The sequence below is a fragment of the Urocitellus parryii genome, chromosome 6, assembly GCF_045843805.1.
Source record: "Urocitellus parryii isolate mUroPar1 chromosome 6, mUroPar1.hap1, whole genome shotgun sequence".
NCBI lineage: Eukaryota > Metazoa > Chordata > Mammalia > Rodentia > Sciuridae > Urocitellus > Urocitellus parryii.
In genome coordinates, this window is record NC_135536.1 from 37,367,394 (window position 1) to 37,508,254 (window position 140,861).

Consider the following 140,861-nt stretch of genomic DNA (forward strand, 5'->3'; position numbering starts at 1 on the left):
TTTGAGTGACAGAACTGCTCCTCCCTCTGGAGCTTCAGAGGGATAGGATCATTCACCCCATCAAGCTCACAGTGCAGGCACCTCCTTTAATTGAGATGAGCTTTCTCCTTGGAGGCCTCTCATTTCTCATTTTAAACAGACTCCCAGCAGGGTGAGCTCCCTGTTGCCAGACATGCCTAGACATATCTAATTCTACTTATACTTGGGCTGGGATCCTTCTAGACAATGTTGGGAAAGTAGATTTGGCCCATGCTGCAGAAGGCCTCCAATCAAACAAGTTTTAACCTAATATTGTAGATCAAGAATCACTGAATGGAATATATTTGAGCTGGGGAGAGACTTGGATCAAAAATTGTTAAAGAGTTTAGCTTCTTGAATCTCAGTGCCTGTTCTTGCTTTCCCTCTAGCTGAAATGTCACCTTCCCAGAGAGGTGCCATCAAGGCACTCTCTACCTGTTTTATTTCCAGTAGAGTATTTATCATTCCCTGAAATCACACTGTTTCCTTTTTCTTCCTTTCCCTAATTCCATAAGGGCAAGGAGATACTCTGAGGGCCTGGCTCATAGTAGATAATCAATAAATAGGTGTTGAAATTGTTGAATCAGGGGCCTGAGTCTGTAGCTCAGTGGTAAAGTGCTTGCCTTGCATATGTGAGGCACTAGGTTCAATCCTCAGTACCACATAAAAATAAATAAAGATACTGTGTGTTTATCTACAACTAAGTAAATATTAAAAAAAAAAAAGAAATTGTTGAATCAAGTTGGTGTAATGAATGAATGCAGATGAGGAAGCCTGGAGCAGTCAAGGGATATAGTGACTTGCTTAAGGGTTCACAACTCATTACTGGCAAAACTGGGTGAAAACCAGGCTCTCTGGCCATATTCACTGCATATACATGAACAGGCAGGAGGTGGGGGTGAGTTTGTAGAAAGGGTGAGGAAAGGAGGAGGGGATTTCTAGGAAGTTATGATGATTATGGACCAGACTTGAGATAGGGGAGAAGAGACAACATCTGGGAAATGAAAATTAATACTTGTTGGGCACCTACTCTGTGCTAGGCACTATGCCAGATGCTTTACCTGTGTGGTGTGATTTATACCTCTGCTGTAGGAATCATTATCCCCATTTATTTAAATTTTCTTTTTTAGTTGTAGATGAACACAATATCTTTATTTATTCATTTTTATGTGGTGCTGAGGATCGAACCCAGTGCCTCACACATGCGAGGCAAGCGCTCTACCACTGAGCCCCAGGCCCAGCCCCATTATCCCCATTTTTATAAACTAAGGGAACAGAAGCACAAGAGTTTAATTTGCCTTCTTTTACCCATTTATGAAGTACCTAATGCCTAAGCTTGACCTCTTCCCTTCTTCCACTTGGCCTTATTGGACATAGGATTAAATCTGGGGGTTTTCCTTAATGATGGTCACTGTGCCTGGGGTCCACAGTCAGTGGGAAGGGGAAAACAAGAATGAAGCATTCATTCAGAGGAGCAGGGTGTGTGGCTCTTATCTTGGTTAGGAGAGAAACAGAAGCACAATAAGGCAGGGCCTCTTTGACACAGAGCAGTTAGGGATGGGAAGGGTAGAGAGCGTTAGAGATCAACCCTAAGGTTCTTTGCCACTTGAGAGGCAGGACCAGGAGTCAGTTAGCTAGAGCTAACACAGATCACCTTTTCCCTCTCTGAGTTCCAATCTGGGGACCAGAACTGGGGGTGGGGTGTGGTGGGCTGATTCAAGTCCCAACTAGGAGTAGCCTAAGCTCCTCCCCAGTCCCAGTTGGGCCCCTTGCCTGTACAGACACATAGATAGCCCTGCAGCCCAGATGTTCCAGGGCAGGCCAAATTTAAAATCCACGTTGCTTTGTCCCCATAGGCACACTTGTGCCTATCTGACCCTGGCTCTTGATTTTGGTTTGGAAAGTAAGTTCTCTGTATTCCAGATGCAGACCCTGCCTCCATATCAGTGGGTTCTTGTCAGGGCACAGGTCTGTATAAGGTATTCTTTGTGCCTGTGGGACCTGAGTTTTGAAGGTGGCCCCCAGCCCAGGTCTAGTCCCAGACCACTTATGTCAGCTGGCTGGCAGGCCGCTGTAGGTCAAGGGTGGAAGGAGACCTTGGGAGGTTATGCTACCAACCAGATCCTCACTGTCACTCCCCTCACAGCATAACTCACACTTGCTAAAAAGGGCTTTCATAAACAACTCAAGTCTGAAAACTCTGGCAGCTCCCCCTGCCCCTCTAGCCCTGGGGGGCTTCAGGAGGCTCTGGGCTGTCCGCCAGCCCCAGGCTGTCCCATTCTTGAGTGGGGGTGGGGAGTCAGTGCTATTCCCCTTTCCTTCCTGCTTGGTCTCCAGCCCAGAGTTTCCTCAGTCCCCAGCCTCCCGGGGCTCCCCACCCTGAACTCCCTTAACCCTTTCCACCACGGGAAGGGTGGCTGCAGTGCCTGTTCTCTATGGAAGCCTGGGTGGCCCTGGGGGTAGAGGGGAGGAGGTAGCCCAGTTCCAAATCTCAAGAAAGGGTCCTTTAGAACAACTCTTCCCTCCTCTTTCCTTCCACAAGGGAAAGGGGAATGTGGAAGGAAATTAACTTTGACCCCTGGATTCTGGCTCTGGGCCCCAAACTAGGATTGAAGGCAGAGGTTTTCAGGACCCTCCCCGCCCCCTTCTTCCCGTCCTCCCTCTCCCTCCCTCCCTCCCTCCCTCGGCTTCCCGCGCCCCTTTAAGCGACCCAGCAGACAGAGAGTTTATCCAGAAGGGACTGGCTGAGTGGTGGAGGGGGAAAGCAGAGGGGAGGGGGCGGGGGGAGGAGGGAAGGGCGGCGGGAGCCCGACCGGTCCCACCCCCAGCTACAACCCCTGGCAGGAAGAGCCTGTCGCTGGAGCAGCCGCAGAGAGGGACGGAGTTCGGGAGGGCGGGCGTCTGAGCGGTGGCGGGTGGGTCCCAGGGCTTGGAAGACCGAGGCGGTGGCGGGGGGCGCGCCGCAGGGAGGGGGCGTGGCTTAGGTTCCTCGGGCTGGGGGCTGGGGCGCCTCCCGAGCTGGGACCCCGGTGACACTGTCGTTTCCCTCTTTCTAGGGAAGGGTAGAGCAGCCATGCTCTTGTCTGGGGGTGACCCCCCGACTCAGGAATGGTTCATGGTGCAGACAAAATCGAAGCCTCGGGTGCAGAGGCAGCGGCTGCAAGTGCAGCGCATCTTCAGGGTCAAGCTGAACGCCTTCCAGAGCCGCCCCGACACCCCCTATTTCTGGCTGCAACTTGAGGGGCCCCGGGAGAACACCGGCAAAGCCAAGGTAAACAGCTTCTCTCCACGCCCCACCCGTCCCTCCCAGCCAGATCCCTTCCTCCCCCACCCAGAGGAGAGGTGGTCCTCCGAGGTCTTCAGACCTAGGTCGGGCGGTTTGGCTTGCAGGTAATGGGCCATCTTCCAGTCTCTCCAGATCTGCAGCCCTGGCTCTTTCCCCACCCGCCTCTTCCCTCTAGTTCCTTCTTTCTCTTCTACCCCACCCCTCTCTTGCGTGTCACTTCTGTTCCTCAAGTGTGCTGGGAGAGCCGGCACGGTGTGTCTCCCCACAGGCCTTCCCTGACCAGGTTCCAGCGTTCACTGTCTTGCTTTTCCATCTGGGGAGCAATTTAAGGCTCTGCATTTTTGTGGCCTCTGCAACACACCTCTTTGTTCTCCACCAAGACCCTGGAAGGCCTACATTCCTGTCTCCTTAAATACTTGGGGTGCCATGGGATTGCTGGGACTAAAGGGGGCCCTTCCAGATACTTTTGGAGCATTGTTGGCATTTTACAGATCAGACATTGGGAATCAGAGGTCAAGGGGCCTGCCGGAGTCCTCAGGGTCAAGTAGGTGTGGGTTGGTGGGGGTTAGACCAGAACACAGGACTCTGTTTTCCCTGGTTCATACTCTGGTGTCCCAGGCAGCCTCTTGTAGGGCTCAGGATGATATGTAACTGCTCTGGGACACTAAACCTTGGGGATGGGAGGGGATTGGGAGAACTGCGGGCATTTGAATGAAAGCGGCTGCTGTGTGGGGTTGGATGTTGGACAGGCCAGGTCACAGCTTGTCTCTCTTGCAGTCTCTCTGGCTTCTCTCACAAGTTTCTCCTCTCCTTTCCCATCCTCTAATTGTGGCCAATGTCTCCTTCTTTACTCAGATTCTCTTACCTTATCTCATCCTGGTAGGACTGTTACCTGCTCCCTTTGCTTTAGACCACCTCCCAGCAGACACCCACACCTGCATGCAAGTGGGTCTGTCCCAATAACCAATTAGTCAAGGCTTTGGGTAGGGAAGGCCCAAAGCAGTCAGCTGGAGGGCAGGCAGGCTGGGAAGTTCCTCCCTCTGCCCCTTGGTTGAGCTGCTGTGTCAGCAGTTCTTCCAGTTTAGACAGAGGTGCTGGGGGAGGAGAGGGTTTTCAATTCTGACAGTGGTACTGGGGGAGGGGAAGGTTTTTTCAAGACAGAGGTGCTGGAGCCCCTGAGAGTAAGAAGTTTGGAAGCTGGGATGGGTAGGTTAACAAGAGAAGTCTGGGTTCCTAATCTTTTTTGTTACTTTGAAATACACAGCTCACCCTTTTATGGGGTTGCATTTTCTGAGAAGCTGTGCTCCCTTCTGCTTGCTTAAATCCTGGGTTGGCTTCTCCAGGCCTGTCAGCTCTAGCTCTCACTGCTTCCTCAGGGTTCTTTGGGCCATAGGTTCTAACATCCCAGACTCCCACTCCAAAACCATGTTAAATGAATCCAGTGGCTCCCTTAACCACCCTCCCCTTGCAAGACACTGTTGAAGGTGAGAATGTAGTGTGGATAACTCTCTTCTTTACTGCACAGATGAGTGGAGAAGAAACTCTGGGGGAAGGAGAACAGAGAAGATGGGGAGGATAAAATTTTGTCCTAAGGGTTAGGAGATCTGGGTTTGATGTGTTGTCACCATATTATAGCCAGATAGAGGAGTGTGGTGCAGAGAGTTTGAGTTACGGTTTGCTACCTCCTCATTGAGCTACCTGGTCCAATAATATGCTCCCTTTGAGCCTTTTTCATTATCTATTTAACAGAATATAATACCCACTTCATGGAGTAGTTGTGAGAGTCACCTGAAATAATGCGTGCAAAATGAATTGTTCAAAATGCAAAATGCAGAGAGCTATGGAGATAGATGTCATGTATTACTGTGATTAACTAGCTGTAAAACTGAGCAAGTCCTTTTCCCTTCCTGGGTCTTTGTCTCCTTTGTAAAGTGAGAGGCTTGTATTAAATACTGTATGAATGGTTCCCAAGTGTAAGGATGTCTTGTGATTTCCACAGGGAGATGGTGTGGCTGATCCCAAATCCCAGCTGCAGAGATGTGAAATTTTGACTTTGATAATGACCTTCCTGTACATAAGCCAACTGGTGAAGAGGACTTGTGAGACTGGAGGTTGCAGGATAGGGGAGGGGTTGTGGGAGTGTGGATCTTGTCTGGGTCTGAGTGGAAGAGGGGTCAAGAAGTATATAGGATCATCTGGAGAAGGGCCTGGCCAGGGTGTGTTTTTAGATTTTGTGCACTTGGGTTTCCAGGAAAATCTCTAAACTTGAGTGCCTTTATTTTTTTCTTTTCTTTCTTTTTTTTTTTTAGTAGTGGAATTTAGAAAATATCAAGGATGTTGCTGTAATCACATTTCCAGGCAGCAAAACAAACGCTGAGGAGGCCTGATTTCTCTTGGGTAAAATCAGCAAGTGGAGAGGAGAGTTTTAATACTGTTTAGAAGAACCCAAGGACAAGCCCCTTTGCCCTCCTTGGCAATAATGTGAGGATGGGTTGGTGGCAGAGAAGAAAAGTGGCATGTTTGCTTCTTTCCTTTTTAGGAGAGAATGGAGGGAGGTGGTGGGGAGCCCAAAGACCCCGATAGTAGTAGAGGTGACTTTTGGAGATGGTTCTAGAACTGCAGGACAGCATGAGGCTTGCCAACTCTGACTTGGCCATCAGATGATAGTTGATCTATCCTGGTTCCCTCTGTGAGCAGAACCATGGAAGTTTTTGTGGTCAGGGGAGTGCTGATCATGGCTCCTACTGACCCATGGTCAAAATCTCAGGAACTTGGTAAGCCAATGGAGGAGCATTTACAGCCATGGAGGGAGTATCTAACCATGGACATTGGCAAATGTACAAATCAGGGCTGTACTCCCCTCACCCCCCAGCTGATTGGGCAACATTTACCAGCACACCTAACTGAGTTGTGAGCAACTAATTCCTCTTTTGCTTTAAAGTTTTTTTAATCAAATAATATGTATTTAAAAAGTCCAATAATTTGAAAAATATTTTACAAAGAACCTAGTGACTGCCCTGTCCCTCCCAACTCCCTCTTTGGTGCCCTTCCCCATAGACATATCTGCTCTGGCATTTATGCATCTCCACTTCCTTAAAAAAGGGGGGGGCATAAACAAATAAACAATGTCATATTTTTACCAATTTTAGATGTTTTTATTTTTACTTCCAATTATTGCATGTGAGGATTTAATTCCCTTACACTGCATTCCCTTTATCTTCCCAATACAGTTGTTTCATTTTTTTCTCAAATCGCTACTTACTATTTGCCTCCTTTTACCTATGCCCATATCATTCATATCTATGCATTGAAGTATATTATTTTTACTTTTGGGTTTCCCTGAGATTAAGAACTCCTTGTTTTTCAATTTGTTTGTTTTTCTTTGTGCCTATTACTAATTCTTATAAGGTGTTTTTTTTTTTTTTAAGGTAAGTGTGTTAGTAAGGTTTCCATCACTGTGACAAAATACCTGATATAATCAACTTACAAGGAGGAAATATTTATTTTGGTTCATAGTTTCAGAGGTTTCCATTCATAGTTGCTTTGCCCTATCGCTTTGGACCTTTGGCAGTGTGGTACATCATGTTGGGAGCACATGCTGGAGATAGCTTGTTTACCTCATGGTGACTGTGAAGCAAAGATAGAGAATGGTGGGGTCCTAATGTTGTCCTCAAGGGCATACTCCCAATGACTCCACTTCCTTCTCCTAGGCCTCACCACCCAGAAGTTCAACTACCTCCTAACAGCTTCCAAGATGAGGACCAAGCCTTTAAAACATGGCCCTTTGGGGGGCATTAGATATAGATCCAATCTATAGCAGTCAATCTATCCATTCAAGGTATTCATCTAGTTCCATTTTTTTTTTTAACATCCCTTCTTCAGTTGCTTTCAAGGTTGGCAACCTGTCATATTGAGACTTCAGTGTACTGTTCTCTTTGGTGTCCCTTTGCCTTTTTTCTTCGCTCAATTCTTTGTTTACTGCACCACATGGCTTTCTCTTTCTTGGGTTGATGGAGTGAGTCCATCAGTAGTATCATTAGGTTCAAAATATGGTGCTGTGGCAAAGGGGATTCTGGTGACTGCTTTCAACACGCTTGTCTGTTGAGTCATACTCAATCTGAACTCATTGCTCTCTGTGATGACAATCATCATCCTGAAACAGTGAGTAGCATATAGTGAGTTGTCAGTAATGATTTTTTAAATGGATGAATAAACTCAGATTTCTCTTCACCATCATTCTGGAGATTGTCTGTGCTTCTTCCCTACATTGGATCTCCCTTCTTGATTTTCCTTCTTGATTTGTTTGAATTGTTGTGCAGTGGTGCAATGGTTTGAATATTCCCTCCAAAACTCAAGTTAAAATTTAGTTGCCATTATAATAGTATTAAGAGGTGGGGCCTTTAGATCATGAGGGTTGTGCTGTCAAGAATGGATCAATGCCATATTGCGGGAGTGGGCTAGTTATCACAAGGTGGGCTTGCTGAAAGTTTGGCTCCCTCTTGCTTCTTTCTTCATCTTGCCCTCCTGGTATGTTACAACATAGCACAGAGGTCCTTTCCAGATGCCAATACCATGTTCCCATACTTCTCAGCCTCCAGAACCATGACCCAAATAAATTTCTTTTTCATTTTAAATTACCCAGTGTGTGGTATTCTGTTGTGGAAGTGGAAAACATCAAACTAAGAGAAGTGGCTTCCTAAGAGAGATTTTATGGAGGAAAAATGTTGGGTTACATAACAGATAGGTTTCATATCTGAAGGAAGGTCTCTTGTTTGATGATTATTTCTGAATTATAAGTGTGAAATTATTTTCCTTCAGAACTGTGAAGGCATTACTCCATGGACATCTTGCTTTTGAAAAGTCTGAAGCTATTCTGGAGCCGGTCGTAGTATGAGATGTTTTCCCTCTTCCCTCATGTTCTGAGGTCTCCCAGTGAGACTCCTTTACATGAGGGTCTGTTTTCCTTTTCTTGGGTCTTTCTTTGCTGCTATTGTGTTTTTAATGTCTAACAGTTGCTTGTGTTCTCTCTTTTTAAAAGCACTATCCTCTTCTTATTTAGTGTGTACTGCGTTTTTTTTTTTTTTTTTTGCACTGGAAATTGAACCCAGGGGTGCTTAACCACTAAGCCACATCCCCAGATCCCCGCCTTTTTTTGTATTTTGTTTAGAGGTAGGGTCTTGATGAGTTGCTTGGGGCCCCTCTAAGTTGCTGAGGCCAGCTTTGAACTTGCAATCCTCCTGCCTCAGCCTCCCGGGCTGCTGGGATTACAGGTGTTCACCACTGTGTACCATATTCTTTAGTGTCTCTCCAAGAAGAGTAATGAGAGTAAACTTTTTGAAGTTTTCCTCTCCCTGCCTATTTTCTCTTCTTTCAGTTTGTTCTTTCTTCTTTATGTGTTGCTCTGTGTGTTTTGCATTAGACATTTTCCTTATATGCCTGGGAATCTTTGTTTAACTAATAGTGAAGGACGGAAAGCTGACTGGGAGCTGTGGCTGTGGAGAAGGCTTGTTGATTTGGAGCTTGATGGTACAATTGTCTGTTGGAGAACCTCTGTCATGGTCCTTAAGTCTTTGCTTTAGGGCTGGCCAGATTTCCCAGAATGTATTCTTTTCTGCAACCCAGAGGGTCAGGGTCTGGCTGCTGAATCTCTTAAATGGGAAGAATGAGTTTCTCTGCATTCAGTTTTCATTACATATGTCATTATTTGGTCCTCCTCCTCCTTCCCTCCCTGTTTCTATATGGTGCCTGCACCCTCAAGTATGCTGATCAACCTCTAATCCTAAAACCTTATTTTAAATCTCTAGAAAACAACTCTTCAGGAGTGGGGAGGAACTTGCCTAGCCTGCGTGTGTGTGTGTGTGTGTGTGTGTGTGTGTGTGTGTGTATGTGTGTGTGTGTGTAGGGGGGGTTGAGCTTCTATATCTCTGCCCCTCTAAGAACTTGGCCTTTTTTCCTATTTCTCTTCACTGCCAGTTCCATAGTTTCTTGGTGCGGTCATTTTCTTAGCGTTTTGAGTATTCTGCAATGTCAGTTGGGGTGATAGAAAGCAGACAATGAATGAAAACTGACTTAGGAGAAAGGCAAATCCTAAGTCAGGTGTCAAGGGATAAAGCACCTTGGGACAAGTATAGAACAATATAACACTTGGTGTTAATTTTTTATTCAGCTTACAAATTGGCAAAGGACCTGTGGAACATTGGGCTATTTGCTAATACACCTCTCTTTTTCTTTTGATCTGCAGCATTTATCGAGCTGCTTCTATTTCTTCTCTATTTTTTCTTCTTTTGGAGGAAAAAGGTCTGGGCGAGGTCTAGGCAGTAAAGTTGTTCTAGGTATTTTCTGGACTATAAATGCTTGTTGTTTCCTTGTGGTCTCTTGCCTTTCAATATGGATAGCCTTTCAATATGGGGGCTGGGGATGTGGCTCAAGCGGTAGCGAGCTCCCTGGCATGCGTGTGGCCCGGGTTCAATCCTCAGCACTACATACAAACAAAGATGTTGTGTCTGCCGATAACTAAAAAAAAAAAAAAATAATAAAATTCTCTCCCCCCCCCCCACTCTCTTTAAAAAAAAATGGATAGCACCACTGTTGAAATCCTAGACTTTGGGGTCACAGTACTTAGTATCCTATCTTATCTGAGATCTTAAACATGTGGCCTTCTTTTCTCATTAAATGAGGATAAAGGATGCCAGGCACAGTGATGCACATCTGTAATCTCAGTGACTCTGAGGCAGGAGGATCACACCCTGCCTGTGCAACTTGGAGAGACCCTGTCTCAAAATAAAATAGAAAGGGCTGGGAACTGAGCTCAGAGTAGGGCCCTGCTGGGTTCAATCCCCAGCACAGCAAAAATAAATAAATAAATAAATAAAAAAGTTGTGTGTGTGTGTGGAAGGTGGATAATAATGTGATTTTCTTGTAGGTCTGAGAGAGGAATAAATGAGATAATGTATGTAAAGTACCTGGCACAAAGTAAGTTCTAAATAAATGTTAGTTCACATTTATTGTTTTGAAAATTATCCCAGTTCTTATATCTTTCAACTAAAAATATCGAATGGTTGCCGGGCACAGTGGCACATGCCTGTAATCCCAGCATCTTGGGAGGCTGAAGCAGGAGGACTGCAAGTTCAAAGCCAGCTTCAGCAATGTACCAAAACCATATGCACCTCAGCAAGTCTGTGTATCTAAATAAAATATAAAAAAGGGCTGGGGATGTGGCTCAGTGGTAAAGGTACTAGGTTCAATCCCTGGTACAAAAAATACACACACACACACACACACACACACAATGGTTGAGGAAACAATAAATATTCTAAGCTCTTTTTGAAAAAGAGAAAGAGGCCATCTATACTTTTCTTCCCCAATACTCCTCTTCATGTTTGCATACTGTTTTCATGTCACTGGAATGTGGGGTACACAGGACTGGGCATTTGTCAAGGTGAGAGTTATTCACACCTGGTCAGATTCTCCCTTGCAGGGCAGTGGGGCCAGCTGAGGCTCTGATGAGATTGGCTTGGGATGTCCCTCAGATTTTGTTCTGGTTTTTACTGGTTAAAAAGGGGCTACATCTGGGTGTATTTCAGGCCTTTTGGGGGAAGTAGTGGCAGATCCACGGCCTGAACTGTGTGGAAGAGGCAAGCATCAGCCTGAGCAGGGAGGGTTGGCATGAATATTGAGCAAAGGTGGTGGTTGTGGTGCTGGTGTGGCCTCAGGATGGCTCTTAGAGATCCAAAATGGAGCAACCTTTTCTTAATGGAACTATCAGGGGAAAATAGGAAGAGGGATGATTATCACAGACACAGGGATAGGGAGGAACATGAGACTGAATGCAGTCCACATGGGCTGGTGGATTCAGTGGGGCGCTCATGCATCCTTGGAGCTCCTGGGGCTGTGATGGTGGAACTCAGACAAAGAGTGAAGGAACACAAGCTCTCTCAGGCCCTTTCCCTCTGAACCTGAGGACTTGATCAGCCAGAGAGTGAGAGGCCTTCCTTCTGGTTAGATGTTGTGCATTATCTGTGGGCCCCTCCCCTGGACGCTGGCCCAGCAACTTATCTTCTCTCTTCTCTGGAACAGAGTTACCATGGTTACGGGTACAGGTTGTGCTAGAGACCTTCTGGAGGGGGATTAAGCCAGAATCCCACGGGATTACCTGGTAGTCACTGTGCAGTCAGTCAGAGGAGGTGGAAAGAGCTCTGATTTTAGAGTCAGACAGACATGACAGACAGACAGCCATGACTGCGATCCTGGTACAGTCACCTTTGAGCTGTGTGCCCTTGGGCAAACTGCATAGCGCCCTCTAAGCTTCAAAATGGAAATGGGTTGTGCCAAGTACTATCCTAAGTACTTGTTATGTATAAACTCACTGAAACTTCAAGTAGCCTAGTGAGGCAGGAACCATTATTATCCCCCTTTTTATGATAAGGAAACTCAGGTGGATGGGGGACATAAACAACTTGGCCCAAGTTCCTGACAGAGTGCCCAGTGGTGTGTGGCCCTTTCCCCCCGTGCTGTTAGACAGTACTGGAATGTCAGAGGAGGACTGAACCCACACATATCTAGTTCAGCCTGCCATTTTGTAGGTGAGGAGACTGAGTCCCTGAGGAGATGTTGGATTTCCCAGAACCCTAATCTACTGAGGCTACGTTGTAACTATAACCAGCTCCCTTGACTCCAATCCTGGGTCTTCCTCCTCCTCTCCTCTATCTAGGTCTCTCTGATTCTATTCGTATTCCCTGAAAAGAAATGGGTGTGTGAGGGGACAGGATGGGGAGAGAGGATGCCCTGGGGAAGAAAGCAACAGAGGGCACATGCTTACCAAGGAGCTGGCCTCCAGGTTGGGAGGGCAGAGCCAGTAGCAGCCCTGTAATAGGCTGGCTTCCTTTTGCTCTCCCCACTTTGCTCAGGAGTACCTGAAGGGCCTGTGCAGCCCAGAGCTGTGGAAGGAGGTCCGCTACCCGCCGCTGCTGCACTGCGCCTTCCTGGGGGCCCAGGGCCTCTTCCTGGACTGCCTCTGCTGGAGCACCCTGGCCTACCTGGTGCCCGGTCCCCCTGGCTCCCTGATGGTGGGCGGGCTGACCGAGTCTTTCACCATGACCCAGAATTGGCTGGAGGAGCTGGTGGCACGGCTGCGCTGGGGCCCTGCCCCTCTGCTGACTCCCCGTGGTATCTGGGAGGCTGAAGTGACCCGGGCCTTTGGGGCCCTGGTTTGGATCCGTGGTGACCAGTATGCGGGGGACCTCCTTCAGCTGCCTCCAGCAGTCCAGGAGCTGCTGCTGAGCCTGGTACGGGATGCCGCAGGGAAGGAGGACATCATTGAGTGGCTCAGCCACTTTGGCATCTCCAACACCCACTCCAACCAGGAGGTGCTGATTTGCCCTCCTCAGCAAAAGAAGGAAGGCCTGGCCATGGTGTCCATGGGAGAGAGTCCTGGGTCCTTTCTGGAGATGGGTACCCTGCAGAAAGGGGGCCTGGAAAGTCCAAAGAGATTAACCAGCCTAGGAGCCACTGGGTCCCTGATCCCAACCCAGAGCACACAACAGGAGACAGCAAACCAGCTGGTACGGTAAGTTCTGGAGAATGAGTCTGGCTTCTCTGACCCTAATCCTGTTCCCTTACCCCAGTGAAATATTAGTAGGTAGTTTGTGATTGAATTGGCCTTCCCACCTTTTCAACGAACTTGAATTTTCTCCAGGGTCGGTTCCAGCAACCAAGGTGGTAAGGACCGCGCTCAAGAGGAGGGGCCATTGCAAGCCAGCAGCAGCCAAGACTCTTCGAACCACTCACAAACCTTGTTACAGCAAAGACAGGTCCAGAGGGTGGAAGATAAACTCCCCTTCCAGGCTCCTGTGTCAGCCCTGGGAGTGTGTCCATCCTGGAAGGCCTGGGCCCCAGGGCCAGCCTTTGGTCCCTTGTGGCCTGGGGCTATTGCTGCAACCTTCTGGAGGATCAATGAACTGCATTCTCTCCACCTGGCTTGGCTCCTGTCCCAGGCGGGCTTCAATTTCCCTTTCTGGCAGAGGCCACTGGGCCCCATTCAGCTGAAATTGCCAGGGCAGAATCCTTTGCCCTTAAATCTGGAGTGGAAGCAGAAGGAGCTGACTCCTCTGCCCAGTGCAGAAAGCCCAGCTTGTAGACCGGATGGGGAGCTGGGAGGAGAGACAGCCCTACGGAATTTCCCAAGGCCAGAGACCTCCCCTAAAATCACAAGTTTATTGGTGGTCCCAGCAGGCTCTGCTGTAAAGGACAAACTTAGTCCAGGACTTCCACAGATAGGGCCACCTTTGACCTCTGCACCCCAACTACAAGCTAGAGGTGAGCCTGGGGATCAAGGAAGAATGCCGTTGGATTGTAAGGGCCTAGAAAAGGGGCCCTCTCCAGCACGACCCTCAGAGCAAAGGATGCTCACAGAGCAAGAGGTGCCCACAGCTCAAGGGGGGCCCATGGCTCAAGGTCATCTGACAGCCCAGCTAGTACCTGAAGTTCAGACAGTGCCTGAAACTCTCAAAGTGCCCCTGGGTGCAGCAGTGCGCAAAGCTGAAAACCCACCCATAATCCAAGGACTGCCTGCAGCTCCCAAAGTGCCTACAGCCCCAGTGATGCCGGCAGCACACACAGAGCCTGCAGCTCCCAAAGTGCCTTCCGGTCCAACAAAGCCAGCAGTTTCTGTGATGCCCACCACTGAAAAAGCAGCCATGGATCAACCGGTATCGGAATCAGCATTGACAGCTCAGGTGTTGTCTGCAACTCCAAAGACTCCCACAGCTCAGAAGATGCCTGCAATGAAAACATCACCTGTAGGTCCCCAAACACCCAAAGCTCAAGCCAGGCCTGTGCCTAAATCAGGGTCTACAGCTTCCAAAGCACCTGCAGCTCCCAAAACACCTGTGATCCCCAAAGCACCTGCAATTTCTAAAGCCTCCAGAGCTTCCAAGACGCCTGCACCCCAGAAAGTGCCCACAGATGCAGGGCCCACATTGGATGTAGCCAAACTTCTGAGTGAGGTCCACCCTTCATCAAGGGGTAGTACATCCTCACCAAAGGGCCAGGCGGCTGGAAGGCAGGGTCCCCAGCCCAACAGTACCCTATCCCTCAGCAGCAAGCATCCGTTCCTGATGGAGGGGATCCTGGGGGCTTGGGAAGACACCCCAAGGCAGCCATCTCGCCACCAGGCAAGCCACACAGTGACCAGTTTCCAGAGGTACCATGAGGCCCTGAACACACCCTTTGAGTTGAATTTGTCAGGGGAACCTGGAAACCAGGAGTTGCGACGAGTGGTTATTGACGGCAGCAGTGTGGCCATGGTGTGAGTAGCCATGGGGCAGGGTGGCATGGGAATTCTGGGGAGCTGGGGCAGGGTATCCCTGGACAATTGAGTGTGGGCATCCTTTCTTGGCCTCCATATGGAAGGCATAGGGTTTGAATTAGGAAAAGAAGGGAGCCTGCCTTCGTGGGAGATGGCATGTGTTAAGTGGCCACTGCACACTCAGCAGTGGGCATTGAATCCTCACAGCAGCGCTGCCAGGGCAGGTTACTCTTCTTCCTTTTAGGTAGATGAAGAAACAGGCTTAGAGGTGAGAATCTTGCCTCAGGTCCCTGAGTTAGCCAGGGGCTCCGCTGTCCTTTGGGTTTAGATCTGCCCACTGCCAAGGCCCATGCTCTGCCCAGGCCAGCTTTTAAACATTTAGCCCAAATGTCAAGACCCAGCCCAGATCCCTTCTGAAGGTTTTCCTGGCCACGCTGTTCCTTAGAGATGGCCCTCCCTGCACGGTGCCGACTGTTGTAGAGATATTAGGATAGATCCATGAAAGACCACTTAATTTGCCACATGGTAGAGTAGTGATCTGTGCTGAGCATACTCTCAGCACACAGTAGGTGGTTAGAGGATTTTTGTTTGCTTTAAGGTCTAAACTGAGCTCTTTGGATGGAAGGTCTGCATTTGACCTCTTCTTGTCTTCAATGATCCTAAATTCATACACACACACACACACACACTGTTTGGCAGTGCCCTGTGCCCAGTAGTTGCTCATAGAATGTTTGAGGATGGAGATAAGGGAGCAGGGCATTGTCGGTGTCTTTGGTGCTGAAGCTGGTCCCCTGGCATTGCCTGCTTGCTGTCCCAGGGCCTTGAGGGAGGAATTGTGAGGCAGAGCCATTTCTCCTGCATTTGGGAAGCTGCCCCCTCACCTCCTATCACCCCACAGGCATGGCCTCCAGCACTTTTTCTCCTGCCGAGGCATTGCCATGGCAGTGCAGTATTTCTGGAACCGGGGACACCGAGAAGTCACTGTATTTGTGCCCACCTGGCAGCTGAAGAAGAACCGGAGGGTGAGAGGTGAGATGCCCAGCCCCTCCAGCATCACCATGCTTTTCTCCTCCCTTTCTGGCCCTGCTCCCAACATAGCCTTTCCCACCTCTCCTCTCCTCTGATCATCTCTGCCTCTGCCTTTCATTGCCAGAGAGCCACTTCCTGACGAAGCTCCACTCACTCAAGATGCTTTCAATCACCCCTTCCCAGCTGGAGAATGGCAAGAAGATCACCACCTATGATTATAGGTACACTACACCCCAGGCCTCTGTGGGGACCAGGAGTTGGGCCTGGATGGGTATCAGGTGGAGTTAGCATGGGCCATATAGTATTCCATTATGTGAGTCCCCGTCTAGTGGATCTATTGATTCCCTGGTTGAAGGTCATTTGACTATTTATCTTTTATGCTGCTCCATCTTCTCTGGGGGAAATGGAGGCAAATGTGTCATGGAATCATGCCCTAGAGCGTGAGGTGGGGTATAAGAGGGGAGAGGTCTCTACCAAGGTTCGCTCTACCCAAGCCCAAGGGTTGCTCTTGGCTTTGAGACTCTGGTGCTCTTTCCATGAATTAGCTGGCTTTCTTCCACCATGGCCTGTGTGCCTACATACACTGCTTTGGATTGGATGTACTTTATGCTTCAAGTGAGAGTGAGAGGTACCCTGGACATTACCAGTTTGGGTTGAAGTTCATGTCTCAAGGAACTGCTTCAGTCTTTTTCCTTCTCTAAGCCCTGGCATTGGGAGGAGGCATATGGCTGTATATAGATGGTGTCCTGGGCAGGGCTCTGGAAATGGAGCTAGATTGGCCCTGGTCTACCTGAACCCTGATTGCTTCCCTGCCTATGGATCATAATTACCCACTTTCCAGAATGCCTATGGGAGTAGTGAGCCTAGGGGAGCCTGTGATCCTGCCTCTGTTGGGGTAAGGAAAGTCCTGCTCTTGGGCTGGAGTTGATGCCAGGCTGACAGAAGTCTTGGCTTCACTTAGGCTGGGCAGGGAGAAGTTCTGTTTCTCCCCTACTTTTCCCAACCTGACATCCACCCAGCCTTTCATCCCAGGAAGGGGTGGACAGGTCTACTTAGGCATCCATCCTTGGGGAGCTAGCCCTTGGGTAAGGTCTTTAACTGCCTCTAAATTCAGGCCTAAGTGTGAGGGAAGCTGCCTTCTCTGCAGAAGGCCCCCTCTGCTGGGCACTTATGGAATGGCATGCTTGGGGTAGTCCTCCAGCATTGCTGAAGCAGGTCATCTTTGTTTTCTTTCCTGGTTACAGCTCTCTTTAGGGGAGAGCCTTGAAAAATGGGTTTGCTTATTCAGGTATGCGTTGTTATATCCATTAGCATATTATATATGTCTTTGCATATATATAAATGTTATGCATTGGTGAAGAATATTGGAATATTCGTGTGTATGCTATGCAGCAGGCACTGAGCTAGACACTTAAATACATCACCTCATTAGGTTCAATACTCAAAGCAATCTGGGATAGCTTTATTTGCCTTCATTTAACGGGTGCAAAAACCCAAGTAGTAAATAGGCAGATGTGAATGTGAGTGGGTGGGCTTCTGTGCCTGCATGTGTAATAAGGGGGTGGGTTTGTATATATTGTTGGGGACATGTGCATACAAGTCTACTCTTTCAGTAGACTTCTGGTGATCCCACATGTGTTCCAGAGCTTTGGCTTCCTATGAGGGACAGTGTTTTTGTCTGACACCTCACTGTGGAGCTGCTAGTTCATTTTCCCAAGGGACCCAGAAAGTGAGGGGGCCTTTCTCCCTGCAGGTTCATGGTAAAGCTGGCAGAGGAGACAGATGGCATCATTGTCACCAATGAGCAGATTCACATCCTGATGAATAATTCCAAGAAACTGATGGTCAAAAATCGGTGAGGCGGCTCCCTAGGGATTTGAGCCACTTGGTTCCCTTGATGTCAGGCAGCTCCTGGCAGGGGAGATGTTGGGGCAAAGAGAGGGGTCTTGAAATAGGGTTCACAGCACCTGTGGGGGGATGGGGGCCTCAGCCACCATGACAGGCAGCAACAGGGTGTGGGTGAGTTAAGGGCTCATCTATGACGGTGCCCCTTTCTCTCCTGTGTTCCAGCCTTCTGCCCTTCACCTTTGCGGGGAATCTCTTCATGGTACCAGATGATCCACTGGGCCGAGATGGCCCTACTTTGGATGAGTTTCTGAAGAAGCCAAACAGGTAATAGGTCAGGCCTCCCCTGCCTCCTAGGTGCCCTTAGGACTGACCAGAACTTCCTTCTAGTGCTAGCCAATATTTGTCTACTGCTTAAAATGAACAGAGTGATTTGCTTTTCATGACCTTATAGTTCTACCATACATCAATGCCTCCATAAGCAATGTAAGGAAGATTTTAACATTTTACACAGATGCTGTAATACTGTGTGTATCCTTCTACAACTGGCATTTGCACTCAACATTTTATTATTTTTTTCAGATGTGTGCAAAATCATGTAGCCCTCATTAATGACCATATAGTATTCCATTATGTGAGTCCCCATCTAGCGGATCTATTGATGCTCTGGTTGAAGGTCATTTGACTATTTCCCTTTTATGCTGTTGGTGCTGATGTGGCAGTGACGTAGCAATGAAAGCTTCATTCTTGTCCAGGGGACGCTATGTCTAGAGCATATGCTATTTCCTTTAGTATCTCCTTTGGTCCTCACAATTTGAGTTAGATACCAATGACCACTCTCAATTTCTGGATGTGGAATTTGAGATTTAGGTGACTTTTAGGAGGTTACTTTTTTGGTGTGGGCAGAATTGATTTGCAATAACTTTGATCCTCTGGATTCACCTGAGCCATCGTGCTGCCCACCTTCCAATGCCTTGGGGCCACTTGGGGACCTTAACTTCCGAACAAGGCACTTCCTCTTGGGCCATTTTACCAGTTTGGAAGTGAGGCTGAGGTTTGTTTACTGAGTGTCGGGCTCTCCTTCCTATGTTGATCTTCCCTGGGAATGCTTATCCTGGGGTAGATTGTAAGCTGCCAGTCATCTTTGGTCAAATCATTGGTTGAAAACTAGGTTGAATACATCTCAGTCCATGATGTTTTGATTTGATGAGTCATCACAGCACAGATGAATCTTTACAGTTGAGGTTAGGGCGGATGCAGGGGTTATAGCAGGGATTTGCTGGCAGGGCCCTGCCTTAGACCATGCCATGTGGGAGGCTGGCGCTAAGCTTAGCCTCAGGGATACTTAACAATGAGGTAAGGCTTTGGGGGGCATCCAGAGGAGTATCTTTCCCTTGGATGATGTTTGGGTGGGGCTGCCCCCTCCCCCTATTTTCCTCCCTGTTTTGGTATAGGTTGGACACAGACATTGGCAACTTCCTGAAGGTGTGGAAGACCCTTCCTCCCAGCTCAGCCCGCAGCTCTGAGCTGAGTGATGATGCTGACGATGGGCCCCTGCAGGAGCCACAGAATGTGGAAGAAGTCAGAGAGGAGAAGGAAGAACAGCAGGAAGAGGAGCCGAGGGAGGAGCAGGGGTGGCCAAAGCTGGAAGAGGAGGGGGATGACCTTGACTCTTCCCTGGCATCAGTGTTCCGAGCCGAGTGCCCTTCCCTTTCGGAGGAAATCCTCCGGTGCCTCAGTCTCCACGACCCCTCTGATGGGGCCCTAGATATCGATCTCCTGCCAGGTGTGGCCTCTCCCTACCTGGGTATCCCCTGGGATGGGGGTGCTCCCTGCCAGCAGGTCCTCACCCAGCTGGCCCAGCTATCCATCCCCAGCAACTTCACCGCGCTTTCCTTCTTTGTGGGGTTCATGGATTCCCATCGGGATGCCATCCCTGACTATGAAGCCCTGATGGGCCCCCTGCACAGCCTCCTAAAGCAGAAGCCAGACTGGCAGTGGGACCGGGAGCATGAAAAGGCCTTCCTGGCCCTGAAGCGAGCCCTGGTGTCCGCTCTCTGCCTGACGGCCCCCAATTCCCAGCTGCCCTTCCGCCTGGAGGTGATGGTGAGCCAAGTGGCTCTGACAGCCATCCTCCACCAGGAACACTCAGGGAGGAAGCACCCCATCGCCTACACCTCGAAACCCCTCCTCCCCGACGAGGAGAGCGAGGGTCCCCAGTCAGGTGGAGACAGCCCCTATGCGGTGGCCTGGGCCCTCAAGCATTTCTCCCGCTGCATTGGAGACACTCCAGTGGTCCTAGACCTTTGCTATGCCTCCAGGACCACTGCAGACCCTGAGGCAAGGGAGGGCCGCAGGGTTTCCAAAGCATGGTTAATCCGATGGTCCCTCTTGGTACAGGACAAGGGCAAGAGGGCCCTGGAATTGACCCTTCTCCAGGGCCTGCTGAGGGAAAACCGGCTACTAATGCCAGCTTCCTCAATGCCCCGTTTCTTCCAGGTTCTGCCTCCGTTTTCTGACCTGTCCACTTTTGTCTGCATCCACATGTCCGGCTATTGCTTTTACCGTGAGGATGAGTGGTGTGCTGGCTTTGGTCTCTATGTTCTGTCTCCTACCAGCGCCCCGGTCTCCCTGTCCTTCTCTTGCTCTCCTTACACACCGACCTATGCCCACCTGGCAGCTGTGGCTTGTGGCCTGGAGCGCTTTGGCCAGTCCCAGCTCCCGGTGGTTTTCCTCACCCACTGCAACTGGATCTTCAGCCTCCTTTGGGAGCTCCTGCCCCTCTGGAGGGCGCGGGGCTTCCTATCCTCTGATGGGGCTCCACTACCTCACCCAAGCCTGCTTTCCTACATCATATCCCTCACTTCTGGTCTGTCATCCCTTCCATTTATCTACCGAACCTCCTACCGGGGCTCTCTGTTTGCTGTGACAGTGGATACCCTGGCCAAGCAGGGTGCTCAAGGGGCTGGGCAGTGGTGGAATTTACCAAAGGATGTGCCAGTCCCTGTAGTGACTCCCCATACTATGGGCAAGAAGCCCAACTTGCTGGCATTACAGTTGAGTGACAGCACCCTGGCTGATATCATCACCAAGCTGCAGGCTGGGCAGAAGTTATCTGGCTCCTCCCCCTTCAGTTCTGCCTTTAACTCCCTCAGCCTTGATAAGGAGAGTGGTCTGCTGATGTTCAAGGGAGATAAAAAGCCCAGGGTCTGGGTAGTCCCAACACAACTCCGGAGGGATCTGATTTTCTCGGTGCATGACATCCCCATGGGGGCCCACCAGAGGCCAGAGGAGACCTATAAGAAGCTGAGGTTGCTGGGGTGGTGGCCTGGCATGCAGGAGCATGTGAGAGATTATTGCAGGAGCTGCTTGTTCTGCATCCCCCGCAATCTAGTAGGCAGTGAGTTGAAGGTTATTGAGTCACCTTGGCCCCTCAGGTCTACTGCCCCTTGGTCCAACCTGCAGATAGAGGTGGTGGGTCCAGTAACTGTAAGCGAGGAGGGCCACAAGCATGTGCTCATTGTGGCTGACCCTAACACCAGGTGGGTGGAAGCGTTCCCACTGAGGCCCTACACACATGTGGCTGTGGCCCAGGTATTGCTTCAGCACGTATTTGCCAGGTGGGGTGTTCCTGTGAGGCTGGAGGCGGCCCAGGGCCCTCAGTTTGCCCGGCATGTCCTGGTGAGCTGTGGGCTGGCCCTGGGAGCGCAGGTGACCACCCTGAGTAGGGACCTCCAGTTCCCCTGCCTGGCGAGCTCAGAGGTCTACTGGGAATTCAAGAGGGCCCTGAAGGAGTTCATCTTCCTACATGGCAAGAAGTGGGCAGCCTCCCTGCCCTTGCTGCACCTGGCCTTCAGGACCTCCTCCTCGGAGGCCACGCCCTTCCAGGTCCTGACTGGGGGTGAGGTGAGGGTGAGTGAGCCCCTGTGGTGGGAGATGAGCAGTGCCAACATCGAAGGGCTTAAGATGGATATCTTCCTGCTACAGCTGATTAGGGAGCTGCTGGATCTCCACTGCAGGGTGGCTGAAAAGGCAAGTGAGAAGGCTGACAACCGGCGTTTCAAACGGGAGAGCCAGGAGAAGGAGTGGAATGTGGGGGACCAGGTACTCTTGCTGTCCCTCCCCAGGAATGGCAGCAGTGCCAAATGGGTGGGTCCTTTCTATATCGGGGACCGGCTGAGCCTGTCGCTCTATAGAGTGTGGGGCTTCCCAACCCCAGAGAAGCTGGGATGCATCTATCCCAGCAGTCTGATGAAGGCCTTTGCCAAGAATGGCACACCCCTGTCCTTCAAGGTCTTGGAGCAGTGAGCTGGAACAGTTGTGGAGGCCCCTGCCCAGGAGTCCTGGGTTTCTGCTGCTAGGCCACCCCCAACCCACCCCTACTTCAGCTGTGCTCGCGCCCTGAGGGGCTTCAGTTGTGCCTTTTGTAGAAATGTTGCTTCATAAAGCTTTGCTGAATTGCCTTGAACTAGGGCTAGTGTCCCTATGGAAGAACCCCCAATTGGGGGTATTCAGAAAATTTGCCAAAGGCTGTTAAATATGGGCCTCTGGCACTTTTACATTGGGGAGAAGAAAGTCCCCTTATAAAAAGTAGGTCAGGTTGTCTTGTTCCCCAAGTATCCTTTTCCCCCTATATACACATGCAGGTGTAAAGACACCTGGCTGACTTAAAGGTGAAACAGTGTGACTCTGGACCTCGCAGTTGGAACCACAGTCCTCTCCCAAACAGAAACCTCAAATTTGGGTGCCTTCCCTCAGTCTGTATTTGGGAAGCCCTTGCCCTTGGGGTTGTTGCTGACATAAACCCATATTGGCTGTGAGGAGGCAGCTGGCTCCTCAGCCTCATGGTGAGTTTTGTAAGGCCAGGCTCAGCTTTACCCGCTGTTAAGGAAGGGCTGGCAGTCCTCCTGGGCCTCGAGGGTATCGGCTCAGGGTAAGAAGATGGCCAGCCACGAGCCACCCATTTGTCAATGTGGGAAAGGCAGGAGAATGAGTGCCCTACCTCATTTGACTCCAGTTGATGGAGACGACTCCTGCCCCCACTTTGATGGAGTTGACCCCACAGGAATCAAGGATCTTGATGCCAAGTATGGCATCTCTACCTGAAGAGCTGCTTCTACTGGACCAAGGGGCCCCCGGCCTCTGTGTTGCAGGTGGGGTAGGGGAGGTGTCTGAAGTGAGCCGTCTGGCACACAGTCAGGTGCTGGCATGACTTTACCTCCCAACACCATTCCAAAGCCCACTACCCTCCACTCCTGCCTTCACCGTATCCTGAGACCCCACGTCGTGTGTGATTGCTTTGTCTGGACACCCCACCCCCACCCTGTCCTCTGGATCTGCCTTCTGTGTAGAGTCAAACCCAAGTTCCCATCCTCGGCAAGCGTCACTCTTGCAGTTAGAGTGAGTTTCTCCCAGGTGGGTGTGCTTATACTCACCGCTCTGAATTGCTGCTGCTATGAACAACCAGTCTTTGGTGAAGGCCAGCACAGTGTCTCTGGCTGGGCCACTGAGTGGTTTCATTTCTGAGGAAGTTAGGCCACACTTACTTCTGGCCTCTCTCAGGTTGCCCAAACACTTGGCAGAGTGCTAGAGTCAGAAGGGAACCTGCCATTGAGTCCAGCCCACTTGTTTTACAGTAAAGGGGCTCAGAGAAGGATAGTAATTTGCCCACAGCTTGTGGGGGGCTGAGCTTGGACCATGGTTAAGCTTCCTGACTCACAGTTCACTATGAAAAGTGTTCCGGCAATAGGTTCAAGCAAGAGAATCCTTTGAAACCCTAGCCCACGTTCCCTCTATCTCCCCATTTTCCAAACTTGTATACAAACTACCTGAGTATTATCCTTAAACCAAGTCCAGCTGTTAATCCTATCCAGGATTAGGTGATTGGGTGAGTGATTTGGTGACAGCTGAGAAACTGAAAGGTTAGCTGCAGAATTTTTAGTAGATACCTCGCCTCCCACCCTTGTGCCTTCTCTTTCCTCTAATACTGTGTCCAACCTCACCCTACCCTCCCAGCTGTATACGTTTCTGTTAACTGCATTTTTATCTTATATCCTTTTTCATGAATTTTTTTCCATTTTATTTGTCAATAAACATTAAACCGGAGCCCAATGTTTAGTTCTTTTTCTTAGCTTCAGACTCAGTTGGACAGTGAGGAGGGTGGGGACAGTTTGGGGGCATGGCTGTTGTTTTCCAGTTGGACTTACAGACTTCTAGAGGTGGATAGTGCCTTTTTAAGATCACCTGGCTCAAGCCCTTCGTGTGAGATGTGGAGACCAGGTACAGGGAGTGATGTGCTTAAGACCCCCTTGACTAGTTCACGGCAGAGCTGGGAGGGAAATCTAGGATTGGGGCCCCTAAGTTGGCATTCTCCCAGTTCATGTCTTGGAAGTGGGCAGGGTGTACGGAAGACACATGGCTCCTGGCTTAGGAGAATGGCATAAGTGCCAAACTAGCTTGACTTATATTGGAAAGCTGATGGACCTAGGTTTGGATATTGACTATTCTGGAACAGGATAAGTACATGGCCTGTTTGCTGAAGGCTCTGTTTCCCTATCTGAAAAATATACAGGGCAACAATTCCTAAATTATGGGATGGTGCAAGGAAGACATGAAATAATCTGTGTGAATAGGCTAGTGTGTTGCTGGGGTATGGAGTAAGTACTTACCATGTGCTAGTTATTACCACTCTGCTTCCTGCTCTTGCTGTTCTCCTCCCTGGAGCTCTGAGACCCTCTTGCCTTGGCCATGGTACCTGACCTTTGGCCTCTGCTTTTTGTTGCCTTTTCACTTAGTGCTGGCATTGGCATGGGCCAACACTAGGGAATTACCTTTCCTGAGAACTCCCCAGTTCATGTGTACACCATTATTCATTTGGTATTTATAGTGCACCTACTAAGTGCCAGGCTCTGTTTAGGTGTGGGTGGATAGCATGTAATATGATTGACAAAATCTCTGCCTTGTTGAAGCCCATAGTTGGGTAAAGGAGAAAGACAATTGAATTAACAAGTACGGTACAGAGTAGTAAGGGAAATACTGTGGCACAGGAGTCCATGAAGCTGGTGCCTGGGTTCTCAGCTCACATCCCATTCCAATATTCTTCCTGGAGCCCATTCACCAAAAGTAGTACATCCACTCTTGGCACAGGTCAGAGAGCAAAGGGTTTAGAACTCTTAAGCAGAAGGCTCAGCAATCCCTTTATTTTCTATTCTAGATGAAGCTAAGCAATAATTAGAATTTAGCCACACTGGTTTCTGAGATTTTTCTTTTTTGAAATTGAACATTACAAGGTGTGAGTAGAAATCTCTGATTCCTTCTATTTTTGGAGGGGCGAATAATGAGATTTATAAGGCACTGCTTATTATGTTTACACCTATCAATTTTTTCTTCTCACAGGCAGGGGCATGGGCAGATGAGCTTCTCCAGGTCTCCAACAGAGAAATTATAAAGTAGCCAGTGTGTGGACAGTCTCATAAGATAATGCAAATTATAAAGACATCCTGTTCCTATGTTAACCCATACATAAACATCTGAAAGGTTAAGACCTCTTAAGCCTGCTCTATCTTCTCTCCCACACACCATTTACCAAGTCCTTGTGTTCATAATCTGGAAGATGAAAACATTTTAACAGGTAAAGGGCCACTAGCAAAAACAAATATTCTACTTACATTTTTAGGATTATGGAAGATTCCCCAGGACATATGCAAGTTTCAACTCGTTTACTAATTCACATGGAAACAGACACTTACATATATTGAGTATTTTCTCTGTGATGGGCACTGTTCTAAGTGTTTCCTATTCCTGTGGGGCAGATATGATTAATGTATACATTTTACAGATGAAGAAAATGAGGCATGGAGAGGTGAAGTAACTCACTGAGGGTCATGTGCAGCTGCTAAGTGAGAGGCTGAATTTGAATGCTGCCTCCTATACCCACCACCTTAACCACTATGTTCATTGCTCTCACCCTGTTACATTCACATTGTTTTTAGAGTTACTCCCCCATCTTTAGTTTATGGCCTCTCCATCTTTTATTAAGGCATTATATAGTATCAGTTAGGATCTCTGTTTCAAGGGCTGGGGTTGTGGCTCAGTGGTAAAGCACTCACCTAGCATGTACAAGGCCCTGGGTTCCATGCTCAGCACCACATAAAAATAAATAAATAATAAAATGAAGGTATTGTTTGCAACTACAACTAAAAAATAAATGTTAAAAAAAGATCTCCATTAGCTTAGATTAAGATGATTCACAAACTAAAACAGGCCCTGGTTTACCTCTGTAGGATCTAAGAATAATTCTCTTGGTCCTGTTGTGTTTTTCAAATATCACACTTTCTTTTCCAAGGAGTGCCATTTTCCCTCAGCTAAGTGGTGCTGTTTCTTAGGTCTTCACATGCTTGTAGATGATGAAAAATGGAGCAGTACACATTGCAATAGTTGGATTGGGAAGGGTCTTCAAAGCATGTTAAGAAATATGGAGTTCATTCTGGGGCCCACAGGGAGCTTCTAAAGGGCTTTAGGTAGCAGCAAAGTTTATTTAGATAGATCATTATGGCAATTCCCAAATGGAGAATGGGCTGAGAAGGGAAAACTGGAGGCCAAGGGGCCAGTTAGGAGGCTTTTATAGAAATCCAGATGAGAGGTTGGTAGTTTGAGCCAGGGTGGATGGAAAGCAATGAATAGAACCAATGGATATGGATGAGGAGACGGAGGCCCATGGGGATAAAGACCAGTTTCTGGTTTGGACATATACAGACAAAGAGAACAAGAAAGGGAGAGCAGATTTAGAGTCAAGTCTCTAAGTTCAGGTTTCAGCATGTTGTCTTTATCAAGGAACAGTTGATGTGTGACTCCAAGGTTTAGAAGGGAGAGCCCAGATAGGGTTAACAGGGAAGTTGTCAGTGTAGGGATGGACATTGGTGCTACTGAGAGCGCATTCGAACTGAAGAAATTCTAGGGCAGAACTTTGAGAAACACCAACATTTCAGAAAAGGGCAGCAGTACAGAATTTTGAAAAAAAAGCTGGGACATGGGCATGTGGTGGAGGGAGAACCCAGGGAGGGAAGTCACAGAGTCAGTGCAAAGTGATTTCCTAAGAAGGTGTGGACAACAGGCTCAAATGTTTGGAGGACTAGGAGGTGTCTGTGGACTTTAGTGAGACAGAAGTTGTGAGTGACTGATTGAGGGCCAGCTTAGGTGGAGCAGTGGAGGCCAAAGTTTGACAATGATTAACAGACGAGTGATTGGACAGCTCAGTCATGTGTAGTAAGATATTTGGCTCAAAGGGGGAGATGAGATGATGCTGACCAGCCGTAGGTGCATACAGAGCTGAGGGTAACTGCATCTGTATGTAAAGCTACTTCCATACCTGTTTCCCTTTTAGATTTAAGAGACTTGATCTCTTAAATTGCTGAGGCGAAGGAGTGAGCAGAAAGGACAGGAAAGACAGGAGTATGTTTGGAGGGAATGGAATCCATGGCTGGTGGATGAAGATAGCCGCCTTGACAGCACGAGGGACTCGGTTTCCGCTGAACCAGACAGGAAGAAGCAGGGATGGGGAGGAAGGTGAGTTTGTGGGTGTGATGGGGGGAAGGCTCCTGCCTAAATGAGTCTGTTTTCTTAGGGGGTCTGCAGCTGGCAGCGGGACCAGCAACCAGGGCAAAAGGTCAAAGGAAAGAACAGAAGGCTGCAGGCGGATTCCAGAGAGGATGAGGAAAGAAGCTAACAAAGGCATCCAGAGGGTCACTGCCCGGGATATTCGGGGTCAGATGTGGTGGGAGGCTATGGATTTAGATCCACAGTGAATCCTTCATCAGTGCGACCTTCCTGTGTAGTGCTCAGTTGCCATGGTGCAGGCAGAGTGAAGGTGAAAAGTTGGACTCTAATTTTAGGATCCTTTAAGTCTGAGGAGCTTTTGGTACCTAGAGAGGAACACATACCATCACCTGGGTTTTATTTATTAACTCTATATTTCATTAACATTCTTGAGCAGAAATCATCAAAACACTTGAATACTTTATATAAACAACAAATCAAAATATATACCTGTTACAAGGGAAATTATTTAAACATTAATCATAAAAATTGAGTCCTTCTAAAATATTTCAATAGAACTGCCTCTAATGTGTCAATTCCTCTAAAAGCTTTAAACACTTTGGAAAAGCAAACACATCATTAAGAAGAAAATAAAATCTTTTCCTAAATATTTATTTTTTAGTTATAGATTGACACAATATCTTTTATTTTATTTTTTATGTGGTGCTGAGGATCAATCCCAGTGCCTTACTCACGCTAGGTGAGTACTCTACCTCTGAGCCATTACCTCAGCCCCAAGAAGAGTATAAAATTTTTAACCTACACCTGAAACTATTATAAAAATGGGTTGATAGACCCCAGAGATGAATACTACCTCACTTCAGACCAAATTTTTAATTTAGAAAATAGAAGAATATTATCTTAATGCTGAGGAAATTTTGGATTATTAATCACTGAACTCTTGATTGAGACCTGGGAACTGATTTACCTTCTGGGTAAAACCTGAACTTTTCAAGCCCACACATTTTCCATGAGTTTAGTGTATTGTGCTGGATGTCTTTTCTCCACAAGATGTCATCTTTACGTTTAAAGACTATGTATGACACAGATGTCTTGAAGATGTCCATGCCCTGATCCCTAGAACCTGTAAGTCTGTTATGTCATATGGCAGAAGGGACTTTGCATATGTAATTCAGATTATGGACCTTAAAGTAGGGAGATCATTCTGGATAAGGTGGGTGTGCCCAATCTAAGCATGTGAATCCTTAAACTCAGAGAACTTTTTCCACTGAAATCAGAGAGATTAAAGTGGCTCAGTTGTTGGCAGGAAAACAGAGGGCCCAGGGAATCATTCCTACAACCGTAAGGAACTGAATTCTAAATGAGTTTGGAAGTAGATTCTTCCCTTCCAGTAAGGAAGGTAGCAGCCGAGCCTACACCTTGCTTTTGACTTCGTGAAACACTGAGCAGAGAATGCAGCAATGCTTTGCAAGACTTCTGACCTACAGAAACTGAGGTAATACATAGGGGCTGTTCTAAGCCAAGGAGTTTGCCATAATTTGTTGCACAGCAATAGAAAACTAATACAGCAAATTTACCGTAATAATTAACAAAATCTATCTGGCCTATTTGCATTTTGAAACACTTCTAGTTATCTTCCCCAGTGTCTGTTCTCCCCTTCTTTCTTAATGTAAAACTCTTGACTATGAGCTGGATATGACTACCTAGAATAACAAAAGATTATTTCCTAGCCTATCTTCCTGGTTTGGTGTGGACAAATGTGATTAAAGTCTAGCCAATAAGATGTAATCAGAAATGTTGGGTGTGGTCAGATGTGGTGGTACACGCCTGTATTTCCAGCTATTTGGGAGCCTGAGGCAGGAGGATCACAAGTTTGAGGTCAGCTGCAGCAATTTAGCAAGACCCTGTCTCAAAATAAAAATAAAAAGAGCTGGTGGTATTGCTCAGTGGTAGCCTGCCCCTGGGTTCAATCCCTACCTCTGCAAAAACAAAACAAAACAAACATAAATGTTGGGTGCACCTTTCAGAATGCTGCTTTAAAAGAAAGAGGTGTGCCTTTTCTTCCTTCCTACTTCCTGGGGGCTGTTAGACTAATGTAAGGGCTGGCATTCATAGAGCCATCTTGGGTCATGAGGTGGCATGCTAAAGACAGTAGTACCGCAAGAAGAGAGGAGGGAGGCTGGGCTTTTATGATCATAAAGTAGCCATCCATCCCTGAACTCCTTAATTGCAGATTCTTCAATGTGAGACAGAAAGAATCTCCTATCTTGTTTAAGCTAGTCTTCCTGGCCATAAATTATTGCCAAATGGTGAAAGAAAAAGTTGTGTGTACATGTGTGTTTATAATTTTTTTCCCTAGCATTGGGGATTTACCCAAAGCCTTACACATGCTAGCCATCGCCCCACCACTAAGCTACACCCCAGCCGTATTTCTTTTTAAAACCATAAATTCACATCAGCATTTCTTATTTAACTTGAATATTACTATATCCTTTTTTATTTGACTGCAATACATAGTTTTATATTTATTTTCTTTACAACATACCACATCTGCTTTTATCTTGCAATCCCTGATCCCAAATACATCTTCTCTCTACAGGGAGAGTGATTACCATTCTGTAATTACTATATTGATAGATATGGACCAATGGGATAGTGGGAAGAGAGAGAGAGAGAGAGAGAGAGAGAGAGAGAGAGAGAGAGAGAGAGAGAGAGGGAGGGGCTGGGGGGAGGGGACGGGTGTATATGTGTGTGTGAGCGTGAACGTGAGCATGCAAGAGCTTATGATACTGTCAGAGAGTAGCTGAAGGTACAAATTATATAATACCAGGTAATAGGAAGCTTAAGAAGGAGCATAAGACAGTACAGATTATTAAAAAGAAGAGAGAGTGTGGAGACAGGTTGAAACAGGAACAGTGAAGGTAAATGAGTGAGAGTGCTGGAGTAAGGAGGTGGTGGTCAGAGTGTGGAGTGACTTAAGTTCAGACTTCAAAGGTGGAGTAATTCTAGGAGGTGGTCAAGCAAAGGACATATGGTCATAGATGTGTTCCATGGTCCATGTGTGACCTTCTACCCGCATCTCCAGCTCTGTACATCTGCTCTCAGCCAGAGCAAACATACACACCCAAGTCTTGGGTGGGAAGATGAGGGCCAGAGTCCATCTGGGTCATGGTATAAGTGTACAGCCAGGATCCCTGCCTGCCAGTTGTCCCAGTAAATGCAAAATATGTACTGTGTTTAGGCTAGGCATATGCCCCTTCCTGGCTCATGAACCCTGTGGAGTGCTCTGTGGCCCTCCCCATACTTAGCTTGTGGCTGAGCCTCCCACCCCAGCCCATACGGTGCTGGCTGAGACCCATGATGTTGGCACTCTTCACAGGAAGGAGCCTGCAGGGTACTCTAAGGCTGGTCCATCTGGGCCCCTGTAGGAGCCTGTCAGGCCTACCTGCACCACCTGTCTCCAAATAGCGCTGAGCAGGAAGCTGGGATAGGGGAATAGGAGGAGCAAAAACTGCAAAATAGTGCAAGTCTCTCTCCCTGCCAGACCTTGCCCTGATTCTAGGGCTGCAGGTACAAAGAAATGTAGCAGGAGACTAGAAGGGCAACAAGGGATGAGGGGTGGACTGTGAGAAGGGCCAGGTCTGAGCTGCCCAACTCTGCTCTTCTCTATTCTTAACCTTGGGTATTTGGCACATGCAAAGAGGTGGGATATAGACAACCTGAGGGAACCACTCTCCTAACCACTTTCCTGCCCCAAAGATGTTTTTACCGGGACAGGGGAGGGCAGAAGGCAGTGATGGGGGCTGAGTCTTCGAAGGATCTGAGTCTTCAGAGTGGGAATATGAGGAAGCCAGAGAAACTTGAGTATTTCCAGCCACCTAGCAGATTCCCCCGACGTAGGCGCAGGGACACCCGGTCCCCAGGGTCCAGGGGAAGCAGCACAGAGCTGGTGGCTGCCTCCCGGGTCACATCAGGATCATTGGCAAAGGCTGAGATGACAGGCCATGTATTCAACATCAGGCTTACCTGGGGAGGGGAGCCCAGTTAGCATCCCTCCCCCACACCCTAGCTCAGGACCCTCCCTTTGCCAAGGGCTTCCTCTCCAGAACCTAGGGCTTAATGGACTCTCCTGGTAGTGCTGAGGGGTGGCCAGTGTTTGACTCAAAACATTATCCACACTGTGGTAGGCAGGACCTTTCCTCGCTTGCTCCTGGCCACCAGGACACAAGTCAGTGGAGAGTTTGCCCAGGGCTCAGTGGTGCTCCACTTATGCCCCCTCCCCTCCCTCAAGAGCTGGGGATGGGCCCAGCATTCAGATCACCTGGACAGTTTGGCGATTGTACACCTTCACCACATGGAACCGGAAGCTGTAGACTCCCCGGACAGGGGCCACGAAGGAGCCTGAGGCCCGGTCAAAGCCACCGCCTTCATTCACCAGGACCTGGGGGAAGCAGATCCTGCTGAGTAGGGCTCAGGGATGCCAGAGTGGGGCTCTCTGGGATAACACTGGGGATGGGACAGGGGCAATGAGTATGGGAAAGAAGAGGTGGTAAGCAGGAGTGAACAGGAATGTACATATTTTAAAAAAATGGTAAAAAGGGCAAGGAGGAATGTGTGTATGTATGAAGGGAAGGGAAACAATCAGTGGCGACATTAGGGGAAGATGTAGGGAGTTGTTTTCTTGAAGGGTCAGCAAAGTGGGCTTGGACAGTTGATTGCAGGTCTTGGTGGTTCTTTGGACAGGGTTGCAGGGTTGGTGGAGGGGAGGTTACCTGGTCAAAGTAGATAGCCCCGCTGGTGCCGTTGCCGGTCTCCCCTGCTGGCTCATGGTGGTGGCTTCTAACTGCAGCAAATGCTACTCTTCCGGGGGGTGCCTCTCCCAGGGCTGCTCCCCCGGGGCCCCCTGCAGCAGCTCGGCCAGGCTCACAGACCACCAAGCATTCACCCTCCAGCAGGACAGGCTCTGACCCCTCCTGGGCCAACCCTGCTCCCAGGGCCAGAAGCAACAGGGCTAGGGGCAGCCCCAGGCTGTGCAAGGGATCTGGCAGCCAGTGTCTTCTTGCTCCCAACATGGCTGAGTGCCTCTTCGGCTCACAAGTGTCTTATCTTCTGCCCCCTTTCTGCTGCCCTGGGCACTCAACACCCCTCACCCTGCTCCTCTGCCCTCTCTCTGGGTCTCACTGTCATCTGGCCTCTGGACCTCCCTCTCCATACCTCTGTGTCCTGCAGCTCTGTCCTGCCTCCCACTCCGTTACTCCTGCTGTCACTGCAGTTCCCTCCTCCTTGGCAGAACATTAAGTGACAGCAGTTGGGTTCTGGGAGGGAGAAGAGGGATGAAGACAGGACAGGAAGGCTAAGCCAGAGTTCTAGGTTGGCCCCTATGGATGGGCTAGTACGGGAGGCTCCACCTGGGGTGATGGAGAACTGGGTATAGGTGAACATGTGAGTTACAGTTCTAAAGCTCCTTCCTTTCCTCCTCTATTCAAAACCCCTCACAAAACAGCAGCCCTTCCCTGTAGCACCTTTCCATTTAGTAGGAGAGAGGGGTGTCCTGTCTTCCCCACAATTGTTTTAATGGAAAGGGCTTGCACCAAGAGCCTCACAATCTTGTGACCCTGGCCCAGTCACTTTCTCTTTTTGGTCTTCCATATTTTCATGCCAAGGGATCAAACTTTCAACGAATGATTCCTCTTTCCCAAGAAACAAATGAGCAGAACACGCAAGAACCCCGAAGGCGGGGAGACAAACGAGAGCTGGAAGGGAAGCCAGAAGGCTGAGTGGCCTAGAGAACTGCCGGCGACAGGACTGGGCGGAGTCGGGGACGCGGGGCGGGGCGGTGGCTAGAGAAGGCCCTGCGCGCCGCGCACTGGGGAGGAGGAAGCGCGCCTCTGGGCTGCGTGCCAGGGCAGGGCAGGCGCGGTCGGGGGAGGAGCGGGGCTGACTCCGCCCTAACCCAGGAAGTGACTCAAAAAATAGTTTGAGAGGTGGAGAGACGAGGTGCTCGTTGGGTGAGAAACCCAGGAAGGCCCGCCCAGATTCGGGCCCCATGCCCTAGTCCCCTGGGCTGGGGGCACGGGCGAACCTGGGGCCCTGGGGTACCAAGAGGCGCCAGCGGGACGTGAGGCTGGAGCCCGCGGCTTAGGCGGGTAGGCGCCCTTCCCTGGCGCCCGGGAGCTGGGCACGCGCGGCGGCTACGGGGAGCACGGCCTGCCCCGGGGCAGAGGCCGCAGGGGACTGTGGCGGGGGCGGGCCCCGGGTGGGGCGCGTGGCGTGACGGAGTGGGGCGTGGACAGCTGGGGGAGAGGCAGGCGGAGAAGTGGGAGTGGCTAGAGCCTTGGAAATGGCAGATGAGGGGCCCCAGAGTACAGCTCAGTACAAGCCCCTGGTGAGGATTCATTAAGAGTCTTGAAACCTGAAGATTGCAGAGTACCCCGAGGAGAGATTCCTGCTTACCTCCAGACGGAGCTGGCCCCCCACCCTTCCTGCTCAGGCCTGTGGTCATTCTCCAGAGGGCAGCCGCCCATCCCAGATAGCCTTGTTTACCATGACTACTTCTTAGGAAGATAGAAGGCCCATGTTTGGATACTCTGACACTCTTCCTACTGCCAAGAAGGACTCAGATACTGGTTAGCAATTGTTTACCAGAATTGTAACTAGGTGCTACCTGTTGATCTTTGATATAGGTAGGGAGATCAAGTTTTGGGTTGAGGGGATAGTGAGGCTCTGAGCTTCCTTCTTCCCTCCAGGACAAGGGGAAGAAGCCATGCCTACTTTGGGGGCTGGTTCCTCAACCCCTGACCGCTTTGCGGTGTCTGCGGAGGCAGAAGACAAGGTTCGGGAGCAGCAGGCCCGTTTGGAGCGCATCTTCAGCGTGGGGCTGAGTGTCCTCCCTAAGGACTGCCCTGAGAATCCTCACATCTGGCTGCAACTTGAGGGCCCCAAGGAGAACGTCAGCAGAGCGAAGGTGAACCCTCCCCTGATCCTTCCCAGGGAGCCCTTCCGCACAGAGGCAGAGTTCTAGGAGGGGGCAGGGGACGATCTAAACTTCATCATTCCACTAGCAACCTCAGTGTCCCTGAGCTTTGAGGCACTTTCTAGCTCTGTTTTCAGTTTTGGTTTCATTTCTGCTGTGACAGCCCAGGTTCTGCAAGGACTTATTTGTGCTCTTTTGAAGAATAGAGATAATCCAGCTGAGCAAGTGGGCCCTGCCAAGGAATTCACTGTATGTGGGAGGTCACTGTATGTGGGTAGGGTGGGGGTGGGGAGGTCCAGCCACATTGCTTCCTTTGGAGTCAGGCAGGGGTTCTAATATGGCTCCACTACCTGCCTGCCTTGTGATCAGAGTCTTAGTTTCCTTATTTATGAAATGGGAAAAATAGCAGGCATCCTGGAGTTTGGGAATAATGAGGGGTAGATTCAAGCAGTTTCCTTTTCTGACATTCCCTTCCAGGAGTACCTGAAGGGTCTCTGCAGCCCTGAACTTCAAAATGAAATCCACTACCCCTCCAGACTGCACTGCATTTTCCTGGGAGCCCAGGGCTTCTTCCTTGACTGTCTGGCTTGGAGCACATCAGCCCATCTGGTACCTCAGGCACCTGGTTCACTGATGATCAGTGGCCTAACTGAGGCCTTTGTCATGGCTCAGAGCCGTGTGGAGGAGCTAGTGGGGCGGCTGAGCTGGGACTTTCAGCCAGGACCATACCCCAGAGCCTCTCAGAGTGCTGGAGTGCTGAGTGACTTCTCTGCCTTGCTGCAGCCCTGGGAGGATGTCCACACAGAGGCCCTGCTGCAGCTGCCCCTGGCTGTTCAGGAGGAGCTTCTGAGTCTAGTGCAGGAGGCGTCCAGTGGGCAGGGGCCACAAGTGTTAACCTCATGGCAGGGGAGAAGCCCAGACCTGCCGAGTACTCAGCATTGGGGAGTCAGGGCTCTCCAGAGTGGAGGTGGGGAGTCGTTGCGCCCTGGATCTGTGGGGTGCAGAGAATCAAAAGGAGCAGAGGGAGGGAGTCATACTATTGAGAAGGATCAAGGGAAACAAGGTGGTTCCAAGGAGATGGATTTGTGGTGGAAGGAGCTGCCTAAGGAAGAGGCCTGGGACAGAGAAGTGGCTTTCAGGTCATATTCAGCAGGTGGAAGGACAGGGGAAGATGGGCCCCTGAAAAGAAAGGCCCTGGGAAAAGAGGGGGTACCTCAGGAAAGAGGTGGGTTTAGTATCCAGGGTGAGTTTTCTGGTGCCCCTGGTCCCTGTCAGAGGACAGCTCAAACCCGGGGAGCTTCCCTTCTTCAGCGGTTGCACAATGGAAATGCCTCACCTCCAAGAGTACCTAGCCCTCCACCCGCACCCGAACCCCCATGGCCCTGTGGAGACCGGGGAGACCGGGGAGACCGGGGAGATAAGCAGCAGGCCGTGGCTCGAGGTCGAGGGTTTCCTGGGAGACGAGGTACCCGTGGGGGCAACTTAGTGACTGGCACACAGCGTTTCCAGGAGGCCCTGAAGGATCCTTTCACCTTGTGCCTTGCCAATGTGCCTGGCCAGCCAGACCTCCGCCATATTGTCATTGATGGCAGCAATGTGGCCATGGTGTGAGTACCTAGCGGGGCTGGTGTTGGGGAGGGAGGATGAGACAGTCATCTTTATGTGTCCTGGGGACATGGCTGAGGGGCTAGTACTGCAGTGAGGCTGTCAGGCCCCTCACCTGGATTTCCCCCTGTAGCCATGGGCTCCAGCACTACTTCTCCAGCCGGGGCATTGCCATTGCTGTACAGTACTTCTGGGACCGTGGCCATCGTGACATAACCGTCTTTGTGCCTCAGTGGCGCTTCAGTAAGGATGCCAAGGTTCGAGGTGAGTTGGGTTTGATCATCTGTGTCCTGGGATTGGCTCTGTTTCCACCTTGAGGAGAACCCTGTTTGTTCTTTTTCTATAGAGAGTCACTTCCTGCAAAAGCTGTACTCCCTCAGCTTGCTCTCCCTAACTCCCTCACGAGTCATGGATGGAAAAAGGATCTCCTCCTATGACGACAGGTACTGCTACCCTCCTTGCCCGAGCTTTGATTATTTAAGGAGTCCAGTAGGAGGTTGAGGGAGAGAATCTCCTGACAATTTGCTTTGTCTCCAAGCCTCAGGAGTGGGGGCAGAGAGTTATTCCTCCATGTGCTCTTATGACTGGTTAGGTAAACCTCCCCTGTAGCTGAGATGGGATAGACTTAGACAACCGTGTTTGCCCCTTCATCATTCCTTCTTCATTCATCAACCTGAATGACATCTTGTGCTTGTGTAGTGCCTTCCTGTCTAGGAAATACTGGTTTATTGGAAAGATGGGAAAACTACTGACACAAATAGCTGACAGATGTGTTTTTATAAGCTAAATTTCCAAATGTGTAGAGAAACTCCCCCAACATTCTGGAGAAACCAGAGTAAACAATTAAAAGTAAGTATGAGGAAGAAACACAGCCTGTGAACAATAGGACTGTACAAAACATGGTATGGTAGAAAGATCATAGGATGTAGAATTTAAAGATCTGAATTTGAGCTTCACGTTCACTTCTCATTGATTTCATCTATAGGCCCATACCTTAGTGAATTAACCTCTTTGGCTCAGGTTCCTCCATGCATTTGTCTTCCTTATGAATATCAAAAGAAGAAAAGTAGTGTTCTTGCCTCACTCAACGAGGTAGGCAAGAGTCCATCACATTTCCTTGTATGGACCAAATTATGTGTTGCATAAAATATTATCTCTGTTTTAAAGCTGTGGACACAAAGGGTAAGAATGGTGAACTACCCTAACAAAGGAAAAATAGACCTCAGAACTGCCAGATAGTTTAAATCCAGGGCATATTCCAGCTGCAGTATACATACATGGTGTGGGGAAAAGGGCAGATTTGAAAGCTAATTAACCAGTCTAAAAATTTTACAACTATAGGCTCTTTGTCCTTTAGGATATTATTTAGTTTTAAACAGTTAATTTCAAACTGCGGTGATTATACATTTTGTCTTTTCAAAACTTAACCAAGTGTGGTGACACGCGTGGCTCAGGAGGCTGAGGCAAGAGGATTGTGAGTTCAAAGCCAGCCTCAGCAAAAGCAAGGTGCTAAGCAACTCAGTGAGACCCTGTTTCTAAATAAAATACAAAATAGGGCTGGGGGGTGTGGCTCAGTGGTCAGGTGCCCCTAAATTCTATCACTGGTACCCCCCTAAAAACAAACAAAAAAAACTTCTTATGAATAAATACTGTTTTACAAAAGGCAGTCCACTTCCTTCCAGTGGAATTTTGTTTTATGCTGAGATTTCACAGTGAATCCAAGATGGGACCTTCTTTCCACACCAGCACTGAAAGAGAATTGAGACTGCATTGAGTCAGTTTTAATGACTTTTAAAGGCATGTGTTTGTGCAGTTGTGTAGGACCTGATGGACAGATAACAATGTAAATTGGGAGTTTTTCCTGGTAACAGTGAATAAGCCCTGTGCTACACAGCATAGGCTGACAAATGAACAACATGCCATGTAATGCAATAATAGTAAAATATGCTTAACTGGAAAATACCTTTTGTATACCATCTGTATACCTTATACATAAATTTGCTTCCCAGCCAGAAACTCGGAACCAGACTTTGCTCCTGCCTAACCCTGTCAAATACTAATTGCCTGCTTAGTGTTAGGTACATGGTCTGCAGAAGGAACATGGGGAACAAGATCTGACTCTTGACTTCAAAGAGCCAAAAGAAACTTATAAATCAGATACTACAGCAACTCAGAGGAAGGGAGCCCTCTCTGACTGGTGTTTTGCAGGAGTGGAGAGTTTGTGAATTGTTTGTTGAGAAGGATGTGGATGGGCTGGATCTCTTGGTTTCTAAAACTGTTAACAAGACTGCTTTCCACCACATGAATCTATGTGATGGGATCAGAATTGCTAAAGTGAGACACCGGCATCGATATTTTTTTGGTACTAGGGAATTTACCCAGGGGTGCTTTACCACTGAATAATATCCCCCGCCCTTTGTATTTTTTATTTAGTTAGACAGGGTCTTTGCTAAGTTGCTTAGGGCCTTGCTAAGTTGCTGAGGCTGGCCTCAAACTTGCAATCCTCCTGCCTCAGCATCCTGAGTCGCTGGAATTACAGGTGTGCGCCACCATGCCTGGCTTACCTTTTTAAAGTTCCCCTGGTGACTGTGTTTATCAGCAAGGTTTGGGGAACACTTTCCAGATGGAGGGAATGGTTTGAGAAACATGAAGTCAGAGACAGTGCAGGCCATGTTTAGAGAGCAGGGTGTAATCTGATAATTGATTTTGACTGGAGTTGAGGGCACATCAGGGAATAATGGGAGAGAGAAGTCTGTGAGGGTGCTATAGAACTGGATTCTAGAGGGCTTTAGCTGCCAGGCCTGAGCATGTGGACTTAGTAGATGAAGGCAGGTGTGGAAGAGCTCTGTACAGGGAAAGAGCATGTTTTCTTGCGGGAGGGCAGGCGAACCAGGAGGGTGGTGAAGGGTGAGAGGTAGGTGAATGGTGAAGAGGCTATGTGGTATCTCACCTGTAATATCTGAATCACGAAGGTGGTAAGGAAGGAAGGGGGCTTCAGAGTGGAGGGCTTTTCAGAGGATGAACATAGTGGATTTTTAAGTGATTGGTTGGTAGGATGGAAGACAGAGTCAGTACCAGATCTGTCTCTTACAAATGAGGCACAAAATGTTGGGTGAAGGGTTGTGGCTAGTGGATGGGATACTGTTGGGGGACCACCTAGTATTCATCTTTATTTCTGCTCTAACCCATGACACCTGTATCCAGTAAGTCACCTGTAGTGGTCAGTGTGAGGTAGGGATGTCATTTCTCCATCCCCAGAAGTAAGTCACAGGGATTGGTAATACTCTGGGCCTTGAAGACTCCTGGAATGTTGCCATGGTTTTTGAGACAGGTTCATGGTGAAGCTGGCAGAAGAGACCAACGGGATCATTGTCTCCAATGACCAGTTCCGGGACTTGGCAGAGGAGTCTGACAAGTGGATGGCAATCATCAGAGAGCGGTGAGGGAGCTCTCCCTTGAGACTAGGGCACGGACTCAGACCTTTCTCTAAAAGCAGCTCTCCTCTGGCCACTGGGTGAGAACTCTGGGAAGGGGCTTGAAATTGCTTGAAAGGATGATAGCCAGGAGATTCTGGTAGTGGTGGTCTCAGCTCTCTGAAGGTGGATAAGGGCCTCTCTGTGACCACTCTTTCTCTTCTTCATCTAGCTTGCTGCCTTTCACCTTTGTGGGAAACCACTTCATGGTTCCTGATGACCCACTGGGGCGAAATGGCCCCACCCTGGATGAGTTCCTGAAGAAGCCAGCCAGGTAATGCCCCAGACTCCCTGCCAGCAGCTCTGAGCTCTCTTCTCTCTGCAGACCTGGAGACTTGAGTGGGAGGGTGACTTCAGTTTGGGACAGCTTCATTCTACAGTAGTTTGAATTGCTTTGCACATGGCCTTTAAAACCTCTGTAAGGGGCTGGGGTTGTGGCTCAGTGACAGAGCGCTTGCCTCGCATGTGTGAGGCACTGGGTTTGATCCTCAGCACCACATAAAAATGAACAAATAAAATAAAGGTATTGTGACTATCTACAACTAAAAAAAAAAAAAAAAAAAATCATTAAAATAAATAAATAAATAAAACCTCTGTAGGGAATCCTGACACAGAAGTCCTGGTTGGGAGGGAAACTCCTGTTTCAGGAATGTCAATGTGTTTGATGAAGTTCTTTGGAAAATGGTTGTTTGCACTAATAGTCAGTTGTATTCAGCATGCTCTCTGCTGGACCCTTAAGTAAGTGGTTAATTTAGGGCTAGAACTACATTATTAATGGCCAGGATCACCTTGTAAAGGGTCTATCTCCCTTTCAGAAGTGGATTGATACTGCCACTCAGTGGTCAGTTTAGGGAACTTAAGAATTGTTCTCCCAGAGTCAGGAATAGGCAGGCTACTTAAGAGGAGGAGGTGCACTGAGGGCTACTTTTCCTCTAGATGCTCATCACCTCTTTTTGTTCTGTTTCTTCCCAGGAAACAGGGATCTTCTAAGGCTAAGAATCCTTCCAGGGCCTTTGCAGAACATGGTAATCAGCAGCAGGGGAGGGAAGAGGAAAAAGGTAGTGGTGGCATTCGGAAGACCCGGGAGACCGAGAGGCTCCGGCGCCAGCTGCTGGAGGTGTTCCGGGGTCAGGATCACAAGGTGGACTTCATCCTGCAGCGGGAACCATACTGTCGGGACATCAACCAACTGTCTGAGGCCCTGCTTGGTCTCAACTTTTGAGCGTTCCTTGCTTTTGTGGCTGTTGCCCTGTTTAGCCTCCCTCAGCGCAGAACCTTCTGGGAGAGTCCCTCTGCTGTTCATACTCTGACCCAGGCTTACTCTGAGTTGGTGATTTGGGTCAGGGAAGCACTGGGGAAGAATATGTAAGTGAGGGACATTTCTTGCCTGGGCCCTTTGGGGGCAGATCCTCAAACTGACCCAATGTCAAGAGAAGACCGCAGCCAGCTCTCAAGAGGTCTACTCAGCTTTAACTTTTCAACCTTGTTTTTAACACAGGGCTTCAAGAAAGGGTAAATCCTGGAGATTGGGACTGTGGCTGAGTTGGCAGAGGCTAGGGTGGGCCAGAGGTGGCAAAAAGCTTAAGCTGAGTCTTTCCTCTCCCTTGCTGCTACTTTGGTTGGCCAGAGGACAGGAGGCTCTGCTGGCTGGGCTGTCTCCTGGGAGTGTCAAAGGGAATCCTGGACCCTGGAGGGGCTATAGAGTATTGGGTTGCAGGGAAGTAGCAATGAGCTGGTGACAAAGGCAGAGGGGGACCTGGTTTCCAGTCCAGATATGCCTGCCTGTGACCTTGAGCTGCTTGGCCTTTACTTCTGCCTGTAAATCAGAAGTAAAACTACCTGTTGGGAGGAGATATGAGATCATAGAGGAAAGCTCCTTGGAGGAAAGTACTTAGACAAAGTCTCAGGTATGTCTGCCTGTGGCTGCACAGGCTCCCTAACCAAACCTCACTTTCAGAGATGTGGGTCCTCCATGTCCAGGGTCCATGCCCTAGATTTTAACACTGTGTCCTTGTATAACATGCCCTATAATGGCTGCATCCCTTTTGGGCAACCTTTAAAGTCCACATTTACAAGATAGTTCAATTAGGACTGACTGTTTGCATTACCGAAATACTCTCAGGGTTCCTATAAATGGCAGCTCTTCTGTTATATTCAAGGGTTTGTTTACAGTATATATGTCAAAAAGCCCAGTTAGATCCTCTAGCTGAAATGTTGACAGCATTCACCAAATTGATGAAGCCATGCTGTGCAATGACAATGTAGATGTGATCGGCCCCTAAAGTTTTCTTTATGGAAGATATAGGTTGCTTAAAGTAAGGCACAGTTCTGTTTGGTGTATGTGTGGAGGTGGGAGGGCTATGAAAGTTTTATTAGATGAACCAATTATCTAGAAAATGAAAACTGAAGAATCAGAGTTGGAAGGATCTGATTGGCCACAAGACCAAACCCACTGTCCATCATAACATGTTCTTTCCATCCTGATTCCCACAGGACAGTGCCTTGTGTCTGTTTGAATTCTTCTTCTGGGGCATTTTCTCCCAGCAAGGCAGTACATTCCTCCTGGGGACAGTATTAATCAGTAGTCTGACTTCTAGTGTAGCCTAAACTATGCTTTTATGTTACTGCTCCTTCCCCCAGGAATAATAGTCAACTTTCCTAGAGTCCAAGACCAAATAAAAAGATAAGACAGTTACCCTGAGTTCTGTTTGTTTGGGCCCCCAGTCTCCCTGAATAAGAACCTTTTCAGGCTCACTCCTCTGCTTTCCTGACTGGCACAGGAAGTTGTGTACTGCATGGGGAGCAGAATGAGGGAGAAGGGTCCCTAGGAGGCTGCAGTGTCTGCCTGTGTCCCCAGTGGTGATTTATATCCCTAGACTGTATTGACTCATGCTAGGAGCAGGTATGTTGGAGACCTTGGCCTGTAAATCAGAAGTAAACTACCTGTTGGGAGGAGAAATGAGATCATGGAGGAAAGCTCTTTGGAGAAAAAAGTATTTAGACAAAATCTAGGGTGTGTCTCCCTGTGGCTGCATGGCTCCCTAACCTGTGCAGGGAAGTTAGGGAAGTAACAATGACTCAGACAATCTACAGTGCCCTGGGAAGAAAGGAGATGATGGGTTAATATGGTCCAAACTGGGAGCTGGGAGGATTACTTCTGGTTAAGCTGTGGCAGATATCACAAATTCAGGTAGATTAGAAGGATACTAGATGAACACTTGGGATTTACTTCTTCCTAATAGGGTCAAGTTTGTTGTTTGTGATTGGTTCTCTGCCCTTTTTACTTTCTATGACTGTGAGAATACCCAGAGAACAGAAGTATTTTCTACCCTTTTGTGCTGAAGGCCTTGGTAGAATGAAGTGGCCCCCATTAGTTGAAAGGCAAATCCTAGGCTTCGTGTTCTACTGCAGTTTGATAAATTGGGACCAACATGTGATTGCTTTTATTAATGCAGCATTTGATGACACAGGTTGGAGGTTGCCCTACAATGGGGCTTCATTTCTTCCTCTGCTGGCATCCTAATGGCACTCTGAATGGGTGTGCAGGATGACCACAAAACTCACTGGAAATGGATTATTATTTCTCTTGTCTTCTAATCTCTACTTTCATCATAATTTCATGCCCCAGAACTGTGACCCGGTCTTTTGGTTACTGAGGGACCAAGAAGAGAAAAGGTGAGGAGAGATGTTGCCTATTATAACTTTCAAAACTCTATGTAGAGAAATGAATCATCTGGGGTGACAGTCCTTGAAATAAATTCCAGGAGAATCTAGGTCAAAGATATGAGCCAGAAGATAGAGAGATAATTTATCTTTATTGCCAAAACTATAGAACATTTTCTACACAGAACTGGGACAACAATGTAGCACATAAACCAAACTTGGAAATTCTTTTACAAGGAGTGGAAAAAGTTAAGGTCCTATCTTGATGAGATTATAATCTTGAAACTGTGGAGAGTTTCTCAATTAAACAAGGTGCAAGAACAATGGAGAAGAAAGAAGAATGGGAACAAAATCTCTTAAGATCCAGATCAGTTTTTAATCTCAAGTAGAGGACCATCTGAGCCAATTCACAGGAAGCCTCTGCTGAGAGATGGGCTTCTGCCCCTGCTATGCACCTCCCTACTTAGGCTACAATTTCCTTCAAGGCGGCCCCAAGCTCTGGGAAGGAATACTGGTAGCCAGTGGCCAGTGTTCGCCGCGGAACTACCTTCTGGCCCTCTAGCAGCATGATGGCACGCTCTTGCCCAAAGACAGCTCTCACCACAGTGGCAGGGAGAGGGATAAAGGCTGGGCGGCCCAGGGCAGTGCCCAAGGCCTGGGCAAACTCAGCATTGGTGGTTGTGGAGGCTGGAGCCACTCCATTCAGGATGCCCTGCACGTGATTTACTTCAAGGGCATGGGTTAGGATTCCTGCCAGGTCCTGGATGTGAATCCAGGGGAAGAACTGGTTGCCTGAGCCGATGGGGCCCCCCAAACCCAGGCGGAAGGGCAGTAGCATGTGGCCGATGGCACCACCTCCACGGCCTAGCACAACCCCTAGAACAGGCAAGAGAGATGGTATAGGGAGTCCTTTTAGCCTTGAAGCAGCCTGAATGCTGTTCCCATTTCTCAGTTTTCCCTTCTTTACTCCCCGTGTGGACCCAGTTCTATAATAAGAGTTGAGGGTTATGGCTCTCCTTAGACTTTCTACTCTCCCCTCCGCAGACTGATGAGATACTCTCTTTGTAAATTTAGCTCCTTGGATATCCTCCCTACCCACAGCCTAGAAAAGCCATTCCACCCTGTCTGGGACCCAGGCCCTTGGTTCTCACCAGAGCGTACCACCACCTGGCGTGTAGAATCTCCAGGAAGCCTGGCTGCAGCTTCCCATTTGGTTACGAGGTTGGAGAAAAAGTCAAAATCCCCTCCTGGGCTGTCCTCATCATACTCTGCAGTCAGGCTGGGACGGTAGTAAGCTGTTGGAAAGCACTTATTTGTTCTGGTTGTCTTTTTCCTGCCTAGTCCTAGACTAGGCAGCCAAGACTCCACTTGGCCTCTCCTATTAGACCCCATGAGAAGAAAGCCATGGATACCTTCCCCTTGAGCTTCTTTATGACCTGACTTGGTCCTGCTTGGAAGAACTCTCAACTTTGGTTGCAGGGCTACTCTCAGAGGCTGCTAGCATAATAGTGGTTAAGAATAGAATACATGGGACTGCCTGAGTTTTAATTCAGCTCTGACTTTTGACAAATTATTTAACCTCTCTGTATGGAATTTCTGCATCTTTAAAAGTGGAAATAATAGTACCTACCTCATAGGGTTGTTGTGAGGATTAACAATGTAATATGTATAAAACACTTAGAATCGTGGCTGGTATGTATGTATAATGAAATACAACAGTCAAGAGCTCTTCCTAAAGAACTGTGGTATGAAAAGCAAGGGACTTGGGAGGAGGTGGGCTTTTCCTTGGCCTTAGGAGTGGTATCACTCCCCCTCTTTCTCTGAGATTCTTCATTTCTCAGTGAAAGGACACAGGTCAGGAGAAACATGCATGGATCCAGGGCCTAGAATTTACCATATCTGGGAATGAGCAGCTCTCCAAGGTGTATACAGCTATAAGGGCTGAGCTACCCTCTTAATCTGCACCCCATTTCCCTTGGCTAATGTAAAAGGTTGGTAATTTAGGGGCATACCTACACCTGTGACTAAGATCCAGGCTTTGGGGGGTTGTGGGGCTTTGGTGATGGCTTTAGCTAGCATTTGGGTGGTCTCCAGGCGGCTGCTGAGAACATCTTTTTGGAAAGCTTCATTCCACCTGCAGGAAAAATAAGAGGAAATGAAAAGCCACTAAATACATACACACATCTTCCCCTCTCTGTCTCTGGGACTTATTCTATACCAATTTCTAGTAAAATCCTGCATGTGGCTAAAGAAAAATGGTTCATGTGTACTGAAAGTGGAAAAGACATATCTTCCTTGGGCATTTTATACGTGAGAACTTAAATCAACTGGCTGACTGGGTAGGGGAGCAGGTGGGCATAGACGGATGGGGTGGGATGGGATGAATAGTATATCTTCAGTTCTTATTCTGACAGCTCCATTAGTTCCAGCTTACAGGGTTCCTTTGTACCTTCTCTTCTTTCTACTCTGGGGATATTTTATTTGTTTTAGGGCCCCCAACTGACCTTCGGAGAGGGTTGAGGATGTTCTCTCCGGCCAGGTTGACAGCGACATCACAGCTGGGCAGCCCAGATCTAGCAAGCTCATCCTGTCAGAGAAAAGCTCACAGTGCCTGCGGGCCCCGCCCAGTGCTGACAAACTGCCTCCCTACCCAGTTTCTAGGGGTTGGGCATACCCACGTGATCCGACCCGGTCTGGGCTGTCGGGAGACCAATGTCACTTCGTGGCCTCTGGCTTTCAGCAGCTGGGTTAGGGCTGTTCCAACGAAGCCCGTTCCACCACCTGATCAGAGAACACAAACTGTTTATGCCTCGGGGATGAAGGCTGATGCTTTGCTTCCCCTCCTCTCCCCTCGAGACAGGAGACACAGGTCACAGGGGTCAGGGAGGTTTGGCTTTTCGGGTTAGGAGACTAAGGTCAGGTTGCTTGTGGAGGAAACTGTGCCCTTTCGGCAAGGCCTCCCAACCCTCCATCTCTGGTAAGCCGCCCCCCACTCTCCGTTTCTTCCCTCCCTCACCCACAAGCACCCGCATAGCGATCAGATCCTAACACGCCTGCGCAAGATTTAAAGCTCCCCCTCCTTCCCTCGACGCGACCATGACCCTCTGCGCATGCGTATTTTGGAAAACGCGCTCCAATTGGGAGCTGACAGGGTCGAGACTGGGCGTGGCCCTGCCCAGCAACCCGGAAGAATTTAGAAAGATAGACACTGAATTTTACCGGGAGGCGTAGGGCGGGGAAAGAGGCAGAGGAAGGAAGTTCAATATCACCCATCGCCCAAAGAAACCAATAAAAACTGAGACCTGAAGCTCAAAACTACTGAAACCGCAGAAGTTTGCAAATCTGGTTGGTTAGGTGGGTCAGAAATACACCCGCTGACAGGGATTTTTTTTCTACTCGTCCTATTTTATCTTCTCACTGTTCTGGTCTCGTCAGTATTTAAAGAGTTACAAAATTCCTCTCATTCTTGATCCATTCCAGCCTTTTGTTTTCTCCGGCCCATCTTCTGTTTCTTTACCTTCATAGCTCTTCTGCTCAAAAGTGTTTTCCGCCCAGTGCGATTGCACAAGCCTGTAATTCCAGCGATTGGGGAGGCTGAGGCAGGAGAATTACAAATTCGAGGCCAGCCTGGATAATTGAAAAAACAACAACAACAACAAAACAACAAAACAAACAAACAAACAAAAAACACTGGGGATATAGCTCAATGGTGGAGCATCCCTGGGTTCAATCCCCGGCCAAACGCAGACATACATACACACGTGTTTTCTATTTTGTGCTTGACAATACACGGTCTGTTTTCTGCCTTTGACATTCATTTCCCCTCTCTAAGAACACAGTTTTCCCATGTGTCACCAAATCTAACGCCTAGTTTTGATTATTTTTCTTGACCTCTCAGAATCACTGGGCACCTACCAACTTCTCTCTCTTTAGAAATGCTGTCCCTTGTCCTCTCTGAAAAACCACACTTTCTTCTGGGCCTTTCTGTTAACTCTTCAGTCTCCATTGCTTGCTTTATCTCCTTTAAATTCTTAAAATATTAGTATTCCTCAGAGCTGGGTCTTAGGACTTCTTTACCCATCCTGTGCTTTCTCACAAATATCTACATCTGAGTTCATTTACTAGTTTTGTACAGTAGCTCCCCCATCCCAAATCTCCTGTGCAATTCAGATTTGTCCTCTGACCTCTTGACTCCTATAGAAAACTTCCCACTAGAGATCTCTTCTTGGTTGCCTGAAAACCTTTGATTTTACTTAATAAATATCTCCCAGATAGCTTTCTCTCTGTGTCTGCCATTTCAACCTTCATTCCAGCTATTCTTCTTTTCTAAATTCTTGTAATAGGCTTCTAATAGGTATTCCTACTTAGTCTTTCCTCACCATACTATTGCAAGCTGAGTGATAATAGAATAACATGTGCAAGGAACACTACAGTGATCCTGAAACATTTCCAAATATAAAATTCCTGGATATGTTGGATAGAATTTAACATACCTCCATTTAAATGCATTGTGAGGTTATCCAGAAAAATAAAGGAAATCTCTAGAGACCAAAAAGCAGAGAGTGCTTTGGGACTGAGGCTATCATGAAGATGCTTTGCTTGGTCAAACTTCAGTCAGACTTTTTTTTAGTTGTAGTTGGACACAACACCTTTATTTTACTTATTTTTATGTGGTGCTGAGGATTGAACCCAGGGCCTCACACATGCTAGGTGAGTGCTCTACTGCTGAGCCACAACCCCAGCCCTAGTCAGACTTATGAATCTTCTTTTAGGCTTATTTTTGTACTTGTAAAATCCAGTTTTCACAAAAAGCCCTACTAAGTCAATTTAGCAAGAATCCCTTCCCCTCCATATCTAGTCTCTTGCAATATACTATTAGGTCCTTCATCCTCTATCACCACCCCCAGGTGATGTCTGGTAACCCTGGTTTATCTTTAGCAAGAATCACGTTAGACTGATTTTGTCAGAATCTCCCTTTCCTTGATATATCCTCACAACTATAATGTTAAGCAAAAACAAAACAAAACAAAACAAAACAAAAAAAACCACTGTAGAAATGTACTTATACTATAATTCCATTTATTTGATGATTAAAAATAAACAATACTATTTTTATTGGGATGAGTAAATTTATAAAGTAAAAAGTAATGCATGGGAATGATAGAAAATTCAGAGTAGTGCTTAGTTCTCTTCACAGGATCCTCTCCTCTTCACCATCAGTCTTCTCTCCGTAGCTGCAGCCATGAAGGGCAAGCTGGGCTGTGTAGTTTTAGTGGGTACAAGGTATAACACGGATAGGGGAGACTCTGCGCCAGGACTGACAGGAAGGTTTTCCACTTTTTTTTTTAATAAATATTTTTTAGTTGTAGTTGGACATAATACCTTTATTTTTTAATTTTTATGTGGTGCTGAGGATTGAACCCAGGGCCTCACACATGCTAGGTGAGTGCTCTACTGCTGAGCCACAACCCCAGCCCAGGTTTTCCACTTTTCTTAATACAAAATGTGAGTTGGTGTTCCTTTCCTCAGCAGATAAACTGGGCTGTCCTCTAGAGAAGAAAGTGAGCCTGATATGCATTCAAATTCCAGAGGGTCATCACTGGTGTCTCTCCTGCTGATGGAATGGCTGAGGAATCAGAAATCAGAAGTTGGAAAGGCTCAACAAGAGCAAGCTATCAGGCCTGCCATGGAAGCAAAAAAGGCTAAGCAGGCATTTGAAAAGGGAGCAATGACTGTTGCTAAGGCTTCCACAAGCAAAAGCAAACCTGTGAAGGTTTTGCTCCATGAGTTTGAAAACGCCAAACTGGCAGATCAGATTTTAAAATAAAGTGCCATCTAAAACTAAATAAAAAAAATTTCAGGGTTGCATTTACCTGTGGACGTAGAGTGGGAATATGATCAGGGAGCAGATAGGGGACTTGATGTTATTATTTCTTAGGCCAGGTGACAGGTATGTGGATATTCATTTTATTTTTCTTTGTATTTTGGTATGTCTGAAATATTTCATAATAATAAACATGTAGTGGATTTAAAATTTATAGTCACATTTTGATATAGAAAATAATTTTATTTTCTATAATTAAATACAACTTGCTTACAAACAATTCTCCTTCATAGTAAATTAAACTCACCCAACAAAGGTAACTGTCATTTTTAGTTTAAAACTTCTCACATTCTCAGTTTGTTAGCCTTTGGAATACTTTGTCTCTCTTCTTTCCTTTTCACAGCTAGACACCTGGGTATGGCAGGTCCTCTGGTCAGTCACTGTCATTTAGTCACCGTGCCTGCTCAGAGGATCTCATCTCATTTGGATCTTGGATATTGCTTGCTGAGACCAGCTAAGGCACAGCTGGTCAGGCCAGATCTCTTGGCATAGTGTTTTGTATTCTATTTCTGATACCCCCAGTTCTTGCCTTGGTATCAGTGTTTGAGAATGTCCCCTAGAGGAAGAAAAATGCTTGTTTTGCCCTTTGGCTGACAGCATAGAATGTGTGGATCTTGAAACAACCAGCAATGATTGAGGGGTCTGCTCTTCTCTTCAGGTTTATCTCTTACTTATTTTCCATAGCTATTACTGCCAGACAATTTGCTGTGGTCCATCAGTTTGTTATATGTTGCTGGTAAGAATTATTTCAAAACATAGTGGTTTGAAACAATTTTATTTTGTGCTCTCTATGGCTTAGGATTTGGGAATAGTTTAGCTAGGTGATTATAGTTTAGGGTCTCTCAAGAGGTCATGGTCAAGATTTTAGCTAGGGCTGCAATCATTTGAAGACTTGACTGGGGCGAAAATATCCTCTTTCAGAAGGCTTACTCACATGCTGTTAGGAGGAGGTCCTGTTTCTTGCTGGTTGTTTCTTGCTGTGTAGACCTCTACATATGGCTCCTTCGGGATCCTTATGATGTGGCTGCTAACTTCTCTGGAATGAGTGACTCAAGGGAGGGAGAATGAGGAGAAAGCCATAATGCATTTAATGATGTCCTAGTCTCAGAATTTGCATATAGTCATTTTTACCACAATCTGTTTATTGAAAGCGAGCCACTAAGTCCAAGGGCAGGGAAATTTGGCTGCAACTTTTGAAAGAAGGATAATTGTGGGCATATTTAAAAATCACCACAAGCTCTGTGCTGCAATTAAGGGCTTCTCTGAGGGGCTTGCAGTCTTTCAGCTATGCCTGGGAATTGTGGTGCAATTCCTTGTCTGTTTGTCTTTCTTTTTCTTTTTTTTTTTTTTTTTGGTACCAGGGATTGAATCCAGGGGCACTTAACCACTGAGTTGCATCCCCAGCCCTTTTTTTTTTTTTTTGTATTTTATTTAGAGACAGGGTCTCATTGAGTTGCTAAGGGCCTTGCTGAATTACTGGCTTTGAACTCACTATCCTCTTGCCTCAGTCTCTTGAGCCACTGGGATTACAGGTGTGTGCCACTGCACCTGGCCAATCCTTGTCTTTTTCATATACACCTCTGCCCCTCTGGGTTTTAAAACATCTGCCTACTTCCCTAGTTGAGCTCCTTCTCAGAGAACCCAGGCAGCATTTAGAATCTAGTTTTATCCTCTCTAATTCTCTTCTAGTTCCAACTCAGGAAAAGCTTATAATGGGCAACTGCTCTGATGTCATATGGTGTTTCTTTCCTATTCTCTGGATTTATTGGATCAATTTTTTTGCTCAATCTTTTCTGAATATTTTCTTCTCTGAACAAAACCTTGCTTTTGCATGTGAATTCCCTACTTTTCAGGATATTATTTATAAATGGAAAAAAAAAGAAGTTAATTATCAAGTCAAAGGTGATACTTGTATTAATTGTTCCCTTACAATGCAGAGAGAAGGAAGTCCTGGGAAGGGAAAATGCATTGGATAATAATGAGTGTTAGGGTCTGTAAACAAGTCAAGATGGCACCTGGCATTTTGCCAGAGGGAGTGGTTTGTGAAGTAATGCCAGCGAGCCATTAAGTGTGGAGATTCCTTATTGGTTGACTGCTGTATCTATTTTATGTTAATTAAGATAAGCTGTGTGTAATGTATATATACCCTTCCTGTCCTACAATAAATGGCTCCCACTCCTGCTGTATCAATGTACACAAATTGCTTGTCATCCCCTGATTATTTTGCTGCAGGAAAATTTCCCCCCTTTTAGAGCAAGAATGAATTCTTGGCTTCTGTTTTTAGCACAGTGACTATTTCCCTTAACCCCAGCAAAAATCTCAGATTGTCTATCATTGGATTGATTTGGGTTACAAGCCACCTCTGAACTAATCATGAGGCCAACTATGGAGAGTTCTTTTAATGACCAGGGTTGGGTCATGTGTCTACTTTTGGTTTAGAGAGTCTCCACTGACTGTACTTCATCGTGTAAACCCAACTGTAGTGCTGAGATATCGGGGACTCCTCCCCAACTCGACCACACACACTAGTTATTGAAAACCCTTTCCTGTCTCCCCCGGCTCTTTCTTTCCTTCACTAAACTGGAGATGGTGTGGGAAGGGTGAGGAGGGTTTCACTAAATCACATGCTTTTGGATCATAGATTCAACAAGGTGGAAGATCCATCAATATCCTCATGAAAGTGAGATAGGAATCCTTTCTAGAGCTTTGTTCCCAATATACATAGGGAGGAACCATTGTCCCAGAAATCACTGCCTCCTCTCCAGGGAAGCATGCTCTGCTGAGTGTGCTCAGATTTCTTTTCAAACTCCTTAAAGTCTTTCATCTTCTGGGATGGGTCAGTTAACTTTCTCTTCCTCCTCAACTTCTTTAACCACAGAACTGTTTCAGTTAAATTATTTGCAGCTCTCTTCGTCGATTTGACACTTTGTTTAAACATTCTAATTTAATCAGGCAGCAAGACATGAGATATTTTCATTTGCATGTCTTGGCATAGGGGCAAATGAAGCTTCTTTGTCTTGAGGGAAGGTGGGTGTCCCTCCCAAGTCTGTAGCAATCACAGGGACTTCGATAATTGAAATGGGACTGTTTCTGCACAGCTGCTTCCTGAAACAACAACAGAAACTGAGCACAGTCCCTCTGGTTGGTCAGGCCTTCTCTGTGGTTCAGAATAGGAAGTCAGGTCTTGGGGACGAGTCCTAGTTGCTCCTTTAAGCTTAGCCGAGGCCTCCTCTAACTGTGTGAATGCTCTCTGCTTTGTTTTCTTTGGATAGATTTTTTCAACTTCTCTCAGGTTCTGGAATGTTATTTGGTGAATGGTATTTACATCATAATCATCATTTCACATAGTTTCGGATGAAAATGTGACAGAATCAACTAACCATCTTAATCCTAATTCTGGAGACACATCAAATAAAGGATCCTAGATACCCCATTCACCTACTCCCCTTTTAAAAAAATAGTCTGCCTTTCCTATCCTCTACTATGGTAGCAGAATACAACAGTTACTAGTATGGCATTATGTAAAAAGGTGAATGTGTAACCGATGTGATTCTGCAATCTGTATTTGGGGTAAAAATGGGAGTTCATAACTCACTTGAAACTAATGTTTGAAATATGATATGTCAAGAGCTTTGTAAGGTTTTGAACAACCAATAAAAAAAATAAATAAAACTAATAAAAGGAAAGAAAAAAAAATAGTCTGCCTTGATCCCAGGGTCTGTGGCACTAAAGTTTATATTCCCTGAACTTCACCTTTTGTGGAGATGCCAGCTGTTCTCTGGGGCTGCACCCTCTCTTCTCTTGCCTCCCCTCCACAAAGATTTCTTGATGTTGCCCTTCCTTGTGAGTCCTATCCAGTATCTGTTCCCATGGGACTTGACTCAGAAGTTGCCACCTCAGCTTCCAGCATCAGACCCATCTCCTTCTGCAGTTTGCTGGGATCTGAGAGCTTTCTGCTTTTGGTGTCTAGGGAGGGGAACAAGAAATGGTGTACAGTTACCTTTCCATGTGCTCCGTCAGTAGTGCTGAAGTGTGTGTGTGTGTGTGTGTGTGTGTGTGTGTGTGGTGAGGGCATGGGATGAAGTGTTTTTGTGGCTCTGGGGGGTTGAGGCAATGCTTACCAAAGCTACCTTTTTCTTAGTCTTCTTCCACTTTTTATCGATTCAGCTCACATTTTCTTAGACCATTCAGCAGTCAGTAAGCTGCGGAGTTTCCTAGGGAGGAAGATGTAGATTGATCCATCTTCTCTTCCATGGATCAACCTAGGCCAGATCCATCTGGGAGGCTGAGGCATTCTTGCTGGTTTAGGGAGAAAGTCACTGTACCACAGAGATATCTCACTGAGAACTTGATTAGATAGAGAAGATGACAGGAAAGAAGAAAAACTGGGAGAGGAGAACTAGGTGACCAAGGCAAGAGAGGACTCATAGGTATCCTCAAGGCTTATATTCCCTGTAATTAGGAGATAACTATGAACTCAGTATCCAGTTTGGGTCTGGGTGGGCTCCTGGGGACACTAGATTGAGGGCAGAGTTGGAAGGTTCAGGATGCTTGGTATGGATTGTGGAGAAGAAAGTTTTAACCAGGACATTTAATGGAGCATTTATAAGACTCCACATCTAGGCAAACATAAGAGAACACAGAAACAAGACTCTGTTCTGTACATAGAACAGGAACTTCAGTGTTGATTCTGAAGAACTTTTTAAGGAGAAATACAATTTTTGAAGGAAAGCTAGGTCCCATTTAGTGCCTCCCTTCTGTTTTTTGAAACCACTCCAATCAGTGACATCTCATTGCTAAACTCATTGATCTCTTCTCAGACCTCGACGTGCTGTGTCTCTCAGCAACTTTTGTGGACACACTATCTTTGCTTGGTTTCCAGGACCTGCTCTATCCTCCCACCTCTTACCTTGCTAACCACTCCTCAGTCCCCTTTGGTAGATTTGAATGTCTCCTCATCTCCAAATATAGGAGTGTCTCAGTCTCTGGCCTTGGGCAACTTTTCCATATACACTTATTCCCTAGTATGAATCTCATGTTTTCAAGTAGTAAACAATTGTTTTAATCAGTGTTTTCGCCACAGTGATCAAGACATGACAAAAAACAATTATAGAGGAGGAAATTTTTATTTGGAACCCAGGGTTTCAGAAGTCTCAGGACATGGCTGACTCTATTCCTCAGGGCCTGAGGTGAGGCAGAACATCATGGTAGAAGAAAAGCAGGTTAGGACATGGAACCAGGAAGGGGAGGGAGAGAGGGGGAGAGGGATGAAGGAGAGATGGAGAGAGAGAGAGAGAGAGAGAGAGAGAGAGAGAGAGAGAGAGAGAGAGAGAGAGAGAGATACACAGACTCTTCTCCTCCAGCTATACCCTACCTGCCACCCAGTTAATCCCTATCAGAGGATTCAGGCACTGATGAGGTTAAGTCTCCCATAACCCAATCATTTCATCTCACACATGAATTATGAACCCCAGGTTTCTGACTGTAACCTAAACCTTTTCTGTGAACTTCAGACATAACTAGTAAATGACCTATTCAACTTCACATTGTAGATGATTAAAATGCATTTAAAAATAATATCCTGAGTGCCGCCGCCGCCATGTCTTCCGGGGCCAGCGTGAGCGCCCTGCAGCGCCTGGTGGAGCAGCTCAAGCTGGAGGCCAGCGTGGAGAGGATCAAGGTCTCTCAGGCTGCGGCAGAGCTTCAGCAGTACTGCATGCAGAATGCCTGTAAGGATGCTCTGCTGGTTGGAGTTCCAGCCGGAAGCAACCCCTTCCGAGAGCCCAGATCCTGCATTTTACTTTGAAGACTTGGAAGAAGTTTGTTGAGAAATGCCTTCGAGCACAAAGTAATGAATGACTGACTCCAAGTCTCAAGAAAACACTTTTCTTTAGCCAAATGACTGAGGTATTTCAGACCTTTCCAGTGTCCTGATCTTACAGCCAAAATTCTACAGAAATTAATGATTTTCTACTCAAATAAGGAAACTGAGTGAAGAAATAGAATTGTTTTAAGTAATAATGGCTTGGTTCTTCTGAAGAAGTGCTTTGTATTAAGATAAAAACTTTACCACCAAATATACCAAAATACACCTCTTTAATAAGTGAGTTACTGTTGTTGCTATACCTAGAATATCATGTATGTTTTATTAACTGGATGTTTACATTTTAGGAAGGAAAACACTTTTGTTTATTAAAAAAAAAATGGAGTATTTGTAATTTGTTGTTCCTAAGATTTTTATACTATAATAAAATTTGTTCTATCATAAATTTACAATTACTAAATGAAGACAAGAAAGTATAAAATTATGGGGGAAGAATAGCCTTTACTAATCGAATGATGCCTTGATTTTTTCTAAATAAGAAGATTGTTTTATTTAACACAAGAGGTGTTGTTTAGAAAGATTCATGTTATGATATATATTAGGTTGTCCCATTTTATGTATGAAGCAGATTTGATCTCTTTTTAAGTTCCTTTACTTTATAGTTGTGGTTGCACTTTTTAAAAGATACTACATTATTTCATGTCTTTAAAAAATGTTTAAAGTAGGACCTACATACAGAACATTGCAAATGATTGAAAACAAAATAATGTGAAAATATTATGACCTAAAAGAATTCTTCATGTCACAAGAGTTTGACTTTGATGATGTGCCTTTGATTTAATTTGGGATACTTTTAGAAGGATACTTAGTGTTTGTAATAATCTTTGAAGATCTTGGAAATAAATTCTGTTTAATTCACCATTTTCTATGACAAAAAAAAAATAAAATAAAATAAAATAAAATAAAAATAATATCCTGAAATTCACTCTTGATTTCCATGGCTCCAAACTTGCTTCTTTGCTGGTTCTCCCAGTCTAAGCCAATGTCAGTGAAAATTTTCTAGTTGCTTAGGTCAAAAATTTGAAGTCATCATTGACTCCTTTCTGTTCTTCTCCCACAGCCCATCTATGAGCAGGTACTGTTAGTTTCTCTCTAAAGTAAATCCATAAATACAATCAGTACTTAATTAGACTTCCACTTCCAACACAGTTACCACCTGGCTCAAGCTAATGCTGTCCTTTGCCTGGATTATGATCAGAACTTCTATTTTATTTACCTGCTCCAATTCTTGCTTCCTTACAGTTCCTAATCCACATGGTGCCTATCCACATGGATAGGCAGAGTGATACTTATAAAATTTTTAATCATATCATATCACTCCTCTGCTCTGAGTCCTCTCTGCTTTCAGAGTAAAAGCCAAAGATCTTATGACCTTTAAGACTTGCAGCCATCTGGTCCTCACCTGTCTCTGTGACCTCACCGCCTGTCACTCTCCCTAATGCCTATCTTGCTGAAGCCACCTGACACTTTAGTTGAACACACCAAACCTGTTTATGCCTCAGGGCCTGTTTGCTCCTCCTTGCTGGAGATGCCATACCTCCAAATATCCACCTGGCTCTCCCAGACCTCATTTCCTTCAGGTCTCTAATCTGATGTCTTATGAGATGTTGTTTGATCAGCATATTTTAAGTAAGTCTCACCTCTGAAACTTCCTACCACCTTTATCCCTCTTTACATTTCATCTCATTTTTCATGAATTTACTTGCCTGCCATCTGTCTCCTCTCACTAGAATACAAACTCTATAAGGGCTGGACTTTTATCTATTCATTGTTTGCTTTACCCTTGAATTTGAAAAAAATTTCTTCATTTTGTAGATGCTTTATTAGTATTAATTAGATAAACGAAAGAATGGTGGTTAGAAGTATAGGCCCTGGAAGAAGAGGTCCTGGGTTCAAATTCCCTCTCTTCTCGGTAACACTTTAGTGACTCTAGGCAGGTTTCTTTCTTTCTTTTTAAAAAATTTGTTCTTTTTAGAAATACATGACTGGATAGTGTATTTTGACATATTATACATACATAGAGCACAATTTATTCTAATTAGATCCCATTCTTGTGGTTGAACATGATATGGAGTTAACACTGGTTGTGTAAAGTTATGACTGATTTATTCTACTGTCTTTCCTATTCCAATCCCTTTCCCTTCCTTCATTCCCCTTTGTCTAATCCAATGAACTTCTGTTCTTCCCTCCTCCCCTTATGGTGTATTAGCATCCACATATCAGAACATTTGGCCTTTGGTTTTTGGGATTGACTTATTTCACTTAGCACGATAGTCTCCAGTTGCATTCATTTACTGGCAAATGCCATAATTTCATTCTTCTGAAATTATGGCTGAGTAATATTTTAAAAGAATTTTTATTTGTTCTTTTTAATTATACATGACAGTAGAATGTATTTTAACATTATACATACATAGAGTATAATTCCTATTCTTATGGTTGTATATAATGTAAAGTTACACTGGTCATATATTTATTTATGAACATAGGAAAATAATGTCCAGTTAATTCTACTGTCTTTTCTCTTCCCTCCATTCTCCTTTGTCTAATCCAAAGTATTTCTATTCTTCTAGACACTGCCCCCCCATTATGTGTTATCATCTGCATATCAGAGAGAATATTCAGCCTTTGGTTTTTGGGTATTGGCTTATTTCACTTAGCATAATAGTTTTCAGTTCCATCCATTTACTAGCAAATGCCATAATTTCACTTTTCTTTAAGGCTGAGTAATACTCCATTGTGTGTATAAACCACATTTTCTTTATCCATTCATCTGTTGAAGGGCACCTAGGTTGGTTCCATAGTTTAGCTATTGTGAATTGAGCTGCTGTAAACATTGATGTGGCTGTGTCACACTGTAGTATGCTGATTTTAAGTCCTTTGGGTATAAACCAAGGAGTGGGATAGCTGGGTCAAATGGTGATTCCATTTCAAGTTTTCTGAGGAATCTCCATACTGCTTTCCAGAGTGGTTGCACCAATTTGCAGTCCCACCAGCAATGTATGAATGTACCTTTCCCCCCACATCCTGGCCAAAATTAATTATTAGTTGTATTCTTGCTGATTGTCATTCTGACTGGAGTGAGATGAAATCTCACTGTAGTTTTTTTTTAAATGTTTTTTTTAGTTGTTGATAGACTTTTATTTTATTTATTTATATGTGGTGCTGAGAATCAAATACAGTGCCTCACACATGTCAGGCAAGTGCCCTATTGTTGAACCCCAGCCCCAGCCCTAGCCCCTCACTGTAGTTTTAATTTTCATTTCTCTATTGCTAGAGATGTTGAACATTTTTTCATGTATTTTTGACTATTCATATTTCTTCTTCTGTGATGGGCAAGTTTCTTAACCTCTCTTTCTCTTAGTTTCCTTATTTGCAAAATGAAAATAACAGTGGTAGCTCTCTCATAATTTACCAATTAATTAATTAATATATTTAACTCTTCTACAGCAGTTCACAGTGTGTAGATTTGATAAATGTCAACAATTATAATCATCGTCATCATCATCACCATCGTCATCTCCAAATTTAGGAGAAACTAGAGGATGCAGAACATGAGGCTGGGATTGGTGTAAGAGCTTTTTATGGCAGATTGTATTTTCCAAAGATGACTGTAACAATGTCTCGGTTTCACATGGTTTTCTGGAATCTTTTCATTCCCTATCAAGAAGTGGATGGCATGTCCCTTCCCTTGAGCCTGGATGGAAATTTATGACTGCCTTAGATAATATGAGTTCCAAGACTAGATCTTAAACATATCACACACTTCCACCTTATTATTTTGAGATGCTCATTCTTAGCATCCACCCACTAAGCTATGAGGAAGTAAAAAGTAACTCATGGAGATAGACTACAAGAAAAAGCCTAGCTGAGCAGCAGGCCCTAACCAAGAGGGGGGGGAAGGAGAGAGATGCCAGATGTGTGAATGAAGATACTGCTGGTGACACCTGCCCCTATTGAGTCATCAGCCTTTAAGTCTTTCAGGGTGAGGCACCAGTCTTCATGGAGCTGAGAACAGGTATCCCCATTGTTCCCTGTATAAATTCCTGAACCCTAGAATCCATGAAACAATACCAAGATTGTTTTATGCCATTAGATTTGGAACAGTTTGTAGCACAGCAACAGTAACTGGGCATTTTGACAAAAGACCAATCAACACTGTAACAAGTAAATCCAGGCAGGAGAAGCTAGGCCAGGAACCAGGTGACAAATGATCTTCCTATTTCATTGCTGGACTGCAGATTATTAAACAGGAGACTGAAATCCTTTACAACATATCTGATGATCAGGGATGTAATGGGAAGATGGATCATGGGACATAATTCCAGAGTGAAATAAGGAGGGGATGCTATGTGCTGGGAAGACATGAATAATCTTGAAGCAAAAATTTGTAAAATGTCTGTGGGAGGAAATCTCATTCTTACGTAAAAAATATGTTTGTGGATTTTTTTCACATTGTTAGGTAGTAGTTAGTAACGAACAGTGAAATATGAACTAATAACAAGGCAGCATCATGGGTTTCATTGAATTGCTTTTAATGAACAATCAAGTAGCTTGTAGAACAACAACAGGTGTATAAACACCTGTGGAATAAACATGTAGAAACAAAGGAAGTTGATTAAGAAATACATGAAAAGGAAAGATCAATGGGAATAACTCCTGACAGGGTCTACTGAGGTCATTGTAAAATTAGGATTTATGGACACAGATTTCTCAATGTATTTCAGAAGAGAAGTTTCATTGATAGCTCAGTTGCACTAATATGAAGTCTTCTCAGTTATTGATCCCAGCACCTGCACTAACATAGAATTGACTTGTAGCTGAAGTCTCCCTGAACAGGATGGTTTCCAGGACAGTTCCTGAGGGGAACTACTGGGGTCAAAAACTCCCCTACCTGATGTGAGAGGAGATAGACATCTTATTGGTAAAGATGGCAGAAGGTGGATCCCAGTACTTTTAGTAAACATCAAACAGTAATAAATTTGGAGACAGCATTGTTTCCTTTGTTGTTCTCTGCTGGACATTGACCCACTCACTCTGAGTGTTCTTTGCTCGAGTCTTACTTTACTTTTGTTGTGGGATTCTGGCACAGAGAGACAAGACTGTCAGCAGGAAGCAGTATTTATTAGAGCCAGCACTGGCCCAGAAGGTTAGCATCCAAAAGTTGAGCCTGGACTGCAGTGGGATGTTGCCTTATATATTTTCAGCTAGTTCCCCCTTTACATGTTAGATCCTTTATTTCCTCTATACGGTAGCATACATTGTAACAGTCGGGACAGAGTTGCTGGAGAGTTGCACACCTTGCGCATATAGACTCCAACTGAGAGCCTCATTTTCTCTTTGTTCCAGGAGAGCTCTTACTACACTGTCACTCATAATAAAATTCTCTTGCTTGTCTTTTCATGTCTGACTTTAAATTTTCTCACATTGGGACACAAAAATGGAGGTTTGGGGCTTCAAACACCCCACTCTCGTGACAACATAATGTACTCGTGGAATTTGCTTCAGAAAAGATCATTGTCAGATGCATAAGACATCCATTCACTGACCTACTAGAACAAATTTGGCATCCATTGAGTGGGTGAGGTGGTGAGAAGCGAAGTATACTTTTTTTTTTTTTTTTAAATTTTCAAATTGTCAATGTACTTTTATTTTATTTATTGTTACGGGGTGCTGAGACTTGAACCCAGTGCCTCACACATGCTAGGCAAGCACTCCACCACTGAGCCACAACCCAGCCTGTGAAGTATACTTCTATTATTTGCAATTTTGTAGGTGAAACATGCATATAAAAAAGTGGACGTACTCTCTTGTGGATCACCTGACCTGTCTGAGAAAACAGAGTAAAAAATGAGATCAGAGAAGCTGTTAATTTAATATAAACAGTATTAGATATGGAAAATGACAAACCCCCAAATATCATTACCTGGGCAGAGGGAGCAAAGAAAAAGCAGCACATTGATGGCATTGATTCTTTCCAGTGGCAGAATGATCTCTAGAAAGGAAGCCAAAGTATTTGATCTTTCCCCAAATAAATCCTTTCCCAGTAACAGTACCATGGGACCCTGAAGGGAAAGAGATACACACTGAATGCTGACCCCAGACTCTCCATTCTTCTCCAAGTAAAACATTGCCCAGTACAAACAAAATTTCAAATTCTCACAAGCCTGTTTACTGACTGCCCAAAATTGACTGCTGAACTTAGATGTCCCCCATCTCTTCCAGTAAGACAGACCCCAAATTCCTAAGTGCCCCAAACTGACAAGTACATTAATTAAGTCACCTCTCAGTATAACCTATATAAGTCTAGTCCTCTCCTTTGTTCAGGGGCTCATTTTCTACCAGGGGAGTGGGTCCATCTGAGGTAATTCTGTTTCTGAATAAAGGCTATGCTGATCCATGGAGTTTGCATGGCTTAGGTCCTTTTGTGCTAACAAACAGTACTACTCCTTAAATAGTTAAGGAGACAAACGGTGGAAAATGAAGATGATGTTTTTAAGATCTTGGGATGTGGAGATAGACTGGGATATAAACCAGGCCAGGTGTTAGCTGTAATTCCTTTAGTAGTAGTGTTTATGCCTAATTAAATTCAACATCCTTGCGGGATAATGGAGGTAACTGAGATAATAGGGAAATTAGTTAATGAAAAATTGAAAAACAGGCTATTAAAAGGCAACAGCCTATAAGAACCCTGTAAATTACAGATACAGTGAAAGCTCAAGAAATAAAAATTTCGGGATCAATATTCCCAAGCATGTAAAATATCTTCCTTCGTGATTAACCAGCATGTCAAAAAGACTGCCAACAGTAAAAATATACCTTTTAAAAATGTAGTATAATTGGCTGGAAGACAAAAAAGTGAAGCCACTAAAAAGCAAGAGTTAAATGTTGACTAGAAATTAGGTAGCCAAATTACTTAGAGGGATTGAAAACTGACTTTTAAAAAAACCCAGTGAAAAACAAACTTTTAACTGCAGTGTAATGCTAATATGTCCCAGTGAGATATCACGAGGTGAATGTGTGCCTGCACTTGTTACTCACCAAGCAAGGCAGGCACTTAGGGAGAATCTCCTGTACTTGGTGGGAGTGGTGTGTGTATGTGTGGGGAGGGCAGAAACTGCAGCCCCTTGAAGAGAGACTTCAGTGTTCCTTCAAAGTTTTTTTTCTTTTTGTTTGAGCTAAAACTCTTCTGGAGAAACCTATAAGGAACCAGCCAAAATCACCGAGTCACTCTGACTCATTTTTATTTGTGACTTAGAATAAACTTTGTTATAACACTAAATTCTTTGCCCAGAGGCAGTCACATCTGCCATTTTGAGTGTGTGATTATGACCTTGACCTGAGATGCTTGCCTCTGCATGTGATGGTGAGTCTTCTATGAATATGTGTAAGTTTCCCCTGGTAAAAAACCCTTGCTTTCCCTGGGGAGAAGATGACTTTACAAATGAACTCCAGGGCTCTCCCTGCAGCAAGCAGTAAACTTCTCTTCACTCCTCTGTCTCCTGGTTGTGCTTATTGGTTTTGCACTCATCAAGGGGTGAACTTTAGTCACATAACTACCACCCCAATCAGGAAACAGACATCTGCAATGCTCTGGAAGCACCCCACAACCATGTGCCTCCTCCCAATTCCCACCTCACAAAATGTGACTGCCATCTTGACTTTTAACACATAGATTAGTTGGTGGTTTATGAATTTAATGTAAGTGGAATGACTCAAAGGCTCATTTACTTCTGTTTTTTCTTCCCTCAACATTATGTTTGTGAAATTCATCTGTTATTGGAATAATGGTTAATTTTTACTGATGAATAGTATTCTGCTATATGACTACATCACAGTTTTATTTATTCATTGTACTGTTGATGGAATTTTGTGTTGTTTCCACAGATGTTAGGAACATTATTTGCTATGATACATGGCTAAATCATTCAGGGTCACCACAGGTGAATTTGGGTTGGCATTAAATAATTACACAGCCAGAAAATACCTTTTTCTTAGGGTCCAGTGATGGCTCTTGACTTTAGGGGTCCATTGGAAAGAGAGAGCCACCTGAATTCTTTATTTTATAGGGGGTATACATGGGGAGGTTCTATGGAAAATTCTGTCCAAAAAAAGTAAGGGGTAGTATTACAAAGGAACAGAACGCAGCCCATTCCATTGGGTAATGCCTACTTCCAAAGCTTTGCTCCTCTGCTGAGTGGAGATGGGGATCCACCTGCATAAGCATGCAGGGAAGCCAGTCTCCACATTTCCAATGGTCAAAACTAGGGGGCGCTCAGCTCCTATGTGGCAGCTCCCAACAATTCTTATTCATGCATTATGATGCAGAGATTTCTTTTGGGTGTATTCCTGCTGTGGAACTGATGTCATAGAATATGTGCATTTTTGGTTTCTCAGTTGATACTGTTAAAGTGAGAAATAGTCTAAGAGCTGATAGCAGCCTTCTGAGACACCCAATAAATGGTCTAGAGCAGTATTCTCGAGTATGTTGTATCTGTTTACAAATCCAAAGAGGCCCGGTAAGCACTGGTCCTCTTTGTGGGCCCCATCATCAATATAGTGGGCCAGTCTGATGTTTAAAGGCCCCTTTGGACTATATTTGGAGAGAACAGGAGGGTAACATAGTGCTGGGGTAAGACTCCTATCTATCCCAATTGAATGAAAATTGCTCAACTCCTTCTCCCTGATGGGGATTGAAAAAATACATCTTCATGACCAAAACCTTTACATATCAAATGCTAGAGGTTGTGTTGGTCTATTCCAGTAGAGATATGACATACATCTACCTGGCATGCTGATGTGTGCATTTAATCCAAACTACTCTGGAGGCTGAGGCAGGAGGATTGCAAATTCAAGGCCTCAGTCAGAAGTCAGTGCTTATCTTTTGACAGTGGTATGTCTTATACCACTGTCAATAACTTAGCAAGACTTTGTTTTTTTTTTTTTTTTTAAAAAAAGACATGCAATATAGTGGCAGTAATTGGGCAGTTGAGGCTACCACTTGGTGAAATTTGTTAGAGACTGCAAACAAGTCAGGATGGTGCCTGGCATTTTGCCAGAGGGAGTGGTTTATGAAGTAACGCCAGCGAGCCATTAAGTGTGGAGATTCCTTATTGGTTGACTGCTGTATCTATTTTATGTTAATTAAGATAAGCTGTGTGGAATGTATATATACCACTCCTGTCCTACAATAAATGGCTCCCACTTCTGCTGTATCAATCTACACAAGTTGCTGGTCACCCCCCAGGTTATTTTGCTGCAGCCGGACTGCGGCAGAAATTGATGGTGGTCTTTGTCATCTATGGTGTTATGGTTTGGATATGAGGTTTCCTCAAAAGCTCCTGTTAATGAAAGAATATTCAGAGGTAAAAGGATTAGCTCACGAGAGCTGTAACCTACTCAGTCCATCCTAGTTTGGATATACTGACTAGATAGTAACTGTAGGCAGGTGGGGTGTATGTGGCTGGAAATTGTGGGTCACTGAGGGCTTGCCCTGAAAGGGTTATTCTTCCCGTGACCCTTTCCTCTTCCTTCCTCCCCGACCCCTTTGCTTATTTGCTACCACAAAGGGAGAAGCTTTTCTCTGCTGGGCCCTTCAGCCATGATGTGCTTCCTTACCCTGGGCCCAGAGCAATGGTATTGGCCACCTGTGAACCAAGAGTCTCAAATAACTTTTCCTCCTCTAGTTGTTCTTGTCAGATATTTTGGTCACAGTGATAAAAAATGTAACTAAACACATGGTATATTTGGTTTTCCAGGGGACCATATCCTGCATTCAGTCACTGAGGGTGCCATCAAACTGTGCCATTTTACCTAGAATGTTGTGCTATTTCTGATTTACCATCATGAAATGGGCCAGGGGTGGTGGGCTTGAGGTCAATCTTTCTTGTCATAATGTCTCTTATTTTATAAACCAGGGAATTATGAGAGTTCTGATATCTTCTAGGTAATGTATATACATTCCACATATATACTCAGGGACCAAGGATCAATCATATGGGGGGTTCAAGTACCTAATTGGCCACTATGGGATGAATTTAGGCTAGGGTTCCATTTATCACTTTGCATCTTTTAAATTCAACTCTAGCAGATAGGTCATGATTGCATTTTGGGTTTCCTGGTACTACTCCATGCTCAGATCCTATACATAAGAGCCCTTAATTTTAGCAAAGCATTGGAAGAATACCTCCTACAGATCAATCAAGTGTAATGGGAGGACCCAATGTCATCTGCTCTCTTAGATGTAAGTGGAGCAGTGAGAGACTAGAGAAAGCACACAGTGTAGAAGAAAGAGGGCAAAACACAATGCAGAAGTGATGTTAAATTCCTTGTTCTCCTAAATCTGTTAGCTGAGCTTTGGTAAGTGTCGTTCCCTGTTTTCTGGTATGGGTGAACATTCCCTCTCTGTGATGGGAGGGTGGAATCCAAGTTACATCACTGTTAGTGGGAGCCAGGATTAGAACTTGTTACTCCTGGCCATGGTGGTGCCTGCCTGTAGTTCAAGCTACTCCACTGGCTGAGGCAGGAGGGGCACAGGTTTGAGGTTGGCCTGGACAACTTAGTGAGCCCCTGTCTCAAAACAAAAGAGGCTGGTGAAGTAGCTCAGTGGTTAAGCAGTAAAGCTTGCCTAGTATGTGTAAAGCTCTTAGTTAAATCCCCAATACTACACAGGGATGTAAAGAAAGAGAGAGAGAGAGAGAGAGAGAGAGAGAGAGAGAGAGAGAGAGAGAGAGAGAGAGAGAGAGAGAAGAAGAAGAAGAAGAAGAAGAAGGAGGAGGAGGAGGAGGAGGAGGAGGAGGAGGAGGAGGAGGAGGAGGAAGAAGAAGAAGAAGAAGAAGAAGAAGAAGAAGAAGAAGAAGAAGAAGAAGAAGAAGAAGAAGAAGAAGAAGAAGAAAAGGGAGAGAAAGAAAAGAAAGAAAGACTGAAGTTAATTGCTATGGAGTGATCAGATGTCTTCCTGGCTCCTGTGATATCTGTGACCCCTTGGTGCCCTCTTTACCTTGGGACCAGAAGTCTTTTTCTTGAGGCATTTGACCTAAAAAAAAGTAGCATCTCCTGTCCCCCCATGTGAAATTGAGTTACGCTCTTGGCTTGCTACCTTCCTTGTACAAAAACCTACTTAGCATAGGTTTGAAAATATGGAAATCTAAGTAATGTAATTTTTTTTCTTTTTCATCTGTCCTTGAAGAGGAAGAGTTGAGGAACATCCTGTTAAAAAGGGTGTGGCACGGGGCTGGGGATGTGGCTCAAGCGGTAGCGCGCTCGCCTGGCATGCGTGCGGCCCAGGTTCGATCCTCAGCACCACATACCAACAAAGATGTTGTGTCCCCCGAGAACTAAAAATAAATAAATAAATATTAAAAAAAAAAGAATTAAAAAAAAAAAGGGTGTGGCTTATTTTTTGGAGTTTCAACCAAAGACACAGTAAAGAGAACAGGCTAAAGGACTGTATGGAAGGCTCTCTTACTGACTGGGCTCAGACAGTAAAGGGACCACGTTTAGTTATTTTCCATTTATCATTTCTATGATTTGGATGTGGTTTGCTCTCCAGAGTTCTATGTGCTGGAATCTTGGTCCTAAGGTTTTGATATTGAGAGGCTGTGGATCTTCAAGAGGCGGGTCTTCATGGAAAATGATTAAGTCACGGGGGCACCAACCTCAGTCAGAAGTCAGTGCTTATCTTTTGACAGTGGTATGTGTCATGTGACTGCATTAAATATTTCTTAGAGTGAGTTGTTATAAAACAGGGGTGCTCCCTGTGCTTGACTTCTTCTGCATGAGGCTGGCTCCCTTCCCACTTCTCTGCTCTCTTATGATGTAATCAGATGGCTATACCATGCTGTTTGGACCCTCTTGATACCAGAATTATGGGCCCATTAAACCTCTTTTCTTTATCCATTACTAAGTGTCAGGTATTTGTTATAGTAGCACAAAACAGATCAATTTGCTCTCCACTGGGGCTGTTTTGGAAACTGTCCTTGTTCCTGTCCTCTGCTTGCAGGTGGAGTTGATATATCAGCTGTGGGTTCTTCCTCTATCACAGCCCACAGATGCTGTCCTGTAGCTACTACTAGAGCTAGTAGAAATAGCACTCCAACTCTCTCTCCAGTTCCAGCAGCCTCTCATTCCCGAGACCTCTTCATGCTGAAAAGGCAGTGCTAGCCAGCCTTTTAAGCTTTGGGGTCTGGCACTTCCCATTAGTTTCCTGAACTCTACCCAGATTGTCCCAAATGAATGTGCCATCTGCTGCCCCTGGGACCTGACAGAAAGGCCCATTGAGGATAAAGGCCCAAAGAACAAATCATTATCACTGCTTTACAGCCCAGAGATGGGGATGGTGTTGGAAAACATGCTGTTGGTCATGGCACACTTTTCAGAGCCTGGCAGACAGAGTAAAGATAAGGTCATGTGCTAGAGGAAAACCACAGCAGATTTTCATTAGAAAAAGCATTATGATAACTAGCAAAGATCTCAGCTTCTTGGCTATCCTGGCCTAATGATGCAATTATTGATGGGGAAATGAACCCCAAAGTAATGCTGCCATCTCCTCTTCTTGGGGTTGATTGCATTTGTAGCCCTAAAGCCATGTAACACAAACAAAACCAAATAATCCAAAACAAACTATTCAAGTAAGTACTGGAAGGTTGAGTGAGGACAGGAGCCTCTTGTCATTTAATTAAAACCATAAGTTCAGTAAATAACGGCCCCAGCCACAAATCACATAATCTGGGTGGAGATCTGTAAGCTTTTTCTCCACCTCTCTCTAGCCTGGCAGACTGAGAGGTCTGGGGCACAGAAGGGCAGCCACAGGCGGTTTGTGTGAAGAATGTTTAGTCACGGGATGTTTTACAGGGAGAAGAGAAGTAGCTCAGGGTTTTCCAGGAAAAGCCAAGTCTCCCCTAGACCCTTTGAGCTGACACCCACGCCCCCTTTTACCACATGCCCCCACTCTTTTGATGGAGCTTCATTAGTTGCACTCATCTTGGTCAGTGCCTGTGCTGGGGACGCCTGGATGTCTCCTGGATGTTGGTGAAACCTCCTGTGCGGAGGAACAAAACCCACGCAACTTCCCACTCTTGGCTTTTAGCTCCAGCCCGGCAGCAGCCAGCAATGGGAACAACCCTAGCTTCTCAGAATCAAGTCTCTACCTCTGGCTACTCCCATCTTTCCTGACTACGGGCCTGATGGAGCTTGTTTATAGAGTCACTGCCTTGGGCTGAACCATGGCATTAGGCCCAGATGGCAGGGCTCGGCTGTGTCCACCTTTCAGGCCTTCTTTCAGCTGCTCCTGAGTGGTTCTCCCAGCACTTGGCCTGGAGCCTTAAGAGTCTTTTCTTGCACATTTTCTGCCCTGGGCACCAAGTTTTTAATCTTTTGGGAAGGTCCTTCTGGTATTTGTACTATTTTAGTTTACATTTGCACCCCTATGATAATGTTTCTAAAAAGTCTCTTGCTTCTTTGTGGTTTTTTGTTTAATCATGCATGTTGGAGAAAATCAATGTAATAACTTTGAAATTAATTTAAAATTACATATAATCTCACAAACAAATACATGCATTATCACACTGTTGGAGATATGGTACATAAACATTTTTTCCTTTGCCTCTACATGGTGTTATACGTGGACCAGAGGCAGGACAATGGTTTCATGTGGGCAGGTTGTGAGGGGAGTCTGGCCTTCATTTTGTCTTGTACAGGGAAGAATATATTTCAAGGACAAAGGAGGGGGCCATATTCTTGTGTTAGATATTATATCAGAAACATTTTCAAAGTCTTATTATGCATGAATACATGACCATTGTAACTCCATTTCATGTACAACCATAAGAATGGGAAGTTACACTCCATGTATGTATGATATGTCAAAATACACTCTACTGCCATATATAACTAAAAAGAACAAATTAAAAAAGAATTAAATAAAAAAGTCTTATAAAAAATTTCAAACATACAAAAATGGGGAGGATTATATAGCCTGTTACTCAGCTTTAACCATGATCAGTACGTGGCCAATTTAGTTTCATTTGTACTTTCCATTCCTCTTCTTGTGCCCCCACTCCCCTCATTATTGAAGCAAATCTCAGATATCAACACTCATCAGCTACACCATGACTCTGACACTTGAATGATTGGATCTCAGTCAGGGGAGGGACCTGATTCCAATTTGTGACCTTGACTTGCCCCACTCCTCCAGTGACCTCAGCAACACCTCATCTTGTCCCCTTCTTTATTGTGGGGGGCCAGGGTAAGGCAGGGCTCTTGCCTCCTGCTCTTGTAGGTGGTATCTCACAATAGCTGGATATATGAGGGACCTGTCCCAGGAATGCACGGGCTCCATTCTGAGGGTATTTCCAGCAAAGTGAGTGAAGTAGTTGGAGAAATTAGAGTTATTAGCAAGGGAAAGAGAAGACCTTTAAGCACTTGGAGGGTGGTCTTGGTTTGAAGTATTAGACATGATTCTGTGTGAATACAGAATGAAGATGTAGGCTCCTGGATGTCTCCTGGGTGTTTCTCCTGGGCACAAACTATCAGGAAGCAGATTTTAGGTCACAAACTTTCTAATTATCTGAGTGATCAGAAAGTGGAGTAGCCACCTAGGTTGGGTGGTCCCCAGGGGATGAGGAATGTAAACATCTGTTTAGGGTGGGACATGGTAAAGTCAACCGCTAAGTTCCTTTGAATGAATATTCCAGTTCCTAAAGGCTCAATGACACAGGAAAAACAACCTTGGTTAAGAGTCAGAAACCTTGTGTGACCACAGAAGTTCTTTTACATTTCTGGGTCCTGTTCATACAATTAGGATTTTGGATTAGGTGACAGCAGTTGGAGCAATGGCAAGTAACTAAGTTGAGCCCTTATGTGTTTTAAGCAAGAATTTGTTCATTAAATACTGACAACTGAATGTGATAGGTACTATATCTATTTTTTTCAGATATGGGAAAACTGAGGCACAAAAAGATAAATATTTTGTCCAAAGTCACATAATTCTTACATGGTAGAGCTGGGATTTGAACTCAGGTGTCTAGTTCCAGAGTTGACCACTATACAGTACTACCTTTCTAAGATAAGTTTGAGTGTTTTATCTCTAATCTTATTCTGATTCTAGGGTTAAATGAGATAATACATGAACTCCATCGACCTGCTCTACTACTCAGTACCCCAACTCCCATCTCTAAACTTGTCTTTTTTTGCCCTTGTGCATGAAGTCTACTTTTAGAATTCCCAGGGCCACTTTGATTCTTGCCCCTAAAAATTGTCCCACGGCAGTAAGTGCAGAGGAAGACTCCTTTAGGGATACTTCATCTGCTGAGGAGAGTGTTAGCTCTGCTGTTATTCTGACTTTTTCGTGGCTGGTGCCCATGGCTGGTCCAGAGCACCTTTCCCCCATCCCCACTGTGCTCTACCTCTCGCTTTATGTGACCCAGCTCTTGGGCTGGGTGAGACTCAGCCTATGCTGCTTGATGTTGCTGGCTCAGGGAGAAAGATTCCTGCTTACACCCCCACTCCCCCTACCCCCATAGCACTGGTTAGTATGCAGAGCCAGAGGATGATGGCTTTTCTCCACTCCCTCCCTGTTAGAACACCACACAGCTAAAGAAAGTTGTGAAGACTAGGGAAGGCTCTTCTTCATATTGGGAGTCCCAGGATATCTGAGCAGCCCTTAAGGGTTCTGGGTGAGTAGGGGCTATTTATTCCTGAGGGATAAATGCTTGGGGGGATGGTCTTGGGCTGGCATTTTAGTCCCTGGACACTGGTACTGACACTCCTGAATAAGAGGGAAGGCACAGATCCACTTCAGAGTGTCCTCTGAGTGTGATTAGACTGAAGGCAGATTTGGGAGAGTATGGGAGTGTCTTGGTTCTGTCGAACCAATGATTCTGGGTCTGTGAATAGAAGCTGCAGCTTGAGTCTCTCATAGTCATGAGTCATCAAGACAGTGAGGAACTCAGCTCAGTCCTTCCTGTGTATCAGCTGCTATTCTACCCTAGGGTTTAGGGTTTAGAGTTAGCGTCCTGCTTCCTTGGAGGCCCTGACTCCCTCTCCCCTGTGCCTCCCCATGATTGCTGACTTTGGTTTAAGCACCTCTGCAGTGGTTAAATTTTGCAGAGAAGAGGGCTGATTACTTCTCTGGGACCTGGGGTGGATTGCTGTACCTGGAGACCAAGGGCCAACTGCTTGTCTCTTGACTGTGCTGAGTCCCCAGGACTGATTTTTTTCCCAAAACATATTGAGAAACTTTACTCAATGCAATAATAATGATACATACAGTAGTAATTGCAATAATGATGAGTTACAATAGTGAGAATAATGATCCTCAGTATGACGATGATAATGGTAATACTTATGAACCTAGGAGACAGGATAACAGAGTACAGTGGAGTCTGCGAGTGAATGGCCAAGTGTCCTAATTGGGACTCATGGGTGATTTACTGTCAGAGTCATAGTTTTTCACCTTGAAACTGGTACTGTGAACATGAAGCCCAAACAGGAGGAGAAGAAAATCACTGCTTAAGCTGGGCCTGACTTAGTGTGGGAACTCTTGAAAGGGTGTCAGAGGTGAGGCCTCTAGGGAACCAAGGCCAAAGCTTGCCTGCTCTCCTCCCTGCCCCATGACCCATCCTCTGCCCTCAGCTTGGACATCTGGCTGGAGGAGCTGGCCTTCTGGAAGAGAGGTCAAACTCCAAAACCAAGGTCACCTCCCCCCATCTCCCATAGGACTGACTTTTTCAGAGTCACAGCCTTTCAGTCACTGTCAGTTTGGAGCTCTGTACAAAGGCCATTGGAGTTCAAAGGAGGATCTCAAGGCCAGCTGACTTTGCTGAGCCTTGATCACCTGTCCGCCCTTGCCAGGCTCCTCACATGCAAACACTTGGGTTGCCTTTAGTCTCCACGCCTTCTTCTCTATGCTGTTCAGAGTATCCATCCAACTGACCTTAGTCTCTGGCCAACTCTTATGGCTGTCATTTGGAATGAGTGCCCCATTCCATTGTAACCAACTACCCAGCACCTCCAGTCTCCTGCCTCACCTTGTTATTGACAAAGGCATCATCGTTGATTTCCCTAAGGAATATGAGGAAAATGAGATTTTACTTTTCTTTCTTCTCATTTTTTCCTCTTTCCCATATAGGAGTGATGCAATTGGGTTAAGTCAATATTCAATATACTTTCTCAATTATGTAAATATCATTTACAGATGAGCCATCTAACAAACTAGATTTCCTTTAATACTCAACTTTTGTTTTTACCAAAATTAATACCTTTTTCTCCCTTGATTAGTTTTCTACCTCTACCTTACTAATTAAATCCCAAATTAAAATTTCCAGGTGTCTAAATATCCTCTTAACACATATAGAGCAGCAGGCATTCTATTCATTTCGTTCTTAGAAGTGGTCTCTCTCAGAGCTTTCTGACCTACTTTAATCTGGGCCGCATGCCTGAGATAATGCTGTCGTTTTTGGATCTTGCTTTGCCATTGTCTAGGATATCTCCTTCTTTTCTCCTCTGCTCTCTTGTTTCCTGGGTCTCCTATCTTCCTGTTTCTTGGCCTACTCTCTTGTTTTGGTGGAACATTCTTCAGTCCTGAGAAAGGGTATCTGGGGAATAAATTATTTGAAAATATTTTAATTTTATATTCCATCATTCAGACAATGGATTTATTGGACAATGGATTTTCTTTTTGTTTTTCTGTTATTTTTCATTATCACATCTGGGAGATTTCCTTAAGTGTGTCTTCCACTGAGTTCTTAATTTCTGTTATCATATTTCAATATCCAATATCTTTTATGTATTCTTTTTAAAAAATTTTATTTGTTATTTTTAATTATATGTGACAATAGAATGTACTTTGACATATTTTACATACATAGAGTATAACTTCCCATTTTTATGGCTGTATATGGTATGGAGTTACACTAGTCTTGTATTCATATATGAATATAGGAAAGTAATTTTTGATTCATTCTACTGTCTTTCCTATTTCCATCTCCCCTCCCTTCCCTTCATTCCCCTTTGTCTAATTCAATAAACTTCTACCTTTAACCACTCACTGCATATCAGAGAGAACATTCAACCTTTGGATTTTGGGGATTGGCTTATTTCACTTAATATGATAGTTTTCAGTTCCGTCCATTTACTGGAAAATGCCATAATTTCATTTTTATTTATGGCTGAGTAATATTCCATTGTGTGTACATACCACATTTTTTAATCCATTCATCTGTTGAAGGGCACCTAGGTTGGTTCCATAGTTTAGCTACTGTGAATTGAGCTGCTGTAAACATTGATGTGACTGTGTCACTGTAGTATGCTGATTTTAAGTCCTTTAAGTATAAACCAAGGAGTAGGATAGCTGCGTCAAATGGTGGTTCCATTCCAAGTTTTCTGAGGAATCTCCATACTGCTTTCCAGATGGTTGTACCAATTTGCAGTCCCACCAGAAATATATGAGTGTAACTTTTCCCCCACATCCTGGCCAACATTTATTGTTAGTTGTATTCTTGCTAATTGTCATTCTGACTGGAGTGAGATGAAATCTCACTGTAGTTTTAATTTACATTCTCTATTGCAAGAGATATTGAACAGTTTTCTTTTCTTTTTTTTTTTTTAAAGAGAGAGAGGAGAGAGAGAGAGAGAGAGAGAGAGAGAATTTTTAATATTTATTTATTTCTTAGTTCTCGGCGGACACAACATCTTTGTTGGTATGTGGTGCTGAGGATCGAACCTGGGCCGCACGCATTCCAGGCGAGCGCGCTACCGCTTGCGCCACATCCCCAGCCCACAGTTTTCAAATATTTGCTGACCAATTGTATTTCTTCTTCTTCTGTGAAGTGTCTGTTCTGTTCCTTTGCCCATTTATTGGTTGGGTTATTTGGGTTTTTTTTTTTTTTTTTTTGGTGTTAAGCTTTTTTTTTTTTTGTGTGTGTGTGTGTGCGTGTTAAGTTTTTTCAGTTCTTTGTATATCCTGGAGATTAATGCTCCATCTGAAGTGCAGGTGGCAAAGATTTTCTTCTATTCTGTAGGCTCTCTTGTCATGTTCTTGTGTATTCTTGAAGTAGTTATACTTTATAGTATTCTGTTCTTGTTTCATGGGTGTTGTATTGTCTTTTATCTGTCTGAAGATATATGGATTAAAAATTTTCTCCCTGAATTTTCTTCATTTCCTCACATTTTTTACTGTTGTTTGTTTCTATTTTTTATTTTTGAGGATACCCCCAGTTGGAATTCTTGATTGTCTGGTTGATAGTGGGGAAGTAAAAAGTTAAATAAAGCTCATTGATCATTAATTTCCTTACAGGGTGCTCTGGCTAGATAGTTGGGGAGCCTGTAATATCAGAAGGCTTCAGTTTTCTCCTCTTGGGTTAGTGGGACTCTCCAAAGAAGACACTTCTTTGGCTTTTCTAGATGGTGAAGACAGATGCTAGTGTTCTGGAAGCAGTGAGGGAGGAGTGATGGAGAAGAGGACAGATGGTAGGTCTCAGAATTCAGTGTTCAAAGTTGACTTATTTATCCTGTTTTCCATATAGTATACCAAACTTAAACTTTACCTTTTAACCTCAAATAAGATACTCTCTGTTTTATATTCTCTGGTAAATAAACCTCTAAACTTTTGGTGGAGCAACAAGGAGGCAATTCAGCTCTGGGGAGTAGGGAGAGAAAATTGGAAGTCATAATCACATCTGGCCACTGAAGTGGGACTTGGAAGGCACATCAGAGATACCCTCACAGCAGTATCTAGTTGAGTGTGTGACCAAACAGAGGCTCCATAGCTTGACCAAGTTGACACATAGAATTAGCTATCACAATTACCATCTCAGTAATTATTTTTAAAACATATTTTTATCTGAATAGCATTCCACTTACTGGATTTGCCATAATTAACTGGAAAGTCATTTTTAGATGGATAAATTATCTACTGCTTTAAAATTTTTTAAAATTTGGTTTAATTAGTTATACATGACAGTAGAATGCATTTATGCACTTTGATATATCATACAAAGATGGGATATAATTTCTCATTTTTCTGAGTGTACATGTTGCAGAATCATATTGAATATATATATTCAATATTATATATAATATATTATATATATATATATCTTTCCTATCCCCACATCCCCTCCCCTCCCTCCCATCACTTCCTTCTGCCTGATCTGAGGTAATGCTATTCTTCCCTAGTGCCTGCCACCTTATTGTGAATTAGCATCCACATATTAGAGAAAACATTTGGCCTTTGTGTTTTTGGGATTGGCTTATTTTGCTTAGCATAATATTCTCCAACTCCAACCATTTATGGCAAATGCCATAATTTCACTCTTCTTTAAGGCTGAGTAATATTCCATTGAGCAGATATACCACATTTTCTTTATCCATTCATCTATTGAGGGACACCTAGGTTGGTTCCATAGTATAGCTATTGTGAATTGAGTTGCTATAAACATTGGTGTGTCTGCATCACTATAGTATGCTGATTTTAAGTCCTTTGGGTGTAAACTAAAGTGTGGGATAGCTGGGTCAAATGGGGGTTCCATTCACAGTTTTCTGAGGAATCTCCACACTGCTTTTCATAATGGTTGCACCAATTTGCAGTCCCACCATCTACTGCTTTCTTTCAAAAAACTATGATTAACATTTTAGACATAAATCTTCTACATAGTTATAATGTGCTTCTTTATTCCTAGAGATAGAAAAACCATCTACAAGAATAAACAATGTAACATATTGTGTTATGTTATATTGGCTAAGGTTGGGAATACCTTTGCCTAAATGGTTCTGGGTTAGAGTTGACCAAAAAAAGAACGTGTGCAAGATTTAGGAGGAGAAGTAATGCAGAAGCCAATTACCTCTAAGACCGTTCAGCAAGAGTCAGAAAGATACAGCGGTGCCTGAGAGCTTATCATGACCTTTGGTTCCTCTCTGCTCTGTGTCCAACTTATCTTCCCAACTGCTGGAGAATGGTGGTGGTCCCAGGACCCCCCCCCCCTGCCCCCCCCGCCCCTGGTGTATGGCTATGCACCCACAGAAGCAGCAGCTACACAGAGGCAGCAGGTATTTTAGAGGTGGCAGTCTCCATGGTCCTCTTCAGGAGCTCACCCTTCGTTGTCCCACTGCAGTGGTCACATGTGCTTATCCCCCTCCTATTTCTCCTCAAAATGTTGACTTGCCCACCTGTACCAGTGTTTCAGGGAATGATTTCTGTGTTTCCTTCTGGGATCTCTTCCCTTCCAGAATCTGACTTCTCTAGCTCCTCCCTCATTTGCCTGAGGTCCAATTTCCATAATAATTCCTTGTTTCTTGGGTACTGTGATTCTAATTTCTTGACTGATTCTGGTCTGATACAAAGTCTCCCATGGCCATCAGTTCAAAACGGAGCCCAGAGTGAGGAAAAGCTCAGCAGCTGTAGTGCAAACATTATTGTCATTCTGGCTTCTTGACAGGGCAGACTTAATAGAGCTTGAATTCTCCATGGATTCTGGAAAATCTTGAAGGAGGATTGCAGTAAAGAATCCTAAGATTTTAAAGCAAAGCCATGTCCTGTTTCACAAATATCTATTCTCCTTTTGAGAAACATCCTCTTGTTTGCTGTTGAGTTCTTGTTGAGACTAAGTGGCCTTTCAACCTGAGTTAACCATCAGTTCTTGGCAACCTTTAACCCTGGTACCTACCTATACCCAGTTAACAAGAGAGGATAAAATTGGGCCCAGCTTACAGGTGGTTCCACTTGATTTGTTGGCATCAGCTGGTGAGGACTAATGGAGCAATAGAGCTCCAGTCACGGTGTCGCTGAAGGACACTTGCAGAACCTCAAATGATACACCTAGTTTACTACTTTGTCTGAAAGAGACAGATGGCCAGAGATCTGCACCCACCCTGATTCAAAGGCAGGACCCAGTCATTTGTCTGTTATCCCATAACTCTTGGATGTTTTTCTCGTGATTTTTTGCCAGCCTTTCTGAGTTGGCTAGAGTCTTTTCAAGATGATATATTTTGTCTTCAGTATCTGACGTTCTGGCTTCTACTTGCTCCACTCTGTTAGTGATACTCTCAATTGAGTTTTTAATTTGGTTTATCATTTCCTTCATTTCTAGAATTATTGTTTGATTATTTTTTATAATCTCTATCTCCTGATAAAGATGCTTAACTTCTTCTTTTATCTGTTTATGTAACTCATTCTCAATGTGTTCTTTCGCTGCTTGAATTTGCTGTCTCGTATCCTCTTTAAGGTTCCATTCCATCTGTCTAAGGTGTTCCTTGAGTTCTTTATATGAACATTTTTCCGATGACTCTAGGTCCTCCTGAATATTTAGGCTGTCCTGCATTGTTTGTACTCCTTTTCTTCCTTGCTTTTTGAAGCTGCTCATGTTACTTCTTGTTCTGTTTGACTGCTGAGTTACTGTTTACTCCTATAAATTTATTTGATGCTTGGGAGGAAAGATATTAGAAGAGAAGGGAAGAAGTCACTAAAGAGAATGAGAGTAAGCAGGTAGAATTCAAGGAAGGGGGAATAAGAAAATTGAAAAGAAATGAAAAGACAAAAGAAGAAAAAATAGGAAATAAAAAAAGAAAAAAATTAAAAAATAATAAAAAAACAAAAATTAAAATTAGAAGAAAAAAAATTGAAAAAAAATTGAAAAAAACTTTAAAAAACAACAAGAAAGAAAAATGAAAATGAAAGAAAAAACCCAAATCAAAAAAAAAGAGAAAAAAAAACCCTAATAAATGCAGTCTTAGAGTTTGATTATCTTCTCTTCCAGTAGGTGGCGCTGTACCCACCAGGCCAAGTTTCTCCTGCCAATACGCAGGAACCAATCACTGTGCAGCAGCTCCTCCTCCCAGACTGGGCGAGTCTCCAATCCTGAGTGCCTAGGGCCTCCTCTTGTGTCTAGTCACTTCCCCACTTTTCCTCTAGCCAGGCCCCTCTCACAGGTGCCGCTCACCACAATACTGGCTACATGCCAGGTCTGCTGCTCCCGGGAGCCCTGTTTTCATGAACGACTGGGCACACTCTCCCTGTTTGCCATTCCCTCAGACCCTAAGTTTGTAGAGCTTGGGGCTGAGAATCCTCAGCGAATTTTACTTGCCCTCCGGTAGCCACGACTCTGGTAGCTGGTGCAAGAGACCTCAGTTGTCAGCACTGGTGGGAGCGGTAGCCGGGAGTTCCGCCCCGCGGGTCCCACGCCACGTCTGATTCCCTCGGTCTGGCTATTGAGCTCACGGGAGAGCTGGGAAGGGCCCTTAAGGTTTCCCCATGTGTGGAGAGGGAAGGCTAGGGAATTACACACCTGTAGCCGCAGGTTTCAATGAAGTTATCTCCTCCGCCGCAGTCTGGTGACGTCAGTTCTCTGCCTTGGTGGTATCTCTTGCAAATGGCGACAGTTCGTTTCCCTTTGCCGGGTGACCAATGCAACGGGTGGGTCCTTACTGTCTCTCCCAAGCCCCGTTTCAAACCTGTGGCCACTACCTATGAAGGCTCGGTTGGCATTTACCTCCGTAGGATCAGAAGGGCCGACCAGTTGTTTCAGCCGGGTGGATTAGTGCTGAGTCACAGCTGTTTGTCTGCGGGAAGCAGGCGAACGGGAGCTTGAATTCAGCCGATCCGGGCTCAGTGTCCAGTCATTTGTCTGTATGGTCAGTGTTGGGTGAGAACCACTGTTAGAGATGGGATGTTTCTTGGATGGCCTTCAAGTGTGGGGATGTTGCATCACATGTAAATGTTCATGAAAGGTCACCACAGAAAAGATTCCCAGTATTCAGATTGAAAAGAGAATCCATTCTATATTTGCCAGCTAGCCTCAGCCAGCAGGGGCTCACTCAATGGGCTCGTGCACAAAGTAGCTTGGTGGCAGAGATGTTATGCAGAGATGAAATATGGACCTCTCACCAAAAGTGATCTAACAACTGTGCCTGAGGGCACCAAATCAATCAATAACAAGAGACCAAAGCAGAACCCCCAGGGGCACCATCTGTAGGGTGAAGGGTCCAGGTGGCAGTCATATTAGATGTCTTTCATCATATTTTTAAGTAGAAAAATACAAATTGATTAAATCTATGGTCTTCAATGTGATCTTTGATATATCTATACATGTGGAATGACTAAATCGAGCTATTCAACATATTCATTATCTTAGATACTATTTTGTGATAAAAACATTTAAAAATCTATTCTTTTGGTGATTTTCATTTATAAAATAGATTGTTATTAACTGTAGTCACCAATTGTATAATAAATCTCTAAAATAGATCTTCAGTTATGTTAGCTGGCTTTATTTAATTATATTTTACTTATAAAAGTTTTCACAGTTAATGATGGTCCCCCCGTAGTTGAAAACCTGTGAGGAAAGATCAGAGAGCGCATATCTCACATTTTTTTGGACCTCCCCTATGCCCCCAGGGAATTTCAGGTACACAGTACAGTTTCCAGGCTATTGCTATGTCCTGCTCTACACAGACACTTGTTTTAATTTTTTTCTTTAATTTGGCATATAATATTTGTACATATTTATGGTGTACAGTGTGACAATTTGAAATGCACAGGCCTGCTAAATGCTGTTGGCCTTGGTCATCAAGGCCTACGTAGATCCTTTTTGATTTTTGCCTGTGATAAAAATTAACCATTTAGTTATCAAATGGTCAGGCAGAGATAGATGTTCACTTCTGAGGACAATGGCTCTAATTTTTCTTGTAGAAGGGATAGCTGCTGGGATAAATCAAGTGTGGTGGGCAGTGCATCAAGAGAGGAGTACGGAGAACAATCATAGCACAATATTTTTTTTAACTTTGAGCATTATTCATGGTATTTGGGTTTGTTTTGACAAAGTCATACATGCAAGGAATTTGATTTCAATCTCTATTCCTCTCCTTTTCTTCCTCTTTCTTCTCCCCAATTCTCCCTCCTCTACTGTTCTTCCTTTCACCCCTTTATTTATTTATTTATTTTTGATGGGTTCTTTCTATATAATAGTGAATTTCTTTTTGGTATCTATCTATCTATCTATCTATCTATCTATCTATCTATCTATATATAAAATGATGTTGTTAAATTCATTCCATTTTTATTCCCCTTTCCCTTCCTCCCTCCCTTCTTCTACTCCACTGATCTTCCTTATAACTTGGACATCAGATCCCCTCTCCAACTGCCTTCTTTCCCTTATTTGGCTCTAGCTTCTACAGATGAGAGAAAACATTTGACTCTTGATTTTTCTGGGTCTGCCTTATTTCACTTAACATCACAGTATTTTGAATGAAAAATCCCTGGACATTCTGGAGCAACACTCTATATAAACTTTTACAATAGAAATGCAAAAGCCATTTTTTCTCTTTTTCATTTTTTGTTATAATTTATTATGTGATCATTTAAAAATAATTTGTAACATAGGGGACACTTAATTCTTCAATACCTTTTGTTGATATTAAAGGCGATTCTGGGGACACACAATAGTTAGGGGGATGATGGATTGGAGGGAGGTGAACATATTGCAGTGTTTTATATGAAAGCTTAGCTGTGTTTGTGTGTGTGTGTGTGTGTGTGTGTGTGTGTGTGTCCCAGTTTGCCCTAGGTAGTTCTGTCTCTGCCTTTTCTTCAGAATGCAGGGAAGGTGAACTGTTTTGGACTGCAGTTGCCTAGTGTTTGTGATTTAGCAGTTCCCTTCCCATGGCAGGGGGAACCCCACTTACATCTCTGATGATTCTCCTGAAGACATTTTTCTCTCCCCTTATCAAGCCCCAGCATGTATCAGCAGGAGCAATATCATTTTCCAAATCTCTGAATCAAATCTGCACTGTTGGTTGATCTTGTCTTTTCTGAATGGGCTGGTGAAGAGGCCAGAATGGCACCAACAACTCTTTCCACACCCTTCCGGAGAGGAACTAGTTTTCTTTGGGTTCATGCTAGGGGTGGATGTAGCCACAGGCCTCAGTGCACCCTTAAAGCAATCCCTGGAGGGTTCCTCCCAGCAAATGCTGGCTGTGAATGACCCTGAGAATGTCCTCCCTCCCCATGGTCTACCCTGGGAAGCAGAGTATTTACTATGTTCTGAAGTTGCCTTGTTCATGAGGAATGTGCTTTGTATAGGATATATGGGGAATAAGAATATCAGCTAAGCATTTAGCAGATCTTTAAGCAAGCAGTCCTGCTTCTTCATGTTTTTTTTCAACTTTTAGTAGTTTGTAAAAATAATTTAAATATTCAAAGGCCATTATTTTAATTATAATTCTTATGTAATTACTACTATTTTTGAAGGATTATTTCCAGTCCCCCAACATGTATAGTTTTCCATACTCTTTCAATCAAATTGAGCATGCATTTTTGCATATTTTTTGCTTTTTTCAGTTCACATTGTATTGAACATATAACTGAGTAGAGTTGGGATGACCAAACTCTAATGTGGGAGGAGAGAGGGTTGTTGAAGTTTCCTTGGTTTTTGGAGCCTTTGGGGCAGGGTGACCATGGAAGAACTGGAAGTGCTTCAGAACCAGGATATTTTCCCAGCCCCCAGTACCTCTTACTTGCCCTGCCTTAGCCTTCCCCAGCCATTGGTAACACTACCATTCTACTTTCTACTACTGAGAATTTGACTTTTTTTAGATGTCAAGTGAGAGCTTGCAGTATTTGTCTTTCTGTGCCTTGCTTATTTTCCTTAGTACAAACTCCTCTAGTTTTACCCAAGTTGTGAGAAGACTGGTCTTCCTGGCCTCCTTAAACCATGGTGAAATCTGTTTGATGATCTCAAAATTGTGGCTACAGCCACCTTTGGTTTTTGCTCAGGTCTCCTGGGGCTTGAGAGCATACACACTAAAGTCTGTTGATCCTGGGCCTAGGGACAGGTAGTAATGCATATGATATGTTTTATGTGAAATTTTAAAAAAAAGGATTTGCTGGGAGATTTAGCTTAATTTTCTAAGTTTCCAACTGGAATTCTCTAGAAATTTGGGGTCAGTCTGGATTTGAGGTGCACTCAGAGGTGGCTTTAGGGCTAGGTTTGGCTGAGGCCTGAGGTCCCTTCTCTGATCCTATGTTGGGGAGACTTTGCCCTCCCTGAATAGGACTCTCATGTATTGCTTGATATCTTTCTTTTACTGTGGATGACTTAATTAGACCTGAGAGTATCTGAGAGCCACATATATTCTCCTCATTTTGTCCTAAAGCCTTATACTCAGGATCTGTTCCTGAGTTTAGCTACATCATGGTTCTGGTATAGGTGATGGGGTGTGAGCAATGGAGATTGCCATAAGCCATGAGACTTTTATGATGAATTGATACTGGTTTATTTGTCACCTGGCCTTTTTTGGGCGGGCATGTGGAGAGCTGGAGGGGGGAGAAGGTACACAAAGAATATGAAAAGAGGTGAGAGAAGTGGGATGGCAATTTATATGAAGCACTGCTTTCAATTTCTGCCACTTCTTTAGGTGGAAGGAGTAAAGTTAAAAGCCATGATGCTGTGGTTGCTAAGAAGTTAGATGTCAAGGTCATTAATAGTGTAGGAGGTAGGGAGAAAAAGTTGTGAAAATAACTCTGATCTTAATTTTATTTACTGGGCAAGTCCTTTTGTATGTCATTCAGTGATTTTCTGATGGGATCTTTGTGTTCTATGATGTGTGTGTATGCATGCAAACATGTGGATGTGTGTATCACGTTATCCATTTAAAAATTACTGTTTTAGACAAGCATGGTGGCACATGCCTGTAATCCCAGGTACTCAGGAGGCTGAGGCAGGAGGATTGCAGGTTCAAGGCGATCCTGGTAACTTAGTGAGATCATGCCTGAAAAGAAAAAAAAAAAGGCTGCGGTTATAGCTTAGTGCTAAAGCACTTCCCCAGCATGTTTGAGGCCCTGAATTTAATCCCCAGTACTGAAAAAAATTTAAATTAACAAATACATTTGTGGTTTGAAACTTGATTTAAAAATTTTTAAATTGAATATTTTAGTTTCAATTGACATACAATAGTTGCATATATTTATGGGTATAATGTATTATTTCAATATATATGATTAAGTCAAGCAGATTAACATTCCCTCATGTACTTATTTTTTTGTACCGAGAACATTTAAACCTATTCTGTAAGTGAATTATACAATATATCTTAATTATCTATAGACATTGTACTATGCAATAGATTTCAAAATTTATTCTTTCTGTCTAATTGAAATTTTATGTTTTAACTGACATCTCCTCAATATTCCTCCTCACCCTTCCAAGCTCCTCGTAATTACCATTATACTTTCTACTTCTATGAGTCTGACTTTTTTAGATTCCACATGTAAGTGAGATCATGCAGTATTCATCTTTTGAGGTCTGGCTTATTCCACTTAACTATGTTCTCAAGGTTCATTCATGTGGTTGCAAGTGACAGAATTTCTTTTTTTTTTAATTAAACTGTAAACGTACCACATTTTCCTTATCCATTCATCCACTGATGGATACTTAGATTAATTCCATATTTTGATTATTGCAAATAATGTTTCAATAAAAATGAGAGTGTAGATACCTCTTTCACATATTGATTTTATTTCCTTTGGATATATATCCCTTAGTAGGATTGCTGGAACAGCTCTATGAAAACCAAACAAAAAGCCACAAAACAACAACAATGACAAAACAAAAGATGGACAACAGCATTAATCATCAGGGAAATGGAAATTAAAACCACAATAAGATATCACCTCATACGCGTTAGAATTGCTACTAAGAGAAAGAAGATACCAAGTTTTGGCTATTAGAATGTTTAGTGTTATAGTGGCTATGTTGCATACAGAATATCACAATAGCTAATATTATAATTGTTCAAAAGTTATCAAAAAGGCAAGAGATAGAACAAATTAAAAAATTAAACAAAATTAAAAAAAAGACAAGAGATAACAACTAAGTCTTCTATTTAGGTTATTTGTCCATTTTGTTATTGGACTATTTTGATTACTATTGAGTTGTTTGAATTCCTTTGTGTATTTTGGGTGTTATTAACACTTTCATAGATGTACAATTTGTAAATATTTTCTTCCATTTTTAGGTTGTTTTTCACTCTTGTCAATTCTTTCCTTGACTGTGCAGCAGCTCTTTAGTTTGATGTAGTCACATTTGTCTATTTATGCCTGAACATTTAGCATTGTATTAAAAAATATCATTGCCCAGACTAATGTCATTCCCACCTATATTTTCTTCTAGTAGTTTTATAGTTTTGGGTGTTATGTTTAAGTTTTTCAAATAGATTTTTACTTTTTTATTTTTTAAATTTATTTTTGCTTGTAGATAGACACATACCTTTATTTATTTATTTATTTATTTATTTTATTGATTTTTATGTGGTGCCAAGGATCGAACCCAGTGCCTCACACATGCTAGGCAAGTTCTCTACCACCGAGCTACAACCCCAGCTCCTTGGCTTTTTGTGTGTGATATGAGATAAAGGTCTAATTTCATTCTTATGTGTGTGGATATCCAGTTTTCCCAACACCATTTATTGAACAGACTGCTCTTTCTCCCTTGTGTGTTCTTGGTCAAAAATCAATTTGGTCACCCACTTTGTACAGAGAGAGAATTGGCTCAGTCCATATGTATGGACTCATGGAGGTTGATAAATGTCTTAGTAGTCACAACAGCTGGGACTGGGTGCACAAGCTTATAAGGTGGCCCTGGGAAGGGCATCAGTGATGTCTTCTAAAGTCCACCCTTACATTACCAAGGCTCATTTTTTAAAATCACATTCAACTGGGTAGTTTTCATTTTCTCACTCAACTGGAATCACTCCCCAACTCCTCACCCATACTAGCACATGGTATTTATATTCATAATTAGGTCCAAAACTTGATAATTTGCCCTTGCTAGGATGAGCTAATTGTTAGCAAGAACTAGGTGAATTTAGTTCATTAACATTCCCAACTAAGCTCTGGGGAAGCTATTAGTGTATGCACCACTCCAGATCCATTAGACCCAACTTTTGTGAACTACTTTTTGCTGCTTTGCTTTTAGCTTGGAGAAACTCCTAGTGACAACTCACACTGTTTTCATATTAATAAATCCCTGGTTCTTGCTGCCTCTGCCATCACAGAACAAAGATGCCTCATTCATAGTGCTGCTTATGGCTGAGCCTGAGTGCTGGCTTGCATGGGTGCACAGAATGTTACAACCAGATGAAGGGATAATGCATCCTGTAGATGTTGAAAAAAATTTTTTCTTTACTACTCCAGTGCTGGAACAATGGGCCATTAACAGGTTAGAGTGATAATAAAGGCAGAACAGAGGAATTCATGGGTCCAAGAATCTCTTTCACCAAGGTTGATGCAGGCCCTGTCTGAATCTAAGCTGCCAACAGGAGAGACTATTACTAAGCCCACTTTTACAGAGACCAGAGGCTATTTGTGAGAGAGTGTTCTATCAAACCCCTTCTAGTTTGGAGGGGATGGGCATTCATTCCTACCAGCATTGATACCTTTGAGTTTTTCATCTCTGCCTGAAGTTCTTCTGCCAGCACCATCATCCTAGGGCTTACAAATTACCCAGTCCATCAAACTCCTCTTACACAGTGTTTCCTCAGTCCAAGGGACCCATTTTATGGCAACGGAGGAACAACAATGGCTTCATTGGTCTTATCATATACCATGTCACCCAGAAGCAATCAATCTAATGGAATGATAAACTGGTCTGTTGAAAGATCAGGTAAGATCCAACTCAGAGGTAACACTCTTGAGATTGGAGCACTGTCTCCCAGGTTGTGGTAAATGTACTGAATCAATTAGCAATCTATAGTTCAGTGTCCCCACATAACCAGAATGTGAGTCCAGAAACCAAAGAAAGGGTCAAAGTATTGACCCTTTTAGTTGTCCCTCCTAGTGACTTGTGGAATTTATACCTTTCTGTCCCTGCAGTCTCAAATTCTGCCAGCTTAGAGGTCCAAGTTTCCAGGAAGAATATACTCTCACCAGGGAGGTTGGAAAGACTCCAGTGAACTGGAAGTTATTTTGGGCTCCTCATATCAGTAAGCTAGAAAGCAAAGGAAAGAGTTACTATACTTAGCTGGAGTAATTGGTCTTGATTTCTATGAGAAGCTAGGGTTGCTACAATGCAGCGGGAGACAGTGAGTATGACTGGAGCTCAGGAGATTCACTGGGGGATCTCTTGTACCTTTGTGCTCAGTGATGATTGTAAATGGACAATAGTAGCAATCAAAACCTGACAAATGCAAGAAAACTAAAGGCTCAGACCCTAGGGGTTCAGGTCTGGTCCCTGTATCAGACATATAGCTCAGACCAACTGAAGTGCTAGATGTGGGGGCATCTATAGTGGGTCACGGAGGTGAGAGAAAATATTAGTTTGGACTTGGCAGTGGAGACTGTAGGTTGGTTTGCTAATAAGGTTTGGACTTGTACCTTCCCTTTTAGGAAAGAAGGATAAGCATCTGTTCTTAGATAAAATAAGATCCAGATACTATAGGAAGTTGCAAATGGATTTGGGTGACACAGAGAAGGCTCTTTAACCACTCTCTTTGATCATCTCAATCAGCTTTCCTTCCCAGTTCACATAATTTCCATGATCATAAATCCTTGGCTACAACAATCTTTGCTAAAGAACAAAGAACATCCATACATGGTGCCTGTTGACAAGAAAAGACCACCATGCTTGAGTATGGGCCAAAGGGAACTCATAGAGCCTCAGCTTCCCTAGTAGCTTCCTGAGTGGGCTGAGTGACATGACTTACAAGGATGCTTACTCCCAATGGAGCAAACCTTGACCATTCGGGGACTGTGGATAGGTGTGTTTATCCCCTGGTGGATTAATATGTAGTGGTGAGTCTCAATAGTTGTAAAACATGGGTCTCAGAGCCAGTATATAAACAAAATAAAAATGGCTATTAATTCTATCCTTTAGAGATAACCACCATAATTATTTTTATATAATTACTTTCAGTTTTTTTTCTTATGCATACATGAAATATTTAATTAAAAATTGAGATTATAATATAGGGAGATTTGCATATTGCTTTTCAAAAGCATTAAATTATATTGAATTTTTTCATTAGAGTGTATTTGAACTTAATCTTTTAATGAGTTAAAAATATTCAGTCACATGAATTTATGACTAAAATTGTTTCATGGCCAGGATGCTAGTTTTTTTTAAAATAATTAAACATGCTGAGATGAAAATATACATGAATCTTCATGAATGTCTTTGTTATTTCTTAAAGATAAATTCCTGAAAATAATTCATGTGCTCAAAGGGAATCACCACACCTCACCTGCTGTGGGTATTCCCGGGTTCCTGTTGGCATGTCCCTGGCCTGCTGTTTCTCTCCTCCAGCTAGTCCTTCCCCTGACAAATATTTGTGCCAATCAGGCTCTAGGCTCTAGTCTTCCTGTTGGAGTGGCCAGAGCCCTTTGTGGAAAGCTCTGCTCAAGCAGACTCTGTGATGCTGTCCTCTCCTGCTCCTGGTATCTGTTTTGCAGCAACATGTGAGAGGCCATCTCCTCTGTATCTCAGATTGAAGCTGCAGTGATGGAAGATCTTCTCTTATCCCCTGGATTGTGAGGAGGACACTGTGTGGCACTAACTGCCTTCTTTATATTATGTACCTGAACCAATGGTCTTTTCCTGAGGGTGATCCCCACCCCCTCCTCAGGGACATTTATTAATGCCTGGTAATATTTTGGTTGTAATAACTTGGTGGACAGGAGAGGGGTTGCCACTGACTTGCAGTGGGGGAAAGACCAGAGATATCTAAAGATCCCAAATCTTGTTTGCAATGCAAAAGGTTCTCAGTGATGCTGCAATTACTAAAGATACATTAGATTGATACAGGGTTGATGATTAAGATAAGGAAAGATTCTGAATAACTTCTTGCTTACCCTGAAAATATGGATCCTGATTCTTCAGGGAAACTTTCTCTTCTTTATTTTTTTCATTATTTCCTTTCTGTGTCTGTCTCTAGGTCTCTGTGTTTGTCACACACACACACACACACACACACACACACCCCACACACACCACATACACACACACACCGGGAGGGAGTCAGGTTGCTATGTGCAGGGAGAAAAGAGCAGCAAAGAGAGGAAATGGATGCTTAAATCTGGATTCTGGGTCTTTATTGAGAGTTTTGTGACCTTAGGAAGTTTTTGAAAGTTCAGGGATGTGACAGGACTTCAGCTAGAACCTGGGGTGGGGCGGGCCAGAGCGAGTGACACAGAGAACCTGCTCATCTGTAGTTACAGATTTCCTCAGGCTGACCCAGGTTCCAGTGTTAATTCTCCTTCAAGATCTTGTTGATCCAGGGTCGGTAATGGGAGATTCGGGTGAAGACAGCAGGCGGCTTTGCATTCAGATTTACATAGGATGCAATGCCCTGGGCTATCCCAGCACACAGAAGGGGGCCCCCAGAGTCTCCCTGTGGAGGGGGAGGGAGGAGGAGAGAGGGAGGGCAGGAGGGAGAGAAAGAGAGAATAGGTGGTTAGTCAAGAAGTTCTTCACTCCTGTCCATGGGCCCCAGCTTGGAGTCACAGATCAAGATTCATACCAGGGCTACTCATGGGGTATCTGGGTCTTCCTTTCTTGGAGTGCCCCCCCCCATTATTATTCTGTGTGTGTAGACTGGGATGGATTGTCAGAGATTGTCCTGGGCCACAGGAGGAGGGACACTTTCAGTTTTCTCACTCCTGCTATTCCAAACTCGTTCATTGACTGACAATCTAGGGGGAACCTAGTTGGAGGATCACCTTGTATACAGAATTTGTCTTCCTGGGATTGCCCGCACACAGCTGGAGGTTGTGTTTAAAGCTTCTGAAGTGTTTGCAGGCCTGGGGATCCAAGAGTCTCAGTTTCACCTCCTGTAGACTGTCAGACGTAGATTCCTCCACATTTGTTCTTCCCCAGCCAGTTGCCCGGCACATTCTCCAAGGTGAAATGAAGTTGAATTGGGATGGGAGGGGTAGTGTCCCCACGGCTAGGGTCAGGTTGGCTTTCTCCTCCAACTGTGAAGGGAATGAGGGTTTGTCAGTGCAGGAAATGGATTGGGAGGCAGTTGGAAGCAACCAGGGATAAAGAGGTCAATTGCCTTATGTTAGAGTCAAGCCCAAACAGGGAGTGGAAAGGTGGTACCATCCAGAGGAAGGCCAGGGAAATTTCAGGGCAATGGAGATCTGAAGGAGAAGTCTAAGGAAGTAGAAAACGGGAAGAAAAATGTTGTCACCTTTAGTAACATGATGTCATGGAGAAGCAAAACGTCATCATATTTTGGATGAGGGAATTGCTTTACGACCTCAAGCCTCTGCCATGTGTCTTCTTTCTCTTTTTTGTTATGGACACCTAGCATAACTGTTATAGACCTGTTGTGAAGAAGAAGGAAGGACAAACAGAAAGAGTGACATCTTGGTGTTTCTCCTGGGTTGTGCCTATTCTGACAAAAGGGGCTGGACCCCCGTCCCCCAACTGGGGTCCTGGACTCTATCTATCCCCACTTTCTGGACCACTTGTGGCTTTTTGTAGGGTTGAGGTTTTAATCAGGGAAGAACTTTCTCTGGAACAGATGCATTGTCCAGGACAGGATCCTTGGGAATTTCTGGGGAATGAGCAGACAACTGAGATCCCAGAGGAGAGGGTTAGTACTTCCTAATTCAGAAAGCCCTATCTGGGGCCAGCACCTCTGAGCTAGAGACAGTGAGAAAAGTGGGAAGTGTGTACCCTGTTCTCTGCCTCCCATTAAAAGGATGGGTTCTGGACCTTGGGAACTAATGGCCAGTGTTCTTGAAAGGACATGGAGGAAGTAGCCCAGAAAACTGGGTGGGCCCTGAGAAGAATCATGTATCTTATGTGTTTGGGAGGGGGTGAGGAGCACTAATTCAGGGGGAGGACCTGGGATGGGGTCTCCTTTTCCTTGTAGGGAAACTGAGCACACAGTGACTAAGGCTCAGGGAATCTATTTAGTAAGACTGTTTTCTTTAAGCACGTGTCCTCTCTCTCCTGAAAGCTCCCAGGCCTAGGATTCCCTCTTCAGAACCCACCAGGGTATATCCCAGGTCTCCAGCCTGGTTGTTTATTTCTCATTTGGAGACAAACAGGACTTTTTTTTTTTTGTCTCACCTTCCTGCACAGTGAGCAGCTGTCAGCACAAAATTCCGTCTTACCAGGAAGCCACCACAAGATTTCAGGTGACCTCGTGGAGTGACAATTTCTAGGTAGGCCATGTAGGGGCGGGAGTGTGGCTTACATTCTGTGCCCCCGATGATCTCCTCTAGAACAGAGAACCCCAGGGTTTAAACATAAACATTGATGCTCTCTCCAGAAAGTGCACTGTGGGTTAAGATTGAAAGAGACTTACCTTGAATGTCATCCTAGCCCTGAGTTTTGCCTATCAACCTCTCAGCTCTCTTGTACCTACTCTTTCTGCCCATAAATTCTCCAAAAATTCTTACTCCTTCAGACACATTAGCCAACCTTGCCTTAGATGCCATTTAGACATTTTTTACCTCAAATTTCTCCCACTTCCACCCTGACCCAGCCCACCCTTCCTCTGTCTCTGTGGAGAACATGGTCTCCAGATTCTCATCCTGGTCTTCTCACAGCCTATGAGCAGTTCACAAAACAACCAAATCACAAGTAATTTGTATTGCTGAAACTCAGAAGATGAAGAGAACATATTTTCATGGGGATCCCCCACTTGTTCTGGACTTTTCTCCCTATCAGTAACAGGATTCCTTGTTACTGGGAACTGCTGCAAGTTGCAGAGAATGGATAGGAATATCCCAAATGGAGATATCACTCTGGGAGTCTGAAGAGAGAGCTTCAGAACCTGTTCAATGTTTATCTCCCAATAGTCAACTATATTCAGACTAAATGTCTTTGTTCTAGGAGCTGATCCTGGAAATTACAGAGGGAAGGAATATAATACTCACCGGCTTCAGCACTGGAGCATAGGAGAAAGAGCAGCAGAAAGAGAGAAAGAAGATGCATCTTCTTACAGAGGCTGCCCATGGCAGGTGCTGATTTTATCTTTGGTCTTGGGATTTATTGCTCCTAGCAGGCATGGGAGGAGCAGAGCTGGTAACCACAGGAACTGTGTGGTCATGTTTTCTTCTCTCATTCTAAGTTGACCATCTCTCTGATTAGAAGTTTCCCCAGAATCACAATCTGCTTTTCTAGAGGTAAAGTTAAACTTCCATCTCCTGGCTCCCCAGATGAGTGCTCAGTTCTCAACCATGCAACTTATCTGGGGTCTGGCGCGGGGACAGAATATGCAGGGACCTTGTCTTTCCCAGTTAGGGTAGTTTGTTAAAGATCCAACAGAAACATGGGTTGGGGAGAGTTTACTGAGCCTTCAGAAGCATGCACACAGTTATGGCTATGGCCTGCAGTGGGGAATGCATTTGAAAAAAGACCCAGTGCACATACACTTGTATGTACAAATGCCTGAGCGTAAACACACACATACACACACACACACACATACAGAGAGAGAGAGAGAGAGAGAGAGAGAGAGAGAGAGCGCACAAACAAGCAAAAGTTTCAGGAGGCAGTATTTATCCTAATTATACGCAATGCTCTTTGTTAGTTTCCATGACGTTCCATTCAATTTCATTGTACTATATGTCAGAACTTGAAGAGCACACTACTTACAGGATGATTACCTATAATTTGGAAATCATTGATCTGTGTCTCTTTCTTCCTCTGAATCAATGTTAACTGACAGAGGAAGAGAGAGATCCAAGGAAAGTAGATAAGGGAAGGAAAGATATGTCTTTGCACACAATTGATGATGGTTTGGGTGTTTGGTGTTGCTTACAATATATGGGACAATCAAATGGCAGTGGTACTTTTGTTGGTATAAGTTGGGGCATTGTTTATGACTAGGTAGCCTCTGGGCTTAATTCTACAGCATCTTCTATTTCAATGTATAATGAAGAATTTACTAACAATCAGTTGTTACAAGATGAGTATACAGTCAGGGGAGGTAAGTAATTTCTCCATTGCTAAAGATATTCAAGTAGAGGTTGAAGAGTCTTGTTTAGAGTGCACAATTTGTGAGAAAAAAAGATGGCTTGATGCAGAAGCCATTTAAATGATGGCAGTGATTCCTTAGCCACTACAATGCAGAGGGACCATCCCTCTTCTGAGTACTTGAAACATTGCTTCTCAGTGCTCTTATGCACTTTGACATTTAAGGCACACAGCAGTTAGGTGGAACAAGTTCAAATTCTAGTTCTGTCACTTAGCTATCTTTCTGAACTTCAGAAAGTTCCTGAAGTTACTATATCTAGTTAGTATAGACTAGTTACTATATCTCTAATTTATAAAGAATGACACAGCACAGGGCTTTCATGGAGAATTAAATATGGCGTTAAACATAAAATGCCACATCATTGGTCTTTCATAAATGTTGGTTTTATTCCTTTAGTTGTGTTAGCCTGTGTGCTGCATTACAGCCATATGAGGAATAAGTGATGGGTATGTCCTCATAGGGCTGATACATTTGCTTGGGCAAAGAATAAGTCTTATATTTCCTCTAAGTTCCCCTAAACACATTACAGATTAGCATTAGGGCTCCAGGTTTAGCATGCTGTGCTTTGCATAGCACCTTGTTTCTATTTATTCAACTTGAAGCTGCCAGGCTGTTTCTTCAACCTTATTATTTGAGTAAGGCTAAGTCTTCCTTGAATGAGCAGGTATAAAAATGTCATTTTAACCCACAAGTTGCCAAATAGGGATATAATACTTCTAAATTTCCATCAGCATTGAAGTCTATAGTAAGGAAATGCCATGGATAAGGGAACACAGATAGGATGGCTCATGCCCTCTTGCATCATATTGAGACAGCAGCACAATGCAGCAGGCACAGTGCACGCTTTATTGTACTGGCCACATATTCCTGAAGCAGGCTGGAGCTTGCTCTGTGTTTGCCCTTGCTGTAATCTCTATCCACTTGTATAGCTGATGTTTCTAAATGTCCAAATTTTTCTAAATTTAAAGTGTACATTTGATTTCTGTTAGCTAACATTCGATGCTGGTGGCAGGCCTTCCCTGGCCCCTGGGGCTCAGCCCCGAGTTTCTTGTTCTGCATGTCAAAGTGGCCAGCTCACAGGGTCGTGAAGCAGGCTTGCGGTTTCATGTTTATCTGCCTCAGACATATATGCCTTTTTGGGAACATCTTGGCCTTCTCGGAGCTTTCTGATAAGGGACGGTCACGGTAACCCAAGAGTAGCAGGTGTTATTCCTCCTCTGTTTTGGCTAAATTTCCACTGCAGTTATAGAAAGTATATAAGGGAACAAACTTGGATAATAAACGGCACACATGCCTCCTCCTGGATGAAGAACCTTGGTGTCCTGTGATTTTTATTTTTATTTATTTTTTTTTAACCTCGACGTCTCTCGCCGGACTCGGTTTCCGTTAGCCGGACGCGGCATCTGGAGGTCCCACCGAGATCCGGAAAGCAGAGGTAAGCGGACGAGGCTCACCTTCTAAGGGAGAAGGGGGAGGATTGGTATAAAGATAATTTAAAAGAGACAGGGTACGTACCATGGGTAACTCAACAGCGAAACTTCGTCTGGCCAACGAAGTTAAAGAACTGTTAAGCAAACAAGGAACAGGAATAAAAACCAAGACAGCAACCGAATTCGTTGAAGCTATAGCCCAGGCTTGTCCTTGGTTTCTGACAGGAGGCTTTCTTAATAACAGTGATTGGGATTTGGTAAAGCAGGATATCCAAAAGTTGTTGAGGGACCAGGGTCCGGATAGAGTCCCGATTGCTACTTTCTCCTTATGGAGATTGGTAAAGGATGCTCTTTTAACTGATAAAGTAAAGATTAAGGAGAAGCTTGCTGAATGTGAACAGGCCCTTAATCAGGTCCAGGAAGAGCAAATGGCAGAGTTCTTACCCCTTTCCCATTATTCTTTCACATCTCCTTCTTCATTCTTAGATCCACTCTAGCTGCTCTCAACCCTGCCTTCTCATCGTCCCCCTCCCTACCAGGCCCACAGAAAAGTCTTAACTGACCTTCTCCAGAATATTCACCATGGCTTATTTTAGGACTTTCAGCAAAAGAATCTCTACAAAAGTTCAATGTAGATAAACTTCCTATTTTCATGTTGCTCTGTTTTATTTGGCTACTGTCTGAAAAAATCAGCACTCCAGGCGCTGGACACTCCCTTACTAGTTTTCCACAAAAATATGTAAACAAGGCCTCTGGCCTTGAGCTGGGCTTCACAGTGCTGACTACATTTCTAAGATAAGGGTGTTACTAACTGGGCTCCATGGTTACAGCTGGCAGGAGGAAGAACTGGAAAGGGAGATAGAGGAACTGGAGGGTCAATTGAAAAAGTCAAGATTTAAAGCACCTATGGCCCCGATCGATGCTGAGCTCCCTCCTTATAACCCCGATTGGCATGAGGACAACCTCAAAAGGTGGGGGGTGTTCAGTGGCAGCCTAAGACGGCCCAAACTTTTCCAGTAATTGAAAACCTGGATGCCAATGGACAGCTGGCCAGAGTGCATGTTCCTTTAGCCTTTAAGGATATTAAACAACTAAAGGAGGCAGTTACTAATTACGAACCCCATGCCCCCTTTACATTGACTCTCTTCAAGTCTTTCTCTGCCAATCAGCTGACACCTAGTGACTGGCAACAGCTTTGCAGGGCTGTGTTGTCCGGAGGGGATTTTTTGTTATGGAAAAGTGAAAATCAAGAGAGGTGTCGCGAGCTAGCCCGAGTTAATCAGGACACCGGTTTCCCACGGCGTAACCTTGAAATGTTAACAGGCTCGGGACAATATGCTATCATAAATCAGCAAATTAATTATGATCCTGGGGTCTATGCCCAGATAGCTACAGCAGCCGTTCAGGCTTGGAAGGCTCTACCTGTTTCAAATGCTGAAACAAAAATTTCAAAAATTGCTCAAGGACCCTCTGAGCCTTATTCTGACTTCATTGCCCGATTGATGCAGGTAGCAGAAAAAATATTCCCTAACTTGGAACAAGCCATGCCGGTCATTAAGCAATTGGCTCTTAAATATGCAAATTCCTATTGCCAAAATGCCATTAAATCTACCAGAGCAAAGAGTGTTGATGACATGATTCGAGCTTGTAAGGATATTGATGGAGCTCATATTACAGGACAGGTTCTGGCCGCTGCCCTCAAAACGGAAACAGGGGCCCGACCCGGGCCCCGGAAGCCTAGGTGTATGGGGCAATCCAGGGACGGAATGGTGCCCTGGGGAGTGGGCGACTTTGTCACCTCCCACAGACCAACCCCTTTCTATCTGTAGACTCCCCAAGGGAACGCCAGGAAGTGCAGGATGTACAGGAGCTGCAACTGCAGGTCGCAGAGACAGAACAAGCTGCTACCGCAGTAAGATCTTGGCCAGGCGGGGGAAAATGCAGACAAAATCAAACAAAATGCAATAGGTTAGGAAAACTTGGGAAACTTTTGCCCCGAAAACGGGCAGCAGACTCCATGTTGTTTGCATCACCATGGTAACCATGGGGTGCCTGGCCAGAAGAGCAGCTTCCTGGTCCCACCTCCCACACTTTTGCGGGCTTCCGATTGGTTCTTCCACAGTCACTCAGACAGGACTTCTAGTCCCGCCTTCCAGCCACTAACTGTACTGCTGTGTTTCAGATTTCTACCAGAGCTGCTCAGAGCCTGTATTTTTTTACAACAAAATGCCTACCTGTAAATGCTAATGAAAGATATCTTTTTCAGACAAAATTTAATTCCACAGGTTTCTATGTTACAGTCCTAAATTTAAGCTAATTCTAAGTTAAATAACCTGACTTTTTCTCTATAGTTGTGTTACTAAATAATGTTCTATTGATGGGAGATATCAAATATGCTTTCTTTATATTTTACTTTTAATTTTGAAGGTTATGAGGATGCATTTGCTCGCCACAGGAACAAGCCGGCAAAGTTCCTGTGATGACCAAAAAATCCTTATTTTCATTGCTAACTATAAAAATAAAAATGTATACTCAAGGATCTTATTTCAGTTACATCAAGTGACGTCACATAGAAGAGTGCACTCCTAGTTAAAAATAAATTAAAATGGATCCAAATATTTTAAGACCACGTGGTTACATAAAGTTAATACAATTATAAGTTATGTTCTTATTCTTAATATATATATTTTTAGATATTTAGATAACCTATATTTGTTAATCTATAAATTAATTAGTACATGCCTATTGATTAGTTAATATATATTTGCCTAATTGTTTTTCTTCAACAGGAAGCCCATAATTTATGTTTTATATTTACATTTATCAGATACTCTGCCTTTTCAGTTACAGATATTTGAGATAAATGTGTTTACTATAAATTTGCTTTTAAGTGAAAATACAATCAAGTAGTTTCTAATTCTCAAGGTTACTGTTTAAACTCATAAGATGATAAATTATTAAAATTATTTCTACAAAATATCTAAGGGTTTTAACTATATTTTCATTGATGTGTCTTATCAAAGTATAATAATTTGTTTATAGATTCTAAGGTTTTCAGAAATTGTTCCAAAATATTAAAAAGAAAAAGATGCTTCAACAAAGAAAAAGCACACATGGATCCTAAAAAGAAGAAAGAAATCATCTTTGGGTAAAACAAGGTCTTTATATTCATTTTCCTAAGTAAAAAAGATTTTTATATTGTTATCTAAACAGATGATGTAAAAAGTTAGAGCAATTAAAAAAGAGATTTATATATACTAAACTGACTATAATTAATTTAAGGGTATTTCAGGTTATTTTACTAATTTAACTATACTAATGTGAGCTAAAATTTTGTCCATATTTTGACATGATAAACACCTATTAAAATGTAAGTTTATTTCTTTAAAGAAAGATCCTTATTGCCTAATAATTCTTACTGTTTAAGATAAAGATTAATTTTGGTAAATAAATTCACATTGTTGATTAAACATTAAGTATATTGAACTACTAACTTAAACCCCTGTATGACCTTTTGAGAGGAGACCCCTCACCCACCTCCCCACGAAAACCTACTCCAGAAGCCTTAAAGGCACTTAGATTGATAGAGACAGCCTTACAAGAGATGCAGGTAATGCAGGTGGTCTACTCCCAGTCCTTGTTATTCATTGTTCTGCCGTCAAAACTCACCCCAACTGGAGTTTTTTGGCAGACTGGTCCTATTTATTGGGTTCACTTACCTGCATCCCCCTCTCGGGTCTTGATACCTTTCCATGATCTGGTAATACAATTAGTTTGGAAAGCAAAATATCTAGGAGATGCCTTGTTTGGGAAAACCTTTGATGTTCTCATATTACCATATAATCAAGACATTCTTTCTAAATTAAGACAGGAACATGATCTCTGGTGTCTCTTCTTCTGTAGTTTCATGGGACAGGTTGACAATCACTACCCTAAAAGCAGGCTCCTTGAAAGTCTAAAGACATGTCCAATAATTTTCCCAAAGATCCTAAAAAAGGATCCTCTCCTGGGGGCACAAACCGTCTTCACTGACGGGGCCAAAAATGGGTTTGCTGTCGTTTCAGATGGGACCCAGGTCATCCGCAAGAGAGTGGCCGATTGCTCAGCCCAAAAGGTGGAAGTTGCAGCCTTAACATTGGCCTTACAGACCTATAGCTCGGTGCCCCTTAATGTTTTCACAGACAGTCTCTATATCGCCAGGCTCGCCTCTGCGATTGAGACAGCACCTTAAATTGGAAAACAATCCACTATCATGGACCAACTACAGACAGTACAGCTTCTTATATGGGCTAGGGCAGATCCCCTCTTCATAGGTCACATTAGAAGTCATTCTGGGCTTCCAGGCCCTCTGGCGGCGGGCAACGCCGTGGCAGACGCTGCCACACATGCCACTAACCATGTATATACAATAACTGAGTATGATAAGGCCCTCCAGCTTCATAATAAATTTCACCTAAATGCACAATCCTTACGCTTCCGCTCAAGATGTTCCCGGGATCAAGCTTTAAGAATTGTCTCCCTATGCCCTACTTGTGCATCTTTTATCCATTCCCCTTCTCTGGGAGTCAACCCAAGGGGCCTTCAGCCAAATGACATCTGGCAAACTGATGTAACTCATATTCCTAGTTTTGGAAAGTTGTCCTTTGTACATGTCAGTATAGACACATTTTCTGGGTTTATCTCTGCTACTTTACATTCAGAAGAAAAGGCTAAAGATGTGATACAGCACTATGTAAAAACCTTTTCCTTCATGGGAACCCCCCAATGCATAAAAACAGATAATGGCCCAGCTTATACTAGTCAAACCTTCCAAAAATTTTGCTCACAGTGGGATATTATACACAAAACAGGAATCCCATATAACCCCCAAGGACAGGCCATTGTAGAACGGGCCCATCAACATCTTAAAACCTATTTGCAAAAAACAAAAGAGGGAGAAATATACCAGAGTTGTCAGGGACCACATGCACTGTTAAATATAACTCTGTTCACTTTAAATTTTTTGCTCACAGACGCTGAAGGCCGTACAGCGGCGCAGCGTCACTTCTCCTCTCCCACCATGCAAAAGGCACAAATAAGGTGGAAGGATTTATCTACAGGAAAGTGGCAATCCCCTGCTCCACTCTTGGCTAGAGTGAGAGGAGCTATATGTGTCTTCCCTCCAGGGACGGAAAAACCCATTTGGGTCCCGGAACGCTGCACTAGACCGGTGGACGCAGACTCAGGAAGGAGCGACGACCCTGGGACTTCAGGTTCAACCATTTTCGCTTCTCCAAAGGAGCGACAGAATGAGTTTTGCAGGATGGATCTTCCTTATAATGGTCCTGTCATACAGGCCTGCAGACGGAGGGCTAGAACCCCCACCAGGTAATATCCATCAACATCTTTTTGGGACCCCCTGCGAGTGCAGGGGAGGGATTTGGAATCAGGCCCCCAGTAGCTGGATTCAGACAGCCGATTGTGTAACCAAGGTAGCCTACCTCCGGGCTGAAGTTCATCAACAAATTGGGGGATTTCACCACCCTAAGTGGGTATGCATGAACAAACCAAAGATTAACCCCCCCTAGTCCGGAAAAAACCCTCAGTAACTGCTCCACAACTTGCACTTATACCTCAGCAGTTCATGTCTCTTGCTATGAGAAGGCCTCAATTTGTGTACACAAGGGACGACAGTATTTTGAGGCCAGATTGACCGAGACCCGGTCTGGGGAGGGGGTGGGAGTGACTTCTCACTTCACTCCGTTTCTTTTTGGCCAAGGGGGAGTTGAATCTAAACTCCGGTTGGCTGGGTGCCAGGGTCAAGTCAGTAAGCCCTTCTGTTGGCCCACTGCAGCCCCTACAGGGATCTCTGATGGGGGGGGGGAACCTACTGATTCTGTTAAACATCTTCAAGTTATCAAGCTTTTGAAACCACAGGTCCCTGACCTCATATACCACCCCTTGGTGCTGCCTAAGTCTCAGCTCCCAGATCTGGATGCCAATACGTGGGATATCTTAAAAACCACCCTTTTCTTACTTAACAACTCTGATCCCACGCTTGCTAGTGACTGCTGGCTCTGCATGACAACAGGGGCAGTCATGCCCATGGCAGTTCCTATCAATGCCACCATATCTGATGATGGGACCTGCCAGCCCAGGCTGCCTTTCAAGGTCCAACCTTTGGGCACTTTTACAGAATGTCTCCTAGGTGCAATGCAAAACAACATCTATGATGTTGATGTTGGAGTTACTTCCTTTGGAAATTGCTCAACAGTAAAAAATTATTCCTCACCCACTCCAGCCCTCTGCCCCCCTAATGGCACTGTTTTTATGTGTGGTGGGAACTCTGCCTTCCCCCAACTCCCTGCAAATTGGACAGGTGTCTGTGTCCTCGCCTTGCTCCTCCCTGATATAACAACCATTGTCCCTGGGGATGAGCCCTTACCTATTCCCAGTCTAGACACCCTAGTAAAAAGGCACAGGCAAGTTATACAGGCTCTACCGCTACTCGCCACACTGGGGATAATGGGCACAGGAACAGCTGGACTGGGTACAGCAATACATTCTTACCGCCGTCTATCTCAGCAGCTTATAGATGATGTGCAGACCCTATCTGGCACTATTGGGGACCTACAAGACCAAATTGACTCTTTGGCAGAAGTAGTCCTTCAGAATAGGCAAGGCCTAGATCTGCTGACCACCAATCAGGGAGGGATTTGCTTGGCTTTGGGAGAAAGGTGCTGCTTCTATGCCAATAAATCGGGCATAGTTCGCACTAAAATCAAGGAGCTTCAAGAAGACCTAGAGAAAAGAATTATTTGAGAACCCTCTTTGGACTGGGATGAATGGGTTCCTGCCCTACCTTCTTCCCCTCCTGGGGCCCTTACTGAGTCTTCTTTTGATTGCAACATTGGGACCTTTTTCCTTGCTCTGCTTTTTGAGGGTTAGGGTTTTTGATTAGTGAATTTCAATTTTGTTTTGTACTGTCTTGTTCACTACTCTTCTTTCCATGTTTCCCTCTTTCTCTTTTCCTTTGCTAACAGCCAAATTTGACTGTTCTCTTTCACTCTTCTTTGAATTTTCACTTCTACTTTTTTCTCCTCCCTCTTCATAAGCAACCCATCCTATAACACCACTGCATTTTCCCTATTCACTTCTTGAAATGGCAAAGAGTTTTCTACCCTCTTACCTCTTAGTCTTTCATCTTAATCATCTCTATTCCTGATATCTCTTAACATTAGTTGGTTTATATAATGCAAGGGCCCACCACCAATGTTATAGCAATACTTAATACAGTGGAAATCGCAGACAATACCTACTGCTTGACCTTATGCCAGACTGTTGCAAATAGGATAACTCAATTCATTAAGGACCAGATTAACATTTTAACCTCCAAGCCAATACAGGTTCACTATCAACGCCTGGAGATGGATGACTCCGCCCACGAGGTGTACTTACGACCCATCCGGAGATGAGATGTAGATGGACAGGAGCCAATACCCAGCCCTCCTATGTGCCTGCTTTTGCCCAGGTCCCTAATTACCCTGCTGACTTGGTGCCGTCATCCCAGACCCTTACGTTCAGAAAGCTCCCTGGTCATAGCTATCCCACTGGCAAAGATTATGACTGGAATCCGCAGTTGTGTCCTGCTGGCCATGACATCCTAACTGAAAAGTGTCCGTTTACGTAGGACAAGAGCTGATCTTGTAGTACCCAGTGACGGGCAACTTCCACGCTTGCACTGCAACCTAAGCCAGGGGAATGGGGCCTCCCCAGAGACGGGTAAGCAGTGCAGGGGCGGTGGATGACCTAAGACAGGGGCTACTTGATTCCCTTTGACATGCAAAAAACTAAAGAGGGGGACTTGCTGGTGGCAGGCCTTCCCTGGCCCCTGGGGCTCAGCCCCGAGTTTCTTGTTCTGCATGTCAAAGTGGCCAGCTCACAGGGTCGTGAAGCAGGCTTGCGGTTTCATGTTTATCTGCCTCAGACATATATGCCTTTTTGGGAACATCTTGGCCTTCTCGGAGCTTTCTGATAAGGGACGGTCACGGTAACCCAAGAGTAGCAGGTGTTATTCCTCCTCTGTTTTGGCTAAATTTCCACTGCAGTTATAGAAAGTATATAAGGGAACAAACTTGGATAATAAACGGCACACATGCCTCCTCCTGGATGAAGAACCTTGGTGTCCTGTGATTTTTATTTATTTATTTTTTTTTTAACCTCGACGTCTCTCGCCGGACTCGGTTTCCGTTAGCCGGACGCGGCAATTCGACATCTATGAAGTAAGCTGACAAGGTCCTTTTCAATTTATTTATTCTACTATGTGCTTGTCTTAACTCCTAATGCAATATTTTGCATTTGAATTACTACACTCTGCACAACTCTTTTTTTTAAATTTTTTTTTATTGTTGGTCATTCAAAACATTACATAGTTCTTAATACATCATATTTCACAGTTTGATTCAAGTGGGTTATGAACTCCCAACTCTTTTGACTGGACAAGGAGTCCAGGATATTGATAAATGGAGAAGTCCTAGGAGATGAACACATATTTTGGCGTGAGAGTAATATATATCAGGGTTGTGTGTGTCTTTATTTTTTCCTCATGATTTTTAGCAAGAACTCAAAACATGTCCCATTTTGAGGTTATTTCTGATATTTCTCTTTCCAATCACCATTCCTGTAATAGGTTAGTAGTGAAGAGTAAAAGTCCTAAGGTGCCTTTTCTCATGAGTTTTGAAAAACCCTTTAACTGGATGGCATCTATAAATTCTATGGTGTTACTACTCTTCTTGTCATTCTCAGAGCCATTCAGTGGGCCATCTTATTTTACATCTTAGAATTGACTTTGTAGCCATGATGATCTTATCTTCTCTCTGTGTGCACTATGGGGGAGGCTAATGACAGTGAATGTTCTTTCTTTTCCTGTGACCCACAGGATGCTTGCTTAATCTGTGGTGATTGCCATCGGTGGAGCCAAAGCTTGCAGACTCAGTCTTCTTCTCATCATCTCCACTCCTGCTTCCTCTGAGCCACACTTCCTTGATATAGTTCTGGGATTGGAAATGATTGTCTCTTAGATGGTTCTATGGACTTCTGATGTTGTATATTATGTTGGGACTTCATAAAGATATCTCTTTGGTCTAGACTTTCTTCCCCACCTTAGGTTCTTTGTTACATTTGTTTCTTCAGGGCAGATGCTGCCCAGGATATACATTTTTGGTAAGGCAGATGGGGTAGATAGTGTGAAGGGGCAAGTTATGAGAGAATAATGAGGTAGTATCAAAATCATGTAACAAAGTCACATGGTAGGATCAATCCTCAATGGGTCATTCAGGGAATTTTTTCATTGGTTCTTCTGTCAGCTGAAGGAAGAACAGAGGTGGAAAATCAGCACTGTGGACAGTTCAAAGATGTTTAATGTCAGGGGCCAAAGCCACATTGTTCAAAGAGATTGAGTTGAGAACTGGAGATGATTGAACAGTGGAGATGCATGTGAAGAATGGAGAGATGCTGACAGGGTGATCAGGAAGAGGGTATAAATAACATGTATGTCTCTATTTTTCTCCTCAAACCTGAATTTCTTTTTCCCAATTTTGAATATTTCTCTTAATGATCTCGAATATTGCCAAAGGTAGAAAAACAAATACTTTGTCTTAATTCATGATTAAGGAGAGGAAGGAGTAATGGCTATCCAGGATATGGGTCAGTGAGCAGCAGGAAAGGAAATCACACAAATAGGCTTGTGATCTGTGTCTTTATTGGGATTCTTGGGGATGCAAGTAGCCAGGGACTCTACCAGAGGGTATTCTTAGGGCTCATGATGTGGACAGATCTCCTATATGATTGAGTCAGACTTGGGGTGAGCTGGAGGGAGAGAACTGCTCAGGCAGTTTTTAGAGCTTCTCTCTGGTTGTGGTTAAAAACTGAGGCTATAATATTAACATTAAAAACTGAGGTTATAATATACATACTTAAAATTATAAAAGATATGTTCGGCTTAATGAATAATTGTAAATCAAACACCCACATAATCCACACCTAAATTAAGAACTAGAACATAGGCAGTTCACCTCTCACATAGAGACGACTTCAATTCAGGTTAATCATTTATCTGCTTTAGTCTCATAAACTATGATGAGTCTTTAATTTTGCTTAAGAAAATCCTGAAGCCCTAAGTCCCATACTTTACAGGGGTAGAAAAGCATGTCCAAAGGAGAACCAGGAGAGTACATGCCCCAGAAACTGTAGGAGAAGGGAGGAGGGGATTAGAGATGGCTTGGGAGGAGAGGGCCCAGAGGAGACCTCACATTTCATAGAGTTGCTACTCTATAAGAGATGGCATATTCTTGTATGTGGGGGTGGGGAGGGCACTGGAAAGCAGAATGACAAGGTAACATTGTGGGTCTCTGTAAGGCAGAGCTAGTAATGAGCACCTCATGATGGCAAAGCTGCTTGGGTGAGTTCCCTTCCCTGGAAATGTGGCCAGGCTGAGCATGATGGCCAGAGGATCACTCCCTGAGGACAGCGAGTAGGATTTGACCTAGACTGGCCCAGCTGTCCCTTGGGATCTTACTGCAGACCTTCCCTAATCACTTTAGTCCTCGGTATTTTCCTCTTTTTGTGAACACCTGTCTTTGATGTCTGGGCTGTTTATTTTTAACATTAAAAGGATGAAAAAACAAAACAAAACAAAACAAAACTGCAGCAGAAAACTTTGTAACTTTACAATGAGATGAGACAGTTTTTTTAAATTTCTTTTTGCTTTGAATTATAGTTGTACATTAAAGTTGGGTTCATTTTGACGTAACTGTCCATGCATGAAACTTCATTTATTCCATTTTAGTCTCCATTGCCCCACCTTTTCCTCCTCTTCTCCTTCCCCCTTTTTCTACTCTACTGGTTCACCTTCTACTCATTTATATATTCTAATTGGCACTTAATAGACACACATAAAGGTAGAATTCACATAGTGCAATTTTCTTAAATTCATTCTGCATTTCCTCCCCTTTCCTGTCCCTCCCCCTTCCTCTTCAATCTTCTTTTCTGTGCTCTTCCCCCTGAGAATGTTTTGTCTGACTTTGTGCTTCTTTTGAGCCCAGTTTCTTTACCTGTAAAATGACAATGGAATATTGTGAGAAAGTTTTTAAATTTTAAGTTGTCATGTAGCCTTGCCACACCTGCTTTCTGGTGTACAGTTCTATGAATCCTCATGAACTCACTGCCACTGTCAGGATGCACAACAGTTTCATCACTTCCTCAGACTTCCTCACGCTGTCCTTTTAGTTACACTTCCCCACCCCAATGACTGGCAAACCCTTGATCTGTTGTTAGAGAATGCCATATAAATTGAATCATACGGTGTATAATGTTTTGAGGCTGGCTTCCTTCACCCAGCCTAACACTTTAGAGTTCATTCACATTTTTCTTGTGTCCACATTTCTTCTTTTTATTTCGGAGTTGTTTTATTCCATTCTGGTGCTATAACAAAATATCTTAGACTGGATAATATATGAATATCAGAAATTTATTTCTTACAATTCTAAGTCTGTGAAATCCAAGATTGATGTGCCTGTAAATCCAGTGTCTTGTGAGAACTTGGTCCTCATAGATGGAGCCTGCTAGCTATATCCTCGAATGGCAGAAGGGATGAACAAATCCCTTCAGGCTTCTTTTATGAGGGCATTAATCCATTTTTGAGTTCTTTGCCCTCAGAACATAAGAGGGGCCTCCTGAAGGCTCCCCCCATCCTACAATGTAGTATTACTCAGCCAGAAAGAAGAATGGTATTTCTTGGTAAATGAATGAAACTGGAGACTATCAGGCTAAGTGAAATAAACTAGAATCAGAAAGTCAAAAACATTCAAGGGTCGAATGTTTTCTCTGGTATGTGGATGCTAGTCCTCAATCAGTGGGGGAGGGAAGAAAAGAGAGAGAGAGAGAGAGAGAGAGAGAGAGAGAGAGAGAGAGAGAGAGAGAGAGAGAGAAAAAGGGAGATTTCTTCAGAATAGGAGAAAGATTGGTGTATTTGAAGAAGGAGATTTATAGGGAGGGAGGAGGGATGGAACATGGGAAGAACAGTGAAATGAATCTGACCTAAGTTTCCTATGTATGTATATGATTGTACCAAAGTGAATCTTACCATCATTTATATTCACAAGACATTAACTGAAACAACAACAACAACAATAAACCCCAAACAAACCTAAAAGTAAATAGTGTAAAGATCAGTAGAGGGGAGGAAACAGGGTAAGGGAGGAGGGGAGGGAAGGAAATGTACTAGGGACTGAATTAGAGCAAATTGTATTCCATGCTTTTGTAATTATGTCAAAATGAATCCTAATGTTATGTATAGCTAAAAAGAACTAATAAAAAGAAAAAAGTATAACATGAAGTTATCAATCATGAGATGCAATCAAGTACTTATTTCATTAAAAGAGTTATCGTTTTTTTTTTTCTTAAACAGAAACACTAAAAGGATACACGATGATTTTTTTTTTTTTTGGTTTTAACATAGGGCCTCACACCGGCTAGACAAGTGCTCTCCCACTGAGGTGTATCCTCAGCCCTTTTTCCTTTTGAATATGTATTCCATATGCTCATCTGGAGGAAAAATGTAGGTATTTATTTTAAAAAATAAATTTGGACATGAATTGAAAATAAACAAACAAAAGAACAAAGAGTTCTCTGAAGCAGCATAGAGTTACACTCAGTAAACGTGGTTATAAAGATCTCTGGCCCACTTCTCACAGATTCTATCTTCAATATGTTTGAATGGCTAAGTGTTTGTGAATCTAAAGCATGCTCAGTAAGAAGCATTTATGAGAATGAATGGTGATTTTAAAAGAAAATATTACATTTCTCACACTCTGCCTTGATTATTGTATTAGTTTCCTAAGGCCACTTTAACAAAGTTCCACCAACCAACCAGGTGGCTTAAACAACAAGAACTCGTTTTTTCACAGTTTAGGGTGTCAGCAGGGTTGGTTCCTTCTGTAGGCTGTAAGTCAGGACTGTTCCAGCCTCTCTTCTGGCTTTTGTTGGCAGCTGGAGCTCCTTGGTGTTCTTTGGCCAGCAGACACTCTGCTCAACTCTGCCTCTGTCTTCACAGGGCCTCTCACAGTGTGTTTTCTCCTCTTCTTCTAAGAACATGCCAGCCGTATTGGGTTCAGGGTCCCTCTTATTTCAGTATGACCTTATCTTAACTAATTACACCTGCTACAACTCTATTTCCTAGTAACGTCACAGTCTGAGGCACTGGGAATTAGGGATTCAACATATTTTTTTTGGGGTTGGCAACACAATAAGCCCTAACAACTCCCTCAGTACCTTACATAAGGGTGAAAGTTGCCAGCAAACTGAGGTGCAGGGTAGACACCATTCCCAGATTCCCAGGGAGGCCCTAACACTGGGGGTGAAGTAGAGAGCTGATATTTTCCTACTGGACTTTTAACTGGGGCCCCAACAACCATGAAGACCCCAAGAGGAACTGGCTCTTTTGCATGTCTCTGTGTGCTGCCCTGGGCTCTCCAGAGGTCCCCTTCCTATAAATTTGGACAAAGCTCTCTTCTCTCCTGCCTGCTTCCTCCATAATGAAGACATTATTAGTTGTGTTGAGACATTTCACTTTGCACACAATTCTTAAATGCATGCACTGAAAATCTAAAAAGTCATGTATTTTTTTTAAAGCTATAATTACTTTGACTTTCCAAATTAACATTTGGAGGTAAATCTTTCTTAATGGGAAATCAAATATCTTCAAATGTTGATAACTGTTAGGCAAGTTCCACTGATTCACGGTTTAATATCCTATATGCCATATATTCAAATTTTTAATCTTTCACAGCACAATAACAAAGGTATTGGAAAAGTTGAACCACCATGATCAAAGGCATTATGAAGTGCACACAGGTCTGACAGGGACAGCCACAACCTGGGAGTGGTTTTCTTTAGGAAACAAACAATTCTCTCTTTATTTCTGGGTGGTGGTGGTGGGTGTTACTGGAGATTGAACTTAGGGTTCCTCTGCCCCTGAGCTACAACCCCATCTCTTTCTTATTTTGAGACAAGGTCTCATGGAGTTCCTGAAGCTGACCTTGAACTTGCAGTCCTTGCCTCAGTCTCCCGAGAAGCTGGGATCACAGGTGTGCACCAACATGCCCAGCTAATGATACTTTCTTTAGGAAACAATTCTATAATGTGGGAATAGAAATTATTACAGCTTTTGAAAACATTAAATGCATGAATGTGATTCCTAATTGCCATTTATTAGCTTTGCATTATGTAATGAAAAAAAAGTACTCCTTTACCCCCAGGGAGTGTTAAGCTGACACTCCCACAACCCAACATCCTGGTATTTTCTTATTGTACCAAAAATAAGCAACCATAATAAAATCATGTACACTTTATAAAATGACACATGGTGGTATTCTTTCCTTCTTAAATATTTTTTTTGAGCTACCAAAAACTTGCATTTGTAAAATCGTTGATACAAATATTTCTCTGGGTTGTATAAGAAGGGAGACAGAGACTAGTGATAAGATGTGGCATATAAGTAATCAGACTTGGCTTCTTTCTCTCCTGCTTTACCAGAGGTTGGATTTTCCTCATCTTTTGTTTTCTGGAGGTAAATCTTTAATGTCTTAGTTGGTTGCTTTGGCCTGTTTTGCTTTCCTTTTCCCTTTTATTTGAATGTTTTTGTCTGAAGATTTATCCTTTCTTGCTTTTTGTTTTGATTTAGTTTCTACTTCTGCAGCAGGTATGGCTGACAACCTTGCCCCTTGGCTCTTGAGCTCCTCCTGCACTGAGCTTTGGACTGAGCTGGGCTTCCCCTTGGTGTCTTGGTGGTGGGGAGGGGGCCTGCTGGCCATAGCGCATGAGGGCCTTCACCAAGCTGGGCTGCCTGGCCCTGCTGCTCCTTCCGGCCTATGCAAAACTCTTATCTGGACCATTTCTCCTGCTGACCTTGTGATGAAGCGACTCTCTTATCACTCTGTGTCTGTCAGGCGCCCCACTACTTGGGTTCCACTCACCACATCTCAAAATTAATGCTTTAGCGATAATGATGTTCTTATCTTTTCTTTTTCTTTTTTCTTTTTTTTGAGTGGCTGGGCCACCAACTGATCTTTTCACATGAGAGGACCATGTGATGTTCTTTTTGTCTGTGGTGGTGGCCTTTCTGGAAGCCCTTGGATTCCAATTCATCCTGTAGGCTCAGCTGAATTCTCATATGGTCTCTACCTGTCCTGCTACTTCTTATTGGCCAGGTGGGCAGTGTAGGCTCACCACTGTCTCCCCCTATCCAGTTGCTCAGCTTCCTGGGAAGAAGTGCTTCCCTGGGTATGTTGTTGTCCTTTGGATATGGGGATAAAGAGGCAACAGGGCTCTAGCTGAAACTTAGTGTGTATTTGAGTCTTTTAAGCAAATATATACACAGTGTCTCTGCTCTTTGTATTCCACATTTAAAAACTGTTATTTAATTATACAAGTGCAAACCAGAATTAGGAAAATAAAAAAAAATCATCCTTTTAATTATGGTCCAACATAGGGTCTTTATTTTATCTTATTTTTTTGGTACTAGGGATTGAACTCAGAGGTGCTCAACCACTGAGCAACATCCCTAGCCCTTTAAATTTCATTTAGAGATAGGGTCTTGCTGAGTTGCTTAGGGCTTCATTAAGTTGCTGAGGCTGGCTTTGAACTCACAATCCTTCTGCCTCAGCTTCCTGAGCCACTGAGAATACAGGCGTGTGTCACTGTGCCTACCTGGGTCTTTAAGTTTTGAGATCTATTTTTGAAAATGTTCCCTGGCCCCAAGTGCTTGTTTTTTTCACATGGAGGAGAGTTGATGGTCAGTCCTGGGCATTATCTTTCTATACTTTACATCTGTATTGATCAGTGGCAAAACTGGAAGCCCAGGTCTGTGGGCTGGCAGACAGTGGGGACGGTGGAGGTGCTGAGTCCCTGGTCTGGGCCTAGTGGTGGCAGCAGTTTCTCACAGTTTGGTGATCAGAAGCCATATCTGTTTTCTTAGGCATCTAGGGACTGTGGTGGTCCCCTGTGTGCATCCCCTATAATTGCCAAAGAGTTGTCTGGAGTCCATGCCATGTAGGGTATGTGGCTGTGAGTGTACTGATCCCAGCTCAGACACTGATGGCTGTGGGATTCAGAAGACTTCACTTAGAGGAGGACATCTTTGAGAATTTGACCTAACTCAGGTATTCCTCTTCTGGGAGACCTGGAGACACTGTCACCTCTAAGGGAGATGAAAGTTGAATTGAGTGGCTGATGTAGTTCTGGGGCCAGGCTTACCCTGATGTTCTTGGGGACCCCTCTCCTGGGCTGACATGGGCTTTCCCTGTGTACAGCTGTAGAAAGGGCTGATCCTCTCTTTCTGCTGTGACCTCTTTAGTCACAGACCCATCCCTGTGGAGGAGTTGGGGGACAGATGTTCCTCTGGCTGCAGACACAGCATTGAGGCAGGTGGTGAAGATGTGTCAAGGACACAAGATATCAACAGCCAGGCCTAGGGCCATCTCTGGCATGGTTATGGGAAGTTTTCTTCAGTGGGCAGATGAATTGCAGTGACTGAGGCATGGGGTTTGTGGGAGGAGACATGAGGGGAGGAGGAGGAGGAAGAAGAGAGGGCAGCAGAGAAAGAAGGTAAATCAGTGCCTTTCTGACTGGTTGTGAAATCCTATTGTGCAGATGTACCTATTTTAGATTACCTTTAATAACCCCCAACACCACATCATGTGCACGGAAATTGGTAGTCAGGATTATTAACTCATCAAGAAAGGAGCCCAGTGTACTTCTTCAGTCAAACTAGAGAGGCAAGTGAGTGAGGAAGCAAACCAGCACTTGGTCGTGATCCCAGAGTAGATAGAGTCAGGCACACACACTGGAGGCTGCATTTTTATTGAGGTTCATTGGGGACAATCACCAGTGTCTCCAAGAGTCTCCCTGGGTTCAGGTTGGGACCAGGCTCCCATGAAATTCTCGGCTACCAGGGAGAGTTCTGGCTTGGGAACTCTTCTTCAGGCTGGGCATCTTCTCAGCTAATTGCCCTTTAAGACTCTTTTAATCCAGGGCACATATGGGGAGATGCGAGTGAAGACAGCAGGTGGCTTTGCATTGGTACGTCCATAGGACACAATACCATGGGCCACCCCAGCACACAGAAGAGGGCCCCCAGAGTCTCCCTGTGGGTTAGAAAAAGCAGACCATGAGCAGATTGTCACCCACCCCCCACTACTCTCCCCACCCCCTGGTTCATTGAGACCCCAGCTAGCTCCAAGGTACCCAAAGTTGGGACTGCAGTCCTGGCTCCCCATGGGGTCATCAGTTAGGGGTTTAAGGCCTGCTTTCTCTTTCTGGCCTGGGCCCACTGCTCTGGATCCTGTCCCCTCCACCCTCTTCCTTCCTCTTCTGGAACTCTGTGTGGCAGACTGGATGGGAAGGTTAAAGACAGGACTTAGACAAGGGAAGAGGGGACCCAAAAGGAGGATTCCAGTTCCCAGAGGGCTAGGAAGCCATGAACACAGACACCAGTCACTGTGCTAAGCCACCTTTCAACCCCACTCCCTCCCCTCTGTGGGGTGGATGTGCAGGTGTGTGGTCACCTTGAATGCTGATCTCTTCTTCCTGGGGTTGCCCACGCAGATTTGCAAGTTGTGATCATAAGGCTGAAAGTGTTTGCAGGCCTTTCTCTTCATGATTTTCAGCTTCACCTCTCTCAGAACATCTGACCCTGGCTTCATCACCCCTGTTCTCCCCCAGCCAGCTGCCTGGCACACTCTCCCAGGCTGAATAAAGGCAGACCGGGTGGGCAGAGGAACTGTCCCGACAGCATGGGTCAGCTTGGCTCTCCTTTGCAGCTGTGAGGGAAGGAAGAGGAGCTGGATTGCCAGGCCCACGGAAGAGGGGTGGTGTGGCAGAGGCTCCCTGGGGCAGGGCCAAGAGGTTCTCCCCAGTGTGACTGTGATGACATGGAGTGGAAGGGTGGGCCCTGAGCACAGGAGAAGGGTATAGGCATGAGAAGACTTAAGGAAGGGGGAGTTGTTGAGAAGGGGAAGAAAGGTAATGGCACCTTCAGTAACATGATGTCATTGAGAATAGTAGAGGAGTTATAGTTCCGGTGAACAATTTGTTTTGCAACTTCCAGCCTCTGCCATGTGGGTTCTCTCTGTGTCAAGTTATGAGCACCAAGAGTGACAGTAATTTTTCTGTTGAGAGGGAGAACAGAGGCAGTACAAAGTGCTTGTTCCCTGCAAGTACTCATTCTGAGCAAACTGTCACCAGGCCCTTCTCTTTTCCAGTGCAGAGCCACTGGAGGGACTCAGGTCATTTCAGGAAGGGTGGGGCTCTGGCAGACACCCTTATACACTAGGTGCAAGCTTTTCTGGCACCAGGATGAGAAGGGCAGTGCTGGCTTGCCTTGACCTGGGCTTCCCTGTACAAAGTCCTGGCCTCTGGAGATGGGGATGACCAATGAAATGGCCCAGGTTCTCCCAAAAAAACATTGCTGACTTGCTAGTGATGAAGAGGGCAGGGAAACCTCTCTTCAGATTACTTCAAAGTTGTCTGAACTCTGGTTCCCCTACCTCCTCATATGAAGAGAGAACAATCCAAAGCTTCTTACCTTCCTTCACAATGAGCAGCTGTCACCACAAACTGTTGACTTATGAGAAACCCACCACAGCTGGCAACAAAACCTCGGTCAGTGAGGATTTCCAGATGGGCCATGTAGGGCCGGGAGTGTGGCCTGGACTCCATACCACCGATAATCTCCTCTGGAAGAGAGAGCCCCAGATCCCCAATCACAGGATGATAGAGCCTTCCAGCAGAGCCCGGGGTGAGGAAGATGGACTAAAAGCTGAGGGACTGCACCTGCTTCTGGTCCTCATCTCTTTTAAGGATAAAGCTCAGCCCCTCCACACACTTTTTTTTTTTTTTTTGCCTTTCCCTACCCCATACTCCACCCTGTGAAATGCCATCTTCCTTTTCCGAACACAATGCCCCATCTTGTTTGTGAGTTGTCATTTCATTTGGACATTTCTTTATGTCCTTATCCTGATATACTCAATACAAAGGCAAAGCCAGAGAAGGGCCTTGATTTGTGGGTATCTTGAGGAAAGCAAGTGAATGGGAATCAGTTTTCTAATTCTTTCTCTACCCAAGACTTCTCGTCCCTGGGAAACTGCCAGTGTCGGAAGGAAAGAGTTTGACCCTTCCAGGTTGAGATTTCCCTTGGAATGATTGCAAAGGGATCCTGTAGCCTCAATTTAGGGTCTTCCCTGATCCAGGACAATTCATCTGGGGTGGGATGGAAGACCCAGAGAACAGGGAGTTTCAGGCAAGACTCACCAGCTCCGGCTTCAGGAGCCAAGAGAACCACCATCAAGAGGAGCAGGGCCTGCATTTTCCTAGTGGTACTGGCCATGGTAAGATTCCTGTGACACCCACTCGTAGGTCCCTGCTTTTATAGTCCCAGAAGTAGACGAAACAGGAGGACTGGAAACCACAGAGCCTGTCTCGTCCAGTTTTGCTTTTCACTCTGGCTTGCTTGCCTTCCTTATCAGACGTTCTCATGACTCCTGTCTGCTGTGCTGTAGTCGAGGCTGTGGTCAGATCCCAGGAGTCCTGGTTCCCAGGATCAGACATGTACCTTCCCCATCCAAAGTAGCTCTCCTGAGGCAGAATGGGGGGTGGTGGTAAAGGATCAAGTATCAAAAATAGCGTTTATTATTATTATTATTATTATTACTAGCATCATTAATCCCCAAGATCATTAACCTATTCCAAAAGTTTATGAACTGAATTATCTTATTTTGATTTGCACCAGAACTCTAAGGGGCCAAGAGAAATATAGAACTACTCCTTAGAATTGTTATCAGAACTCTAAGGGGCCAAGAGAAATACAGAAATATAGAACACCTCCCAATCCAATTATAATATCCAACTGGTTCTGGGTCCTCTACCCTATTTCTAGCCCCTCTTCTGTGGAGCAGTTCTTCCTGTGACCTGGATTTCCACAGCCCCATGACAATGATATACTGATCTCTGAGTTATGCTTAGGAAGTTGAAGGCTAGGGTAATTAGTTAGTTGCATCCTGTTTGTTTTGGATCTGTGTATACCATTATTTTTGTATATTCTTCTAGTTACTCAACCCCACCCCCTTTGTTTTATGGCCTCTTACATATGGTCTGGATTTCCTGATAATCACATGACACAAATTGGCATTATCTCTTCCAGCCTCAATCTTCTATTGCTTTTCCTTGGTTGTCACAGGAAATCTTTCAACAACAACATTTATGTGAACTTGGCTATCAAAATTCTCCATTTCTTCCAGGCTCTTGGTTTCTGGATAAAATGCCACTCACTCATGCAGTTTATCAGTCAAAAAACTAGCTCAATGGAAATTTAACTAAATGTCCGTCTCTGGTAATACAAAGGAGATCACGATCTGCAAGCCACTATTTGCAGCACAAATAGCATCATGCTGCATGTAGAGACATATAATAATGTGTGTCGGGGGATGGTAAGTGACACTACCTGAGGTAGTGACAGCTTCATTTGAATTGAGGTCTGAAGAATAGGTTAGATTGCATCATTGATTAAATTAAAATAGGTATTTTTTGGCCAGAAATAGTAATCTATACAAAGAGTGTATTTGAAGAACTTCAAGTCATTCAGTATCACTGAAGATTAAATTAAGAGATAAAGAGTAGGAATAGTGAAAGACGAAGCTAGGTTGGAGCTTTGAATATTAGCTACATTTTTTTGGGAAGGTGTTGTATATATAAGATGAAAAATGCACTAATCTTGAGGTTGTGGCTAGATAATCTTATGCATAATCATGCACCCATGTAACTACTGACATGCTTAGGACAGAATGTTCTCAGTCTAGAATACCCCAGAGACCATCACTGCTCTGACTCAATCATCAGAATGTTAATAGTTATCCACTTTAATGTAAAAGAAATCATAGAGCACAAATAGTTTTATTTCTGGCCTTTTGCACTTGGCATAATATTTGTGACATTCATTAATGCTGTTGGGTGTTCTAGTAGTTTCTTCTTAGATGTTACTTTGTAGTTTTCTTTGAACATGTCACAACTTCTTATTCATTCTGTTGTGGATAGGAATTTGGAATGTTTCCAGTTTTTCACTATTATGGATAAGATTGTCACAATTTTTCCCAAGTAGATTTTATAAACAACATCACCACCACTGTGACTGGATATGGAAGCATCACACAATCTGAACTTCTGTGACCTCTGTTGTTTCTGGTATCAGAGCCCAGCAAGCCTGTCTCTTCTGTCCACACTTTTGTGATTCTGTTATTTTGGTTTCATGCTGGTGCTTATTCTATTTTTTTGCCAGATCACCTTTCATTACTTATATTTTCTTTTCTTTTTTTTTTTAAAGAGAGAGAGTGAGAGAGAGAGGGGGACAGAGAGAGAGAGAGAATTTTAACATTTATTTATTTTTTCTTAGTTCTTGGCGGACACAACATCTTCGTTTGTATGTGGTGCTGAGGATCGAACCCGGGCACCACGCATGCCAAGCGAGCGCGCTACCGCTTGAGCCACATCCCCAGCCCATTATTACTTATATTTTCAAAAGTAATTTTTATGTGTTAAGAGTTGAGGAGGGCTTATCTAGCCTAAGTACCAATTACACTCCCAGTTTCTCCCTTTAGCATACCTTTCTAGAAAGGCAATTATTATATTATAGGATGTACACATCTTTAGATACTTTGTAAATATTGACTTGGGCCATATGGCCATTTCTGCTTCTATAAATAAATATAGTTAAATGAAAAAAATGTCCAACTCAAACTTGTTGATTAGGTAATATTTTATGAAGCTTGAATCTTCAAGACATTACAGTCCTTACATGGTGAAATTCGCATAATATATACTTCTTCAAATCTTATGCATACAAAATAAATTTTCAGTGTATAAATTTTTAGTGTTTAGGAGCTCTTAAGTATCATTTTTCAGTTATGCAGAGAAGAAAGAGTAGCATAAATGACCCAAGTTTGAGAGTTTCTGGCATAGTAAAATTCATGGGAAGCACATTTTCTTCTAGCTCATACTATAATCTGAATGATTGTAGGATTGAGGGGTCATTTACTCTTATGCAAAAATCTACTGAGCATCTATATTGTACAGAGACCTTCAGAGCTAAGCACTAAATTTAGGCATTTATAGATTCTTCCCTTGAAGATTCCCTGTTTTCATGTGAAAGACTGTGGTAGGGATCAGACAGGGAGGGACCTGGTGTATAATGAGCCAGGTTTGATTTAGGGAAGTGTGGCTGTCCCTCCAAACTCACAATGTAGTCCTGCTAGGGCTGTGGCATGGAGGGTTGGAGAAAAGCATGTGTACTGGGACAAAGACTTACACTTATTGTGGGTCTTAAGTATATTAGACATCTTCCATGGGACTATTTGTTGCTCCTTGTGTGATTGCCCAGGACATAGATAGAGGGACCTTCAGGAGCAGAATTGAACAGCAAAGGCAGCAATATAGAGGCTTAGAGCAGAGGGATGGGACTTCAAGAGAAAGAATGAGTGTTGAGAAAGTAGATGTACTTAGGTGAGGACAGTAGGCGTCATTCCCCTCATCCATTACACATAGGAACCAGCTGGCTTGGAAAAGGGGGTTGCCCTCCTAGATAGGGGTGTGATGGAAAGGGCTGGGGGGCAGGGATCTGTGGCTTTGCATTTGATGTGGCTGTGCTCAGCAGGGTTTTGGGCTGCTGATCTCCTCAGAACTGGATTTACTCCTACTTTTGGTTATTTTTCTTATTTTTCTCAACTGTGATTTAGAGACAAGTTCTACATCCTTTTTCAGTTGTCAGCAACTTTATCAGTGTTATCTATTGGTGCTGATAAGAGAATAAAATCTGCCAAACCATATGGGTATGAATATACATTATCTTTTATTAAAAAATCCAGCATGGCAATATTTAATTACAGAAACACATGAGCATGAGTGTAAGCATTTGTGTACACAGAGACACACACTAGAGAAGATGTTTTATTTTTTTAAATTTAAATATCTATTCAGAGTTTTAGTTTTTCTTTTTTTTAAACATCAGAAATTTATTAGTTGCTCAAAACATTACATTGATCTTAACATATCATATATCATACATTTCATTCAAATGGGGTATGAATTTTTATTATTCTCACATGTACAGATTGCAGGATCACATTGGTTATACAGCCACGTTTATACACACTGCCATACTAGTGTCTGTTGTATTCTGCTGCCCTTCCTATCCCCTTCCTATCCCCCTCCCCTCCCTTCCTTTCCCTTCCCCTCACCTCTCTCTACCCCATCTACCATAACTCATTTAGAGATGATGTTTTAAAGCCACAACTCAATCACTCAGTATTCTTGGTTTCATTGCCCAGAGGCAAACTCAATTGTTTCTAATTTTTTTGGCATGTTTGTCAAAAGTCAATTGAGTTCCTCCAAGTTGCTTCACATTCTTTATAATCTTTAAAATTTAAACATTGTATTAGGTGTAAGTAGAATTGTCTTAGGTACTAAGTTGCATGTCCCTGATCACTGATGATGTTGAACATCTTCTCTTGTGCTTTTCGGCCATTTGTACACCTTCTTTTGTGAACTGTCTGTTAAAATTTTTGGCCCACTATATTTTTACTGTTTGTGCAAATATCAACACAGGGACGTAAGAAACATGAAACAGCAAGGTAACATAACCCATCCAAAGGAACTCAATATTCTCTGGCAAGACCCCAAAGAAAGGAAATTTATGAAATGCCTGAAAAGGCATCCAAAGTAATAATCTTAAAGTAACTCAGTGAGACATAAAAGCGTACAGATAGAGAATTCAGTGAAATTATAAAAATGTTACATGATTCAAATGAGAATTTCTATAAAGAGATAACAAAACAAAACAAAATTTGGAAATAAAGAATTCAATAAATGAAATAAAATATATCAAGAACAAACTAAATCTTATGTGTCGCGACCCCTTGCCCGCAAGGAAGACGCAACTCAGGAATCTTCTCTCAGCAGTTTATTCAGGTCCTTGATACTTTTTCTTCTTTCAGCTGTTTATTCAGGCCTTTGTATTGACATGTCTTTTAGCTTCTACTGCTACTCCTACTGCCACTACTACTACTGCTACTCCTACTGCCACTACTACTACTCCCGTGTGCCCCAGCCTTAATAAAGCAGATAAAGCCCCAATGCACAACTGCCACGTGGACTTTTCTCATAGGGTGCCAAGTCACAGCGTGCCAACTCATTCTGATAAGGAGTTGTTTGTCACAGACTACAGGGGAAACCAGCGCCATCTTGTAATGGCGGCCACAGTTCACAGAAACGGCTCACCACAGTTCCCCCTTTTTTGTTTTATTACGACAATACAGGCGAGAGTAGAGGTCCTATCCCACTGTGCAGAAGTGGCTGCATAGTATGGCCCAGCCTTAAGGAGGGCCCTTCCCCAAACCTGAGGCCATATCAGCCGACGCCTTTTTTCGTGGGGCGGGGCGTGGACGTCCAACCCGCATGCAATAGGACATGCTCCCCTTGAGGTCCACTCAAGTGGATCACTCAAGTGCAGTGCCTTGCCTCGCATCCTGTATCGTGACGATGGTGGACGAAGGGGGACAGCTGAGGCTGTCTTCGTAGTGCAGACAAAATTAAGTTGGCAACACCCCAAGAGAAAGGCACGGACAACAGAGAGGGGGAGAAATTTGGTTGTGACATCTGCCATTGTTAGATAAAGGTCAAGACGTTCCCGTGGAGCACATATGTCATGGCCTTGTGAACTGGCCACCTTGACATGCAGAACAAGGAATTGGGGGCTGGGCCCCGGGGGCCAGGGAAGGCCTGCTATCAGCAAGTTCCCCTCTTTTGTTTATTGCATGTCAAAGGGAATCAAGTAGCCCCTGTCTTAGGTCGTCCACCGCCCCTGCACTGCTTACCCGTCTCTGGGGAGGCCCCACTCCCCTGTCTTAGGTTGCAGTGCAAGCGTGGAAGTTGCCCGTCACTGGGTACTACAAGATCAGCTCAGCGTGTTGTGGCCAACAGGACATTGTTATGGTAACCGCCTCCATAAACAGGACCCATGACCATCACCATCAAATGGCAGGTGTAGTTGGACTGTAAGATTAGCTAGCAAAGATCCTAGTGCAGAAAGGCAGGGAGGAGAGGTATGCACAAAGGAAAGATATGGTAGAAGTTCCAACACTAGAAGAGTGACAAAAGAAGGACATGTCGATCCCAGTGCAATGTTATAATAACTTGGGGTGCAACGACCATGTCAAAGGTTTACTGTTTAAGATGCGCAAGCCAGACCTGTGGCGAGTTGCCATTTTCTAAAGCAGCAAGAGCTTGTATGATCATAGCCCTATCGTGAGCACTGCGGGCCTTGAGGCGACAGAGAAACCACAAGTAGAGAAACATACCAAAGCAACACATTGCACCAAAAATGCCTATTCCCACCCATTCCTTAAAAAAGGAAAAGGCAGAAGAAATCCAAAGGGTGAATTGTCCCAAAGTCACCGGTATGACACGGGTGTCGTTCAAAACAGCTATCTGAGTCAGTTGAGACTGGATCAAATTTTCTGCCACCATGGACCAATTTCCGGCCAAGTACTCTCCGATGATGCGGGAAGCATTCCTGGAATTATTAAATCTGACAGAGGTTATGCATAAATGTGCATGTTGGTCAACACAACCCAAAAGCACCAAGTCAGCCAATTCTTCTACCTGAGCTTGGAGTAAATCTATTCTTTGGTTGGCAGCTAAAATCCCTGACAAAAGATGTTGGTTAACTTTATTTTGAGAATCGAGTATGGTGGAAGTTTGTTGAATAACCTGATTAATAGTGGCAGCAGTTTGGACCTGATTAAGAGCCTGTTTGCATTCAGCAAGCTGCTCCTTAATCTTCACTTTATCAGTTAAAAGAGCATCCTTTACCAATCTCCATAGAGAGAAAGTAGCAATCGGGACTCTATCTGGACTTTGGTCCCTCAACAACTTTTGGAGATCCTGCTTTACCAAATCCCAATCACTGTTATTAAGAAAGCCTCCCGTCAGAAACCAAGGACAAGCCTGGGCTATAGCTTCAACGAATTCAGTTGCTGTCTTGGTTTTTATTCCTGTTCCTTGTTTGCTTAACAGTTCTTTAACTTCGTTGGCCAGACGAAGTTTCACTGTTGAGTTACCCATGGTACGTACCCTGTCTCTTTAAATTATCTTTGATCCAATCCTCCCCCTTCTCCCTTAGAAGGTGAGCCTTGTCCGCTTACCTCTGCTTTCCGAATCTCGGTAAGGACCTCCAGATGCCAAGTCCGGCTAACGGAAACCGAGTCCGGCGAGAGACGTCGAGGTTAAAAAATAATAAAAAAATCACAGGACACCAACGTTCTTCATCCAGGAGGAGGCATGTGTGTTTTTTTTTGTTTTCTTTTTGTTTTTTTTTTTTTTTGCTTTTTATATTTTGGAACAATTTTTGAAAACCTTAGAATCTATAAACAAATTATTATATTTTGAGAAGAAATATCAATGAAAATAAAGTTAAAACCTTTAGATATTTTGGAGAAATAATTATAATAATTTATCATTATATGAGTTTGAACAATAACCTTGAGAAGTAGAAATTACTTGATTGTATTTTTACTTAAAAGCAAATTTATAGTAAACGCATTTATCTCAAATATCTGTAACTGAAAAAACAGAGTACCTGATAAATGTAAATATAAAACTTATAGGTTTTCTGTTGAAGAAAAACAATTAGGCAAATATATATTAACTAATCAATTAGGCATGTGCTAATTAATTTATAGATTAACAAATATAGGTTATCTAAATATCTAAAATATATATATAAAGAATAAGAACATAACTTATAATTGTATTAACTTCATGTAACCACGTGGTCTTAAAATATTTGGATCCATTTAAATTTATTTTTAACTAGGAGTGCACTCTTCTACGTGACGTCACTTGATGTAACTGAAATAAGATCCTTGAGTATACATTTTTATTTTTATAGTTAGCAATGAAAATAAGGATTTTTTGGTCATCACAGGAACTTTGCCGGCTTGTTCCTGTGGTGAGCAAATGCATCCTCATAACCTTCAAAATTAAAAGTAAAATATAAAGAAGCATATTTGATATCTCTCATCAATAGAACATTATTCAGTAACACAACTATAGAGAAAAAGTCAGGTTATTTAACTTAGAACTAGCTTAAATTTAGGACTGTAACATAGAAACCTGTGGAATTAAATTTTGTCTGAAAAAGATATCTTTCATTAGCATTTACAGGTAGGCATTTTGTTGTAAAAAAAATACAGGCTCTGAGCAGCTCCGGTAGAAACCTGAAACACAGCAGTACAGGTTAGTGGCTGGAAAGCGGGACCAGAAGTCCTGTCTGAGTGACTGTGGAAGAACCAATCAGAAGCCCGCAAAAGTGTGGGAGGTGGGACCAGGAAGCAGCTATGCCGGCCAGGCACCCCATGGTTACCATGGTGATGCAAACAACATGGAGTCTGGTGCCCATTTTCAGGGCAAAAGTTCTCCAAGTTTTCTTAGCCGATTGTATTTTGTTTGATTTTGTCTGCATTTTCCCCCGCCTGTTCAAGATCTTACTGCGGTAGCAGCTTGTTCTGTCTCTGCGACCTGCGGTTGCAGTTGTACATCCTGTACTTCCTGGCATTCCCCTAGGGAGTCTACAGATAGAAAGGGGTTGGTCCGTGGGAGGTGACGAAGTCGCCCACTCCCCGGGGTACCATTCCGTCCCTGGATTGCCCCATACACCTAGGCTTCCGGGGCCCGGGCCGGGCCCCTGTTTCCGTTTTGAGGGCAGCGGCCAGAACCTGTCCTGTAATATGAGCTCCATCAATATCCTTACAAGCTCGAATCATGTCATCAACACTCTTTGCTCTGGTAGATTTAATGGCATTTTGGCAATAGGAATTTGCATATTTAAGAGCCAATTGCTTAATGACCGGCATGGCTTGTTCCAAGTTAGGGAATATTTTTTCTGCTACCTGTATCAATCAGGCAAGGAAGTCAGAATAAGGCTCAGAGAGTCCTTGAGCAATTTTTGAAATTTTTGTTTTAGCATTTGAAATAAGTAGAGCCTTCCAAGCCTAAATGGCTGCTGTAGCTATCTGAGCATAGACCCCAGGATTATAATTAATTTGTTGATTTATGATAGCATATTGTCCCAAGCCTGTTAACATTTCAAGGTTATGCCGTGGGAAGCCGGCGTCCTGATTGACTCGGGCTAGCTCGCGACACCTCTCTTGATTTTCACTTTTCCACAACAAAAAATCCCCTCCGGACAACACAGCCATGCAAAGCTGTTGCCAGTCACTAGGTGTCAGCTGATTGGCAGAGAAAGACTCGAAGAGAGTCAATGTAAAGGGGGCATGGGATCCGTAATTAGTAACTGCCTCCTTTAGTTGTTTAATATCCTTAAAGGCTAAAGGAACATGTACTCTGGCCGGCTGTCCATCGGCATCCAAGTTTTCAATTACTGGGAAGTTTGGGCCTTCTTAGGCTGCCACTGAACACCCCCCAGCCTTCTGGGGTTGTCCTTGTCCCAATCGGGGTTATAAGGAGGGAGCGTGACAGCGATCGGGGCTGTAGGTGCTTTAAATCTTGACTTTTTCAATCGACCCTCCAGTTCCTCTATCTCCCTTTCCAATTCTTCCTCCTGCCAGCTGTTACCATGGAGCCCAATTAGTAACTCCCTTATCTTAGAAATGTAGTCAGCACTGTGAAGCCCAGCTCAAGGCCAGAGGCCTTGTTACATATTTTTGTGAAAAACTAGTAAGGGAGTGTCCAGCGCCTGGAATGCTGATTTTTTCAGACAGTAGCCAAATAAAACAGGGCAACATGAAAATAGGAAGTTTATCTACATTAAACCTTTTTGTAGAGATTCTTTTGCTGAAAGTCCTAAAATAAGCCATGGTGAATATTCTGGAGAAGGTCAATTAAGACTTTTCTGTGGGCCTGATAGGGAGGGGGAAGATGAGAAGGCGGGGTTGAGAGCGGCTAGGGTGGATCTAATTCCTCAGAACTGTCCGAGCTACTTGTGTCCTTGGGAGTTTTTAACTCAGTCAAGTCCGGATAGAGCCTTCTCCTCTGTTTAACTTCAGACTCCCTTATCTTTTCACCACTCTTACTCCTAATACTTTCTGCTACCTCGCTATGTGACCCCTCCGATTTTTCTTCATGCAATTGCTCAAGAACGGCCTGACCCTCGCTCACAGCTTTCTGGCATTTACCATCCATTATACACCCCCTCACTAATTTCCAAAGCGGAATGGTACCGCCCCTTAAAGTTCCTTGTTTGTAAGCGAAATCCAGATCTTTCCCTAATTTGTCCCAACTGGGAATCGTGAGACTCCCTGAAAAAGCAAACCAAGGAGCTACAGAGTCAGTCTCTTCTAAAAACCTCTGTAATGTGCTCCGCTTCACTTTAAGTCCCTTAGAACGCAGTAACCCGTCCAAGGCCAGCAAAATCGGGCTTGAGGGAGTAGCACCCATACTGTTCCAAGCAGTATAAAGAAAGTGAAAATACAAAACCCCGCTCTCTCTTTATCTACAGAGGACACAACAACAAAAGAAACACAAAAAACAAAAGCGAAATGACACAACAAAAGAAACACAGAAAACAAAAGTGAAAGTACACAGTGCAGCTGCAATAAATATGAGGCTCTCTCTTTCTTTGTAGAGGAGCTGACCCCGCTTTGGACGCGGATCCCACTTACTGGGACTATCCCTGCTTTGATCGCAGATCCCACTTACCTGGGACTAACCGGTGCACCACCCCTGACTGACTGAAAGTTCTGGTTCCCGGGTTTCGGCGCCACTTGTCGCGACCCCTTGCCCGCAAGGAAGACGCAACTCAGGAATCTTCTCTCAGCAGTTTATTCAGGTCCTTGATACTTTTTCTTCTTTCAGCTGTTTATTCAGGCCTTTGTATTGACATGTCTTTTAGCTTCTACTGCTACTCCTACTGCCACTACTACTACTGCTACTACTACTGCCACTACTACTACTCCCGTGTGCCCCAGCCTTAATAAAGCAGATAAAGCCCCAATGCACAACTGCCACGTGGACTTTTCTCATAGGGTGCCAAGTCACAGCGTGCCAACTCATTCTGATAAGGAGTTGTTTGTCACAGACTACAGGGGAAACCAGCGCCATCTTGTAATGGCGGCCACAGTTCACAGAAACGGCTCACCACACTTATGTAGGAGAGAACATACTGGAAAACTGTGTTCAGTAGAGTAGTTGCTAGTAAAACATTTGTTTGGTGGATAGATTACAAACCAGTCATTTTTATGAAGGCACAGAAGCCCCCCCTTTTCTGTTTGGGAGCAAACTGTGATGTTCTGCTGTCCACCCTTTACCTCAACTCTGAGGTCACTTCAACTGTGGTTGAAGTTCCCTGAATACCTTCAATAAATGGGGCAGTCTGGAAGGTGCTTAGGTGGCAAAGTGAGCAATTTTCCAGGTCGGTGCTGAATCTGCACCCAAGACTGTGGGTTGTGTTGGGCAGGAAGATAAAGGCTGAACTCGCCCCATTCATGTGGGAGGTGTGTGGACAGGCCTGTGAACATAGCCTGTCTATCACATTCTCATAGGCTCTGCTCTGGAGTGGGAAGTACCACATATAGGCTGATTTATCCTGATCACTATGATAAGCTGATGGGAACTGACAGATCCCAGTTGGGACAGCAGTTCAGAGTGGAGACTGTTGGAGCTGTGGCCACAGGGAGGCCAGGGAGGAGCCTGGAAGTGGAAGTGGGGGGAAATGAGCCTACTGGAACCAACTAAGTCGTTGATGCTAGAGTGGGGTCTCAGGTGCTTTTCTCTTTTTGTGACTGGCCTGGATCCAGGAAAGAGAAAGGAATATCTTTGAAATTCCCTGGAAATGAGCTCCATTGCTTCTCAGGGGAGAAAGCTCTTTTCCCACTGGTCAGAGACTGTACCTTGCCGCAGTCTGGTTGGGCACGATTCAGGAGCCACTTGTCAAAAGAAACGAACTTTATTTTTAGAACCACACATGCCAAACAAAATAGCTCCTCAGGAAAAACCCTCAGAGCCCAAATGCCACCACCGGCTTCCCACAAGCCTCTCTCACCAAAACACAAGCCTCTCCCACTCCCACAATCCTCCTGCTCTTCAGGCCGATTGGCTGGGTCGTGTGGGCGGAGCCAAAGAAGTCCCCCAATGAGCAGCTCCGTGGTCTGAAAGGGCAGGGAAATAGCCCAATGAGCATCACCGCAGAGGAGCCAATCAGCTAGATGTTGCTGGGGCCGCTGTGAGCCAATCATCAGCCTGCAGCTGGAAGTTTGCTGGCAGCTGGAAGTTTGCTGGCAGCTGGAAGTTTGCTGGCAGCTGGAAGTTTGCTGGGGCCCCTTTGGCTTGGCTCTCAACAGTACCTGACTTAAACAGATGCTGACAGGACTGGGTCAGTGCATGGGTTTGAATCAGAGGGTTTATGGGAAATGTTTAGAAGTGAGTAACTAGGAGGAGAAGAGGGTAGAGAAGGATGGCCATAGAAGGTGTTGAAGAATATATTCAAGGAAGAAAGAGAAATCAGCTCCTCTCTACCAGGAGATAGTCTTTATTAAGAGTCAGATAGTTGTCCTCCACAAAGTGAGGACTCTATCCCAGGACACAGGGCCTGTCATATAGCTATGTTGGAAGAGTTCATTACTGTCTGAATCCAAGCCATGAAGCTTGAGATCCTGGTGAAGACCCAAGGAAGTTTCCCAGTAGTATGTTGTTAGCTGACAATGCTCTGGGCCACACTATCACACATGAAGGGTACCCCAGAGTCTCTCTGTAGACAGAAAAGGGAGAAGTCTTAGCATAGGCCCTTCTGGTTTACCCCCTTTCAGGCTCATTTTCTATTATCTTTTCTCAATTATGGCCTTGCCTTAGCCATCTGCCTAGCTGCATCCTCTTCCTAGCTCAACCCAGACCAGCTCAATCATCTGACCTCAGTATTACTCTGTCCCTGGGCAAAAATTCAAAGGTGGCTGTGTCCTTACTCTATCAGTAGCCTTCTTGTCCTTAGGGCTCCCCACACATAGCTGGATGGACTGTTGTAGAATGGGAAGATGTCCCTGTATTTCTGCTTATTCTGTATTTCCAGGTCCACCTCTTGGAGTGTGTCAGGATTTTTGCCATCAGCCAGTTTCCCCCAGGCTGCCACAGTACACACCTGCCCAGATCTCACCCAGTCCTAGCTCTTCAGGAGGGCAATATTCTTCACCACTGTATTGAGTTGAGCCTTGTATGTCAGTCTTCTTTCTAGGAGAGGGATGACAATTGAGGTGCCATCCTCTCAGGGAGGCTTAGACCAGGGATGAGGTTGTTTGTATCTCCACTGCCTAGAAGACCTCCCAAACCTTCTTCTATTGCACTGGGACTAGCTGATCATCTACTGAGAGGGGAGGAGGGGACTGAGACTGCACAAGCTGAATGATCCCCAGAGACTTGTGCAGGTAGACCAGAGGTCAGCAAGATGTTACATTTAGGAACATGATATCATTGACCACTGTTTTATTATTATATTCTTTGTGAGGGATGGCTTTTAGAATAGGAATGACTTGTTGGGTCTTTTCCTTTTTCTTAATATTGTGAACATCCAAGGTGACATTTATTTTGCTATAAAGTAAAGATGGATAAGGCTAGTCATTGGAGTCATAACTTAGTCTTTGAAAGGCAAGTTGAGGTCTCAGACTAAGGCAGAGCAATAGCTGAGTCAAATTTTTAGGAAGGGATGGGCAAAACTGTGTCCCACCTTTGTCCAAATGTTGACTGTTGCTTTTCTTTGCAGTGAGCCAAGGCTGGGTTTTTGGCAGCCTCCTTGCTGCTCAGCCTGCTCTCCTGCACTCTTCAATCCTGTGGACCAGCTTAGGGAATCTCAGGTGGTTCCTCATTAGCCCTTGGTCCTATATCTTAGGGATTTTCTTGAGCTATGGTCCCTTGGTTAGTCCCAGGACAACAAAGACCCAGGTATTTCTCACCTTCTGTAACATTGAGCTGCTGACATCACAAAATTGTTTTGCATCAGGAAACCCCCACAGTATTTCCTGACTAGTTTGATTTCATAGAATCTTATGAATGGCATGTAGGGCCTGGAGTGGGGTTTCACCTCTCTGTCCCATTTGATTTCCTCTGAAAGAGAAAATTTGTCCTGGATATCTGTTCATAGAAACCAGATGGCAAGCCCAGTGGCTGTAAAACAGGGTGGTCGTGCTGTGATTGTCTGTGAACTTGGACATGGTTTGGGAAGAAAACCCTTTGTACAGACTACCACAGGCTGAGATGGGGTCCTGGTTTCTGTGGGTAGCATGGTGGGCTTGAATCTGGACCCAACTCTTTCCCTAGTTATCAATTCATTTTTGAAGAGATGAGAAAGCTCAACTCTGTTTTTAAATTAAATAAGCTTCATAAATATGTTAAAGGAAAAGGATCTGAACCCCCTAGACCATCCAGAAGACCTGGAATACACTCTCTGTCCAAACACAGTTGCTTCTCTTCCAGGTGCTTCTCAAACACCTTATGAATGGCACACTTCCAGCATTGGGCTGCTTTCGAAGAACTAAATGTCATATAAACTTGGGGCTTCTTCCTGTGCCCACATCTGAGTCAGGTACATAATAAATACTTCACAAAAGCTTGTTTGATGCACAATGAATAGTCTTCAAATGTGCTGTGTCCAGCAGGTGGGTAGGAGAGCTGCTAATAGACCCTGATCACAGCACAGTCTCATCTTCCTAAGGTGCTGAGCCATCAAGGTAAAGAGGGAAGAGTACAAAGGATAGGGGATCAGAAGGAGATGGAGAAAGAGCTGAGTGGAGAGCATCCTTTGGGAGCTTGTCTTCATTGCTGTGAAGCAGCACTGAGGCCAAACTCTCTTGGCTCCATTACTCTCTGGGTAACTGTCCTTGTGGAGCTGAATAGCTCATCTGAATGGGGACAAGATCAGGGCCACATCTAGGATTTGGAGTAGAAGATACTTCTTCCAATTTTAATCCAGATGACAAAAGCTGTCCACTTTTAGATTTGGAGGATGGAAGTTTATAGCCCTAATATTCAGCAATTCCCCACCCACCAGTGTCCTATGTCTTCCCAATAAGTAAGTTACTTTCAAGGTGACAGAGGTGTGACCCATCAGGTATCTTTGAAAGTAGGATTCTAGAATTTCTGCACACTCTATCCAGTGATAAAGCTTCTTCTAGTAATAAAACTTCTAGGAATAAAGTGAAGCAAGGATGGCCCTTAGAGCTAGCCTGACCAGGGTACTGTGGAGCACCCCTAACTTCTGGGGGTGTGGATGGTCATTTATCTCCTTCAGGTGCCACAGAATAGGAGAGTCATCAAGAAGATTATCAAGAAAACACAATAAAACTCTCAATGTTTCATACAGTCAGTCAAATGAAGGGGGTTTGGAGTCAACACTTAGGTAGCACTCCTCCCAGAGTGATTAGGACACATCTTCATTCTTCTCTTGTTGCAGCGCTCTTTCAACAGTACCTTCACCAGGGCCCACAGATACATTAGGGACCAGTGCTGTGATGTACAGCATTCTTCCAAACCATTTTGGAGAGTGCTATTCCTGCTTAGAACACCATTAGGGTGGATCACTACTTTAAAAACAGTGAAAATATTTTAGAAAAATGGAAATAACTCAAGCTGGTCTCCTAGGTTCTAAACATAATTATGTTCAGGGAACACTAAGCCCAGGGCCCTCACAAGAAGCAGAGAGCAGGAAGATGGAAATGCCTCTCTTGAATTCCAGGTCATTCAGAAGCCTGGGACTGCCCTCGGAAGACAAGGATAGTATAGCTCAATCCCTGGCTATAGAAAGCCACAGGAGGGCAGGATCTAAACCTCTAAGCCTCACCTGCTCTGGCTGGGCATCTGAAGTGAAGATATACTCCTCACAGATGTATAGCCCTTCATCTTGCCCCAGGATTAGAGGAGGTGCAGATGGCCATATCCAGTGCTACTGCCTGGGATCCCTGACTCAAGAGGATGACTGTATGAACCAGGAAGTGGCTCTCACCAGACCCAAACCTGCTGGCACCTTGGTCATAGACTTCTCAGCTTCCAGAATTGTAAGAAATAAATGTCTGCTTTTATAAGCCACCTGGTAGGTGGAATTTTGTTATAGATGTTCAAACAGACTAAGACAGTACTAAATGATGTTTACTGAAAAAATATTTACACTCCAAACTGTTATTTATTAAAGCTCTGGCAATCCATTGGAGCTGGCCCGTGCCCCAAAGAAAAAGAGTCAGTCATGGGGCATCTCAGTCTGATCCTGCCATTCGAAGCGTCCCATTGTTCTCTTTATCCAGGGCAGGTAGCTTAAGATCCTGGTGAAGACTGCAGGAGGGGTCCCAGTCCTTTCTCCGTAGGAGACAATGCCCTGGGCCACATTGTTGCATACTAGGGGGCCACCAGAGTCTCCCTGTGGACATAGAGTGGAAAGGACACTAAGCCAGGCCTCCTTGCTCCTGCTGCCCTAAAGCCATAGCTCTCAGAGAAGGCAGGGTAGGGTTCCTTTAGTTGCTTGTGTGTGTGAGATGGGGCTTTGAGGTGCAGGAGTCAAGACTCTGGACGTTTAGCTGCTGGGCTTCAGCACAGTCAACGCTGCTCTTCCAGCTCAATTTGAGTCTAGCTACTCTTTCCTTCCCAGGGGAATGCTGCCTGTGTAAGTGTTGTGGGTTTTCCACCCTTATCTCTGGGGCCTGGATTGATGAGGGAAAAAATCTCCACCCAACCCTGGTCTGGCCCCCTCCCCCCCCTCCCCCAGGGCTGGGGCTTTGGGGATGGAGTCTTTTCCACAAAACGTTGGCAGTTGTCCATGCTCTTACCCTGAAGGCGTTCTTCCTCTCCCGAGGGTTCCCCACACAAATCTGTGTGTTTTCAGTGTAGAAAGCAAAGCGTTGGCTGCACACCTGACCTCTCTGCACTCTCAGCCGCACCTCCTGGAGTCGGCTTGCTAATGTGTTCTGGTTGACCAGGCCCCAGCCAGTTACTGTGCACAAGGCCCCAGGCCTCAGCACATTCCTGGCTTGAGGAAGAGCCACGGGCCTCACCGCTCTATTCTTCCTGATTCTTCTGCTCAGCTGCCGGAGAGAGTATGGGCATTCCTGCTCAGCTGGACCCTAACCAAAGCTTAGGGACTGCTGGGACGGTACTTGCCCCATCCCTGCCCCACTCCCCCCAGCCCTGCCTGGGATCCCTGCCCTGATTCCCCACCAGCCCTGCTCTGGCTTCTTCTTCCATGGTCCCAGAACACAGCAAAGCCACTATGACATTGGAAGGTCACTGGCTAGGGTGGAGGTGTTCAGGGCCAGGCAGGCAGTACCTGCAGTAACATGATGTCATTCTGGATGTTCTCTGGATTGTATTCAGGGTGGGGGATGGCTCTGCGCACAGTGATGTGTTGCTGGGTCCTTTCCTGCCTCTGGATGTTGTGAGCTCCCAGAGTGACATTTATAACACTGTGAAAGGAAAGTTGGCCTAGAGGTAGGTATGAGCAGCAGAAGCTTGAGTCCAGCAGCTCTGCAGTACAGACGGGCCACCTAGGGCAGGGCAAGCCTGCAGTGGAGGGGACGGGAAGGCCTGGAGGGGAGCCCTGCCCTCTGTTTATCAGCAGCCCTGAACTGGGGATGGCAGGGGACCATGACCTTAAAATTTGCTCTTCCAGATTAAGTTGAGAAATAGCTTGAGTTCACATTTTTTTTAAAGCCCTGAATGATCTACTGAATCAATGAACCTTTATTTTATCTATTTATATGCAGTGCTGAGAATCGAACCCAGTGCATCTCACATTCTAGACAAGCGTTCTACCACTGAGCCACAACCCGGCCCCTGGAGTTCACATTTTGAGACCCAATTTTTGTTTTCCTTCTCCTACTCTTGTTCTTTGTGGTCATGTTTACACTGGCCTGTTACCTCTACTGTGCTCCCCTCCCCAGTCCTACCTGGTCCCGTTTTTTTCTTTCATTACTACAATGTTACTTTCAGACGGTTCATCAAAGGAGGTCTTCTGCCCACTCCCCACTGAGCTCCTCACCTTCCCAAGCAGTGAGCTGCTGTCATCACAAAGTCTTCTCGTACCAGGAACCCCCCGCAGGTGTGCCCACCTCTTGAGGTCTGGGCCCGAAGATATGCCATGTAGGGGTAGGAATGGGGTCTGGCCTCTCGGCCTCCAATGATCTTCCCTGGAAGGAAGGGTTCAACACTTACCTCTGCTTGAGCACCTGCAGTGGGGCCCCCAGGTTGATGGCTTTAGAAAGACAGGAAGATGAGGAGGGCAGGAGAGATAATGCAGGACAGGGAGCAGTTGTTGGTGAGGATGGGTCTGTGAGGCACCAGGCATTGGGAGAGAGCTTCAGGGAGACCCATTTCCCTTCAGAACTCAGTTTGCTCCTCCTCCCACACAGAGGACAACAAGGCTCACTCTAGGCAGGGCCAGCTTTAGCCTCAGTATGAAGGAAATTCACTGTTGTGAGCATGAGAGCTCCTTGAAGTCCCTGGCACTTTCTTCCTCATGGAACTTCCTATATCCCTCTGACCACTCATGGGCAACATGGGACTGCTGTTGGAGAACCTACACAGGAGCTTCTGGGACTGCTAGTCCTGTATTCTTGTCTCCCAGGCTTTGACACATGGAGTACAGAATGAATTTCCATGAGTATATATGAGTGTGTGTATATATATATATATATATATATATATATATAGAGAGAGAGAGAGAGAGAGAGAGAGAGAGAACTTACTATGTGCCAAGGCCAACTCTAAGACTTCTATATACATTTACTGATTTAACTTGCATAGCAACTCTGTGAGGCTTGTTGTAATATTATTTCCATTTTATAGATGAGGAAACTAAGGAAATGTAAATACAAATACCTTGCTCAATGAAACAGAATGTGCTGTACTGAGGCATTATGGCTGGTTCCAGAGTCTGGGATGGGATCAGACAGACCTCTGAGATTGGGGTGGGTCACTTACCTGCCTCAGCCCCAGGTGGGAGGAGAAAGGCCAACAGAAGCAGGAGTGGCTGCATCTTGCTTGAAGGCTGCCCAAGTCAGTTGGTGTGTGTGCCTCCTCTGGTCAGGCTTTTAGCCCTCAGGAGAGGAAGGAAGGGGTGGGAGGGGGCTTGAGAATTCACAGTCCCGTTCTCCTGCTGGTGTGGTAAGTTTCGTCATCCAGTGCAGCTCAGGAGGTTTGCCCACAACTGACAGTGAGCTGGGAGAGGGGAGAATAATCCAAGCCAACGTCCCGATGTCCCACACCACTGCTGAGTCAGTGCTGACAGCAGAAATGGGGACCCAGGGCATCATGGAGGGGCCTTTGAGCAATGTGTCCCTGAAGCCTCAATCCACCAAAGACCTCAATATCCCCAGTAAGACAAAGACACTGGCAGCTGCCTGCTTCCTCCATTTCCTATCCCTCTGGGATTCCAGATTCAGTCCTTTGGAATTTTAGCATTTCTCTGAATGAGTGCAAATTCCCAGATTGCTTATTCACATATAAGGTGAATAAAAGATGTTGAGGTATGATGAGAAATGGGTGAGAACACCTGGAAAATGTCAAAAGAGTCAGAAGAGGAAAGATGAAGCTCACCTGTTTTCCCTGCTGAGATCCCTGTTATTCCCACTTGAGTAGACCTTATCATTCAAGATTGGGCAGCCACTCCCCTGAATTGGTAGAGGGTGCTGTTGAAGAAAGAAAAGGGGAGAACAAGGCTCTGACACTGACCATTACCTTTTCAGGTCACTTGATTCCCGATAGGCCCTCAGTGAAAGTTACATCACATTTGAAGACTTCCTACTCAAGGTGAAGTCTTTGTGTTCCTGAAGTTTCCCTGCATGTAGATAAGACTCAGAGACTATTTTTCAAGGGTTGTCAGGCTAGCCAGAAGACATCTAAGATCTCATTCACTGATGGCATAAGAAACCAATTAACCTAATTTCCTTTCTCTGCCCCTGAGGTGATAGCTTCAAAAAGGAGGTGCATTTATTGTTACGAAGCCTATAAGACAAAAAGAATTAGAGCAAATAGTCAACACTGGGAGAAAAGCACAGGAAACCACTGTAGAGTTACACCGTGGTTCATTAAACACTGCTGAAAATATTTAGATGGTCAACAAATGGTGCTGGGAAAATTGGAAATCCATATGCAACAAAATGAAATTAAACCCCTGTCTCTCAAAAACTCAACTCAAAATGAATCAAGAACCTAGGAATTAAACCAGAAACCTGCATCTAATAGAAGAAAAAATAGGCCCAAATCTCCATCATGTTGGATTAGGCCCCAACTTCCTTAATAAGACTCCTATAGTACAAGAATAAAAATCAAGAATCAATAAATGGGATGGATTCAAACTAAAAAGTTTCTTCTCAGCCAAAGAAACAATTAATGAAGTGAATAGTAGCCTACAGAATGGGAGCAAATTTTTACCTCATGCACATCAGAGACAGCACTAATCTCTAGGATATATAAAGAACTCAAAAATCTTAACACTCGGGCTGGGATGTGGCTCAAGCGGTAGCGTGCTCGCCTGGCATGCGTGCGGCCCGGGTTCGATCCTCAGCACCACATACCAACAAAGATGTTGTGTCTGCCGAAAACTAAAAAATAAATATCAAAAATTCTCTCTCTAAAAAAAAAAATAATCTTAACACTAAAAAAAGCCAAAATGACCCAATCAATAAATGGGCCAAGGAACTGAACAGACACTTCTTGGAAGATGATATACAGTTAATCAACAAGTATATGAAAAAATATTCAACATCTCTAGCAATTAGAGAAATGCAAATCAAAATTACTCTAAGATTTTATCTCATTCCAGTCAGAATCACAGCTATTAAGAATACAAACAACAATAAGTGTTGGTGAGGATGTGGGTAAAAAGGCACACGCATACATTGCTGGTGGGACTGCAAACTGGTGCAGCCAATATGGAAAGCAGTATGGAGATTCCTTGGAAAACTGGGAATGGACCCACCTTTGACCCAGCTATCCCACTTCTTGGTTTATATCCAAAGGACTTAAAAACAGCAAACTACAGAGATGCAGTCATATCAGTGTTTATAGCAGCACAAATCACAATAGCTAAAAGACTACTATAAGATTTCTTCTGGGTAGATGAATGGATAAAGAAAATGTGGTATATATACACAATGGAATATTATTCAGCATTAAAAGAGAATAAAATCATGGCGTTTGCCGGTAAATAGATAGAGAATATAATCCAAGTGAAGTTAGCCAATCCCCCAAAAACAAATGTCGAATGTTTTCTCTGATATAAGGATGTTCATTCATGATGGGGTTGTGGGTGGGGCATTGGAGGATTAGATGAACACTAGATAGGGCAAAGGGGAGGGAGGGGAAGGGAGGGGTAAGGGGGGTAGGAAAGATGGTGGAACGAGACAGACATCATTAACCTAAATACATGTATGAAGACATGAATGGTGTAATTATACTTTGTGTACAATCTGAGACATGAAAAATTGTGCTCTATATATGTAATATGAATAATAATGCATTCTGTTGTCATATATAACAAATTAGAATAAGTAAAAAGATATTCAGAAGGTTCGGCATATTCACAGATCATTATAATCCTGCATAAATTTTGCAAAATTAACAGTTGAAGATGAGTACAATTCCCAACCTTCTGTGGAGTGTGATAGGTCCACTTGAAAATCTTATGAAGGTTAAGGATTCTCTTATAACACATAAATAGGTATCATTTTTCACTTATTTTTAGAGCTGCACAGAGTTTAACTCTTTCTTCAGCACATAATCTATGAAATTTCTTTATGTGTATGATAATTAATGTGTGAAGAAAAAGAGAAAATAGTGTAACAGCTTTTTAGTGCTTTAGTTTTTGGGACAATTTTAATTGAATTACTTTTGCAACACTTTCAAAACATTTTAAAAAAATATTTTGTTTTAAAAACATTAATTTAAAAGAAAAGAATAAAATACAGTCTGTAGAGGAAAAAAAAGAAGTAAAGGATCCTTGGTATTTATCCTAAAGATTGAATTTATCATACTGCAGTGATACATGCATACCCATGTTTATAGCAGCACAATTCACAATAGTCAGAGGAAAAAAGAAAAGAGCGGTGGCGGTGGGTCTCTTAAAAATCAAAGGGAGATCAGTAAAGGAAAGGGACCAAGTGAGAGGAGGAAGTGCTGGGGAGTAATATTGGCTAAATTATATTGTTATATTGCATGCATGTATGAATATGTAACAACATATCTCATCATTATGTACAACCAATAAGAAATGTGGGAAAAATAAAAGGAGTAAAGATGTGCATATCAGCTAGGTGTGGTGACACATGCCAGTAATCCCACTTACTTGGGAGGCTGAAGCAGGAGGATCTCAAGTTTGAGGCTAGTTGGGGCAATCCAATATAATATATATGTATATAAAAATACATGTTCTGACCCAGACTACAGAGAGAGTCTGGAAGTTACACATTTGTTAAGTTTGAAAATTCTTGAAGAAGTATTAGAATGAACATGTGACTAGTTTTATGACACATACCCTTGATAAAGGAAAAGGCAAGTCAAAATATACACAATGCCGCCTATGAACTAACTATTTCTTTTATTTTAGGTTTATTTTTACCCATAATGTTAGGATTAGCAGTCGGTTCTTAGTAGGGTATGGGTTAGGGTCAGAGATTCAAAACTTCGATTGGAAAATACGAAAATTCATAGAATGTGTATGCGAACATGTGCTACACAAAAATACTTCCAAATGCCATCCAGAACAATGACATGACATTGCCATCACCCCAAGTAAGGGACAATTAGAGAAAGAAGAAGAATATCTGCGATGGCATATCTGGAATGGAAAATACTCAGGAGCTCACAACCTTGGAGGTAGCAGAGAAGATTACAAAAGTAGAGGACAGGGTAAACATGCCACCAACATGGAGGTGTTCTGGCCTAATTGCTTCCTGACAACCTGCCTCTAAGCTTTTGGTACTTGAAATATATATTTCTCCCTTCAGGAGCGTTGGCTCCCTTTGCAGTGAGACAATCAAAGCTGGATCTGCATCTATGTGAACTGGAGGACATTGTTTCATATTTTCCAATGGGCATGAGGCAGCAGAGCTGAATCCTCTTCTTGGAGGTGAACTGTGACCACTGGGGGCTGAATGTCTCAAAATGAAAAACAAAAGGGGTTGAGGGTGCAGCTCGGTGGTAGAGTACCCCTTGGTTCAGTCCCCAGTAACAAAAAAAGGAAGAAAGAAAGAAAAAAAAAAAGACGCACACAGGGAATTTTCTTTCTAGGATTTAATGTCAACCTTCCTATTAAAAGCAATCAAATACATACATGTATTTGCTAAAATACATGTATGCATGTATCACTGCAGTATGATAAATTTAATTCTTAGGATACATACCAAGGCATTTTAAACAAAACTGTTTAAAATGCCTAAAAACCTTAAAAGTTTCAAAGAACTTTCAAAGCAAGTGTGATTTTCAGGCCAAAATCAAAGGATATTGAGGCCAGATAGAAAGGTACTATTGCTCTAGGGGAATGTACCGCACCCATAAAGTTTGAATTTTGTTTTGATAACCTCATAAAGTGAAAAATCTCTACAAAATACTAAAAGACTGCTATAAGATTTCTTCTGGGTAGTGAATGCTATCCAACTTCTTTATGGGGCTAGCATCACCTTGAGGGCAAACCCAATGGGCCAATATCATTTTTGAATATTTATGCAAACCAAATAAATCAAAAAGCAGAAAGATGCATCATAAGAAGCTTGGGTTTATTCCAGGACCATGTGGAGAGAAAAAATAAGGAATAAAAGATCCTTTTATTTTATTTTAGGTATGTATCCTACGAATTAAAGTTTATTAATTTATTAATTCTAGGCTTTATTAAAGTTTACTAATTTAATAATTCTAGGCTTTTTATTTGAAAGTCAACTGCTGTAGCACACCACATTGATTAAAGGAACATCTTTACTATTCAATTGAAGCAAAAATAAACAAGCATTTGCTAAAATTCACCCTCATTCATTAATTTTTTTTTAGTAAACTAGGAATAAAAATGAATGTTTATAATTTGATAAAAGTTATCCACAGAATCCCACAGCAATTAGTATACCTAATGGTGATGTACTGAAAGCTTTTTCTTTTTTAAAAACATTTTAATATTTATTTCTTAGTTTTCGGTGGACACAACATCTTTGTTGGTACGTGGTGCTGAGGATCGAACCAGGGGCTGCATGCATGCCAGGTGAGCGCGCTAGCCACATCCCCAGCCCTGAAAGCTTTTGCTTTCAGAACAAAACAATACAAGAATACCTGGCACAAATTATAATCTATTCTGTTCAATATTCTACTAACAATTTTAGCTAGTGAAGTTAGGCAGGACATAGAAATGAAAGGTCTAAGAAAAGAAAAAAGGAGTCAAAATTGTAATGATTTGAAGAGATGATAGCATATAATGAGAATCCAAAAAATTCTACAGCTCAAATCACATAATTAATAAGAGTTAAATGAAATTGCTACATACAGATCAATTAAAAATTAATTATATTTCCACATGTACAGCAACAGTATTAAAAAATAAAAATTTAAGAAAGTTAACACTTAAATGGCATAGAAATGATCAAAGAATAAAATGTAATCTAAAGGGACATGTGCAGTACATCTTTGGTGAACATTTTAAAATTGAATAAAGAGACATTTAGCAAGACCTAAACATAGAGATTCTGTGTTCATTAATTGGAAGACTAAATATTATACAAATGTCAGTTTTTCCAAAATTGATCTATAAATTCATTGCACCTGAATTAACTAATTCTAAATATATTTGGAAAAAACAAATGGACAACAGTAGCCAGGAAACTTTTAAAGAATGAGAAAAAGATGTGAGTTCTTGCTTTAGCAAATAAACCACAGTAATGAAGATAGTGTCATATTGGTGAGGTACCCAGACATAGATTAATGGGCCAGAAATAAAGATCTTGCAGACATATGGACACTGACAAACATACACATATGGATACTTAATTTGTGATAGAGGTTGCATCCTGCATCATAGGAGAGAAAAGATTATTTTTTTCTTTTCTCTCCATTAAATGGTATTCAGAAAATAGAAGTCTTTTTGGTATCCTACAGAGACACATATTTTCTGTGGGCGAGGGGGTGGGGAAAACTTGATCTTTTCTCACACCATATCAAAAAGTCCATCCTAGGTAAGTTATGGATCCAAGTGTGAATAAAAATTTGAGAATATAATGTAATAATATTTTCATTATAGCTAAAGATTTTAGATATTATCTAAAAAGTATTAATCATAAAGAAAATTATTGATGAATTTGATACATTAAAGTTGAGAGAAAAAAGGCAATTTATAGAATGGGTCTAAAGATGCTTAGAACACATATAATCAACAAATATTCTAACTACACAAAGAATGTCTAAAATAATGTCTAAAAAAATAACCAATTCAACAATATAATGGGCAAAAGACTTTAATACCCTTACCAATAGAAAATACAAGTGACCAATAAGATCTATGGAAAGGTGTTACTTTCATCAGGTACCAGAGAGGCACCAATTTATTTTTATTTTTTATTTGTTCTTTTTAGCCATACATGACAGTAGAATGTATTTTGATATGCTACATGGAGTATAACTCCCCATTCTTGTGGTTTTACATGATGTGGAGTTATACTGGTTGTATATGAACATAGGAAAGTTATGTCTGATTCATTCTACTGTCTTTTTCCCCATCCCTCCTCCCTTCCCCCCACTCCACCCAGTCCAATCTGGTAAACCTCCCCACAGCCCCTCTGCCTATTGTGAGTCAGCATCCACATATCAGAGAGAATATTTGGCCTTTGGGTTTTTGGGATTGGTTTATTTCACTTAGTATGATAGTCTTCAGTTCCATCTATTTACCTGCAAATGCCATAATTTCATTCTTCATTATGGCTGAATAATACTGAGAAGCACCAATTTAAAGCACAATAAGATACCAGTTCAGCCACTCACTCCTGGGCACATACCCTAGAGAAACATGCACACGTTTCTATCAGATACATATCCAAGAAGGTTTTAGCAGCATTATTTACAATAGCCCCACATTGAGAACACTTGCAAGGTCCATCTGCAGCAGCATAATTGTAATTTTCATGATAATATTATGGTAAAATCACACAATGGAATATTGTATAGCTATGAAAATAAATGAGCTATTGCCTCATGCAGTGGCATAAAGAAGTCATGCCAACATATGTAGAAAGAACCCAAGAAGACTAATTTTAGCATGATTTCATTTATATAAAGTTCAAAACAAGGCAAAGTGAAACTATAGTGGATAGAAATGCACACATGAGAATATATGTGAGAAATACATAATAAAAATCAAGAAAGTGGTTACTACTAGTCAGAATAGTAGTTAACTCTAAGATTGGAGGGCAGAGAGTCTTCTGACCAGGAGGAGACATATGAGAGGTTTCTGGAGTGTTGAATGTGCCCTGCTTCTTGACATGAAATGTAGTGTCTACATTATAATTAATCTTCATGCATTTGTATTTTGTGGACTTTTCATGTGCATGTGTTTTACAAAACATTGAAAAAGCCTGTCATGGGGTGTGGGTTGGAGAGGACATTTGAATGAATAAGGGGATATATGAGATAAATTAATCTCTAAATTGTAGAGTATAATTAATTCTAAATATATTTGGAAAAAACAAATGGCCAGCCATAGCAGACACTTTTAAACAATAAGCCAGGAGGTCTTGCTTTAGCAAATAAACCCACAGTAAATGAAGAGAGTGTCATATTAGTGAGTTACAAAGACATATGGTTTTTAAACATTTTTTAATTTTAATTAAAAATTGTGATCTTTTGAATAGGCAAGACTGATATGTTTCACAATATTCATAGTTGGTTGCATCTATTTTTGGCTGTTTTATTTCATTTCCGTCAGTTACAAGGTTTTTTCTCCTCTGCGATGTTGGGACATTAAAGTCAGGTGTTTCCCACCTCCTCCCTGGGCCCCTAAGCCACCAACAATGCGAATCCTCTGGGCAGGCAGTTGCCAACTGTTGCTGGATTGAATTCCCCTCTCTTCCTTTGATCCTCCTTTAGTCAGTAATCATTCTAGTTCCTCTTGGTTTTATAAGACTTGGGTTCTATTGTGACACTCCAGATCCTCATGGCAATCTTGATATCATTTTTTGAGGGACATTTTGGAAGCATCTTTGGAGTTGTCTGCAAATGAGATTGTGGTTGCTTGATGAAATGACTGTGCCGGGAGAAGGCTGTGCCAGAGCCACTTGTCTTTCCACCATATATGACTACTGGGAGCCAGATACTGCTAAGACCTGGCCTGTGTTGTGGTCCTTGAGGGGAAGAGCAGCTGACTAAGACAAGGCTGAATCCTGCGGGGGTGCGGGGTGTCCTGAAATAATGATTTGTAGAGTTAGATTCTCTGGAGTCTGTATAGAATTCTTCAGTCAGTTTAGTTACAAGGAAAGAAGCATCCCAGAAACTATGGAGATGGCAGAGACTGATTAAAAAAAAAAGATTCAGGGTTCTCAGGGGTTTCTGGCAGAAAAGCTTACTTGGGCTGCTGACCCTAGCACCCTGGCTCAACATGAGAAAGAGGTGGAGGTGGACATTTCTCCTGAGACTTGGGCAAAAATGCTCAGACCAAATATTTAACAATTGGAGAAGAGTGATAGGCAATATAATATATTCATGGGATGACATGCTATTGAGCCAATCAAAGCATTATACTGTAGAAGACTATTCAGTGGCATGGGGAAATTTGCACCCTCTGATATTAAGTGGGAAAAGTAGAATGTAGAACCATGTGTACAGTTCAACACTAATTCTGCAGGGAGAAAAGGGCAACAACCAGAAGATGATTTTGTGCAACTTTTATTTTCACCTTAATATTATCTATTTTTTTTTCTGTAATGTAAATGTATCAGAGGATACATTTTCTGATAAACAGAAAAATTATTAAGCACTGTGGTAGAGCCATGCTAGCAGTTTAGCAAGACATTTTCTTTTTCTTTTCAAGGGACACAATTAGGTGTGGCTGTGTGACTGTTATAGCAAAAGGAATGTGAATGGAAATGCCATGGGCACCTTCCAGATCTGGACCAGCTCATTCTCCTGTGCCCGGTCATCTAGGCACTTCCGTTTCCAGGTTTGTTGCAGATAAATTTGAGGAACTGGGAAGCTACCTTTGGGGGACTGAGCTTGGGTTCTTTAATCATGGGCTAACCATGTGATTTACTGCTCAGACTGGAATACTTAAGAGTAAAGGAGGACAGATACTCATTAGGAATACTTATTTTGTGAGCAAGAAATACATTATTGTATTAGTCACTGAAATTCTCAAGCTTATCTATTAGTTAGGTTTGTCTTAATATGTTCCAACATACTTAAGGCAACCTTTTTATAACATGAAGTATTCTTTTTAAGTAAAGTTATTTTAATAATTGTAGCATTTAAAATACTGAATAAATTAAAACACGAAAAAGAAATACATCAGTCTCAATCCCACTACCTAACTGACCATTGTTAATAGAGATGTTTCTATCTAGATTTTATTCTTTGTATATTTTTACATAGGGATGATCACATCATATTCAGTTTTGAATCCTGTATTTTAAATTGTTCAACATAAACATTTCCCCTCATTTTATTAAAAGTTTGTTAGTGGATATCATTTTAGAAGCCCAGGTATATTTAGTAAACAGTCTTTTGAGTTATTTAAATAATACATAAAATTTATAATTAATCTTTCTTGTTCTTGGATAGGCAGAATTAATATTGTCAAAATGACCATACTACCAAAAGCACTATACAGATTTAATGCAATTCCAATCAAAATC

General features: G+C 43.9%; 8 protein-coding genes and 1 pseudogene across 11 annotated transcripts; 3 read left to right on the forward strand and 6 right to left on the reverse strand.

The window, feature by feature from the left end:
- Positions 1-2,859: 2,859 nt before the first annotated feature.
- Positions 2,860-23,567, forward strand: Nynrin (NYN domain and retroviral integrase containing). Its single transcript, XM_026406129.2, has 9 exons — positions 2,860-2,933; positions 3,075-3,289; positions 12,211-12,869; positions 12,999-14,609; positions 15,508-15,638; positions 15,763-15,859; positions 17,392-17,493; positions 17,709-17,810; positions 18,938-23,567. Exons 2-9 carry the CDS (start codon positions 3,092-3,094, stop codon positions 21,789-21,791), a joined length of 5,754 nt encoding a protein of 1,917 aa, XP_026261914.2. The 5' UTR covers positions 2,860-2,933; positions 3,075-3,091; the 3' UTR covers positions 21,792-23,567.
- A 7,299-nt stretch (positions 23,568-30,866) lies between these two features.
- On the reverse strand, positions 30,867-32,521 carry Cbln3 (cerebellin 3 precursor). Its single transcript, XM_026406130.2, has 3 exons — positions 31,811-32,521; positions 31,360-31,479; positions 30,867-31,064 (listed from the first exon to the last, which is right to left on the reverse strand). The coding sequence occupies exons 1-3, from the start codon at positions 32,108-32,110 to the stop codon at positions 30,867-30,869; spliced, it is 618 nt and encodes a 205-aa protein (XP_026261915.1). The 5' UTR covers positions 32,111-32,521.
- A 513-nt stretch (positions 32,522-33,034) lies between these two features.
- On the forward strand, positions 33,035-42,589 carry Khnyn (KH and NYN domain containing). Of its 4 annotated transcripts, none has more exons than XM_077799657.1 (8): positions 33,035-33,184; positions 33,785-34,002; positions 34,489-35,618; positions 35,750-35,880; positions 35,963-36,059; positions 38,948-39,055; positions 39,262-39,363; positions 40,062-42,589. In XM_077799657.1, exons 2-8 carry the CDS (start codon positions 33,802-33,804, stop codon positions 40,309-40,311), a joined length of 2,019 nt encoding a protein of 672 aa, XP_077655783.1. In that variant the 5' UTR covers positions 33,035-33,184; positions 33,785-33,801; the 3' UTR covers positions 40,312-42,589. The 4 variants fall into 4 exon arrangements, 3 of the variants coding, with proteins under 3 accessions (XP_077655783.1, XP_077655782.1, XP_077655784.1); XM_077799656.1 differs by lacking the exon at positions 33,035-33,184 and adding an exon at positions 33,402-33,664; XR_013343710.1 differs by lacking the exons at positions 33,035-33,184; positions 40,062-42,589 and adding an exon at positions 33,402-33,664 and having other exon boundaries at positions 38,948-39,130; positions 39,262-39,349.
- A 251-nt stretch (positions 42,590-42,840) lies between these two features.
- On the reverse strand, positions 42,841-45,856 carry Sdr39u1 (short chain dehydrogenase/reductase family 39U member 1). The gene is made up of 6 exons (XM_026406062.2): positions 45,769-45,856; positions 45,427-45,533; positions 45,257-45,339; positions 44,765-44,886; positions 43,904-44,047; positions 42,841-43,628 (listed from the first exon to the last, which is right to left on the reverse strand). Exons 1-6 carry the CDS (start codon positions 45,782-45,784, stop codon positions 43,216-43,218), a joined length of 885 nt encoding a protein of 294 aa, XP_026261847.1. The 5' UTR covers positions 45,785-45,856; the 3' UTR covers positions 42,841-43,215.
- An 8,370-nt stretch (positions 45,857-54,226) lies between these two features.
- Positions 54,227-55,378, forward strand: LOC144255381 (guanine nucleotide-binding protein G(I)/G(S)/G(O) subunit gamma-10). Its single transcript, XM_077799956.1, has one exon. The coding sequence runs from the start codon at positions 54,236-54,238 to the stop codon at positions 54,440-54,442; it is 207 nt and encodes a 68-aa protein (XP_077656082.1). The 5' UTR covers positions 54,227-54,235; the 3' UTR covers positions 54,443-55,378.
- Positions 55,379-87,580: 32,202 nt separating this feature from the next.
- LOC113194827 (chymase-like) lies at positions 87,581-90,470 on the reverse strand. Its single transcript, XM_026406106.2, has 5 exons — positions 90,393-90,470; positions 89,581-89,731; positions 88,691-88,826; positions 88,218-88,472; positions 87,581-87,889 (listed from the first exon to the last, which is right to left on the reverse strand). Exons 1-5 carry the CDS (start codon positions 90,448-90,450, stop codon positions 87,746-87,748), a joined length of 744 nt encoding a protein of 247 aa, XP_026261891.2. The 5' UTR covers positions 90,451-90,470; the 3' UTR covers positions 87,581-87,745.
- Positions 90,471-109,833: 19,363 nt separating this feature from the next.
- On the reverse strand, positions 109,834-112,337 carry LOC113194835 (mast cell protease 4-like). Its single transcript, XM_026406117.2, has 5 exons — positions 112,270-112,337; positions 111,545-111,695; positions 110,993-111,128; positions 110,526-110,780; positions 109,834-110,105 (listed from the first exon to the last, which is right to left on the reverse strand). Exons 1-5 carry the CDS (start codon positions 112,322-112,324, stop codon positions 109,962-109,964), a joined length of 741 nt encoding a protein of 246 aa, XP_026261902.2. The 5' UTR covers positions 112,325-112,337; the 3' UTR covers positions 109,834-109,961.
- A 12,275-nt stretch (positions 112,338-124,612) lies between these two features.
- On the reverse strand, positions 124,613-127,525 carry LOC113194780 (mast cell protease 8-like; annotated as a pseudogene).
- Positions 127,526-128,236: 711 nt separating this feature from the next.
- Positions 128,237-131,023, reverse strand: LOC113194779 (cathepsin G-like). The gene is made up of 5 exons (XM_026406036.2): positions 130,969-131,023; positions 130,028-130,175; positions 129,317-129,452; positions 128,820-129,074; positions 128,237-128,413 (listed from the first exon to the last, which is right to left on the reverse strand). Exons 1-5 carry the CDS (start codon positions 131,021-131,023, stop codon positions 128,237-128,239), a joined length of 771 nt encoding a protein of 256 aa, XP_026261821.2.
- Between the last annotated feature and the right edge of the window lie 9,838 nt (positions 131,024-140,861).

What these genes read in the sequence shown, in the direction of transcription:
- Sdr39u1 (XM_026406062.2), bottom strand. An exon ending in GACCGGGTCGGATCACGTGG is followed by an intron (nt 45,340 to 45,426) that starts GTATGCCCAACC and finishes TTTCTCTGACAG; the next exon opens with GATGAGCTTGCTAGATCTGG. An exon ending in ATCCTCAACCCTCTCCGAAG is followed by an intron (nt 44,887 to 45,256) that starts GTCAGTTGGGGG and finishes TTTTTCCTGCAG; the next exon opens with GTGGAATGAAGCTTTCCAAA.
- LOC113194835 (XM_026406117.2), bottom strand. Translation starts at nt 112,324, where the DNA reads ATGCAGGCCCTGCTCCTCTTGATGGTGGTTCTCTTGGCTCCTGAAGCC. An exon ending in GCTGCTCATTGTGAAGGAAG is followed by an intron (nt 111,129 to 111,544) that starts GTAAGAAGCTTT and finishes CCCTCTCAACAG; the next exon opens with AAAAATTACTGTCACTCTTG. An exon ending in AGAAGAGATCAGCATTCAAG is followed by an intron (nt 110,106 to 110,525) that starts GTGACCACACAC and finishes TCTAACCCACAG; the next exon opens with GGAGACTCTGGGGGCCCTCT.
- LOC144255381 (XM_077799956.1), top strand. Translation starts at nt 54,236, where the DNA reads ATGTCTTCCGGGGCCAGCGTGAGCGCCCTGCAGCGCCTGGTGGAGCAG.
- LOC113194779 (XM_026406036.2), bottom strand. Translation starts at nt 131,023, where the DNA reads ATGCAGCCACTCCTGCTTCTGTTGGCCTTTCTCCTCCCACCTGGGGCT. An exon ending in GCAGCTCACTGCTTGGGAAG is followed by an intron (nt 129,453 to 130,027) that starts GTGAGGAGCTCA and finishes TTCCTTTCACAG; the next exon opens with TGTTATAAATGTCACTCTGG. An exon ending in ATGACATCATGTTACTGCAG is followed by an intron (nt 129,075 to 129,316) that starts GTACTGCCTGCC and finishes TCTCTCCGGCAG; the next exon opens with CTGAGCAGAAGAATCAGGAA.
- Khnyn (XM_077799656.1), top strand. Translation starts at nt 33,613, where the DNA reads ATGTTTGGATACTCTGACACTCTTCCTACTGCCAAGAAGGACTCAGAT. An exon ending in AGAACGTCAGCAGAGCGAAG is followed by an intron (nt 34,003 to 34,488) that starts GTGAACCCTCCC and finishes ATTCCCTTCCAG; the next exon opens with GAGTACCTGAAGGGTCTCTG. An exon ending in ATGGCAATCATCAGAGAGCG is followed by an intron (nt 39,056 to 39,261) that starts GTGAGGGAGCTC and finishes TTCTTCATCTAG; the next exon opens with CTTGCTGCCTTTCACCTTTG.
- LOC113194827 (XM_026406106.2), bottom strand. Translation starts at nt 90,450, where the DNA reads ATGCATCTTCTTTCTCTCTTTCTGCTGCTCTTTCTCCTATGCTCCAGT. An exon ending in ATGACATCATGTTACTAAAG is followed by an intron (nt 88,473 to 88,690) that starts GTGACAACATTT and finishes TTCCCTTCACAG; the next exon opens with TTGGAGGAGAAAGCCAACCT. An exon ending in AGACAAATTCTGTATACAAG is followed by an intron (nt 87,890 to 88,217) that starts GTGATCCTCCAA and finishes CCCCCTCCACAG; the next exon opens with GGAGACTCTGGGGGCCCCCT.
- Nynrin (XM_026406129.2), top strand. Translation starts at nt 3,092, where the DNA reads ATGCTCTTGTCTGGGGGTGACCCCCCGACTCAGGAATGGTTCATGGTG. An exon ending in ACAGCAAACCAGCTGGTACG is followed by an intron (nt 12,870 to 12,998) that starts GTAAGTTCTGGA and finishes AATTTTCTCCAG; the next exon opens with GGTCGGTTCCAGCAACCAAG. An exon ending in GGCAGCAGTGTGGCCATGGT is followed by an intron (nt 14,610 to 15,507) that starts GTGAGTAGCCAT and finishes ATCACCCCACAG; the next exon opens with GCATGGCCTCCAGCACTTTT.
- Cbln3 (XM_026406130.2), bottom strand. Translation starts at nt 32,110, where the DNA reads ATGTTGGGAGCAAGAAGACACTGGCTGCCAGATCCCTTGCACAGCCTG. An exon ending in GGGCTATCTACTTTGACCAG is followed by an intron (nt 31,480 to 31,810) that starts GTAACCTCCCCT and finishes TGCTTCCCCCAG; the next exon opens with GTCCTGGTGAATGAAGGCGG. An exon ending in ACAATCGCCAAACTGTCCAG is followed by an intron (nt 31,065 to 31,359) that starts GTGATCTGAATG and finishes TCCCCTCCCCAG; the next exon opens with GTAAGCCTGATGTTGAATAC.